The sequence below is a fragment of the Pezoporus occidentalis genome, unplaced genomic scaffold, assembly GCF_034315485.1.
Source record: "Pezoporus occidentalis ecotype Australia unplaced genomic scaffold, CSIRO_AGI_Poc_V1 ctg46, whole genome shotgun sequence".
Taxonomy (NCBI): Eukaryota; Metazoa; Chordata; class Aves; order Psittaciformes; family Psittacidae; genus Pezoporus; species Pezoporus occidentalis.
This window is the reverse complement of record NW_026915791.1, coordinates 4,640,370-4,749,866: the sequence shown is the minus strand read 5'-3', so window position 1 is coordinate 4,749,866 and position 109,497 is coordinate 4,640,370. Positions and strand designations below refer to the sequence as shown.

The window sequence follows — 109,497 nt, the reverse complement described above, 5'->3', positions numbered from 1 at the left end:
GCGAACAGAAAGGATGGACTCTTCTTAGTGAGTAATACCGCTGTGCTGCCCGCCTCCATGCCCTCACTGTGATGGTGCGCTTGGGGAACCAAGTTATTGCTTGCATCTTCCAGCATCATGGTATTACACAGAAGGTGCAAAGGGCTGAACAGCTTGTGGGGTGTCCCAGCAACAGCAGCTTTTCTGCTGCAGTGGTTAAAGAACTCAGTTCAGTCAGGGACACTGGCACTCTCCACAATAGACTGCTATTTCTTTTGACACTAAACCAGTATCTAGCTAGGAACAAGACCACCAATGGTGTTATGTGATTGCCTTTAATTTATGCATCCATCCATATTGTAGATAGGAACGCCATTTTACCTCATCTGCCTAATAACTGGGGCATGTCTGGTGCATTCGTAATGCTGCTAATGCAAACAGAAATGTTCATTAAAATGTGAAAGAGCCAAAACCCCCACAGGGTTCTCAGGTAATCCCCACCCAGTGGCGAGTAACTTATCTAAAGGACTGTTAAACCCTGTTGTAGAGTGAAGGAGGTAGCTGTGGGTAGGGAAGGGAGTGTGAAGGTGGTGTGATCTCCCCTTGCCAGGAAAACTGTCACCCAAGGTTGTGCCAATACTTAAAGTAAGGCCAGGGACTGCTGCAATCTTGCAGCCCAGAGGCACAGACAAGCACGTGCCCCTTGATCTCCTTGGAGCCCCATGTGGTACCCCTGTAGCCTTAACCAACAATAGTTTTTAAAAACATACTTTTGCATTTCAGGCACTGAAATGATGTGAGGGCAGTATCATTGCCCTTCACAGTGGGTTTTGATTGGCTGTTTGGTTGTTTTGGTTGCTTTTGTAGCATGACATTGAAGGAGCATGTTGCTGGCCTGATGGTGTGAGGGCAAAGGCTGCTGGGGGACTCTGCAGGGCGGAGGGACCCACATCTGGCACAGTCTTCTCCATGCAGGTTGGTGGGAAGACGTGGCTGGCACATGCTGCCTCCCAAAGCACACTTGGGCTCTGCGTTAGAACATGCTGATTTGCACAGCATGGAACCCACAGAACTATTGAGCAGAGCTGCAGTGATGTACAGTGGATCAGTGACCTGCGGTCAGGTCAGCTCCTTGGTCTTCTTTCCTTTAAGGTGTGCATGGAGTTTAAGGGAATGGACCACTGAAACGTCTTTGTTCCCCAAAGGTTTTGTGTTTGTTCCTTGACCCTGTCTTGCCTGGCCTTGTGCTACATGCTGTTGAATGGCTGTTTGAGTGGAGTGCATGAAAACCAGAGTAGTCACTGCAAGGAGAAAGCTGTCTCTCTGCCTCTCACTGTACAAAAGTGTATGTGAAAAGGCACATGGCATGCTTAGAAACTCGGCCTTGCTGTTCTGGTGTTATGTTTGCTTAACCATTAGAGATGAATGCATGTGTGTGAAATCCTCATCCAAAATGCATCCCAGATCACTGCTTTGAGATGAACATTTTGTTGGAACACACCCCCCCCCAGATACAGAGCTTGCTATCTGCTGCCAAACACAAAGGAAAGAGAAGTTTGTTCTTGTAACTCTTAGCTACTCATTATAGTAATAGCTTGTTTGTGTCTTTGAACTATTCAGTAATATAATAATCAAAAATAAAACATTGCAAAGGAGCACCAGACCCATGAAAGTCTTTATGTACCTGAACACGAGACTACATCTTTGCTGGTTATGTTAGCACTATTTATGCTAGATGCCTGCTGAGCACTTTGTAGGGCATTGACTGGTTTCAAGAATAGGTGGAAAAATCAAAGAGAAGATATTCTGTTTTACAAATGCATTGAGAGCTTGGAAATAAGTGTGGAACAAACTCTACCTCCTGCAGTAAAACCCTCTTCAATGGAATGGCACTAAGGATGGCAGGATAGCAGCTGTACTGAGCCACAGCCAAGGCACAGCTTTATTTTCCTCTTTGTGAGTTCATTTAAATGTATACAGAAGTCTGCCTTTCACTGAACTTTACTGTAATGAATTGAATGGTGAGTTTAAAATACCTAAGTTTGAAAAAAAGAAAGTTTTTATTTTTGTGTAAAAGCAGTTAGAAGCAATAAAGGAAAATGCACCAGTTTCCCATCACTTTGCTGTATTCTTTGTGACAGGCAACGGCTCCAGCAGAGATGCAGCAGATGAGACTAGATCCAATGATTAGATCACCTTGTTGGATGTGAGTGACTGATCTGAGTCAGCCTGAACACAAACCTAAACTCTGGATGTTGCATGTACCCTTAAAGTATTTACATACACTTGGTGTTACGCACTTCCCTCCCACTGGAAAATGCAGAGAAGACTGCAAACAAAGAGTTACGTTTGGCTGAAAATGGGCCAAGGCTGAAGTCCTTGTCCAAGCAGTTAAGGACTTGAAGCGTTAGGCTCCACTTGTCGGGATGAGCCCCCAGTCACTACACTGGCCTGGTGAAATGCCATTCCTCCCCAGCTCCATGCTAGCAAACTTTTCTTTGGCTCAGAGACAAGTAGGGGAAAAAAAGGATATTATTCCTCATGTTTGCAGCACACCTTAACAAATTGTGCCTAAGATCCAAATGCTTGCATCAGTAGATAGGTATGTAAGCACAAATAGGTCTAACCAGCTTCCACCCCATGGCTTCATCTGATCACTCCTTTGTTAGCCTCAGGAGCCTGGGCTACGTCTGGCATGGCAGGACTTGAGTCTGTGTCTTAGGTGAACAATCTCACTGTCATGTCACTTTCAGGTGCTCCAGGAGGCTCTCTATGTCCCTTTTGGCTCAGCTCTGCTTCATCCCAGCTGGTGAAAAAAGCCATTTCAGAATCACAGCTGAAACTTGCTCTATAAGCCCATGGCAGGGGGATGGACCACCAGATGTGAGTGTGTTTAGTCTTGGCACAAAAACACATGCTCAGCTTTAATTGCATGCCTGCTGGTTGCCTACATTATTATACCTCTCAGGTAGAAGGATTTAAAGTACGTGAAGACAATCCCATCTGAATGCTCTTGCCTACCTAGGCTAAGGCACAGTAAAATACAAAGCCAGCAGCAGCTGTGTGCTGAATGCTTTTCTTCCAGGGTTGGACTTCTTCCTGGCAGTCACTCTGCTCGAGGGGAAAAGCTACATTTCTAACCCCACTCTAATTACCAGGTTCTCCCCTCTTGAAGAAAAAGGAGGCTTTCCACAGCTGCTAAAGGTTGCCAGGTACAGCATGCTGCTAATGCACCATTCAGACAGGAGCACTGAAGAGAAAAATGACCTAGGGCAGCCCTGGTGTGCAGACAGCTTGGTTTTGTGGTGGCAAAAGGGAAGGAAAGAAAGACTCACATACCTTTCAGGTCAAACCCCTCAATTTCCCAAAACAACCAAACCTGTCTGACCTGCAGGGTACAAACAATCCTGCTAAATCGGCCCTATCAGCATTTTCAGCTGGTTTGGGTGCTGAGCTGTGCTGTGACTGATGCTAGTGATGTGCCCCAGGGCTGACCCATGTCTGGTGGAGTCCTCCAGGGACATGGACGGGCCAGGCCTGGGCAGCACGTAGGGCATTGGGTGGTGAGCAGAGCTTGCTGCTGTACTTGTAGAGCTTGCTTTGGGAAGTAGGAAAGCTTAAGGCTCATAAAAGTGCTCTGGAGCAAAAATAATACTCATAAACATGGAATTGTATTAGACACCTAGGGTTTTCTTTTGGGTTATGGGAAGGAGGGACTTGCTTGCTTGGCATCTCTCTGAGTTTCTTCATTTCACTTGCTCAGAGTACTTGGAAGAACAAAACCTGTATCTCCTGGCTTTCACCTTCCAGAACAACGTTACCATGAATTGCCTTTCTGTAGGAACCCAGGACTGGAGCGATGATGTATATCTAACCTGGATTTCCCTGCTGGAAACTTCTAAAAGACATTTAACCCATTTCACCTCTATGACTCCCTGTATTTAAGCACGCAACGGTTTTCCTAAAGCCTTAGAACAATTTACTGTTTTATATCAGAGGAGAGAGGAGCAGTCTTCCCTCCCAGAAACAGCATAGAGCTTCATGCTATAGTCCTGCTGTGGAAGAGTTTAGGTACGTGGCCAGGACTCTTAATGCTAATGCCAATATAGTCTATTCAGGCAGTAAGATACTTTGGGCAAGGATTTTGGGTATCTATTTGCTTCAAGCATTCACAACTGATTAATTGATATGAGTACTACGAGTAACATAGAACTGTAACTGTATGTAATGACAAATTGCCAGTGTGACAAATCCAGGGAGAACCTCAAAAGACCCACGGGCATATGGAAGCAGCAGTTGCAATAATGGTAATGACATTGTTAACAGAAAATATAAACCACATTCCTGGGATATAAACCAGTTCCTGAAGTTAAAAAGAGTTATTTGCAGGAGGGAGGAGGAAAGAATTAAGTATCCGAACACAGAGCACAACCAGGTTAAGACTGGAAAGCCAAACTGAGCTCTGCCTGAGATACAACTACATGACATTGGTTCAGTTTGCTCCTAGCTGATTCCTGACAGCCAGTAGTGGCAGGAGATAAACAGATAGTCAAACTAAGCCTGGTACTTTTATCTTTGAGTGCACTAGCCTCTTCTTGCTGCTGGGTGTTGAGGGAGGCTCTACTGTTGCTATAGAGCGCAGTGTGTACCTTCTCCCAGCACTGTTAATGCTTTTGCTGGGAAAGGTCCTCTGGGCTAAACAGTGTTGAAATGCCTCCCATGCACCCCAGCTGCAGAGCCATGCTTTCAGCAGTTGGTGGTTATTAGAGTCTTATTGAGCAATGGTAGCTTATGCCTTGAGGGAAGCAAGAGCTTGAGCCACCTAAGCTGCCTTCTCAGAGCACTGTGCAGTACCAGGACTAAGCGTGCTGGCAGGGACACAGGACTTGAAATGTAGGTGTATGGAGATGAGAAGCAAAAGCTGTATGGAGGTGAATGGAGTCCTCATTTGGGATCACATGGCACAAGAAGCTTCTGCTTTGGGAAGCCTGATGTGGTAAAGGCACGAGGACTGGAAATCCAGCTGGTAAGATCAGCAGGCAACTGCATCTCTCCTATTAGGAGAAACCTACACTACAATCTAAAATGCTCTAAGGCCTTGCCCCTCTAATGACTGGGGAGCCCCAGCTTACCTGCGGGTGTGGATACATGGAAAGCCAAACCCTATTCATTCTTCAATCAACATTTGCAATAATGCAGTAAATTCCTACATATAATAATGACAGGTTTCTATCTCATCAGCTACTTTTTTCAAGCCCTACCCTCCCATTCCTCTGGCAAGTGGAAAAAGGGATGTTGACTTCTTTATTTGCTCATTATCGTGGTGCAACCCTGTGAAACAATTGCAGAAACTACCTTGAAAATTACATATTTAGAGCTTAGCAAAAAAGATTTTGCAAATGTGCCTTTTTCTTAGTAAAGTCGTCCTTTCTAACCACCAAAATCACAGCCCACCCAGATCTGATGATGATTTCCATTAGTGCTTTTCTTGCCAATTATGATTTACAGTGGAAAAGCAGGAAGTACATTGATATATTGGCAGGTGCAGAAAGACAGATTTACACTCAGTAATTTAATCCCCTGGCATTTTGCATTTCCAGTGTGTGAATCACTTTTGGAAGGTTGAATGTCTTCCCTGCAAGAATCTGACAAACCCTGAGAAATTCACTGTGTTAGGAAATAGTTGCTCTCTTATTCACCTTCTTCCTAGGAGTGATGCTCAGGTGGCTGCCAAGGCCTTTTTATTGGACTGTGAAGTGAGGTTACTGCTTACATTCAGACGCTGTGGCTTTGCAGAGTGCCATTCAGAGCACTACAAACAAATCTGTTACACTGAAGCCACTCTAACAGTGTGCAGCTGATTTAATGGGTCCTTTACATCAGCACCTCAAGTCAAAAACAGAGCATGAAAATACCACGAGACAAAGCGTTAAGTGCAACTGTCTTTCATCTGTGGAGACTGGGAATCAGGTTGCAGTTATTCTTAGTCTGATCTCATCTAAGACCACAGTAATGCAGTTTGGCACAATTGATGATCCCTGGGAGTGAGGTACAGACTCATGACAACATCTATTTCCTCTCATTTGTCAACATCAAGCTCAAAGAATTTCAAGGCTGAAGTCTTTCACAGGCCTGCAGCCCTGACCACCTGCATTGTTACAGTTCAATATCTGAAAACGTTGACAGCTCTTTTCTGCATTGCTTCCACTGTGATGAGATGATCATTTCTCTGTTTATACTTTGGACTTGCCCTCTAGTTCCCAATGCAACAAAGTGTGAAAGGAATGAGACCATTTTATCCCTTCAGGCTGTTGTTTTTATTTCACAGTAAAGACCTTTTAAGAGACATATATCTATATGTTATATATATATATAAAAGTTATATCTCTAACTTTAACTGGGCTCAGTGCCTAGTGTGGGGCCTCATATTTACACTCTTGGTCCTCAGTCTTAGCTGCTGAAAATGAACAACTAATACAGCATCACTGGTGGGATGACAAATTTGAAACATGGGTGTCTCCTCACACAAGTACATGCATGTGCAGGCGTGTGTATGGGTGTGCACATGTCTGCCCATCAAAAAGGTCCTGTCTACCTTCTGTAGGAAAAGATTCAGTTCAACATACCTATCCACTTAATTTAGCAATGCCATAGTGTTATTGCCCAAGTTTTCATTCTGATTTGTTCCAATTCCTTATCTCTGCTTTGACTGCTAGAAGCTGGGCTGAGGTAGTGTGGAAGCTAACAGCCTAGCCAACAGGAAAATAAAAGGGGACCCTCACAGTACAAAGTTGTGGAGTGGTCTTCATTACTTATATGGAAAGGAATCAGCCTATTAGTGAGAGGAGACTGTCAGTGTGACAAAAGCACCAGGCAGCTGGAAAGACCTTTTGTCCTGGACCCTTTGTTCCTCATCCATAGCCCAGACTTGTGATGTTGCAGGAACTGCTAAAATTCATTTAGCTATTCTTTGCTCTTCAACCATGTAAATATCAATGATGTAGAAGTTCACTAGGGGGTGAAATGACTGGGTATGTGGTCGTGGAGAAAAATAAATGTAATAGACTGGTCTGGAGACCAGACTTCCTTCTTGTTATCCTGCTTTTCCTCTCCTTTTACACTGAAAGGCTGATTGTTCATACATCATTTTAGATTCAGATTCCATGAAAAAATAAGTAACGCCACAGGGCTTTTTTTTTCCTGGTAACCTCATCCAGAAAGAATTGGCAAACAGGAAATTGTTGGTTAATGTAAAACTGAAAAACTGTGGAGAGCATGAAACACTTCAGGAATTATATAATGAATGTTCCCTTTGAGACTTCTGCTTCTGCCTGGACCATCCAACCCTCTTAAATCTTATCTGTTGATATCTGCAAAGCTACTTGCAGGTGGCTGCTGTTCACTCACACCTTGCATCTCGTACTCTGCTCAGTACTCCTCATTTCAGTCTTGCAGAGTCAATTCACTTGAGCTGTCTGGCTTAAAGGCTCCTCTACTCTTCCATTGAGTAACTTAGAGTAGATATCACTTGGGTGATAAGAAAAATGACAGAGCCATTGTACACACAAAAGGATACTGGATGCAGTCCTGTTTAATTACATTTAGTGGCTTCACTAGATTTAATAGATAATTAAAATAAGTTCCAAGTGTAGTGATTAACTTAAAACATATCAGCACATTTCCAGAGGGCTGGGTTAAGATATAATGGTGAAGGGTCTGGCATTCACTGAGGGAAATGTCATTTTTCTCTTCCTGCTTCTAGTACAGATGGAAGCAGTCTTGTTTTATCACCACTTTGTTCTAGGCTTAGGGTGGTGATAGAGGCTCGTGTCACTCCAGTCCCATCTTCCTTAAAATCTCTGGGAAAGGCTGCAGACTCTCTCTCTGGTTTGATTTTGAAGGAAGGTGTTCTCCTATCAACGATATGCATCATCAGAAAATCAGGTACAACCCAGAGGAGTTGAAGTTGCTCTGTACGTGTGAGAACTTGTTAGGCATCTAGCTCAGCAGCAAACATCGACCAAGCAGAGGGACTAGGATTTCACATCATAGTGTGTAAGATTTTTACAGACCCCAAATGCAACAGAGATTGATTTACGCTACAGGCCAGCTTTCTGAACTTGGCTGTGGCTTCATGTGGCTGTTTTCTGTCCTGTGGTTGGATTCTCAAAAAGCAGCCTTTGAGGGAAGCATTCTAACAGCACAGCTTTAGACAATTGGCTGGCTCCTTTTACTAGAGACTGGTTTTTTTTTCAGACCCTGCTGGAGGGACTGGTCAAAGTAAAATCCAAAGCACCTATTGTAGACTCCTGCTCTGATTCCGTCATCTGTTGGAATGTCTCTGTTGAGCATTGAGGTAACCCAGTCTTCAGAGCAGGTGCTTTCTTTAAACTCACTGCAGCACTTCACTGTCTTTCTTGGTCACACTATTTCTGTGACATTGATGACAGAGGAGCAGAACTTTTTGACCTCAGGACAATTTCCCTTTATAGGTGGCTGCCATATGAGCACAAACAGCACTGACATCTATTCAGTCTAGAGGTACATAACACCTACCTCAGGAGTGAGCTTTTGCTGTTTAGTCTTTCAGCAGAGTCTCTGTCCTGAAAGTCCCACAGCCTTGTCTGGGAGGTCTCTGTGTTTGGAGCAAAAGGCTGCACCATTGCTGTGGAATGTGGTTTGTTACTGTGTCCTGCAGAGTCAAAGAACACAAATAAAAACCTTCTGAAGTAGTGTTAGAGGCAGATTTTGCCATTTCTGGATCCGTAACAGTTTTCTCTGAACATCATTGCTATCACTGTGCTCTGGTTTCCTTTCCAGTAAGCTACTGTCTAGTGAAGTGTCCAGAAAGAGATCTAGATTCAGAAGAAAAACTGTTGATCAAGATCCAAAGCAACTCCTTAACGAAAAGACGAATACTTAAGCAAGTATTGGTCAAGCCCTTGGACAAGGCTATTTCCTGCCAGCAGTACAACTGAAAGGCTGCCCTGCAAGGCACCCCAGCAGGTCATTAACATCGCAAAGTAGCCAGTTACTTGAGTGCTGCTGTCCAGCAGAGGCAAAAAGGACATGCCCCAGACTATGGACACCTCATTCTCTTCTCTTTGTCTTACCATCACTTGCTAAAACCACAGTTAATTCCGGAAGGAAGTGAGAATGTACCTATATTATTCTGTAGTGATTGCAGCCAATCCTCCATCAGTGTCCGAGAAGATGCTGCGAAGAAATACTCTGCCCCATCTCTCAGCCTGTACATAATAATAGGAGAAGGTGAATTCTAGTTAGTCTTGCCATGTACTTTCTGTCCTTGTGTAAGACATTTCAGCTATGCCTCCTAACAACATAGAGTCTTCGGTGGCTGTAGGCCGATACAACCATACAGGCAGCTGTGTAGGTTTTTATTACTGCGCTTACCGCAACATGAAGGTGTTCTCTTTTCTGATGTAATTTACCAGCCTCTCACATTTGGCACCAGGAATGCTGAGGGACAGGACTGTGGGTACGTTCTGAAGGAGGATAAGATTAAACCAAAATGTCTTCTGCAACTCTTCTGCCAGAATTCAAATTCATACTGACCTGCAGGCTGACTACACACACATACCGTCTTCTGCTTCTAACTTTATAACTAAGATCACAGAACAGGAAGAACCACAGAGGAACACTGCACTACTGCACTGTATCGTGAAGGCAATTTCTGAATAAGATACTTCTTTCAAGGAACATGCTTGAAAACTTCAGAGAGTTTATTATTCTGTCTAATAGTTGGTAGAAGTTGAACAATTGCAGAATTTTCACTCAGTTGACGTTTGAAAAAAGAACTGATTACCCCAGACCCAAACCAAAGCAAATGTACCTCTATTTTCTTTTAAATACATTTTTACATGGATAAATGCAGAGATTACTAGAAAGAGTCAAACCCCAAATTACCTTAGATGCTTCTTTTTCATCATTATAGAAATCAAGCTTTAATCCATCAAGTTTTACGTAGAAGGATTTCCAAGACCTTGAACTTGGCTACAAGAATAGAAATGGTAATAAAATCCAATTATTAGCTATATATTTTATTGGAGCAGTGAAATCTTTCATGTGCAACTTCCACAGGAAGCCAGGAGCTGCCCATATTATGAACATAGTAATTCTCTTTATCATGATTGTGTCCTAGAAAAATAGGACCTGCTGTAGTTTCTGGCATGGATGATTCAAGAAGGGTTTGTCTGTGAGACAGGACTGAACAAATGACATAACCCAGTGCAAGCAAGCTCTATGCCATGTTGTGGTTTGCAACATCATTGAGAGGAGGTGGGTGAGATGAATTAACCCAGAGTGATGGCTTTTGTTTCTACCTGTTGTCTTCCTGGAAGGAGCTGGTCTCTCTTTTCTAGGTATCCCTCCATGTGCTGGAGATTTGCAGAAACCTGGGACATGCAAGAACATTGCTGTTTAACTTTAAAAGGGCCCTTAAATGTATGTTGCAATCTCTGAAGTCTTTCTAGATAAATTCCACACATAGAAACTGATCACTACTGCCTCTAGCCTTTACACTCACAGCTCAGCTAGAAATCCTCTCTAGGCTGCAGTCACATCTCTGATACACTACCTAAATGAAGAGAATTCACATCCTCTTAGAACAATTTGCTCATTGAATTTGCTCTATCATAGTGTATTTTTTAGTGTTATTAAATACATTTTACAACTTAAATTGCTAAGGTTATTCATACCACCCCTGTAATAATACTGAGTTACACCAGTGTACAGTGTTGTACTCGTACACTTGGGTATGTGATGAACACATTACTCTCAAAGTGCAAGGAAGGGAAAAATGTTACCTGTCCATGAGTAAACAATCAGTGCATTTCCTGCCAGGGTGAGCAAACTGGAGTTGCTGGTTCTAGTCTTGCACCAGGTCAGCTCTTTGGCAAGGGTGCCACTAAGTCCTACCTCTCTTTGACTTCTAAGCTGAGTGGACACAAAGCACCACACATAAAGGGTATGGGTAAATCAGCAGTATTGCTTCTTTGTGAGACAGCATCTCCTGGGTCTTGTTACGTGTCCTGCTGAGCATTCAGCAGCATGAATAACCAATAGTTTGGGAAAGAAAAACAGAAACCAGCACAGTTTTCAAGACCTAGACTATAAAGCTGAGCAAATAAAAGATGCTTTTAAGGTATACCTAGCTGCTGAAGTCAACTCTCTTTTTGGAAAGTGTATGAACAGCAAAGGCACATAAAACATCTCCTACTGTCTTGGTCCATGAGTGTATCCACTGAAATACTCACTGTATAGTGCTTTTTGTGGCCTTCTTGTATTTCCTTACTTAAACTAGCACAGGGTAGCCGTTTTGCTAGGGGAGAGCCAGGAATTCCAGGGACTTACCGAATTTGCAGTCTCCAACCTCCCCTTGGAGGGGTTAGACAGCAGTAAGTCTGGCGATTGATCTAGTGATCTTTGGCTAGGCTTGGGTGGAGTTGCCATTAGTTTTGTCTGCAGGTTGGAGAGAGAGGAGCCTCCAGCACTCTTTTCCTGAGGTGATAAAAGGCCTGTGGCAAAGGACTCTGACAAACTGCTGCTGCGTCCTTGGCTTGTGGGAGTAGGAGGTAAAGGAGAGCTTAAAGAACTGTGACTGTCCAAAGATGTAGCGCGTGGGCCCACCGGCTTCGGTGTAGGTGGAGTGATAATCTCACTGAGCCTCCTCTCAGCTTTCATTTCTGTTTTGTTGCTGCTCAGCATTTCTGGGACTCCCCCAGCACTGGGCTGTTGGAAAGTTGATGAGGACTTTTCAACAGGGGAGAAAATAGTTTCAAGTGGGGCCCTCCAGGACAGGCTGGGTAAGGGCATGGATGGCACTGGCGCTGTGCTCTTTATCTCTATCACTTTTGGCGGTGCATTCCTTTTGTCAGATGTTTTCCTTTTCAGAGAGGGAACCCGTAAAACTTTGCTTTTATCCTTCTGCTCGCTCTCTTCTGTGTCCACTTGTTTCAGAAGATTCCTCTCCCTCTGTAGAACACAGGTATTGCATTTTTTGAAATCACCTTCATTACATTCATGGGCATTGGCATTCTTAGAGTTAGAACTGACCTTAATTGCTATGTGCTGAGCGTTATTTTGTTGCCCAAACCTTGAATACTGATGGCAGTTAACCTCAAAAGCAGTGAGCCCTGCCTTTGCTAAGTTCTCTAGAAGCTGAGTCTTTTACAAGCTCTTGAGAAGCTGTGCTTCTCTTCTGTGGCACTCCTTTAAGTTTGCTGTAGGAATAGTGAGTATTGGGGTTTTTTGAATGGAATTTTAGAGTGGAGGACCTTTGTCCCTTCATTCAGCCAATCTGCAAGTCACTGAACAAAAAGCAGACTCAGCTAAGCTAATTTTCAGCCTAATGCCAAGCACAAAAGCTATGTTTTGCTGGCTATTTCAGGAAAATAATTTAAAGGACCCCCATTGAAACAGGATCTGGGATGCTGACTGAATATTTTTGGTACTTAATAGAATCCACTGTATAACTCTGATACCAGAACGAAAAAGGCCTATCTCTGCCTTGGTCTCCCTTTATTTTCAGCCCTTTGCCATCCTCCAGCACTGTCAGGGAGCTACATCTCACTACTGAAAGCCTCAATGAATCAAAATCTCTCCATCAGTACAGCAAGGAATCACCCTGTTTTCACAGCAATGCACACTACACAACCTTTTTGCTGCTCCTGGCAGGGGAAAGTTTCCACTTCTCCCCTAGAGCTTTTGCAAGCTGGCTGGGCTCTTTTGATCCAAGTACAAGTCTTGTCCTCAGCTGCTTCATCTGCAATAACTCGACTTTGGTCATGCATTCACTCCCTCTCAGCACAGGATTTCAGTCTTGCATGGAGTGACTGAGCTCTAAACATTCAAGAACCCACTCATATGCAGCTCATTAACCTATTTCTTACCTTAGTTTTCCTGCTGAGCTGAGCAAATTTCTCCTCTTGAGCTGCAAGCATCTTCTCAAAATCGTGGTGTTTCTTCAGTAATTCCTCTACTTCAGACACTGAATCCTGAATGAAAAAATTATCAGATACATAGGTCCAAAATCAAGTCTACCAAAGAGATTATGCTTACTATTTTCAGATTTACACGTTCCATTGAGCTAAATGATGAGTCTGAAATTTTTGTATTTGAATGTCTAAGCCCTTGGTAGTGTGTGAAAAATCTTAATTTACACTTAAAGCTTTCAGTCTGTGAGCTGTACATAAAAAAAGAAGAGCTCAAAGAGCAACCTTCTTTTTTGCTGCAAAGCTATGTGGAACCATGGCTTCCCACTATAACTGTTTACATACAGATTAAGTACTTGAATTCCAGCTTGTGCCCTAAAACACATGCACCTTAAACCTCTGTCTGGCTCTCTGCTTAGCTTTCAATACCTGAGTTTATGACATTGTTTTCCCATCTTACAAACCATCAGAAGAGAGTCAATATGAGGGAAAAACAAAACTATGGAAGGTGGTGTTTAAACAGGGATTTACAAGCTAGCTGTCAAACCATCGGTGCAGAACATTCCACCGCCCCACAGGAGGTGGTGGAAAACCCTTTTTCCTTTCAAAACAAGCTCTCAGCATGTCAGCGAAGGTTGAACCCTCTGCAAATTATCTTATTATGTGAAAAAATGGTCTGGAATTCTTCCCAGTCTTCTACCACCCCCTGGAGCCCAGCACTATGTCAAATGCAGCAACTATCCTGGGCTCACTTCTGTAAGAGGACAGAGCTCCTGCCCTTTGTAATCTCAAGTGTGCGTTACTGTTTAGATTGTGATTAACTTCAGGCCTGAGCTGATACATGGTGCAAGCACTCTGTATATACACTAGCAGGCATTTCAGTAGTGCTGCACTGCCTTTACTCACCCCATAGGTAGGATCTGAAAGAAAGCTTTCCTTGGCAGCCAGCCATGCTTCAGCTTGTTCTAGCTCTCTGCGGAGCAATTGAATCTCCCAGTTCTCCTCATATAACTCTTTCCTCATGTCCCAGCTCTCCTTCACCTTCTTCATGAGCTCTGACAGCTCTAACAGTTTTTCTTCAATCTAGAAAAATAACATTTGCAACGCCAGGAGGTGAAAAATCCAATCAGGGCTTCATGTCGCAGCCAGCTAGCATGTAATTTGCTGTCATGATCCAAAAGATGACCTCTAGATAACTTTGTGCTGTTAACATAGTTTAGAAAGGATGTCTGAGTCCTCATATTTCTTCCTTGAATTCATTCAGCCTGCATGTTGTACAGCTGTATATTATAATGGTATGTATATTCCACATACTCTATAAACAATATTCTGCTATATGTTTTCCCATGATGAAAATTTATGCTCAAGCAATTTGTATATGACAAAATCAGTGAGAACAAGAAGATTCAGCAAATACATCCATTTATGGGAAGGCAACAACCGAACGCTTTACACTGGAAACTTCTCTAATGCTTTCTACAACAGAAGTGATGTAATCTTGCATAAATTCTGAAGATGTTTTTGGTGGTGTGATAACTGGATCTGCAAGTATAAAGACAAGCTTTGGATCACTGCAGAGGTGAAAGTCTAAAGGTACATGGATAACAGGATCACACAACTTTTAACATTTTAGCCCCTTTGGCCTTATAACATTACTGAAGAATTACGTATCTGCTGGTGTACTCAGGGACATCAGTCCATCCTATAGTTGATTGCTTTGTGATGTATTTTTATCCCAGGTCTTGTGCAGTTAAAAGCTAGAATCTCATTTACGTAGAACATCTTTTCTGTGGAATAGTGATACCTCCCTACCCCCCACATATCCATAATCACTCCAGTGATTGTTCTTTTAAGGTCTGCTTCAAAATCAGTTTTTAGAAGAGAAGTAACTTTAAATAGGTATTTTCTTTTCTACATGCCACATGAAGACTGCACCTTTTATAGCAGATAACTTGATGTTCCTGTTTATTTCTTCTGTTTTGAGATACAAAGCTGCAACTCCTTCCTGCTTAGTGTCTTTTTTGTTCACTCTTGTTTGTAAGACATTTAACTCATCAACACACCTCTGCCGACATGAAATGTCCATTCTTCATCAGGTCACCTCCTGCCCGCTGCATTTCTTCATATTTTAGCCATTGCTTCTCTATCTCACGCTTGTATTCCTCATGACGCTTGATAAGCAGTTCAGCTCCCAGGACATCGTTCGCCAGCTCCTCAGATATCACTAGTGCATGCATCTCATTGGCCCAGGCCCTACAGGGTAAAGTCAAAAGGGAGAAAAGGGAAGGAATCTGAGTCTGTCGATTGTCCAGGAATCCCATGGCTGTGGTACATGTGTACAGACTTCTATTGCTCATGAAATATACGAACATACAAATACAATGATAAGGGTTTACTCAATCACCTATGCATTTTTATACCTGATATAGTATTCCCAGGGCTGTTTCAATAAACAGCTTGTGAGAAGGGTAGCTGCAGCACCTATACATACTGAAGCACTGTGCATTCAAATTCTCAGTGAGGACTGTAACTGCAAATGCCAAGGCTGTACACATTCACAGCGCTTTTACTCCTGGTACAGGGACACAGAGACTAACCTAATCACTAAGTGTGAAAGTACTTCATGGGCATACAGAACACACATGCAAAGAAACATACTGAGAGATACTTTTCAAGGAAAATTTTCTACTCCATGAGCCTCAACTGGCATAAACCAATGCATCTTGGTTTACCTGAGCTCAGGATCTATCCCTTAGCATAGTAAGTGTCTAACAGTCAGTGGTAGCTAGTGTCTTTCTATTTCTAATCCATGGATTAACTCTTTCATTAACTACACTGAATTAAAGATTTCCTTTCTTTCTTCTGTAAAAAAGAATCCCTTTTAAATAACACAATTTTCCCTGAATAGGAATGGGCAGAAAAGTGTGTGCATATGAGCAATGGCATTAAATACATGTGTGCAAACCACTTTCAGCACTTGAGCAAGTAAGTGCAAACCTGTTCTAGAAAGTTATCTTTAATGTAGTTGCTTTGACTCTGAGAAAAAGGGGCACTAGTGTCTCTACAGGTGTACAAATTACTTGACCATCTAGCAGAGACTCTCCCATCTTCCTACAGAATCAACAGTACTTTCAGTTGGAATTGTGAGACTACAAATCTATCCAGAGTGACCAAATACTCCAAGACTGTTTGGGAAATAGTCTAAAAATGTTCTGTCAAATGGTTTGCCATGCACGCTGTGCTGGAGTGGCATGGTCACCTCTTGATGTGTGGCAGATTCTGTGAGCCACTGTTGAGAAGATGGCATGTAATTTACTCACACAGATTTGCAAGCAAGCTGTAGAGCACCTGGGACAGGAGTCAAATAACTAACGTGTCATTTAGAAGATCCTATATGGGAAAGACAAGAAAAAAGGCCCACTGCCAAACTCAAGGGGCCAACACATACATCAGCTCCCTGCAGTCATTGAAGTAGAGCTGGACTTGTTCTGCCTGGCTCAGTCTTGCTTTCCTCTCCAGAAACTTCTTGTCCAGGTTTTCCCAGCACTCATCCACATCTGTGAGTCTCTCCATGATGTTTTCCTTGACTTGAGGGTATGTGCGGCTAAGGTGCCAAGCCTCTCCCCGAATCCGTTCCAGCTCTTTCATGATGGCTCCTAGATCTCTCTGGAACAGAGTTGGAAGGGGCTGTAAGACCAAGTCACTATTTACATCTATCAAAAGCAGATTTTTGAGATGGTGTATGTTTTTAATAACCACTGGCTGCACAAAGGCTAGAGACTCTCTCAAGACCTTTCCTCTGAGTTTTGTCCTAATGCCTTGTAACATTCATCATCAAACATCAAAGAATCTTCTTTAAATGTGACACAGTGATTATTTGGTATGTGTGGAGCTGAAGTCTCTTGTAGTTCAGGTGACACCTTTGTAATTATAATTAGGAATAGATTTTAGAAGAGAAGCTCATCCTTAGAAGCAAAAACATTAATAATATGATATCACAATGTGAAAAACAGGAGGAAAAGGCCTTCTGTGAAGCACTAACAATATTTCAGGGTGCAATTAATTTATCTTTTGTTGTCGGCAAAACAGGCATTTGGGAGGATTTCAAATCAAGCATCAATCCCCTTTTTATTCCTGTCACTTATGCTTTTCTGCCACTGCTTCATGACAGATCCCCTTACCTTTACTCCCTCAAGCTGGCTGAGAAGTGTTTGTACACCTGGAAGATCATATCCATAATCTTCTATATCCACCACTGCCTCTTTTTCCTGCATCCAGCCCTTTACTTCATCTACATCATGATCATACTGGTGAACTTGCTGGGCTGCTCTTAGATTCTGGAATAAATAAATAATTTAATGATAATACTATATATCATGTCTGCAGCACAAAAAAGGACAACCCTAATATGTCCTAATGCAGTACCAACTAAGCAGGAGCGGTAGTGAAATACCTTCCCAATTAAGTCACCTAAAAGTGGGGTGTTCAAGCTAGCCTACTTTTCCCAAGTTCTCTTCATCAAGAAATAGATAGCTCCAAGGAAAAATTTATCCCTGCATAAGATGAAGGATCAAGATGGAGAGCATGAATTGCCCCCTAAAGGTAGGTTTCTCAACCACAGAAAGCACCCTAATAAACTCGCTTGGAATAGAGACCTGCACTGCAAACAGTGAAAGTAAGCACAGCCAAGTGAAAATTAGGTTTTTCTGAAATGAAAGAATTAAAAAATATTCTAATACTATTTTACATTCAAACTGTATATTAACAATTCCCATGCAGGTACTGCTACTAGCAGCTTGAGCTACTTCATCAGCAGAATGTGCATGTAACAGTAGTGCAAAAGAGAGTTGAGGACAGCTGACGTTTTTTGTTCCCCTTAAAGCAAACAAAAATGTTGAATTCTGTGCGTCCTCTCGGCTTTTCCAAATCCATCTATGACTGCAGTTTCAAGAGACAGGATGAAATGATTTAACAGCTGACTGCTGCCAAAAAGAAGGGCTTCTGGCTGTGTCCTCTATCACCCTTTCTCTCTTACCCCTTCTTGGACTTAAAGTAACTAAATCAGCAAAAATCTGGAGTTTTCCTCTTGTTTAATAAGCTGAAGTAGTTCAATGAAGAGTCTGATAATTGCCAGAGCCGGCCTCCTGTTAGGGGTGGTAAACCATTAGTCTGGTTTAGTTTTTCAAGAAACCAGAGCTAGCAGTGAATTAAGGAAAACAGAATTATGCTAGGCTGATAAATATCTTTCAAGTATAAGCCTTGCCAGGAACAGTGGGGTAAGCAGTGGCTGTAAAGGGAAATGGATCAAGGAAGAACAGAACAGAATACACCCATTGCTTTTATAAACTTTGTGTTTCAACATGAGCAATGGACTGGTTTCGGAAAGGAAGAAGGACGTAAGAAACTGCTGGGAATTCAGTGCCCAGTTTTTCTTGCAATCCTACCTCTGTCCTTGTCTGGATGGCATGGCAAAGCTTCTCCCACATCTCATTGATTTGCTTTGTTCTCTTCTGGATAATGTCCATCTTGCTGTGGCCCTCCTTCTCTAGTTTAGATGCTAACTCATGTAAGGAGACAACTCTGGACTGTCCCAGAGGTTTCACCTCGTTTACAAAATCTTTAAACTTTTTCTCCAGCACCTGCAGGATAAATGTGGACAAAGATTTAGATATAAGAATTTCTGCCTACCTTTATGAGAGAGGCAGAAGGAATTACTTTCTCTGTACTGCATAACACAAAAGCTATATATTGCAGTCTACAAGTGCAAATCGTGATAAACCCAGATAATCTGGAGGCAGAAGAAGGCATCTATTATCTTGATCATTTAACATTTTCAGTCACAGAGAAAATTCACCCACATCCTGACATGCTGCCCAGATCAAAAGCTGAAACACATAACCTGCAACAGTTGAGGAGTGGACATTATGAATTATAATTCTTTGCATTGTGTGCCCTGAGCAGAAACTTCTCCTTGAAATCAGCAGCTAGAGGTGTGGGTGCTGCATCCCAGAGTTTTCCACTGAAATTATTACAAGACCATGGCCCTGGTCATGGCAAATCTTTAAAGCTGTGTTAAGTTTATAATCAGAAGCAGCAGTGACGTGTGCTGACCTCACCTTATCCCAAGAAAAATCTAACTTTCTTATGTACCTACTTTTTCTGTTGGAGGATGTTACCTCAGAGAGCCGTGTATAAGCAGACAGAAACCAGTCTAACTTCTTCCTGTAGACATAACTGGTTTGCTTTACTTTTGTCACTGTATCACACTTCACCGTCAGCAGCTACACAAAACCTGCAGCACATACGTTCCTGCTTTGCCACACAATACATACAATACCTTTTCTTTTCTTTTACCTCAACACCATCTAAGTCCTGTCCATAGTCATCGGACTCTGCTACAGACTGTTTACTGGAAAGCCATGCTTCCACCAGCTGGAATTCTCTTTCAAACTGGTAGATCTGGAATTGTTCTTGTAGGCGTTTTCTCTGGATCTCAGCTTTCTGTAGGAGAGACTTATAGTCTGCTAGGATCCCCTGGAGCTTTGAAAGTATGGTTGGACTGCAAAGAACAAGAATCACAAGGTGTGTCTTTGTTCTACTGCTCTTTTTGAACATCGTCTTTTCTGACAGATCGAATTTGCAACACCTTCAAAATACAGAAGCAACCAGATAACATCATGAAGTGAGTTATGCAGAGCTGTTAAAACCAGCTAGTTCAGGAAATTAAAATATCATCTCATACAAACTGTTGCTGTGTTGACTTCCTGGCAGTGAAAAACGGAACTGTCAAGAATGTCTGTTTCCTTTCCCAAGCACAGCAGTTTTTGAATCTTTATGGTAAATGAGAGCTAGACAGTTCCTGGGAATAGACAATGGACAACGCAGCTGATCTGCATTAATTGTCCTGCTGTTAAGAACCAACAGTCATGAAAACATTACAACAATCATCAAGTTTTTGGGGGACAGAGTGTGTGAGATGGTGGTGAATGAAGGACTGATGTCCCTGAAGTCGTATTTCTGAGCAAACCCTCAAAGAGAGACTGAAGGCTGAACTTTTCTGTATTTGGCTTCTCTAGGCATTTCTGTTAGACCTGGAGCAAAAGCCTGCTTTCACTTGCCTACCTCTCTGGGCTGTCTTTGTTAATTAGGCTGGCACCTGTCTCCTGTACTTTCTCAATCCGGGGCCTGAAACCATCCATGTCCAGCTTGGTAGCTTCAAGTTTACGAAGTAAGGCTTGTGTGGATTCTTCATTCTTCCCATAATCAGAGGTCTCCAGAAGGAAACTCCTCTCTGCCAGCCACGCCTCCACCTCCAGTAGCTGTACAAAATACAGGAATAAGGATGGACACAGCTGAGATTTAGGTCAAGGCAAAGAAAACTGGAAAGCAGTGGTGCCCAAAAAGACACATCAGTGAAAACAGAGAGGGGCTTATGTGCCACTCTGTAAGGAAGAAACTTAACAAAATGTGAACCCAGAACCCATGAATTACAGTTACATGTTTATCCCTCACTGTAGTTGGAAAAGTAAATGTTATTTCTCTGCTGTATATTTACCAGATATGACAAATCAAGACAGTATGACTTTTGCTCCTAACTCAGCACTTGCATCCATTCAACAACATAGGTAGTGTTTTTTTTTAAATGAAAACAGGCCAAAGTAAGTCTCTCATAAACCATCTTTATACCTCATTCAGGAACAGATGGGCCTCATAAGACTGCATGAGCCGCTGTCTCCTCTCTTGAGCTTCTGCCTTCAGGGTTTCTACAGATGTCTCAAGCTCCTTTAGATGCTCCATGATCTTGCGAGAGGCTGAGTGGCCTCCTCTTACCAGTTTCTGCCCTGTACTAAGCACTGCCTTGGTCAAAGCATCCCGACTGCTTATCTCATTCTCCAAATTCTGGAAAGAACAGAGAATAAAACAACAGACTGAAAATAAAAGCTATGGATATTTTTATAGCAGATAATGTAGTCATGTAATTCCATTCTAAATTCGTTTTTCATACAGAAAGATAGATCAGAGGTGCAAAGTCTGAGTGAGTGCTCGAAGCAGGGTGGAGGAGTTTTTTGGGGTGAAGTAGTGAGTATAGAAATGAAATACAGATGTGAAGTTTGGACCTTGGTGTGCATTCCCAAGGGAGGGAAGAGATTCTAACCACAAACCTCTCATCTGTAGAGTCACTTAAATACATGCACTTCTATCCCATCACATGGTGTTTCTTGATTTAAAATGTGTCTAGGGAAGAACAATCAATTCACCTACTCATCAGTATTTATCACTTGCCTAGGCCTTTGTAGAAGATGCAGCTTTGCATAACAGCCATTGCAAACACTGTGGGTACACATTCTAACAGATAATCAAGAGGAAAAGGAGAGAAGAAAACTTCCTGAACCAATTCTCAAAGACTTTACTTGAAATTGATTTTTGAAGACTGGTAGGTTTTAAAACCATATGCATACCTCCATACACACCCTCATATGATATTTGCATGGGTGGGCAAGGAGGATGCCAATTTGTATGTGGGCAGAGGTGGATTCCACAGCTAACTGCCTGAGCACGTTGAGTACAACCAAACCAAACCCCACCATTTTACAGTTGCTCTGTTTCTTTTCATAGCTATAAAACAGGCAGTTTCAGCATTAGACTGCAGAGTTCTGTAATGCAGAAGAGATGCCCTTTGTGAGGAGAGAAGCTGCTTTTTCAACTGAAGTATCAGACTTGGCTGGAAAAGAGCTCTGATTCTAATCATGATTTTAAGTCCCCCCTATTAATTTCAAGACAGCCACTATGTTGTTGAAAAGTGACACTGTATTTGACCCCAGCAGAATGGAATCCAGTGGCAAAGATCATAAAATGCCTTGTGCTGTGTATTAATAATAAGCTAGCAGCATGAAGACCAACTTTGCAGTTGAACATTTAGGAACATGTATTCACAGTACTTAATTTCTAACAAAAGAAATAATAAAAGAAATCCAAAAAGTGGGAGGGAAGGGAGGGAGAGGAAACTCTGTCCCAAGCCAAGCAGCTGTGTGTACACATATTGCATTTGTGTGCAAATGCAGCTTAGCGAGACAGTATTTATTCATCTTAGGTTATAGAATCATAGAATAGTTAGGGTTGGAAAGGACCTTAAGATCATCTAGTTCCAACCCCCTTGCTGTGGGCAGGGACACCTCACACTAAACCATGTCACCCAAGGCCTCGTCCAACCTGGCCTTGAACACTGCCAGGGATGGAGCATTCACAACTTCCCTGGGCAACCCATTCCAGTGCCTCACCACCCTCACAGTAAAGAATTTCCTCCTTATATCCAATCTAAACTTCCCCTGTTTCAGCTTTAACCCGTTAGCCCTTGTCCTGTCACTACAGTCCCTAATGAAGAGTCCCTCCCCAGCATCCCTATAGGCCCCCTTCAGATACTGGAAGGCTGCTATGAGGTCTCCACACAGCCTTCTCTTCTCCAGGCTCAACAGCCTCAACTTGCTCAGCCTGTCTTCATACAGGAGGTGCTCCAGTCCCCTGATCATCCTCGTGGCCCTCCTCTGGGCTTGTTCCAATAGTTCCATGTCCTTTTGATGTTGAGGACACCAGAACTGCACACAATACTCCAGGTGAGGTCTCACAAGAGCAGAGTAGAGGGGCAGGATCACCTCCTTTGACCTGCTGGTCACGCTCCTTTTGATGCAGCCCAGGATACGGTTGGCACACACTGCTGGCTCATGTTCATTTTCTCATCAACCAACACCCCCAAGTCCTTTTCCACAGGGCTGCTCTGAATCTTTTATCTGCCCAACCTGTAGCTGTGTCTGGGATTGCTCCGACCCAGGCGTAGGACCTTGCATTTGGCTTGGTTAAACTTCATGAGGTTGACACATTTCATGTTCAATCTCTTTGGTGGTAACAAATCAAGAACTGCAAACCTGGCTCACTAACACAAACAACAGAGGGTGGAACTGATAGTATATTCAGTTCTGGACCGTTAGGTTACCTCTGACATCTCATTACCTGTAAGCCAACATTAAAAAAGAAGTGTAGAGACTCTGGCTACTAAAATATTGAGACGTCAAAGCTGATATCTTAATCCTGCTTCCAGAAGAATATGAAATAAAATGGCAGGAAAAATTGACATTTTATTATACACTGGTATTATGGTCTGTATCTCCCATTCTTGCAGTTCATTGAAATATCCTGAGGCCTGGCCAATTAACAGAAAGAAAAATGCTGCCTAAAGCAGTATCTCCACTGTTCCTTCAGTTAGCCCAAATATTTCCTCAGTTCAAACATTCCTTTCTGCTGTGACCTTACCACGTCAATCAGTTCTTCTTTTTTTTTTGAGGTAGGAGGAGTAATTATGCACAAAAAAACATTTATACTTTTAACTGTGATGAAACAAGCTTTTTGCTCTTACTGCCTTAGCTCAAAATCACCAACTGCATCTTACATACAGGTTTGTAACAAATATGAGAATCACACTGAACACTAAGAAGGTGCAAACTATTCAGAATATACCCATGGGTCTTAATCAGGAATATTCTGGAAGATGTATTTAGAAACATTTTATAGTTCTTCATTAGATTGTGAGTATAACTCAGATAAATCAACTTTTTAAGAGGCTTCATCCCTGTGCTCGTATGTTCCCTGTAGCAGTCTTGACATTTTACCCTGGGGGCATTGCACATTTTTTGTAAGTTCAGATTTTTATCTGTAGACATGCAGATGGCATCAAACCCTTGGGCTTACTCTCTCTCTCTGTATATATATATATGTGTATATATATATATATATACATATATATATATACACACATATATCACGTACTCCCACTTTGTAAGTTCTTCTGTCTTTCCTAGCCCTGTTGCAGATTGCACGTATTTTCTCCAGAGACACTCGACTTGGGCTGTCATATTTGCTAACATTAAATACCAATAGCTGCTGGAAACTTTTAGTTGGATTTTTTTTTCCTTCCACCTCATATTTGCAAAGAGACAGTGCTCTTTGCTAAAAACGATCAGGAAGGCAGATGCTGGTTTGTTGGTATTTGAGATGGCAGTGTTCCAGGCACTGCTTTCTTTGATGGCCCATCTGAACCTTGTGAGATAATTCAGCAGCTATCTTGAAAGCTACTGCTGGAATGAAAGTCAGGTAAAGGTCATCATAATATCCTGTTAACTCCCTCCAGAGGAGAAAGAGTTGTGGGGAAAGATGTTTTCCCAGGAGCTCATCCCGAGACATCTGAGCAATGAACTTGCTTGGATGTACTTACTGAGTTTCAAAGCATATTTGTTAGATCCTCTCTTGCCCAAAGAAGCTATGACTGCATGTACAACAGTTTGTAAAATCTATTTTGCATTGCAAAGGCCAGGTTTTGAACTTAATTCATAGGAAGAGCCAATGTGTTTGCAGAAAAGCATATGGTGTGGTACCTATACCAGTGCAATGGTAAGCAGCATGGAAACCTATGTCGTCAAGTCATGGACACATCCTTCAAAAAATGTCATTATTATTAGACAAGGATAAGATTAATCCCTGGCATCATGAGTCCTGTTAGCCAAAGCACACCAGATGGAAGCTTGCCAGAGGCAAACTGAGTTCCATGTTCTCTCTGATTCTAAAGACTGAGAACGGTTCTCATGTGATGTTACCTGGTGCTTTTCTTGTAGACTCTGAACTGTTGACAGGGACTGGCCATAATCCTTGGAGGAAGCCATGGGGAGCTTCTCATGAACCCAGGCTAATTCCTCATCAACATCTCGGAAGAACTGGTACTGCAGTCTGCTTGCCTCCAGACTCCTACGTCTCTCCTGCAGAGGATCATGTAGACTTTTGTATCTGCAGGATTTGAAGGGAACACAGGAGGAGCACAGATCAGTGAGGAATGAATACAAAATGCTCTTATCAGAATGATGTAGAGAAGGAAAGGAAAAAAGTATGCAGATAAGAAAAAGGCTGATAAAAGTAGGAAAAAGATAGTAGGAGACAGGCTGGGCACTCACACACCTCTGCACCAGTTGATCCACTCTCTCTTCTAGTTCATCAGCAAGGAAATGTTTCTCTTTCTGGAATTGCTGAGCTGTGACCATGAGCTCTTGCAGCCGGTCCCTATGGCCAGCAACATCTTCCTCCAGTTCCTCTTGTTTTTTCAGGTGACTGTTCAAAACCACTAGATCATTGTTACTGTATGGTACTTTCAATTCATTTTCCACATCTTCCAACCATTTCTCCATATCCTCTACACTTCTCTGAAAATGAAGGCCCTGAAGACAAGCAAGAAAAAAGGTCATTTAAATCTTTAGGACAGGCAACATAATATAAAAATCTAGGCCACTTTCAGTAAGAACTACACACACACATGGAGAAGCTTCCCACTGCTCAGCAAACATTTCCCAGATAGGATGGCAGTCCAAATGAAGAAGACAATTCAGTCAAAGTGAGCACAAGAACAATGCAGAGAACATCAAGAGCTAATCTTACTTGTGATGCACAAGTACAAATGATGGACACAGTACCTTAAAAGGAAGCCATTTTAAGGAGGAGCTCTATTTTAAACCCACAGAGTGTCTGACAGCCCATGTGAAAACTCAGTTATGAGAAGTCATGTGCCTGAAGCAAGAAGAACAAAAAGCAGCTGTGGGCTTCTTACTCAATGTGTTGGAGAAAAAAATGCCATTGGGATGAATGCAGAGAATTAACTTATGCGAGCAAACACATTTTCCCCTCAGTATCCCTCTCTGCAATCCTGATCCAAATCAGCAGCAGAAAGCAGAAGGAAACACAACCAACAAATCCTTTTCCCTCTATAGGAATCACCAATACTCCCGCTGTCCATTCAGTCAGTCCAAAATTAGTAGTTTCTTTGCTCTAGTGGTCTGGAAGAATCACATCTGATTGTATCAGGTGCCACACTTGTAGATGAGGTGTGTAGTAAGGCAGCCACACTATCCATGGGAATGACACCAAGACCAACCACTGGCACCCCTGTATTACCTTGCAAGCATCCTGCAGCTTGGTCTGTTTATCCTGGCAACTTGCTAGCAGTTCCTCCCATAGCTCTTCCATTTCTTGTAGTCTGGACTGAATGGCTTCAGGGGCATAGTGCCCCTCACGGAGCATCTTCTCCCCTTCCTGTAGCAGAGAGAATAGTCAATGTTTTCTTCTGTTGCTGAATGCACCAGAAGATGTCACTTTTGCCTCCATAAAACAAAGTCAAGGCCAGCCAGCACTTCCTGACATAAAAAATAGAGGCTGCACAGACAAAGAAAAAAACAGTTAAAGGCAAAATGCTCATTGAAACTAGGGCACAGACTGACTTTCCTGTTTTTCTGGCCTTTAACATTATTTGAAATGCTAGAAGGCAATATTAGAAGACAAAAAGTAAAGAGAATCTTCATTAAGCAACAGCTACATTGCCTAAAACCTGGCAGGGAGCCTAGTTTGCCAACACTCGGTCTCCTCTGGGATGTCCCACATTCTGTGACTACTGTTTGAGATTGCCCAACCACCTGCCCTTTTCTATTCCCTTCCTTGCATTTTAAGAGAGAACTATCTCAATCAAGTGAATCACTGTGTGAGATAGTAAAACCTCTTTTAACCATGTAGCATCATACCACTGTATGTTATAAAAGTCTATCTGCATTTCTAATCCCTGAGCTGCAGATGCTCAACAGGTTGGCACAAGAATAGGTAACGGGGACACAGCAAGACCTCCATCAAGTAGAAGAGTCTGTTTGCTTTAGAAAGCTAAACTAAGCTGTTTCTACATTTTGCAATGGGGAAGAGGAGGCACAGCAAGAGAAAGATACTATACTAGGACATCAGATGTTAATTTTCTTCTAAAGAGCAGCTACTAAAGCTATTTCCACTGAAGAAGACAGGGCATCAAGAAATAATGAGAAGGAGATTGTGAAATAACTCTCTAAAAACAAATCAGTTCACAGAGAATTTTAACTCCAACCTTTAACCCCCTGTAGAGGCTACACACAGTTAAAAGTTGTTTAGGAGGTTTTATGTTTGTTATTTGAAGAAGGGCTGTGCAATACTGGATGTAGGTGAGTCTGAGGAGGGAATCTGTCTTTAATGCTTAGTTATCTGTTGCAAAATACAGCTAGTAAGCACTGTGTTGAAAATAAGGTTAATAAACACGTAACAGTCTGTCCTTCCAAACTCATCATCTGATCACAGCTTCTGCCAAGTATCTGACAAAGCTCATCAGACTTCCCTTGTACCTCTCCTACAAGTACGTCTCTGCATAGGCAACACTTGAAAACTCTTCTTGATCCTTTTTGTTGGATAAATCTTATCTGACTCGCTAAAGTTTTGCATCCAATCAGCTAGTTCCCTGCTGGGAAGAAATGTGTGTACCTCTAAAGTGGCATTCACTCCAGCAAGAAGTCTCTAAAGCCAGTGGATTTAATATTTCACTGAAAGCACCCATCTCTTTCCATTGTGTGCACAGTGAATATAGATAGCAAGCTCACACCAGACAATAAAAGCTGAAAGGAACCAATGGGACTAGAAAATTCTTGGTGGACTAAAAGGGTAAGTTTCACAGTCAATGTGCACAATGTCAGTGAGGGGACAGTGGTTCCCTCTCACTTGTTTAAGGTCACCTTAACTCTGGCTGCCTGCAGTCTCTCATGCCAGTTGCCCACCCTTGCAATCAACCCCACTTCTCTCACAGATTTGATGGAGTCCAGGCGATTTCTGTTGGCCATGATCTCTGCTTGGAAAGTCTGGTGCTTCAGCAGTTTGGTCTGCAGATTGCTTGGATCCTTCCAGCTGTCATCCTGGGCAATGCTATTCTTCTCATTGATCCAGGCAGCCACCTTTGTGAGGTGCAAAACAAAACAAAAGGCTCAGCTTTTCTTCAGCTCCAAGCTGCCAGGCTCTCCTCTAATATGTATAAACCATGGGACTAGTGAGGGAGGACACAAATGAGCAGCCCTTCTGAAGTCCTGCTTCCCTGAGGTCCTCCTTAATGAAGTCACCTTTATATCTGTTTGCCAGCACTGTTAACTGGAAAGGGGGCTGTCACCATGAGATAGTGCATGGGCACACGTGTGCATGTGTACATGTGTTCACGGGTGAGAAAAGGCAGTTATCTCCCTGTTTCTAACCTACTGTCAGTATCTCACAAGAGAAGAACTAATTTGTCTCTTCCCATGAATTTTAAAATGACTGTACACTCCCTTTTAATGCAATTTCTTCTGCATTCTGCTGGTGTCCAATGCACAGTACATCTTTCATCTGGTGACTGGAGGGAAGCTGAAAAATATCCCTTCACACTTATCTTTTCCAGTATCATCATCATTCCAGACTCAGTTCCTTGATTTTTCTCACAGTGAAGCCGTTCAGGGTTTCAGATCTACGCAGTGCAGTATATTTTAAGAAACTAGAATACCAGGAATGCTGTGTGATTGTACCTCAAAGGAATTCTTCAGCAACTTCTGCAGAAGCCTTGATTCCTCTAGCAGACATCTGCGAGCAGCAGCATTCTCCAGCAGTTTTTCTTTCCTAAGTTGAAGACAGATGTGTGAGGTAAAAGCCACAGACTGAATTAGATAGGATGTGGGGTTTCGATTTTCATCTCTAAAACCCACATGATCTAACTCTCCATTCTCTAAGAGAGAGATGTCCATAATATAGAGCCTCACATGATTTGGACAGTCAGAGAAGATGCTCAAGACACTATAGGAAGGATTATAGCAGATAGGTATGTTTAAAGTACACACAAATTATGTATATATGTTTTCTACCTGTAGGAATCACCATTACTGCCTTTCAGGGTATGGGAGAACACAAAAGTAGTGTGTTTCTTATATGGGAAGCCTGTGAGTATGATGGTTTTAGTCATGGATAAATCAAAGCTGCACCATTCTTCCGTTTCCAAATGTGGTTCTGCAGCACTTCATTCATGTTCTTGCAGATATGAGCTAGTTTGATCATATTAATAAATTCATATGTTCACCTTAATCATAAGGGTTATCCAGTTTCTTTGTATAAATTTTATGTGTATCTTTCTATCTACCATAGCACTGCATACAACTGCTTCTACTGTCAGCATTTAAGATGAATATGCAATGTGGTAGGAGAAGGAAAGTAATTCATGTGAAAGGGCAAGACCTAACCAGAAAAACTGCAAATGCCCTGGTGGCTAATTTGAGCAGGGCTTTAAGATCTACCCCATTAGAGCAGTGAAAAAGCAGTTGCGTAGCAAATGACCTTTATGGACGGTATTTAATGATAATGAAGTATTTAATGGCACAGCTGGTCTGGCTTTTGTTTGCAGCGCCGTCCCTAAGGCGAGACCAGGATACAGAATTACAGGAAAACTGCCTCTTTTTCTGAACCCCGCTCCCTCTCCACTTCACTGTATTTTGGAAATCTCCTAATGAAATATTGACTAGACCTCAGGCCAATTTGGCAAGACTATAGTGCAAAGTGCAATGTTGAGTAAATACAAACTAGTTTATGGTTCTCTTAAATAATTTAAAGATCTTAATTACAGGCAGAGAGTCTCATTGCAAAAAGGATGGATGGTTGACATGGGAAAGGTTTGATTTCACCTCCTCAGAACAGCCTGGCATCTGTTGGCGATGTTTTCTGTGTCGTAATGCTTGTTCTGCATTAGCTGCTGAGCAAATGAAGCCATCTCATCAATTTTCTCCATCTGAGCTTCCAGGGCTTTTTCAAACTGCGTGTGTTTCCGCTGCAGGCTCTCCACACTAGACACTGAGTCCTGGATAGGATTCAACAAAGGGAAGCTGCTTTCAGTCAGAGTTTTTCCAACCACTGCACTGATAATCCAGAAGATAAATGACATTTAGCCCACATTTGCAAGCTGTCAAGAAAATTTCTTGGTCTTTGAATTTCACTGGAATTTAATCTCAGACTCGGTGCCTAAATAATGTTCTATGCAGTCTGAGGCTATTATTTCAGGGTCAAAACTGGAGTAACTGCTGGATGCTTAGCTTCTCCTGCATATTATTCTGCTGCATAGAACATACAACTTCTCAAAAGTTAAAGCATCAGCTCCTAATGCTAAATCCCTTTTAAGACAGATGCTATTTTGGAAGCAAATGTGGGATGCCAAACTGAGATCTGAGTTAAGTGAACAAATATGTCATAGAAAGAGATTAAAATTAGAGCCTTGGTTTCAACCTATGGAATTTGGAGGAGCTCAGATCCAGATTTGAATTTGAGGACTGGAGTCTGACATTATGGTTAATCTGGAGAGAAACAGAACTTGACTTCTTGTAACATTTGTGAATCCCAAGCTTAATGACTCAGAGTTCTCTTTTCAGCACCCCTCTGCACTTTTAATTTTAGAATCCATGGTGTCAAAATGTTGTTAGCACAATAAACTTTGCTTTCCCACTATTCTAAAGGAAGCAATAAAGCTCACATCAAACAAGTTAGAAAAAGTTATAAACTTCTGGGTACTTGCATGTGTCACTGGAAGGGAAAGTACAAGAATAGAGCATTTTCTGTACATTGCTGAGCTAAATAGGACTGTAAAATGGGTGGTTCCTTTTAAGTATCACATACTTCAGTGAAGGGACTGTAAACACATACCTGCAGGCTGAAAATATCAGAGACAGACACCAGCCACTAGTATTATATGTTTTTAATACCATTTATACCAATTATGTCTACGTTGAACTCAAATGTAATTGTAGCTCCTTCAGAGATAACTAATTTGGTAGCACTACCTATACAAGTTGCAGGGTAAGCTAAGCATCAGAATGTATATCCAGCATCCTGCATAGCTTTTGCAACCCATGAAATAGTCTGTGGTTTCAACTTACTGCAGTGTTATTGGTACCTGAGGTAGGTAATTTAAAGCTACATTGGGTATGTCAGCAGTGACAACAGTGATGACTTGTGCATTACTGGCAAACGTATTTGAGTTATAAATGACCAGTCAGAGAGAGATGCACTTATTTTCCTGCTATAATTGGAGTAGTTGAACTGTTCCATTACTCTTGGGGCTGAGAATCCTATCCTGTGTAAAGTACCAAGGAAAAAAATCTAATCCTAAACCATCAATAAGATGGAGCAGTAACTTCAGGAGGAGAATGATCACAGGCAGGTTCAGAGCACATCGTCGTACTTCATAGTTCTCTTTCTTCCAGATTGACTGCAGAGAAAATTGTAGTTTGCTGGAGCACCTACCCCTAAGTCCTCATTAGCTAGGAAAGCCTCTTTGCTGCTGAGCCAGCTCTCAGTCTGTTCCACGTAGCCATAGAATTTCTGCATAGGAAAAAAGCCATCCATAAACATGGTATAAAACAGGGGCAAACATGACTTTGGCAGAGTACACTGTGAAAAACAAACTTCCAGGGCTATTCCAAAAATTAACTGCATACTGCTAGATGGCAATTGGCATTAGATGCTATAAAAACCACATGTGTAACCATTATTACTGTTACTGTCTTGCTTTCTCCATTATAATATGATTATTTCTTTTTATCTAAGACCTAAGACACAATACAATTATTTGTAGCTTGCTTGCTAATAGTGTAGAGAGCTGTGGTTATTGTGTAACTGGCCAATAAAAAGGACTCTAACATGGCCTGAAATAAGTAGAATGTAGTACGTAAAGAAGCATGAAAGCAGCCTTTACCACATGGTTGAAGTTCTCAGATATATGAAGCTTTTTAGATGGGACTGGCAGCACCAGCTGTTATTTGAGATACTTGACATTCCCTCTCGTAAAATCTCCATTTCAGTTATTTCTAACTTCTGCCAACAACCCTTTTGAGCAGAAATTTTGTAAGTGAGACGGACTGTTACAGGCAAGTATTTCTGGAAACTGCAGCCAAAACAGTTCTTTACTTAGAAAAAAAGCCAGGGAAAAACACACTGTTCTGTCCATGCTCAACTTTTCTTCAGATGTTTTTTTTAAATACTTGTCTACCTCCATGTCTGTGGGGGAAGTTATAGAATTTGGTAGAGCAGTGATGTTCCATTGTGTGTTCCTTTCACCAGCTGCATGAGGGATTGACCAAATCTTGCTAAGTTTTATAGCCTTTGCAAAACATGAGTATATATTCCACAGAAATCCCTTTGATTTGCAAAGGTACAATTTCTAGAAGTCCTGCCACCACTAAATGTGGTTGGCCTCTGGTATGCCTTCTGGAAACTGGTAAACTATACATGAAACACTGAGTATTATTAGCATATCTTTCATTATGCTGCCTTATAAATTTGCTGTTTATAGGAAGGAACACTGTCAGTGGCATCTGCCTTCTTCCTTGAACATCTTTGTACTCACCTGTAACTCTTGAGCCTGAAACAATTTTATATATTGCTCCTGCCATGCTTGGATCAATTCAGACCAGGCTTCTTGTAGTCTGGAGAGAGACTGGTGAATCTCATGGGTTGCATAGTGACCGGAATTGGCAAGTTCTTGACCATAGTTACTGAGAGAGTTGAATCTTTCCACCCGTGCTTCAATCTCCTCCTAAAATACATTACCAAGGTTGATGTCAAGGGTTTATGGGACACCAGTTATTCAGAATACAAGCCTTAAGGGGAAGAATGTGGGCTGTTACTCTCCAACCCAAATATTTGTATGGAAAATCATTTATCTTTGAGCTATGTTACTAAAACAGCGTAGAATTGCCTAAGAGAAAATAAACGTGGACAATAAATGACTTTATTGCTCTAGGAACAACTGGTCTCCTACAAATCAAAATTGGGATTAAATTAGAAACAGATTAGAAAATACTTGGATATAAATGAATACAGTTTTGAACACCTATAATATCCGTATTGCCTCACTTCAGTCTTCCTACATAAAGGTGGTTCTATGAGAAACAGTGCTTAGAATTTTTCTGCTGCTGCCAAATAGGTTTGCATCAGATTATTACTTTAAAGACATGGTTTTACTTTAGTTTGTGGTGTTAAAGTGAAATACATTAAATTTCTGCACGCAATCTGAGTAATGAGTTATACATATACATACTGAATCCTGAAGGTGAAAGAATTACAAGTGACTGTGACCCCTGCAAAGTGAATGTGGAATTCCTAATGTAAACAATTTGAGATGAAAAGTAACCATGCACTGAAACAATATCGTGCATTAACTCATTAACCTTGAAAGCTATGGCATTTACTATTAAACATCTGAAGTTAGAACTGGTGTTTTAAGGGCTTTTTTTGGGAGTGGTGTTGCCATAATCATAGATAACTCAGCTGATATCTATGATTATGGTTTTTAATTCAGATTAGCACCTTGTGTTCAACTCTAGTCTCTCCAAAGGTCTTTGGTTTGAGCCATTAACCTGAATGAAAAAGACCCTTCCATTTTTCTTCCTTGTCTATAATTCTAGTTTAGTAAACCCAACACAAAATAACATATTGCTTGGATTTGTCCTTTTCCATGTGACTATCTCCTTACAGCTATTTGGTGTCCTTTACCAACAGATATTAAAGACTTAGATCTTGCTATCATCTAACTTTGGAGAACACTGTCTCAGTGTTTTGGGGTATGTTTATTGTGAGAAAGCATTGTTAGCAAAAACGTGGTGAAGTACATGACATAAGAGAGCATTGTTAAAATAGAAGACTGAAAAAGGAGGGGACATCATACTAGGGGTACTTCATACTAGGACGTGAATCAGAATCTAGAAACTATCTGTGCTAATAATGGGACCCAGAAAGCACTGGACATTAGTCATGATTCTGGGAACATGATTTGTAGAAAAAGGAACATAACTGCCAAGAAAAGGTAACACAACAACTGGAAGACAGCCATGGTGCTTGGGAAAAAGTGAAAAAATAACTTTTTTCTAAGATTAATTAACAACATCCCTCCTTTCAGAAAATCTACTAAAAATATTAGGCAAATTAGCCACCAAAAGATTGCATGGTAATAGGTAGTGGGATATGAAGTGTTTCAGAACTGAATGTGTAGTACCCTCCAATGGTAATTTACTGCCCTGTGTGAGACGAATTGCAGTTTTTATTTTCCTCTAAGGCTAATGGAGTTTGCATGACAAAATCTAACTCAAAACTAGAATTAACTGGCATTAAATTTCTGGCAACCCAAATAAAGAGATTGGCAGTGAGCATGCCTTGATACTGAACCAGCTTTTTAGCTACAGGGTTGGACAGAAATATATATGAGAGCTAATGGGGCTTTCTGAGACTTCTTGCAGAGATATGAGCTGCCAAAGAGCCCATGGGATAGAGTTCTGTCAATACGTAGGTGACTTCTGTCCCTAGCCCGTCACTGAAAACAGTCTTCACCACGTTCTTGACACGCCACGCAGCAAAATTCTGCTGTGTTTGCAGCAATTAATTCCCAAAGTTTCCCAGTATGTGCAATTGGAAGCAATGGTTACTTACCTTTCTCTCCTGGTGCTCCTCAATCATGCTTTCCGCTTCATTTGCGCTTTTAGGAAGCCCCCCTGTTTCCATTAGACCTCTGATGTTTTGGGTCCAGTCTAGAATCTCCTTCGTCTCCAGGTTAAATTTCTGCCACTTATATGAGGCTGCCAGCTTCTCCTTCCTGCCACACAATGTGCAGTTCAGCATTATCCAGCACAGAATACCTAGTTGCCTCTCCCTCCCCATCTGCAGAGGAAGGTATCCTTGGAGAAGCCAAATGAAGTCAATTCAAGCCTCATACTTTTTCCTAACAGCTCCTGATGTGCTCATGTTAAACCAAAATCAAAGGAGATGCACAGTGCCTTGGAGACAACATGCTTACCTTATTTTCTACATCAGTTCATTAGGAAAAGAAACGTAAAAAAGCCTTCATAGCTGTTGCTTCCAGCAACAATTAGAGCTCGGCAAAAGCCTTTCTTGTTTTGGAAAGATTCAGGTAAAAAATAATCTTACAGAACGATCCAAAAGTAAGTCTTTCACAAAGGCTTCATAGTAGATTTAATTTGGTAGTCTGGAGGCATTATAGTACCATTATTTAGTGGGATAAGGCACAAACTCATTATGTAAGTTTTCCCAAAGTCACATCACTGGAACTTTTCTTGTACCAAGTCACTCTTGTTCCAATGCAGGTGTCTTGGCTGTCTGTATAAACTTTGTAAAGGATCCTTGATAACTCTTTAAAGGACCCTGGCAAGAAAATTTGAGACTCTGGGAGCAGATTTGTTCCTGCTGAGAGATATTCAGACCACTAGAACTCTTTACCTTTGTTTGGCCTGTTCCTGGAGTTGTAGCCAATTGTTTTTCATCTCCTGTTGCTTCATAGTCAGTTTGTCATTTATGGATGGATTCCTTGTGGAAAGGCGGAAAGATTCCAATTGCAATGGCTGCAAAGAGATTTATAGTGGGGTGACTTTATGCCAAATGCTTATATTTGTTCCTGAGTTTGCTTTTCAGGAAGAGTAGTTCATTTTAAGATCCCAGTTTTCAAAAGCAGGCACTTAAATTACAAAAACAAAATAGACAAAAGGATTTGCTATATGCACAAAAAATACATATGCATGTGCAGGCAATCATCCATGTGAAGGAGGAGATGTGTGTGTTGCTTCACATGCACAAATGTTAATTTACAATTTAGAAATTGCAGAATAGGGGCAAACATCCAGGAAAATGAAGTAACCTCTATTAACTTAATCTTATAAAAGCCATGAAAATATGGCAGAAGCCACCAGATTTGCCTTTCAGCAGAAGACTGAAAAATCATTTGTATTTATTTCAGTTAACAGCAGCATCAAAACACTGTTTTCAGTATAGACTTCTAGTTGATGCTGTTTTCCTTAAGACAGCCTGATCAACAGTAATGAAGAGTCACCAGCCCAGACTGAAAGCTGGTATCTTTCTTTTAAAACTTCATCAGATCAGTGAAAATGGAGAATTTTAATTACGCAGAAAAGAGAATATGCCAGGCTGGTTTCAATCCATAAGAAAAGTACAGCTATTATACTTTGTACATGGTATTTGTGATAGCATCAAAAAAATCCCAAACTTTGCTCTTCTTTCTGTTCCCATGCAACACTCCCCCATAGAGCCTTGTTAATGCTATCTGTGGAATGCTGACTAGCAATCACCCACGTTTCATATGAGAATTAGCTAACAAAGTCACAATGTGCGAAGGTATCACACATTTTGCCACCATTTGCATACTATTGTGAAGAAAAAGCTCAGAGGAAATTTGCAAAAGTATTTCCTATGCGAAAAGGCTTAACACTCTGGCCAACAGTGAAAACTGTGAGAGATTGTTATAGGATTTCTGCTGTGGGGCTAGGCTGAAAAAGAATTCTTATTAAAAACATGCAATTATATAGGAACTCAAGATTAGTCCTAAATGGTTCAAACTGGCCATTTTATGAAAGCCAGAGCTGGTCAGTCAGTTATAACCTAAGATTTTGGGGGTTGATGTCTATGTCAGAAAACCACATGGGTTTTGCATTTTAGTTCTAAACATTAAGTTGTGACTTTGGTTCAAGTCAGTACAGAAACGGGGAAAGATGGAAAGTTAACATTTCAATTCCTCACTTTCCAAAAGATATAAAACACTCTAATCTGGCTCAGAGGTGAGGGCCAGAGAATCAGCAATCATATTAAAAAGGGACTTCTCAGATTTGATGCAGCAGGAAAAATAGCATCTGATATGATAAAGTACAATTAAGCAGCACAGTATTTTAACTGAGAAGAAATCTGTGCTGTGTTTGCATTGCAGTGCAATTTACACTAATGAAAACAGTCAAGCTGTGCATCATGGTTCCAAGAAGCAAAAATGAACTGTTCACAGTATGCTTTCTACTTTCCCACTTCCTACCTCCATTTTGGACTTGATAACACTGATTTCCCTCTCCATTTCTTCATGTCTTCGAATCAGGTTTTCCACAGTTTCCACATCTTTCCCATAATCCAGTGCTTGTATCAGTACACTCTGGAGGGGGCAGTAGGATGTGCAAATGGTGAAGAGGACAAAAAGCAAAAGGGTCATATCCTTATTCTTGCTTAATTAATTTATTTCTATTTTTTTCTTAATAGTCCCCTCCTTCACCCCTTTGCATTGCCATTGAATGTTCTCATTGTCTTTTAAAATATAAACAGGGCACCTAGTCTGTACTCCTTACAGAGATTGAACAAAAATTCACAACTCTTTGAAGAGTCAAAATCTTACTTAAGGGGTCTCTGGCTATTCACATATAAAACAGACAGGAATGCTTCCCTGCATGTCTCAGTCTTTCTTTTCCCTTTTTTCCGTATACCGAAACAACCAAATATTTCCCATTAAACTGTGGCACAAAAATTTTTAGGTGTGTTTTATGAAAATATGGAAAATAAAATTGACCCTCAGAATCCTACCAAAAATGCAATCCTTTACAATGAATAAATAAATTCATAAAAGTTGTTATAAAAATTTCAAACCAACTGCCTTGTAACTGAATTATTAACCACTATGTATCTGACTACTAACTCATAATCAAATTAATATTATTAGTTATGTGGAAGAAATAACGCGTTTTTATATAGCCTTTTTCTTCTGTTAATCTCAAACTTATAATTCAGGATAGATATTTTTAATTCAGTTTTCTAAATTGAATGAGTTTTTTGTACAAATTTTCGAAGAAGTTACATGTTTCATATGTCTGCGTTGCACAGCAGGGAGAGATATGCAAGCTACTATTTAAAGAACTAGCTTTGAATTTGGAGCACTAGAAGCTGTTGACTGGCTCAACACTCTCTGAAGGAGATGCAAACCTGTGTCAGTAACACAGCAAAAAAATAGACATTAGTCTCTTAGCTTCTTAGATTTGTATCCTACTTTTTGCATCTTGCTGTGTTCCTTTCTTATGGAAGGATTTTTTAGACTAAATGGAGATGTTTACAAATGTAAAGTTGCTGCAGCTCAATTACTTGTCTAATTTTCCTTACAGTTAGGGGAAAGAAGGAGGCACTGCTGGAGGATGATTTATCTCATCCTCAAGAGGACATCTGCAGTGTTTGATGACATTTCAGCCTTCCTACGAACTTGATACACAGACAACTATCAAAATGCCAGGGTTGATCATTGCTGGCAAAACAGAACCTTTTCCCATTTCAGTGAACAAAATCAATGTACTTGCCTTCTCAATAATTCTCTCTGTGATGTCATCAATTTCTCTGATTAAAGCATGAATCTCTAGGGCTCCCTCTAACTTCTTCCTGTATGCGTTCAGGTTACCATGGAAACTGTTCCACCTTTTATTGAAAAGAATATTTTAGAGGCATATTTCAGAGGTGAGGATTTCCACAACTGAACTTCATGGTGCTCACTGAGATCTAAGTAAAAATACATGATTTCTGAATTACCTTACATACTGATCACCTATGCCCCCCAAAAGGGGACGCATCACAGTGATAAAGCATTAGCCTGGCAAGGCTACCTGGTTATATGTATTCCAAGTTTTCAGGATGATATGGAGGCTAAAACCTAAAAAGTACGGATACAGTTTCCTTAAATTCTCAATAATCTCACAATCCCAATCTTCATGCTTTCGGTTCTTAGCTAGCGGGCTGTGAAGCAGCAAAAGCAATATGCACTTCACAAGGACAAACCATGTGAATAGATGGAAGTGTCTTAGCTTCATGGATCTAATGTGTAAGGTCACATGAAGCAGCATATATGTCTGGAAGGCTAGAAACATGACTTTGATCCTGCTGGATTAGAAATCCTTCTGGCTAACTGCTCTGAGAGCCTTGAAAGACAACTCCAGCGTCTGATGTTTGGTAGTCCTGGTGTTAAAGAAGAAAATACAATTCCTCCATTTACCCCAGCCCAAGATATCTAACCTTCCTTTCTTGTTTTTGCTTTACAGAGAAACTTTAAAAGCAGACTCACTTGTCATTGAGCTGCTTCCGGCGCTCATATATTGTTTTTGTTTCTTCCTTGTTCTGCCTCTCCAGTTTCATGGCCAGGGCATTGATAGCCTTGATGTGAGCATCATCCACTGTCACCTCCTGTAAAGTGAGAAAAGTAACAAAGGTATGTGTTCAAAATGCTTGTGACTGAGTTTTCCACTGAGGTGGAAAAAACCCAACAGCAACAAGCAAGAGTTTCACTTCACTACCAAGTATTACATATTACATATTACATATGTATGGACATATGGGGCTTGCTCTACTACAACTGCTAGTCTTGCCAGTCCCTGATGATAAGACAGTAAGGGCAAGAAAGAATACTAATGAATATAGATACAACAAAGATCTAGGTCTAGACAAGGACCCTCAGAGCTTCATTTCTAAGCCAGGCATCCCAGCAGGGGCTCGTTCACTGAAGAATAATTGGTGTAGTTGTTGTTTATGTAGGTAGCTGCTGTGGAACACCTGATGTGTGGCAGACAGCTTCTCTGTCAAAAAGGTAGTGATTTGTGCCTCCTAGGCCTACTCACTGTTTTTCCTAGGTATGCTTGTACAGAAATGCCTTCTGTACTGTGGACAATAGGATTAAAATCCACACAGCCTTGAAAAACCCAGGTAACCCATGCCATTGCATTTTCTTCTAAGTCAACATCACTGCATTTTGAAAGGTATGCTAAGTCTTCAAGATGACTTGCTTCACATGTACATACCATAGAAAGGAAAATATTTGCACATTGCACATAGAATCTGGACTATAGAGGAAACATTGTTCTGTTGGAGCATGACAGATGGCCAACACTGAACACTGCTCCAGGATTCAAAAACATTCTCTATTTTTCTAAGGCCAGTAAATCACAAGTTTAGCAGGGAGACATTAATCACTGGTGTAATAGAAGCACAGCTGCAAGATGCCAACACACAAGTAATGTAAGTATTGACTTCATTTGTATTTTATTTATGCTACATCCATACCGATGTGCATGCTTCCATATGTGCTTTACTAGTGTACACAGCCATAAAGTAAACAAGAGAAACCTGCAGACAGACAGAAACTCTGCAGCCTCCTCGCCTGGGACATAATAGCAGCCCAATGTGATGGAATATGAGTAGAAAAACTGGCATCCATCAATACAGGATGACTGCTCCCTACTCTGATCTCAGATGGAGAAACCTAGACTGGATGCACGCACACGCTGTGCCAGGACCAGCCTGCATCTGTTTGTATTGCCCTATGAAGTACTGTGTAACTAAGAATCAACTATGAGGGTATCACTGTCCCAGCCTTTTGCTGCAGGAGTCATGTTCAGGTTGGTACAGGAGCAGTGGCTGCAAGCTGATAGTACCCAAGGCCAAGAGTTTCCTGTGGTACATGAAATCTACTTTAGGATACGGAAAGACTTTCTTATTCAGAGCCTTGTTCTGACTGGGACACTGGGATGTTTCTGCCTCTTTCAACATCATTCTTTCAGCTGGTACTTCCCTTGCTCTGTCCCTTAGCTCACAGTTCAGCTGGTGAGGACTGAAGGGCCAATGAAGGTCTCTTCAGTAATTCCCTGGTGCTGAAGCTGAGTATTGTGGCTCTCTACTCAAATCCAGTATTAAGGCACTGCCACAGGGAATTCTGCTGGGCTCTGGAAAGGGTAGCTCAAGGGTTTCTCCCAGGTGTCAGGCATATCTGTACTGTCACTTCATAGAAGAACATAGAAGAGGATTGTCTCCTTCTGTTATTAGGCAACATAAAGGGAAGATGGGAGCTGCCATAACAGGAATTGGCAATAAAATAACAGGAAAACAAAGAATAAATAATATTAGGAAAGAACATTAGAGTAAACCTCACTCACAAAGTCCATTTTTAACCCACTTCTGGGTGGAACTCACTGTGACTTTGTGGACTGCATGAACCAAACTGGAAATCTATTCAAATTCAGGCTCACACAGCCAGCTTTACAGTCATGTAATGCAATCCAAAACTTTAGGTTGTCTCGTGAGCTCCTGACAGCTCTGTTTAGACACTTTCAAAGTAGAAAGCCCAATGAGTGAAAATTCTGTCATGTTTAATGGCTTATAAAGGGGCTTATACCCCCTGATCTTTTGCCTCCTCAGGGTACTGGAACTGTGTTTGTTACCTAGATATACTGCTAGACTGGAAAGTTAACTGTGGCTTCCTGCCACACAAGGAATGCGCATGGAAAACGCTTCTTACCCCCGATGTTGCTCCGCGGAACTCATTCAGCTTTTTCATGAGCTGCAGGCAGTGTTCATAGTCATTTCCCACATCGCCTACATTAATCATGACTTCCTGGGGAGATAAGCAGCAGACAGGCACACATTCAGGCTAAGAATACAAGAACACAGCATATCCCAGTGCTTATGCTGAAGCAGTAAGTTCTGTGATGTATCTGTAAGTCACTGACCTACAGCTTCTGAAGTCTCTTCTGATCTTCATGTAATTATGAGACATGGTCCTAACTCCTCTAGTCTAATACCGATTACGGAAGCAACCTCTGAATGAAAACTTAGTGGATCAAGTGATCCTTCCTTCATGCTTCTAAAAAGAAATTTTCAGATTGAATGCACAATGAGAGTGAGTGCCAGTTGCCAAATGCTTTCAATCCCTTCCATTCTAGTCTGCTTTCATCCCTCTGTGTTGATGGAGACATACAAGGTGACCGCCAATAATTGCAATCACTTTATGTAAACATTTTACATGAGAACACGTGCTCATACCGTCTAACTGACACTGGCATGGAAACACTCCAGAAAACTTCTAGAATTTATTGAATTATTCCTTCCATATTTTTTGTAGAACATGTCATGATTCTTCCAAGCAAAAGCCACTAATAAAATATGCTGGAAGATGACACCTTTATCATAAGTGCAATGCTGAATAACAGGTCTCTAGTGTGCTGCTTGGACTGAATACTAGAATCCATTCACCTTCTCTCTGATCCAAGCTTCCACCTGGTCCACCTTTTGGAGAAATTCCAGGAAGTCCCGGCTGTCCTCCAGCATCTTTCCACGGGCAGCAACAGCTCTCTTCAACTTCTCCCAACGTTCCTGAAGCATGCGGACTCGGCGACGGATCTCTCCTGATCTTGGATGGCTTTTTGACACCAGGGATTCTCCTTTCTTCATATTCAGAGGGAGAAATTAGAAACTAAGGTTGACACTTATTCCTAATGTGATTACCATGCTACATGACCTTTCTAGAAGGACTCTCCCACTTTCCTAACCTGGATTGCACAATAAATTACTAGTATAAAATCTTATTGCCCAAATAATACTGCTCAGCTGAAAGCTTTTATGTCTGGGGGAATCAAGAACACTAGGATTTGAACATTTCCATGTTCCATGAACATTCATGGTGTGGAAGCACCAAGAGAGGTATGAATGTGTCCTTCAGCTATGTGGTTTACTCAGTTTGAACAAGAATGTTCACAGATCAGTTATGAAATCCACTTTATCTTTTGCAGGAGTAATCACCCCAAGCAAGGAAGAAGTCAGTGATACCTTCCTATTTAGGCAATAGGGAAAGATGGAAATTCCCTAGGTAGAGCAACTAACAAATCTCTTTGCTCCAAATTACCAGGATTAATCTTCCATGGCATAGCAACTGGGTTCTGGAATAGCAACTGGTTTCTTGCCACAGAAGTAGGATAATTGACATAGAAGAGATGAACAAGCTACCCTTCCTTTTCATTTTATCCATCTGCCCTTCTCTGGATAACCAGCACTATTCTGTAAAAACACTAGCAGGTTGAGAGTTACCTTATAAACAGCTGTGATGATTTCTTCATTTGCTAGAATCTCGGCCTCAAAGACCTGATGTTTCTGCAGCAGCTTCATTTTGTCCTGCAGACTGCTAGGGTCTTGTATGGAAGGATCCTCTAGCTTCTGCATGCGCTCACTGATCCAGTCTTCTGCCTGCAGCAGTGTGGCACATCAGAGTTAGCATGACAAATACACGCTGTCCTGGGGCCTCCTCCCAAAACAGCTCATAGCCCTATGCGAGTGTCTATCCTTGGGCTAGGTAAATCGAGGTAGGAGATGCCAGCAGAGGTGGCTATCACTATTCTACTTGATAGGAAATAAAAGCAGGTAGAAATGAAATTAATTTTGGTCTGACCACAAGAACAATGAAAAACTCCTTGAATACCTCAATTTTTATCACTCTAAACAGATCATATAATCTTTTAGATTACATAGAAAGAATCTGAGCACATACGCAGTCTCAACATTGTAGACATATTTAAAATAAGATTATAATAGCTAAACCTTGGATTTAGATCTTTGAATTTCACCTCCTATCTCTGTCATTGACCTGTAAGATGGCTTAAGATTCTTGAGAATTCTGGTGCTTCACCTATAAAAAAAGCACTAACATTTTCTGATCTCAGTGATGCTGTGAGACCTAAATGGAAAATGCAAAGCAAACAGTGCCTTACTGATGGGGCCAAGCACTAGTCAGATTATTTGAAAGCAAATACAACTCTATTTGCTTTTACACTTCATAAAATTCAAACTGGTCTACTTAGGAACATCACAGTCACATGAGCAGGTGAACAATAAGGACTAACAAAACAGGAGTTACGTGTTTCTCTTAGGAAATTATTTTTTTTAAGGGATTTAGGTGTATTCAGAATAAATGGACAACAGAATAATGGGTTTTCCGCTATTTTCTTTAAAGTCTGCTAAACTTTAGCCCTTAGCACTGAAGGAAATATTTCCTATCCATCAAAACACTGAGAACTGAACACTTGACGTATGTTGTAACTGATCCTTCTGTCCTCAGACCACTCAAGTAACCTAATGTTTTGACAACGCAGGAACAGCAAATTGAAGCCAACTTTATCAGTTCCAAAGCATCTTGGCTGTCCTTGCAGAACTATGCTACATGCACACAAGACCTGACAACTGGAGGATTTTCTCAGTTAATTAATGATTTGAAATGCTGTTTCAGCTGCTGAAATCCTATAAACAATAACTGAGATAGCTTTCATGAGCCACGTGCTCTCCAGAAACTGCCCCCCTCCAAAGCACAGTTAAGAGACTCAATCAGGAGCCTTAAGTCAAGGTTGCCCGGGGCAGCACACTGTCATCTGCTGGTTTAATTTCTGACACCCTCCTCACAATCTCGGGCCTTCTTCCTTCTCCAGCCACACATTAACACTTTAACATCAGTTAACTGACCTCTCATTTGAATGGGAGAGGCTTTTCCACACAGATGAGAAACAAATGAACACCCTGCGCGCATATATATATATATATCTATATATCTATATATATCAACCTGAAGGGCGATTTAACACTGAGGTACAGACTTTGTGACAATGGGATAGCCTGTAAGTCTGTCTCACTTCTCTAGGACAGTGTAGGAGAGTGTGTCCTGATTTGTGAGCTGCACGTGATCTTGAGTTAGTCTTTGGGGGGTTGTGCATAAACCCCCAAATTCCTGTATCCTGAAAAGGGCACAAACTACGTCAGCCAGCCTTCTAAGCAGACTGTATGATGTTGAGTTCTCCCTCCTCGCATTGGTAATCACAGGATGTGTTGTCTCTGTAAGAACATATATAGCTCTTTGTGTAATTCCTTCTAGAGCATAACCAGGAAACTTCTAATGACGACAGCGATAACTGTTTTCTGCTGATGCAAAAATTTATGTTTGATCACTAGAAATTACTTTAGATGACTCCAGGAGGGAGAGTTTCCAGGTGGGTGGGACCTGATAAGTAAGAATAAGCAATGACCTCACTGATTTCACAACTAAACTCAAAACTCATCTCTGCAATTTAACTTCTCTTTGGGGACTATTCTCAGATATGAACTTGTACACACCCAGAACATCACTAAAATCAAATTAAACATTCCATTCCACCCAAACAAAGAAGAAGAAAGATATTACTGTAAGATTTTTTTTTGTTGTTTTTATTTCTTGGTGGCATTCACATTCCACAGCAGTAGGCAATGAATTTAGATTATTGAGGTAAATGACCAGGTAGTTTGAGAGCAAAAACTCCCTATAGAACTCTTAACTGAATTTATGTGGAGAAAGTGAATGAGAAAAGGGAAATGTTCCTCATTGTACAGGGCCAGGTCCTCTGCTTTAAGAGTGTGATTCAAGAATGAAGAGAGCCAGCAGTCCAAGCACTGATTTGACAATTACAGAGAGATGGGAAGAAATGCAGAAGTATCCTTACTTAATGGGTTGATTGTGTCTCTAGGAGGGCATTGACAATTTGTCTGCAGAGAGGATGTTGGCAGTTCTGTGAACCTCCTATCAGAGGTACATTGCTCTTTTGAAATTATTAGCACTGTCCAATGCACCATCCAATCCACCCACTCCCATCTGCTAGTCCACAAGGTTGACTGACGACCATTGATGGTGGGCTGGTTCATGCGATTGATTGATAGGAAACATATAGCTAAATAATATGAGTAAATATTTGGCTGTGTAAATAATCCCTGATGAAGTTTATTTAAATAAACAGCATGAAGCTCTGGCTCTTTAGTGTAGCCAAAGAAGAGGTAATTTTAATGTCCGGGTATTTTTGGGCCTGGGGGGAATTCCAAATATATTGTGCTGTAAATTGAATTTTAGCAGCCTTTTTTTCCTTTAAATTACTTTTTCTTAAAAAAAAATAAATAATTAAAAAGCTGTTTGGTTGTCAGCACCAGCTGTGTTACAGCCATTCATTCTCCTTTGATGATAATCCTAATTTGTCCTGTGATAAGCACCTCCAGTTTTTCTTTAAATGATGGAGAATGTTCCCTGGGATGCAGCAGTGGAAGGGGTACATACCAGGCCAGCAAGCATGCTTGCAAATATCCCTCTGGGCCTGGGGGCTGTTGTTTATGCCAGCACACTGGATGCTAGCACATTTTTCAGTCACACACATTGTGCTGCCCTTTGAAAGCCTGACCTACTGTGACTTTCCAACAGCAGTGCCAAGAGCAGAAGTACTCAGTTACAGGACAAGGACAGAACAGGAGACACACAGATGAACATATTCTTCAGAGACTGGTCTGGAGAAGCTGATGAGCTATGCTAAGTTACAGCACTGTTCTGAAGGCCTTTAGCGACACCCACTAGTAAAGCTTGGCACCCTTGCCATAATGCTTTCTCCTTTGTATTCACCCTAATTTGAAATATCTTCTCTTTCCCACCACAGAAAACACAAGGTAGGAGTGGGTTGTTTTCCTTTAGTTAGTTTTATTTTAGCAGATATGTGTGTGTAAAGTAGCTGTAATGGGCATAATGCCACAACGATGGTATAGTAACAGCACTGGCATTGGAGCACCCCTTTGTTTGAGTGTGGAAAGAGATGCCAAAAGGGAACAGATGTTCAATTTACCTAATCCCTGGCAAAGGTGAGCACTTTATCCAATGGAGATAGGCAGCTCCCCTGCCTTCCATCCCATCCCACCCTAAAACCCTCTTACCTCTTCCAAATTCTGGTAGAAAAGTGCCAGAAGAAGGGCAGTCTGCAGTTTCTCTCTCCTATTCTGGGATAGATCCTTTATCTGCTGCTTCCTCTCACGAATGGCATTCAATTTGTGCTGGATCTTTAGCCCTTCCAGTCCACCAACCTTTTCTATCCTGCTTGCCTGTTCTTGAAGAGACATCATCTGAGAAGAGGCAACAAGTCTAAAATTACTTTAATGCTTCCAAATGGTGTAAAAGAAATAAAAACCTCCTTTCCATATCTAAAATCCTACTTTTTTTCTGGAATGAACCAAGAATGGCAGGGACAAGTTAACTAGCATTTTCCCCCACCCTCACCCTGCAGTATGTTATATCTATGATATCTTTGTTATTGGTCTCTGTAGTGTACACTGGCTACTTAAATGATTTAAAGCTGTAGCTCCAGGAGTCTTTTGCCACTGATCGTATGGTGCTAGGAATCAGGGAGCAAGCCTGATATCTGAGTGTTCATGTTTCATTGTTTTGTGGAAATCAGGTGTTGGAAGATAGCTCTCAACATGAGTAATCAGTCTGGCAGGGAGCTGGCACAGGTTCTGGGAGCTCATTCCTTCTGGAGAACACAAGCACAGCAGCAGGTTTGAGTTTAGAGCTAGCCTGGATGAATTACAGCAGTGGCCATCAGCCAGGCAGATTCCTTTACATGTAGGTGAGCAATACAGCATCTGTTCTAAAGGTGCGAAGAGGCTAGCCAGTTTGGTACAGGCATTGTAGAGTAAATGTCTATTTAAATAATTAGACAAGTCATCCCCTCTGACCCATTGTATTTTATGTGCTTTAAAAACCACTGTGGGTTTGGTTTTTTTTTTCATGAAAAAAGCAGAAACTTCTGATACCCATAACACACACTATGGCCTGTGTATATTTCTTCCGGTAAGTCCCACTATTCAAGTTCCTAAGCAGTTTTCCTGTCTACGGAGAGACAATACAGGCAGGACTTGGGTATGGCATGTTTAACACTTGTTCTTTACTGCTCTGCCATCTATTTCACTAAACTTCCCCATTTTCTTTTTGGTTCAAGCATATCAGGCGTATTACACGTGTCAGCAATTTGATGTGTAGCTTGGCAGAATATTTGTTGTTGATTTTCGTACCTTTTCATCCTGTGATGCCAGAAGTTTCTCAAAAGCCTCATGTTTCCTTATCAGTTGTTCTACTTCATCTACAGAATTTCCAAGGTCACTGCTTTTCAAATAGATCTATAAAAAGAGTTGAGTATTTTTCTCAATGGAGTAATTATCACATAAACCTGATTCATAAATGTAAGGTGAGGCATTAACTCTGCAGTTGGGAGTGAACTTGAGAGGGAAAAAAGGAACAGAAGGCAACTGAAACTGGAAATTAAATCATAGAGCTCCACGGTCTTAAGCAAGAAAGAGAAGCTTTAATGGGTTTGGGTAAGAAAAGTGACCTATCACAGCTTATCATAATCACTAAGTCACAAAGCTGGAATTCCAGAGGTCTAAGCCATCCTTGCCATCCAACACAAGATCAACAAACACTGTTGTGTCTGACAGATGTCTGCATGATTCCTTCTTAGAAGACTTCCAATAACAGAGACTTTGCAGCCACCCTGGGCAATTTATTCCAGTGCTTCATTACCTTTACCATTAGCAAGATTTTCCACATATCTAGCCTGAAAATGCATTGCTAACACTTCACCTCATTGCATACTGCCCTCTCCATCACACTAAGGAGATAATTCCTTTTATATTTGCTTTAGCTTTGCATATGTGGCTTTGTACCTGCTTGGAGGCTTTTTGCCTACTGGGATTTCTGTCTTATCTACGCTAAAACTACCCTGATCTGATCAATCATTCCACAAAGGCTGTTTCTTGACTCCAGTTATTCTTATTGCCTTCTTCTGGGTTTTCTCCATTTCCACTGATTTTGAAACAGGGTTCCTAATACTTGATGCAATAAGTGGCAATAAGCAATAAGGCTGCCACAGTGAAAGTAGTGAAGACAGCAGAGAGATTATGTGTGTATCTTTCAAGCTGTACTCTTCTGCATGTACCTGTGTACAGTGCTTAGCTTTACCACAATACCATGAGCTCAAGTTCACCTTGCAATCTAGTATAAGCTTCCAGAAACTTTTCAGAAGAACTGCTATCAGACCAGCTTGTCTCCATCCTGTATTTATACATCTGATTGTTCTTGGAACATGCCATAACTTGCACCTATACCAAGTGCATTATATCTCTTACTGTCTCAGGCCATACATCCCACTTGCCTGCATTAATTTTATTTACTGTCTGTCCTGTCAGTCTCTGACGCAGAAAGACTTTAGTCCAAAATAACAAATGCAGTTTTAAGGAAACTGACCCCTGCACTATTCACTTCAAACACTGTGAGGATCTTTTCTAACTAAATCACATACATCTCTAAGGCAAAACTGTGTTTCTTGGCTCTTTCCTGATATTAAGAATGCTGACTGCCCAACTTACTTCTTCACTTCCTTCTCCCATGCATTCTGTTACATTCAGTTTTGCCAAATGAAAAAGAATAAACAATGCAGTTATCTATTATCAACAAAAAGTTACCAGATTTTCTACAGGCCACTAGGATTTTATTCCTTTCCAGTGGATTTAATTGCCTTCAGTTTCTTCCTTTATTTGATGACAAGACCTGATGATATCAGAACAAAAATTCCAGTCAGAGGCTCTGATGGGACAGGAGATAAAATTACCTGCGGACAAGGTTCACAGTGGAGTGAACATGACTGGATAGACTTTGGAGTTCAGGTTGCTATGAGGAACTGTATTTATCAGCTGGGCCATAGCACTTCGTAAACCATTTTGTGAGCACATGGAATCACAAGTATTTGGATAAAGATGAGAAATTTCAACCATAACTCTACCTGGGTAAAGTACAATTAGCATAGATGGGAGAAGGATTTGAGATCGATGATATAATGTAAAAGAATTAAGAGGCATTCTTTATATGAGAGAAAAGGTATTCTCTTCAGCTGCTTTAGAAAACTAGTAATGATGTTCATTGTCTGTATGGAAGTATCAGATGACTGTTTAATCCCACAGAGCATTTTCTGAAGGAGAGGTTTCCCAGGCATGTGCCATGTGCAGGGGAATCCAGACCTACTTGTCAGGGTTTGAGTGCACCAGTAGGCTCTGGTAGCTCTGACCATCCCCTGGACATCCCCCTCTTTCTCCCATCTGGGGGTCCCTCTGAGGCTCAGCCCTGGCCCTAGCCCTGTCTGAGTTGCATAGAGGGGAGGTCTGAGTCCTGCCCTGGTCCTCTTGGACAGACCCCAGATTTCAGTCATTACCTCACTTTATTCCCTTGATCTCCAGCTGGTTGATAGAGCCCTTGGCAGCTCTGGCTGAGAGGACTGACAGCCAGACTTGGCCTGACTTTCTGGTTTATTTTTTGGGCAGTTAACGAGAGGGATATTTACAGAAAACCACACAGAAGAGTATCATGCACAGACCAGATGTTTAAACTGCTCTATACTAATCCATGCCAAGTATCAGGAGAAAGGTGAATAAATCTCAACACAGTAATCGCTGTCAAGAAGAGGGGAAGGCCCCTGTACAACACTCCTAAATTTTTGATAAGTCTGGCCCATAAATCACCAGGATGCCTAAAGAAATACATTAACATTAATGCCTCTGTATGTTAAATACAACCCACAGCATGACAGATACCCTATCATTCACACTTCAATCCTCTGATCCATCCTCCTCATCAAGTTTATGAAATTTGACAGATTATAATTTTTTTTTGAGTGTTTTTGGATTTGATTTGCTCTTGTGAAGGAAGATGCCCACATATGTGGGCTCCAGGTCTGTCTACTCTAATGCTTTGTTAAACTGCTCATGATTACCATCCATATTTACACTGCTGTTACTAACTGAAATAGAAAGTTATCAGCTGAATCTCACTCACTCCTGTTCAGGGTATACAAACTTACATCCACATGCTGCATCTCTATTTTGGTGTTTTAGATGCTGCTTTAAAAGCACTGTAGCTTCTCTGTCATATTTTGTGGAATATCTACCACTTTTTGTCAAAAAAGATTTATCTCCTGGACCTTTGTTGAGTAACTGTTAGTAGAGAACCTGCAAGCTTTGTGATACCTGAAGAAATGATCATCCATTAATTTGCCTGCTCATATATCTGTGGTGGAAGAAAAAGGCAAGGGACATATACTGGTAAAGATAGTTTCTTTCTTTGGAAGAAGAGAACAGAGACATCTGAGAGCATGTGTGGGATAGTGAGTCATAAGCAGCTGCCACTGGAGTGCTCAGTGCCTTGCTGCCGCTGAAGATCACTACACACAAATAACACTGAGCATTCAAAGCTGTGCTCCTTCAACTACTATAGCACTGGGAAAACGTCCTCCTGATTTCTGAAAGCTTTGGACCAGGTCCTCCAAGAAGAAGCTTGTGCAAATGCTCTTGAGAAGTAAGGTTTTAATACTGAGAAAGAAAACTGGTGCAGAAGAAAACTGGCTGTGTACGATACAGGCAAGGCAATGGCAATGCACTAGAAGAAAGGAGCCCCAGTAGCATCAACAGTGCTACTCGGAGGGCTAGTGAGATGAAAACTTTCCATTTGTCTTTTGAACAGAAATCTTATGACAGCAATTGCTAGAATCAGAACCACAACATTCTTTTCATTTAAACATTTGTTATACCAATCTGAAAGCAGAATGGAAATTGGCTGCTATGCCAAGATGCTGGCCTGTGGCCAATTACATCACTTCTTGGCATCTTTTTAGACAGGTCCCCAAACCCCTGCTTTGAATAAGACGTGTTAAATTCAAATACTGAACGCTGCATAGCTCTGCTCAGGTAATCTACCAGGGTCTCCCACTGCACACAGCAGGTAGAAACTTTCTTTCACATTTGTTTCTGTTATGAATCACAGCGTGTCATTAGAAATTTGGCTTAGGCACAAAAAAGCACCATATATTTGACCACTTGCTATTTAAGGGACTCGTTTTTAAATGAAGGCTTGCAAGGATGCTTAAACCACAAAATGGACTTGGCCCTTATGAAATTTGAAATGGAGCGTGTAACAAACAGCCAAGTTATTAACAATGCAAAGCAGAGAAATGGAAGTTTTAACCCTACTTTTTCACTATTTCTGAGCTCACTGTGTAGATTCAGCCACACTGACAAGACCTTTCAGATACAAGGTAATGCAGAACTTAATGCAAAGTCTAATAAAAAAATGTTAATTTTAAATAAAACAGTACCATATACACACTTATGTGACAGCACAGGTCAGCTCCAGCTTTTGGAAAAATACTGAATGAACCATTTTAGTCATAAGGATAACTAGGCTCTCTGGATACCAGAACTTCACATTTATACACACTGGAAGCTGACACAGCCCCAAAAGAAATTAGTCTCCAAGAAGTGTCATTCTTATTTCTCTAGAAGAAAAACTATTTTAAGTATTTGTGCAAATCCACCCCCTTCTGCTTCTGCTCTTCACAGTGTATCAAGCTCCACGTATTTTGCCCCTCTCTGCCTGCCCTTGACTTGCTGCTGAGATTGCAGGAACTCCACTGAAAATCTTTCAGGCTTAAGCATGTACAAAAAGCCAGAATTACTACCAGTTTCAAATGCCTTCACTTAAAACATGCAATTAAGTCCAGACTCTTGCCCAGACAGATAACAAGGTTTGATTTGACTTAAGTCTAATAAAACTAAATATAAAAAAGGATTAATGAATTAATATTTACACTTAGTAAACAAATGTGATTAACATCGTGATTATATACAGTTTACAAATACACTGCACTATGTTTCATTTCAGTAAAAGTTATAACAAGGTATGATACTATAACCATAAGAGGAATAAAACACACTGAAGTTGTTTATATACAAAAAACCCTAAAACAGATCACCTTTTCTATCATACTGTTATCACATTATTGGCCTCTGATCTCTCAATCTAGGTGTGAAATTCTAATGTTAAATGTATTTAAAATGCCCTTCCCGCCTCCCACTGCATTCTGTCTCACCAGCATAAGAATATAATGATCTGATATTGGAAATGCATATGGGAGAAACACAGAGAAGTCAGTGTTATTGCTATGATCTCTGCCTCCCACCTACCACTTTCTTCTTCAAAATTTGCATGCTTAACCCCTATAAAGTAGTAGGTGTTAGGCCAGAATCCTATGTCATACAACATCATCATTAAAATATTTACTTATGAAACATTTATCTGAAGGCAGACTAAATTCCTCCTGACCTCCCCATACTTTCATTGCTAGAAACTTTGCTGGAATACCCAAACTTGACATGCTATGGACACTAAATTCCCTTCATTTCCCTCAGGAAAGGGTGGGACCTCTCTTTTTCTAAGGGGGGGAAAAAAGTGATTTGCTCCTACACACTGAAGTATTTCGGGTTTTGAAAGCAAGTATTACTTGTAAAAGTTACAAAACTAGGAGTTAACCATTTAGAAATACAGCATAATCTGACAAGCATGAAAATGTGAAACAGTGAAACAGAAAACAAACAAGAAAAACTACATTGAGGATTTGTACCAGGTCCCAGATCAACTAGCAGAGAAGAAAATCAGTTCTTGGCTCTGAAGTCTTGAGCCTTCAAAGTGCGGGGCACTATGGCCCACTTATGCAAAACCTGTAAGCACATGCATAGCATTGAGCATGTCAAGATAACAATAGTACTGTAATGATTAAAATGAAACATTGCTAACTGCTCAATCAGATCAGAGTGCTCAGTTTCAATTTGGATGGACCAAGCTGTAGCTACAGCCTCAGTGACAGCTAAACACAAGTAGCTTTCCCATTGTCCCACAAGACACCTCTAGCAAGTGGGAACATGGCAGGAAGCATGCAAAAAGAAATCCACATGGCTTGATTAACACAGATTAGAACTTCTGTTTGCAAATGTTCCTAGAATGGAATGGAAATCTTCACCACTCTCCTCCCAGATCCAAAGGATGCGATGTTGACAGCTATAGATGGACACCATGCACCTTCCATGTCTATGTGAGCTGAAGACGTGCTATGAGCTGGTATGTCTGCCAAAAGGTTGTCAGGGCATACACTTCTTAGAGTGCATGGCTCCTGGGAAGGTCTCAAACCAGATCTTGCCCAATGGCTAGAAAGCAATCCCGAGCAGCAAACTGGATTCACTGATAGAGAGAGGCCAGCCCCAATCTCCACAGGGTGAAAGGGTGGACCAGCTATGTCTGCATCATGTGTTTTGATAAGGATTGTTGAACTTGGGCTTCTTCTAAATTCTCTTACTACCTGGATAGGCATAGCAGTCCAAGGAGTAGCAAGTATCAGGGTGATTTTGGAAACCTTGTGGTGAGCAGGTGTTAGGCCATCACATGGAGTCCTTCTAAACTCTGGTCTAGATGAAGGGTGGTTCTGAAAGATAATCAGCTCTGGATTTAAATTCTTGCTTGTGACCTTATTCCCACTAGCTGAATGTTCTCTTCCAGTCAGCACAGCTGGGGACAGCCATATATCTCTGGAGACAGTCTGCTGGGGAAGGCCAGGATACTTAGAGGAAGTCACATGGAATCTTGTGATTTGAAGGTCTGGAGATCCACCTGAAGGGAAGCCTTGTTTTAGTTTCTGGGGTCCTGTTGGAAGACCAGCTGGAGTTTCAGGAACCTTCTCTAGTTGCGACATGAACAGACTTGAATGGGCATGACTGCTTCCATGGGAGTCTGCTCGAAAAGGCTTTATTGTCAAGCTGCAAGTTGAAATGTAAAGCTTCATTGAAGTATGGAGGTCTGGCATTTCGACATTGCACTGGCTACAGCCATGTTGGGATGGCAGAGAATCGCAAGGTTCCAGGGATGCATGCAGATCTTTGCTGCAGAGTGTAGAAACAGCTGGAATAGCAGACAGATCAACGTCTAGGCGTGATGTCCAGCTTGACGGAGATTTGCAGGAAAGGACATCAGAAGGCAAAGATACAGCAAGCTTCAAGGGTTCATTTTTGTCAGGATAAACATGATGAACGCCTTTTTCTCTTCCTGAATGCTGCTTGTAGGATGCAGATGTTGACTGAGTGCCAGAGCCCTCATATCCATGGCCCCATGGATCCCCAGGAGGACCAGAACACCTGGGTGTCTCATCAGAAGGACTGACACAGTGACTAGTGCTCCCAAAACCTTTCCTCCGGTCTGTGTGTGCCAGGACGACATCTAGCTTTGAACAGTAAGCTCCAGAAGACAGACTGCTTGGTGTTGAGTTGGCATTTCCTGGAGCAATCTCGGCAACTGCTTGACCAGCGGCAGGATGCCATGCTGATGCCTGCATCTTTTGAAAAGGCCTGTCCCGCACGGTAGATTCAAAAGAAGGAGGTGGGATAATTCTGCTGGAAGACAGCATCACTTCCACAGTGGAGACATAGTTTGCAGATGAAAGTTCGCAGTGATGGTCCCTGCATGACATTCTGAAGCTTAGTCCTAAACGAGGCAAAAATCAAAGCCACAGAAGCTCGCCTTTCCCCCTGTTTTTAAAACCAACTCCTAATCCTTTTTCCTTTGGCACTGGAAATTTCCATTCTTCCTCTGAAGCAAAGGAATGAGAGATGAATCAACATTCTCCAGGAAAAAAAATAAACTAAAAAAAAAATAAAATAATCCACATTCAAAATAAAAAAGCACAGCTCTTCTACTATTGCCACCACCGCCTGTCACGTCTGCAAAGTGATACGAATGTGGGATGGGCAGCAAGATAAATTACTGAGCATGAGGCTCTGCTCCCAGAGTGTTCTGACAGTGAGGCTGCAGACAGAGTAGGAGGGAGCCAGAAACGCCTGCCAGAGGCAGCCTGCGAACTCGCTGTTATTTCATGTGTGAAAAAAGGAAAGCAGCAAACCTGAGCAATGCATCTGCTGCCGTGAGAAGGTTAAAACAGAGCAGAGCATGCTGAGCACTGCTGCTGCTCACAGCAAAAAGGAGTTTATTCTTTCTTTCTCTTTTTCATCTGCTGCTTGTCTGCACTCCGAATGGCAAGATCTCAGTTCACGGGTCTTGGGAGAGTTTCCTACAACAGTTCCATGCACTGGTACAACCAAATGCATAATAAGAAAAAAATTAAAAAGATAGATGTTTGTCTAATTTTCTCCACATGTGCTCTATTTTCTTTAGCATAGAACAATCCGAAACTAAATTCTGCAGAAATCCTTTGAAGGCTTAAGTAACTTGGAATGTAATATAAGATGCTGGCATAAAGTCAAACCTGCCACACTGGCACAGACAGCAAATGAGAGAGCACTTCTCAGCAGTAGTCCTTAGTTTAAAATGCTCCTCTGTTGCCTTCTTTCTTCCCGTGTTCCTTGCTGCTGCGGGAGACTTGCTCTAAGGAATAAGGATTTCAGGGAAAACAGGGTAAAAATTACAGGATGGCAGAAGCTGCTTTCTCACACATATTTTGCAGATGTGCAAAGTGAGATGAACGTAACTGCACTTTGCCTCAAACACAGAAGTCAGAAGAAACACAGGGGTGGAAAGATTGCTTATATTTGTTTACCTGATAGGAATCGTTTTTGAATGTGTGTTCGCTTTTGTCCTTTCTGAAAGCAACAAATGGCAAAATTCCCACTGAGAAAGTGGTTTGAGATTCTTCAATTGATGCCTTGGCTGAATACTCTTTGAACACGTTTGAATGGACTGTTTTCCTACCAGCCTGTCTATCTCCCTAGGGAGCAGAGTCTGCGTCACTAGCAGCCACATTTTAACTCTGTATAGTAGTAACACAGCTCCATCCAAAAGAAATGTATTCTTCAAAAGCAGAGAACTAACATACAGATACTGACTAAAGAACCTCAGTTCATTGTCAAATAGCATATACTGACCCATAAGGCAGACGGTGGCAGCTGCAAAAGACAGCTTTGCAGTTCTTGCTATTTCTCCTTCATTTAGATGGGAGCCCTGCAGCACAGCAATAACCCCTTTGAAGAATGAACACACTTGAGAGAACAAAATTAATAAGGGATATCCTGGGAATATAGGAATTCCAGCTATAGAGAATCAGAACAATGTTGCTGCTTCTATTCAGGGCCAGGCTGATGCATTTAATTCACATATTAAGAAAAGACTAGAATCCAGTAGAAAGTAAAATCCTTCCTGTTCTTTCATGAGCAGCAGCAAATGAGCCTCCTCTTGCAATGATTTGTTCTCTTTATTGATTTCCTCACATAAATTCTTCAAACATACGGCTTATTTTGCATGTAAACACATTTAGTCTCTGTCTTCTCAGCAGCATAAGAGCCTAAACTTGCAACTCTGTATACTCACTGTGAACTGATACTGCTCTTGAGACGACCGTGATTGCCAATATTTCTAGTTCTCAAACCAGTAAAACTGTCTTAAAGATAGCAAAGTATGATTCAAAATGAGCAGGTAGAATTGGAATTTGTGAGTACAGCTGAGATGCGCTTTCACCAACATTTTAGCTCCAAGGTAAACTGATGCTCCTGGGTAGCTGCCTTTTCTTCATGGCACTTCTGCTCAGTGTCAGCTGTGTGATAAAACCAAGATGACAAGAATGGACAACACAGGCGTGTATTATTATGATGGAGGAAAGCTAGTAATTCCTGAAAGGAAAGCTGTTCATGTTATTGGCCAAAATTGGTGCATCCATAGTGAGAGTTGAAACCCATCCTAAATGCTGACAGTCCACCGAGGATCTATTTGTTTGCATCTTTGGATATGAACAAATCCAGCATCTCTTCTTCCCACCTACCAGCACTTATACATTTCCCAGATTAAATCTGAGCACTAATCCATAACAGTCTTTTCCAGGCATTGTGGCATGTTGGAGATGGTAGGGACTGTGTCAGTGAAGGAGGATACAGATGGCAGACTGTGATACCCAGATTACTAATTTCAAAACCCGTGGTGTTCTGTAATTTCCCTGGTATACTGCAGGTAGGTACCTGGTCACTGCACCATTGTGACCTACTTTTCTACTTTATAACAGTAACTCTGTGAGCTTGTAACTGTAATTCCTTACATGCACAGATGTTTCACAGAAAAAACAGTTCTTCAAGCAATAGTGATATTCTAGGGATTAAACATAAGCAAAAATGAGAAACAAAAGGAAAATCAGATGCAGAGCATGGTGGAAGGACCATAAGGGCATATGACAACTGTGGCTGCTCCATTCTCTGTACCTGCACAGATGAGAACAACTTGCCGTTGTTCCCCTCTCCTTATTATTGTCATTCTCCCTGACCATAAAATGTCAAGGAGTGATGGGAGGAACAGCCAAGTATCCATGCTTTACTATTCATCTTCTGTGAGAACAACTGAGAAGTTCATAGAGAAGATACTACAAGACAAAGATTCTGATAACAGAACTGGCCTTCGTAGTCCTTAAGGTTACAGTCTTCATTCTCAGGCTTTGCTTTGGCTGAACAAACTTGTGGCAGGAGGTGGGCACCGTGACTGATCTTACCAAGAGAATTTACCCAGTCTGTGATGAACACCCATCCCTTTTGTGGCAGTCTACCTCTCAGCATATGGCAATGGAAAATTCATTTGTATAAATAAGTAATATGAAGCACAGTTTACTCATCCAGAATGTGCTTGAGCATAACCAAAAATACCAGCTGCAATCCCTTTCATGTAAGAGTAATATAGTCTTTTGCAACCAGGACACATGACTGAGGGGCAAGAAGGAACACTAAACCATAGTAACTTCCTATGCATCTACCTCTGAGGTATATACAAAGCAGATACTGTGGTCACAGTGCCTCTGCATGTTGGCTGATCTCCATTTCATGCAAAGAGAAAGAACACAGTGGCCAAAATTTTGTAGTTTACATTTCCCCTGATGTTGCTGCCCATGCAGGAGCTTAGCAATAATGTACTACTGCTTTATAGGGAGCTGAGATAGGTATAATGCAAATTGTGCCATTTGCTAACTAAGCAACAAATAAAGTTTTTTTAATGGGCAGACTTACGTAATATCTTACTCCAGAAACCTGAGCTTAGGTGAAACTCTCTTAGTTTCATCCTTTGGCACAAACTCAAAATGCAGGGAAAATCGTAGGGAATTATGAAGGTCTGCATTTCCTTCAGGGAAAGAGTAGCAGAAGGCTCCAAGCCCATGTGTTCCAAAGGGTTAAGTATCACTACATGGCACAGCTCAGGGTCAGTTTTCCAAAAGATTTAGTGCCAGTGGCAAAGCACTGGTGGAAAACAGAGCTCAACACAAACCAAGAGACATTATATTATGTTGCCAGTGGTCTTGGAGAATTAAGATTTTTCCTTAATAAGAAACAATCCAGAGGTACAACCTCCTTTAGCTTTGCTTCAATCCTTCAGCTTGGCAGCCTTCAGTCCATTGATGTGGTTTGCGTGCCAAGTCTCAGCACAGTTACAGCAGCCTACCAACCCGTGAATTTGCAGAGTGACTGGAAAAGACGTCTGAATTCTGTACTCAGTTTTGTAATAGCAAATGTCAGACCTCAAGCTGGAACATTTTTAAATAGTTCCACGAATCCAGGAAAGCGTAAGAAAGACAAAACATAATTTAATATTGGTGAAATAAAAAAAAAATCCATTTCAAGAGCTGCAAAATGTAATAACAAGAATATCTTTCTATCTCTTTGCATTAACTGTAACAGCCCTCTCTTTTCATGAGAGGAATTTTGTCACTAGCTCATCTTTCTCTGCTGCATCAAACAGAAACTGATATTCCTTACAATTGAATTCTTTCACATGTGTTCACAAGGAGTTCTCCACACTGCTATCAACTACCTTGCAGAACTGAGAAGTTAGCTCCTTTTCCTGGATTAACTCACACTGCCAAGATCCGTTTCCCACTAGATGCATTTCCCCAGCACTAACCCTCAGCCTGGGGTGAGATTTCCGGCAACACCTGCAAAGCAATCTCTCTGTCTTCCTTCAAACCCGCTTTACAATTTCCCTTCTCTCTGAAGCCTACAAAACAATTTGTCTATGGTTAAACAATTGGTAAGTGGAGATCTCTTTGTAAAGTGGATTGATACAGAGGTATTGTCTCCTTCTTCGGTTGTGACTCATCTGTTAGCTCTTATGTTTATTTGCAATGAACTATCTTTCAGGCAAGGATGAGCTTTTTCTTTCTGGTTCCACACCTAGGCCCCATAAGAAAGGGAGGGCCTTTTATAGTTATACATTCCCCAAGCGTTACCACAACACAAATAGTAACGATAAAAACAGTGTCTTGTCTATACACAGAACCAAGGATTTTAAGTTGTAGGCGAACAGTAGTGTCCCTTTTAGCTGAAAGAGTTCAAATGCCTTAAGAATTTAACTGCTTATTTCAAGTTTACAATTCACTGACCTCCTGTGAGTTCAGGAGCATGTCCAGGTTATCCCAGTCCTTGTAGAACATTTGTTCTTGGTGTATTTTCTCCAGCCACTCCTTCTTCTGTTTCCATTCATTATATACATTCTCCTTCTCTTCCAACACAGCTTGTAGCTTCTGCTGAATCTGAACACAATTTCCAATAAAAACTCATGTCAGTCTTTATACCCCATGCACCAGGGCAAGGTGTGAGGAAAGAGGATGAAGTGGAGTAGTGGATAAGATACTTAAATTGCAAAAAAAGTATACAACAGGAAAAAGTACAAGCTCTTGCACTTATATTTGGGCAGAGACATAATCAGAGGTGCCTCATTTCAGGAATGGAGGGGTGCTTCTTACAGCTTACGTGGCAGTCCAAGCCAAGGGCAAAGGAATATAACTGTTTCTCAGGTGTATCTTCTGGAAACAAATCCTAATTCTTCATTATCTTCAGTAATAACAGTGCAATTATAGCACTTCTAATTAGCATAGGACAGATACTTAAATAAGTTTACAACATAGCGTATTCTCCTTGTGAGTGAATACATGCCTCAATGTTAGACTTTGTTTAATTTCAGCTTCCAAACTTTGTATATCCACAGGCTATCTGTAAATTATTTTTTCCTACTTTTTTTCTACAGGCAAAGGGGTTTACAGTTAGGAAGATTTCTAGTTACTATAGTAATACATTGCAACATTCAACAATTTTCAAGAACTAGCTTGGTCAGATGGGAGAGTAATTCGCATGAACTCTGCAGTTTTATGAAGATATTCAAGAAATGTTGATGAATTATCAGGGGAGAAGTAAACTAGAGGTATTGAGAAAGAAATGATGCTGTGAGAGTTTTAGAAGCTGTTTAACTTGAGTAAATTGACAACTTGATTTCCATCTCTCATTTCTGGGGAATTAAACCATACCAGCATAATTAATTACTGCAGAAAAGGTTTCAATTAATTTTTAAATTCTATCATACAATTGAGTGCCTCTATTCTTTGGCAGGTTTTTACTCAGCCTGGTCTGGTATGGATATAGCACTGTAACGTGAAGCAAAGTATTTGTGTGACAACCCACTTTGGGAAGTGGACAGAATTATCTTCATTGTTCAGAACACAGAGAACTTCTCAAATAAGCTCAGCTTTGCTAGAGGAGACCCTCAGGAGATGCCCGCACTCATCTACTGCTGAGGTGGGAAATGGAATAGATATTTTTGTGTCCAGGCTGGGCAACACACTGAGGCAAATGTAGGTCATGCATATGGATAATGTGTGAGTGCATGCATGTATTCGTATGCACACAGTGTGATATAGTATAGAATGATAGTTACACTCGTGTTGGGTAGCTGACTGTGTGTGCCTGAACTCAAATAAGTTTCAATTACCTCTTTTGATCCTGTTTCCTTATCTTGCAAGAGTGACTGTCCTAGCTGTACAATGTGACTATACTTCTCTTCTCGTGCTTCAATCTCTGCCAGTAGCTGCTGATGCTGGGTAAGTCTCAGGCTGCTGGTAGATATGTCCCGAATAGTCTCCTTGGCTCTCATTTCCCTTATTATTTCTGCTGTCCATAAGAAATAGTCCCACACCTGGAACCCAAGAAAATGTGAAAGTTGAGGTTAGATTATCAGGCAGGAAAGTCATAGGCCAACCATTTAACTTTAAGTGAAAAACAGGTAATAAAGTCACAGATAAGAAAGAAAATATTTCATTAGGGCTTGGAGTTCCTCTATGAATTTTAGCAAGGCTGGATAGCATGACTACAGGAATTTCTATATATTATATATGCGTTAAATCAAATATGTTTTGTAATACCATAAGCATAATCAATCAATATTGTATCACATTGATGACAACATGGTACCATTTATTGCCCTTTAATCCATCATTCTTTAAGTGTTTTCTGGTGTATTCCTTCACAGGGGATAAATTCTCTGTGACTTAACTTTAACTAATACAAGTCTATTCAAAACTTATGTTGTATGCATATCCTAAAATGAGAGTTTTCAAGTGAAAAACAGACACACCCTAATAAGAGGTAGAAAAAGGGCAAATCACAGGTCAGAAAAAAATTCTTAAGCATATCAGAACCTGCAAGATTCAGCTCTTTATTTGTGTAACTCTATGACTGCGATAGATCTGCACAGAAACACAGTTGCTGGGAGGAATAAAGATGTAATGCAAGTTTACTTTCAAAATCAGATGAAAAACAAAGGTATTTACAATACCTTAAAATGTCTGAAGCATTCAGCTTAGGCAATTGTAAGCATGAAAATTCTAAACTGAATCTCTGAAAGTATTTTTTACTGTGAGTGAGGAAACTTGTGCAAAGAAAACCAGTTTGACATTTTCTGTATGACTTTTTCTGCATTTGATTCTGTAACTTCACCAGTCCACTTACTTTAGGACTCTCATTTAAACCTGTAATAGGTGTTTTGCTCTTATGTGTGAGTTGGTAAAAAATAGGACTGCAAAGGACTGTACTGGAGATTAATTGGATTTTGGTATAGTTTGATCCTGTTTGGGTTAGTTTATTCAATTCTGAGGTGGTGAATGGTCTTTTAGGTTTTAAGTGTATTTTAGAAGGCTGTTATATATACTAAGAGCTGAACAAAAAAGTTCTTTTACTGTAGAGAATGAAAAATTTTGTGAATGATTGCTGGCTGTTCTGCTGAAGGAAACTCTGCAATGGAAATAGCTTCTTGCTTGTTCCATTTCACCCAGGGATTTTTACCCATATCACGAAATTTTTGCACAGCTCAAATCTGGCTTGTGAACAGTTCAGCTGGAAGAAGTATTTTCACAAAAGCACCACAAAATTGAAATTAACCAAGCTAGGGATTTAGATTTTAAAGCCAAGATACTCTTTTCTTAAAGATAGTGAACAGAGCTGTGAAATGATTCTTTAAAAAGACCATGGTCCCTTTAAAGGGGCTTACATAGTGCACGTGTGTTGGCATCATTTTAATTTGCAGAACTAATTCACACATAGCTGGATGTAGACACTAACACTGCATTTGGCCCTGCAAATGTCTAAGAATCCTCGAGATTTTAAGCTAAGCACTAGGAAAAAATCCATAAATCTCAGGATTCTAATGTGGTGGACTAAGTCAAGAGCCAATGAGAGGTTATTGAACTGCCACTGCCAGCAATATTTAAGACTAGGTATCAGTCTGCGGGAAACTCCTAAGCAGAGCCTGTCCAAGGCCATGCAGATCCTAGTACAAACTTCAGAACAAGAACCTCAGATCATTCAGAAATATTTGGAGCCTAAATTCCTTTTCCTCGACGGACTTGGAGGATGTGGAGCCCTCTGCTGTTACTGTGTGCTGTCAGTTAGGGCCAGCTGCTATTTAATCAGACTAAGAGTGTACTTGATGGGATTCAAGGAGATACACCTCTAGAATCCTCAGTTAATGGAAAGCTGCTTTGTTTTTGTTTCACTGCTTACTCTGTGTACAATTACATTCAGCAATGTGGGGGATGTTCTGCAGCAAAGCTGCTCTAACCAACCTTAGAGCTACTGAGAACTAGACGTGACTGTATAGCCCTGCCTTGTGCCATTTGGACAAGCTTACCAAATTTGCAGAAACAGCCCTTCACTTCTTCAGGAAGTATTATCAGAAAAGGAGGTGAAAATTGAGAGGACCAGGAATATTTCTTGTGAGCAGGCTGACATCAAAGAGACAGTGAGGTGCCTGAGGCATAATGCTATCTAGGCATGTCACTGAGAATACAGTCACCTGGCTTTGTCATTTTGTTTTATGATGTTAAGAAAGCACTTTAATGACTGTGTAGCCCTCTGCTAAGCACTGACAGATTTATATATATTTTAGGGTGTTCATTGCTTGTAAATTTACCAATGAAGATGAAAGGACACATTGCCAGAGTAAGAAATGGGCTATAGTTCTGCCATTCAGATCACAGGATGCATCACCACTCGGTTCAACTGAACCATTCAAGAATATAAAGAATGTAAAGGTATTCTGGAAATCTACACTAGCAACTTACTTCATGATAAAAGAGGACACCCTCGCTACTTTAGTACCTGCTACTGCAGTACTTGCAGCAATTACCGACTGATCTGCAGCGGTATATCTGCAGTGCCTTCAATGAGACTCCTGACATTTGCAATGTATTCCATAGCAAATCATAGCTCAGTGACCTACTGAGTTCTTTGGAGACAATGCTGCTGTGCATTGTGAGTGATGGTATGTTGATATATACATGTCACTGTGTTTAAGCAATTTGAGAGGTTACTGCAAAGACCAGTGAGTTGCATTGGATACATTCCATGAAGTAAGTTAACAGAGGGTTATTGCATGCCCTGAGAAAGAAAAATTTTTAGGCATTTTAAAAGGGAATCTAACATCTATTTTTATTGCTCTTACTCAGTTTTTGATAACACTTATGCTACTCCTGTGAAGCAATGACTGTTTCTGACAACTATCAGTTATACTATAGACAGTTGGATACAGGCTTTCCTTCATACAGAGGGTAAAAACCTTATCCTCTAACACCTTTAAAATAGTTAGAAGCACTTAAATACTTGATTAATAACACAGATAGCACATACAGCCTTCTACATCAATCTTTGCAGCTTGGATGTACACCTGTGATTCACACACATTGAAGGTATCTTTCCCCTGTGTACCAATGGACGGAAGGCAGAAGTGCTTACATGTGCCTGAAACTGGTAAAGCTTGTATGCTTGTTCCAGAAGTTTCTTGCGCAGTTCCACTTTAGACTTCAGGGCCTTCCAGTTGGTCACTATTGCCTGCTGCTTTGATTTCATGTCTGTCACCTGCTTCTTTGAGCAATGGGTGAGCACATGATCTGCAGAGAGGATCAGCTCCTGCAGCTATATGCAGGAACAAAGAAGAGAGTAGGGAAAACAGAATCAGAGAGATGCAGCTAGTATCAGAAAAGTACAATAAAGGGTATGGTAACTGTATATGAAACTACAACTTAAACATTTTCTAACCTAACTTTTCTCATGCTAAAGAAAAGCGTCCCTAATTTCAATTCTGTGGAATAACAGTGACATCCAGTGTTTGCTAAGGCTCATCACAACAGTGATGTTTTAAATAAGCAGGCAGATTTTATTTCTCCTTTTTACAATACCATTTATTACATGAGTAATGCAACTAATAGCTAACTGTGTGTCGTTTCCCCAGTGACCATATAGAATAACATTTTCTTCATGCATATTTAATGCTTTCTTACCTTTAAAAGTAACAAGCAGCTGTTGGGATCAATTCTAGTGTTACCTGCTGCAAGGCCAAAACATGAGGCCATAATACTGGGATAACTACTTCACATGCTGTGTTTACTATACCATTATATATACTAAACAAATGGATGAAGAGAAAACTCATATTAGTTTTATTTGTCCAGTTGAAGCTAAGCAAAGCCCCAAATACAAGCAAATTTTTTCATAAGCTGAAACTTTTCATAAGTTTGTATAATGAGCTATATCCTTCTTACAGTCCACTTCCTACCATGCTAAACTTGTTGAAAATTCCAGACTGTCCCATCCTTCCTTCTATAATCCTCTACAGTCAATCAATGCATGTTGTGTTCAGTGAACATTCAGTTTCTCTGCACACAGAACAGATTCTGGATGTTTCCTTTTAATTACCTGGAACACTTTGAAGAAGGCTGTAAATATATCATAAAGCCTGGCATGATCGCACATTTCAAACAGCATTCAAAAATATCCCTGTGAATCAGTTCAATAGGCAGCACTTATTATAATGCATCCCTTACTCGCAACGCTCTAAATGATCCACTTTATCATGGCCATAAGACCTTGAACACATTAAAAAAGCAGAAGACTAAGGAAGACCTTTAGAGATTTCCAGGCTTTCACAGAGCTACACATTGAAGACCATAAATGACTTTCGTTACCTGCTGCTCATTCCCAGACAGCTCGTGCTCCAAGGCCACATGGTTCCGGAGCTGGGTTTGCACACCTCTCATGTCCTTAGCAACATCATCTGGAATACTTTTGGACTTCTCCTAGAAGGAAGAAACCAGAGAAAGCTTTGTTACTGTCTACTTCCAAACAAAACACACTACAAGCCTACTTTAATCACTTTGTGTAGTGCAACCACATTGTTAAGGACATCCTGGCTTACTAAACTACGATAGGTACAATGAGACAGAAAAATCTGTTCCAGGACATCTGTCCTAGTAACTCACTTGTAAATATCTTAGTGATAAAGCTATCCAGCTGGACCATGAGATGAAGGTTCAAACCTTTCCTTGATCAGACAAAACAAGAGAATGTTTTGCAGACTTCTGTTGCTAATCAGCCTTGAATAGCTACTGCAGTGGCATAGAGTGAATACTTAATGGAGCATTATCAACCAGTAGTTTCAAGCTATTCTGTAGGAAACAGGTGGTCTATTGCGAACCACCTTTAGATAAAAATTTTGCAATAAATGCTTAGGAAAGATTACTGTAAAGATGAAATGGAGAAACCACCACATTAAAGGGGACTTAAACATTTATTTAGCTCAACAAAGGTTCTGAGGGGATGTAGTTGTCACACAGTCATACACTGCGAGCACAGCAAGGAGAAAGAAGAGGCAGTTCAGCTGGAGGACAACATTGTTGCTAGAATAAAATGATTAGAAACTTGTTTCAGGTCAGTTTAGGTGAAAATTAGAACATTCCTATCCATTGGAGAAACGCCTTTCTATAACAGATTCACAGGCAGATTTGGTGTACCAACAATGTGTCTGAGAATCATAAGAAATGTCCACAAGTTAAACTAAAATAAACTTTGAATGAGACTTTCCCATTATTTTTTACCTCAATATGGGCCAGAGCATCTGTCAGATCTTGGTAACACTTGTGAATCACTTCAGCATCTCTCAGTCGCTTACCTCGGAACCTGGTAATTTCCAACAGCTCCTCCCAAGAGTTCCTACAAGGGAGGATGTGGAAAAAGACCATATAAGAGGAGTAAAGGAGACTAACAGTCTGAAGAAAGACTGAAAACAAGTCCTTCCCTTACTTTGTTTTTCATTCCTGCTGTGAAATTCTCTTGAAGCAATTCTCTGAGTGGCAGCATGTCTCTCACCTTACTCTGTCCATGCCCTGCCTGCTCCAGGCATTAAAATAGATGATCCTGTATAAAGGTGCTCTTTTCCAGTATGCTTTTCAGGTTTTATAGGCAGGACTCTGAGGACTGATTCAAACCCTACTATTCCTTCATGAAATATTCTCTTTTGGACCAGTTTGGACCGATACTAGGCATTAGAAACTCAGAACACCTTGATACTGTTCTGCAGAGCAGTCATGAGATTCAAACTTGAAAATCGGAAGCAACTAAACTCTTAGCCTTTCGCTTAGGTGATCCTGTTTCAAAGGGCAAAGGAAGTTGATTCACCCCTTACTTGTAAAGCACCTCTGATGCAATTGACAAGAAGCCAAATCAGAGAGCAGATAACGTCTGCATTGTAGAAGTCTATTTTTAAACGAGGCATGGCAGCAGTGAGCAAACCACATATTTTGCAATTAGAGAACTGGGAGGGCATGCCTTATCCTTTTCTAATTCCTTTTCACTTCCTCCTTATCAAGAGTGAATTGAAAGGACAAAGCCTCATAGAGCTAACACAAGTATCCTACCTCAGCTCTTTCTGCTTCTGCCGAATTTCCCGGGAGTCAGAATGCCCACAGTTCAGCAAGTTGTCTGCCAGCTGCTGGCAAGCCATAACTCTTTTCCCAGCTGCTTCCAACTGAAGTTGGAATGTGTCATATTTGGCACAAAGTTGCTTTTGAAGGAAAAACAAAAGTAACAAACCAGGCATTTTGAGTGCTCTCTTTTCCCAAACATACCTCCTGTATGTTTGTACGTACAGTACGAAACACAGGTAATAAGATGATTATATTCAGAGATGGAGAAACTGCAGAGAATGATTCCAAAACCCATGAGGAGATACAAACTATTAGCAAAAACATGAAGTCTGCTATGCAGATGGGAAGCAGAAACGTTATTACCAGGGACAGATACAAACATTCAATGTACAATGAATTTAAATTATTAAATTATATGTATTTACTTCATGAATGCAAATGTGTGTTCAGTACTGTAAGTGCAAAATGTAGTCTGATTTTAAGATTTAAGATACAAGATATTTTGAAATAAATTATAAAAATGAGGATTCTGAATGGCTATTGATATGTAATGGGCTGACATTAGTTTCTGTGCCATGTGAAGAGGTATTACTATAGATGTCTGTACATCAGCATTCATGATGAAAGAAATCCTTAATGGACACCACACTGAAAAATCTGGTTATTAAAAATAGAAAGGAGTTGCTTCTGAAGGCATAGACATTTTAGCATGCAGTTGTTTCATGCAGCTCAGCCCCCACGGTAACAGGATGGAAGTGTTAGGCAATGCTGCTTGCCTGTCATGAGTCAATCCTTCCCACCCACTCTTCGCCCTTTTCCCTCTGTATCTCCCAGTTATTCATACTTACTTCTTACTGTGTCTAATAAGTTTTCAAGGACAAATTTAGAATCTTTGTACAGTCTTACTATGTATAGTTTGGTTGCCTTTTGATCTGTTACTCAAAAACCTCACCAAGACGTGTTCATAATCATTTCCATAGTCTTCAGCGCTGGCTGTTTGTTTCTGCTGAGTGATCCAGTCTTGCAGATCTTCATATTCTCGTAGATACTCATGCAAGACAAGAGTCTCATCCAGCTTCTTCCTTCTGTGGGGGGAAAGAGAGAAGACAATACAATTAGACCAAGGAGGGCACTCAGGAGCTTTCTTCCTACGAAACCCCCAAAACCTCTCACCATCAAGGCTCATTCTCTCTAATGAAAGAGCTGACTTTTTTTCTCGGGATTGGAAATTATGTCTGTAGGATGACAGCTTCAGTCAGGTCAGACTGAATAGCTGAGTTTCCAAGAAAAGCACTGTGCCTAGCTGAGCTCACTCCCTGGTTTTGGTTTTGTTTTTGTTGTTCTTTTTGGTTTGGTTTGGTTTGGGTTTTCTCCTATGAGAATTCCCTTCATGTTTTTCCAGGTCTGGAAAGAAAATGAGAAGGAAATCTTTCTAACTGAGGGTGGTACATCAGAAAGGCAAATGCTATGAAATGCATGTATGCAGTTCTGCTTATATTGCCTATTCAGCAAAACTGCTGCAACCTGCTGCATATTTCTGGTTGTCGAGAGTATCTTATAATACAGCCTGAGGTATAAACAAAATACCCATTTTCCATCTGCTAACACTGTCTGGCCATTGTTGAAACATTCCAAGAAAGTTTAACCTAGGTTCCTTGTAGAAATCACAATTGCTGCTAGCCTGCTGAAAGAATCCACCGAGGACAATGCAGGTCAAATGTACAAACCAGAGCACCAATGAGGCGCCATAAGACCCAGATTAACATTAAGCATGAATCAACACAAAACATTTCTGTGTCCAGCAAACACAAAAAATATTTCTATATACTGAGTATTTTCCTGAACTTTTCATTCACAGAATTTTCTACTGATGCTTTTACATATAATAAAAAATAAATGGTAAAATAGTAGTATTTCTTCTAGGTTTAATTATTCTAGTTTTCAGACTCTATTTGTTATTGTACTTGCAGAGCCCCATTCCTTTTCTGAGTGAAATTCTTGTGTAGGAAAACCCTAAAACTGTTCAGTTATTTGTTCCTGACAACAGAAGTGCTTAAAAATCCTGTGTACAAGCAAACTGTCCTGTTGTAAACATCTTACTGTAACAATAACAGAAAGGAAGTGAAATCAAAAGTAAATGAATGATCAGAAGGAAAACCTTTCCTATACTAGCACTGTCACTGGTCATATAAACAACTGTGATTGTCTCCCTTCTGCTAGGTAATGAATTAGGCAATTTTCAAACACCCTTAAGGAAACCTTTTAAAAACATTTTTTTCCCTTTTGATAGCAATTCCAAATACCACAAAGGCAAGTCAGAATGTGGCATCTCAAGTCACATTACAGGTGGATGTTGAAGGGTAAAGAGGAAATTTGGGGCTTCAAAATCCTCAATATATAGCCAAACTCTCTGAATAAAATGTAGGGTTCTTGCTTAGCAATTATGGAAAGCTCATAGGTGCATGCGACTCTAATACAGAAAGAAGTGATTTCCTAAATACAGTTGAAAAAAGAGGAGATAATGGATATGATGTGAATTCCAGTGAGGTAACTGGAGATACACTTTGTTGACTTCAGTGGGCTTTGAATCAAACCTAGGATACAAGAGATAGTTCTAGTTTATACCTTGCTGCTGCTAGTTCTTGCAGCTCCTGGAGTCTTGACTGAACTTGCTCCTTTGGTGCATCAACCTCAACACACTGGATGAAGCCCACTAGAGGAAGAGTTTGGGCACTTTCACTCAGTTCTTTCATCAGATTTTGGTAAATGGCAATCTCATGCTCCAGTGCCTGGCAGAGAAAAAAGTTGATTGAGAGCCAGTTGTCCAAGATATTCACTATTTGAACTTTTGCACCAGCCTACGGTGTAGTCATTGAGACATTAAAAGGGGAGAAAAGCTTTCTGGAAGCATGTGACATTTCCAAGACTTGATCAATTTTAGATCATTTTCTAGCAACACTTTTGGAAGGGGGGAAAAAAAAGTGTACATACATTCAAACAAGTTAGGTGAATAAATTCAATTAGAAATTCCTGATGCACTATTACGCAGGAAAAAGCGTTCCTGCAATAATACTCTATCTGTATTTTGGATTTTAGGAAAAAAACCAAGGCTTCTGCATTCATCTGTTGAGACTGAACAGAAGGAGACTGAACTGATCATAGTCAGTTTTGGCCTCAAAAAAATGAGAATATTCACCAGTATCTTTTTCCCCAAACTGCATTTTTTCCAACCATATTAGTAAGCTTCATTGATCTTTTCTATCAGTCCATTTACATGTAGACATCCACCAATGCAAAATATCTTATAGATGACTGGACACTTGAGTACCAATAAAACAGAAAATCTTGCAACTGCAGACAGACCAGAAAACTGGGCCAGCATACAGAATTTAAGCAGAGAAATACCTTATGTTTCTTGAGGAGTTTCAGTGTTCCATCTTCATCCTTACCATAGTCCTTGCTTGTCACAAGTGGGTATTTTTCTGCTATCCAAGCCTCCAGGTCTGAAGTATTCATTAAAAACTATCAGTTAAAGAGAAAGTTAATCAGTTTCTACCTTAACTTTCAAAACACTAATGTTATCTTTTTGACCTAATAAATTCTATAGGGAAGGTTCACTGTAAGATTTACTGTGATATTTTATTAAATAACAAATAAAGAATATTTCATAGGAAGAACTACTATCCCACAGTATTCTGCCAAATCATATAAAGGAGAAAGAAGCCACAAGATGGAAGACTTCAGTACTGGATAACTAAGATCTTCTCCAGGCATTAGAGCTCTGGCAGTAAGTTTCAAGTTGTCTCACTCTACTTTCTTCACATCGGTATCCTTACTTGACCCTTCCTTTACCTTATTCACTAAGGGTAGGGCTTAACTGTGTGACATCACTGTGATACTTCTCTTTCCTCTCCGTGAGAAGTTCAAATCACCTCTAAGAATCAGGCTTCATAAAGGCTATAGGAAAAAAGAGCCGGATGACCCAGTTCTCCAGGGAACATACTGCAAATGCCGTTTATGTCTACAAAACTCTGCTCCCATGAGTCTGGCATCACACAAGTGAACTGAACACCAGTCCCAGTGAAGCTGTTCTGTTATTCACTTTACAAGTTTGACCCTCTTATTTGTCTGAAGAAGCTGCTGTGTAAGTACATTGCTGTAATTTGTACCTCCTGGAAGCCAACTGAGTGTTGCAGCTGCTTCATCCTTTCCTCACAGGCCTTCTCCAAGCCCTGCCAGGCAGTCATCAGCTCCTGGCATTTCTCACTTATTTTCTGAGCTGATGGGTGCTGACCTACGACCATTGCCTTTCCTTTATCCAGGACCCGCTGGACTTGCTGTTTGTGGGCATTCACTTCTGCCTGCAGTTCCTGGGAATGAGATGAAAGAAAAAATAGGAATAAAGGAAGGGTATGTGAGGACAATGAAATTCTGTATGTTCCTAGTCCTAGGACAGTGGGCAGAGCATAGCCAGTGGAAACAAGGATTGTCTATTTCTACAACAGCTACAGCCTTAGCCACTAGTCCCAGCCCCTCTTGTATAGAGCTCTGCTCTTGGTGCTGCCGTTGAGGGAGAATATAAGAGTCTGTAAGGTGGCAGCAGACATCCCTTAACTCAGCATTAGTCACCAAAATTCTTAGCTTGGTGCTCTGGTCTGGGCCTACCCCTTCTTCTTACCAAGAGACTTCCCCTGCCCAGCAGCCAGCGAGGTTTGGGAGAGGAAGCAGGACAAGGGATGAGACACAAAGATGGTGGATTCAGAAGAAAGTGTTGAGCTGCTGATGGGAACATAAAATACCCCAGAACATGAATGGGCTGGAGGATGATGGTAAGAGACGTTCTCAACAGTACCATGAAAATGATTAGACTCCAGCTTCATAAAGCCTCCCCACTGATCTTATAACCCTTCTTATGGAACCTGCAATCCAGGTACTGTAATATTCAGTGTTGCCTGTGGTGCAAGGCAGCTCTGAGGTGCCCCAGGGCTATGAGGAACTGCTACAAAGAACCAGACTCTCCAGAAATCAGTGTTAACCTGTCTTTATAAATATATTGACTATGGCTTGTTCAAACCATTTTGTAGCAGTACTAGAAGAAACATCAGATGGCTCCTATATGCTCTCCAAGAGAATGTAGCGTGCACAAACCCCAAGACTGTATGTATAATGAAGCAGTAAGCACAGAACAAAAATAGGACAAACATATAACAGTCAAAATATTCAACCCAGGCCAATCCACAAAACAAATAACTTTTTTTTTTCTATTTAACATGAAGTACCCTAGCTTTTAATCCACTTCTAGTGGGAAGAGCTACAAAATTTATCATAATAATAATACTGCAAAATATGTAAAATTTTGCAGTTCCCACATGAATTTCATATTTGCTCTGAAAACAGAGCCACTTTGCTGACTTGTCTCAAGCCTCTAGAGCCATTTTGGATGGGCTAGTGCTGGAGTCAGTGAATATACTCATTGAAAGTGTGGCAATACATTTTGCTTGCCACCACCTTCCTGAAGATAAAAAAGTGTGTAGGTGTTGCAGAATGACTTTAAGAGCAGAACCATAGAGTTCTGGAGGACTGTGCAAGCAAGGCAGGGGGTGGCCCTCACAGGTGGACAGAGACCGGACCTGGGAGGAGAATGTGGAGGAAGCTGTGGGGGCTAACCAATACTGTTATGCCAAGAAGGAGTGGCTGAGTACTACCACTCCTATATATGTGTGAACTGCGTCACAAATAAACCAGAAGTTGCTTATCACCCATATTGGGTTGGCCTGTCTGCTTCTCCTCGCCGCTTACAAATGGCGCCCGAACAGGGACGCGGATTACAGGGCCCTGGTCGCTGGGGACCCGGATTATAGGGCTCCGACTAGCGGGGACCCAGGATATAGGGCCCCGACTAGCGGGGACCCGGGATACAGGGCCCCGGTCGACGGGGACCCGGATAAAGGGACCCGGCCGACGGGGACCCGGGATACAGGGACCCGGTTATCGGGGACCCAGGATACAGGGACCCGGTTTAACGGGGACCCAGGATACAGGGACCCGGTTTAACGGGGACCCGGGATACAGGGACCCGATCGACGGGGACCCGGGATACAGGGCCCCGACTAGCGGGGACCCGGGATACAGGGCCCCGGTCGACGGGGACCCGGAACGGCGAGAGAGCGGCGCCGGCGGCAGCGGCCGGGCAGCGCGGGCAATGCTGCTGCGGTGGCGTGACGGACCCGGGTGCTGCGACTTTCCGAAAAAGTCCGCCGCTGGGGTATACCAGACACTGCTGCGTCGGGAGGCCGATCCGGAGACCGAGATTACAGGACGACCCAGAAGAAGACGATCCGGAAAAGGCCATGAAAATGGACCGAGAGGTAGCCCTGAACTTTTTACAGTGCTTTTTATAAAAGCGGGGAATTGAGCCTGAGACTCTAAAGCAGCTAGCAGGTCTACTGCCTGTAAGGAAGGCTAAGAGATGTTTTTTGCAGATCCTAATACAATATTTGAGAAGAGTGAGTGGCAAAAGTTTGGTGATGAACTATTTGACTCAGTGCTTAATGATTATAAAAAGGCAAAGAAACTCGGTAAACCAAGGAGGGAAGTAATGAACTGTATAAAAAGATACAAGGCAGAAAAGAAAACTGCCGCGGTAGCAACGGAGAAACTAGGAACAGACGTCCCCGGTCGGTTGAAACCGGGGGAAGATTACAACCCGTTCCCCCCCCCACCAACTCGCGGGAGCACAGGGTTCCCCCCCCCCTTCCTTTTCTCCCCCTTCATCAGAAGGTGCCGCGGAGGAGGTGTAACCCCCTGCTCCCCCACCACCCCAGTTCCGAAAGTAGGGACTTTGAAAAGGACAGAGAATGTATATTAGAAGGTACACGCATGATAAATGTCGAGAAATCCGAAAGAAAAAGGGCGGTGCCTCGGCGCCGGATCGATTGCGGCGCCACTGTGAAGCACGCAGTAAAAAATAGGGATCATGCGCTAGCGGGAGATTTAAAGGAACCGCGAGCCTCTCCAGCCCACTACGCCCTAGAGTGAAAAAACTTTTAACTCAGTCACGGAGGAGCCAGGTCTGCAGATGGCCACATACCGAAAGAGATACATCTGATAAGAAATACACAGCTGCGAGCAACGGAGACCCCGAGTTCGGCGCAGGATCAGCCCCCGAATCCCCTGAATCCGAGCCAGATTTATATCCTCTGCTTCCAGACCCTGACTCTTCGTCTCCCGGGTCGGTCTGCTCAGACTTACTGGCCCTGGAGACGCTCAGTTGTAACAATGGGTAACCAAAGATGTGATCATTACTGGGGAATTTTCTGCAATGGGCATCTCTGCATATCCTGTGTTTACTACACAGCAGGGGGCTAAAGAGTGGGAAGCTCTTGATCTCAAAATAGTTAAGGAGGCCTGGCAAACAGTGACCACGTATGTGTTAAAATCCTCTTATACTCAAGCTGTATATGTTAAGATTTTTTCTTGCAGTTGACAGGGAGAGCCCATACAGTCTCTCCGTGATACTCATGTACTAGAAGTTGGTAAATATAAGTATGTCCAGGTTTCTATCAACCCTTGGAGACCTCTGTAGATACTGCTGGCCACTTCTTCCAGCACAGGCTGGCCACCTGTGTTGGAATGAGTGTGCATTTTGGTCAGTTTAAAAGCCCAAGCCTCATACAATGTGGGGGAGGCAGAGCCTCTGCGGGGACGCCCGCTAAGGTTGAGCCTGCCACCTCGCACTGCAGTGATGCTTCTCGGAGCTGGTTTGCTGTTAGTCTCCACAGGGTCCTTGTGCTTTGTTCTGTACGTGGGACTGTAGTGGGAGTAATGATGGCTTTTGCAGGGACTCAAAAAAAAAAAAAAAAAAAAAAAAAAAAAAAAAAAAAAGGGGGAAGAGAGAGAGAGTAATGATGTTACATTTAACTTTAACCTGTCTACTTCTGAAGAACAGATAACCTGGGGGAGGGGGTATATTTGTGTCCTCCTGCCTACAGGTCCATGGCGACTGTGCAAAGTTTGTGAAGCCCTGCCATGAGCTGGACAGATGAATGGAAAAACCTGAAGCCTCAGCTACAGGAGCTGACCGTGGTTACCCCAAGCAGAATGAGATGGAGGAAGAGAAAGAACAAATAACTGCAAAACATCACTTGGGGACAACTGAAAAGTAACATCCTGAATATGTGTGCTTGTAAAGTAGCTATATTAGAGGCTGTGATTTTGTGTATAAAACCACCTGTATTTACTAGCTAGTTGCTAATACGAAACTGCACCTTGTATTGTATAGATTTGTCACTTGTAAAAGAGATGTTAGAGTATGGAAATTTGCAGTAGCTGCTAGAAAATGCTAAGGCAAAAGCTAGAAAAATTTTAATACAATGGTAGTGTTATAAAGCAGGTGATGGAACAAATTAAGAGGGTGGGAGAATTCCACTGGTAAGAAATTTCTTTGGCTAGTCCTTCACTGCCGTCAGCATCTTAACATGCTGCTGCACCCTGTAATAGTTACTCTGCTAATGTAAATGTGTGCCTTGCTGTAGTAGCAACTTGTTACTGGATAAAACAAAAGGGGGAAGATGTGGAGACAGTGTTCTCACAGGAGAATGCATAATTGGTACATAAACTTTGAACAGCCCTGAAAGATACAGCAAGGCCATGAGAGGCCCGAAGAAGCATAAGCAAGCAAGATAAGAGGCTGGAATTCACCAAGTTAATGAGAACTGTGGACTGTTGGCAAGCTTTCAAGGTTGAGTTCTCACACCTGTGTTTAACCAATTATATGTTAGTCACTAAGGGTCTTCAAAACATGTATCCAATCATAATATGCCAAATCACTGTAAGTGCTTCAGCCGGGGCCTTGGCTCAACTAAGCAGACTGGGTTGCTGAGTTGCTAAGCAGACAATTCTACATCGAAGGCAATTTCTGATTTGTTTTAAGGTTGACTCTGTGAGACATGCAACACTGCAGAACCTTTTGTTGTTGGAACAGGGACATGGATGTGAAGAGTTTGATGGAATGTGTTGTATGAGTCTCTCTGATTATGCTAATTCGATGCACAGCTGACAACCCTGGCTCAGCTTACCCAGCAATAGTAAATGACCAATATCCTAAGAATAACTAGAGGGTTGTCTTCACCGGGCATTACAGGTTGAGTCAAACACTGTTGTTTGAAGCATTGCACTTATGTATCATTGTTAGGTTAATCATCGTAGCTATTAAGACTTGTTTATAGTTGTGTGATAAAACAGGTGAACAGAATAACCCATAATGCCTTGCTTGCACAAAGAAAAAGGGGGGAATTGTTGCAGAATGACTTTAAGAGCAGAACCATAGAGTTCTGGAGGACTGTGCAAGCAAGGCAGGGGGTGGCCCTCACAGGTGGACAGAGACCGGACCTGGGAGGAGAATGTGGAGGAAGCTGTGGGGGCTAACCAATACTGTTATGCCAAGAAGGAGTGGCTGAGTACTACCACTCCTATATATGTGTGAACTGCGTCACAAATAAACCAGAAGTTGCTTATCACCCATATTGGGTTGGCCTGTCTGCTTCTCCTCGCCGCTTACATGTAGGCGCTGCTTTGCAGGCTGAGGTGAAACGTTAACATGCCAATATGCTATAATGCACTTGATTAAAAGAGTTACCTTGTGTTTTTGCAACAGGTTTTGAGCCACATCCAAGGACTTCCCACAGTTGGTGGAATGGGCAATAGGCAATCGCTCATTAATCCAGTTCAGTTCCATGTCATGATAATGGTAGAACTCATAGAGATCCACTGCAGCTTCCAGCAACTTACGCCTCTCATCAAGAGGTGCTTGCAAAGACTCAAACCTAGGTGTCATCCATCAAATATATGTTAAAACAAAGCATTACTCTGGTTCTGCCAAGGGAATTAGGCTATGATACTACTATGAAGACTAGGAAACACTGGACACTCCTTTGCAATTAAATTTCAGTGGTTTGTACTGACTGCATATTCAAGAATCCCTTCTACAGAAGGCTACTTTTGGCTAGTAGCCTTACACAATAACACTAAACATGAGCAGAGGAAAAGTGATTACATTTTTGAGGTCCTAGGCTTGTACTGTGATGTTTTAAGGAACTAGTCACTGTTGAGTGCTGGATCACGGCACCTCTTAGAAACAACCAGGGGAAGACCTCTGGATAAGCAAAGGGCTAGGGGAGAAGTGCAGTAGACAAGAGAAGGGTCCAGTAACAAAGGTTGAGGTGGGTCAACAGTCAGCTTTTCTAGGAGGTAAAATGAAAAATGTTATTTGTCATACAGGGTGGAGACAAAAAGAGAGTGGCTGCTCACCTTTTCAGATATTTTTGTGTTTCATCCAGAATCCTCTGCGAGTTAAAGTGATTGGTGGCCATTTTCCTTGCATGGGATACAATGGAGTTCATTTTCTCTGCCAGCTCACGTGTCTCATTTTCCAGCTGTCTGTGCTGCTTGAGTAGATCACGGCTGGAGCGCAAATCATGGCCTGTCTCAGATTCCTGAAGAACTTTCTCAATTTTCTCTATCTTCTTTTTTGCATCCTGCCAGGAAGAGGTTACAGCACACTTGTATTGATGCTTCAACAGCAATTTCTTTCACTCAGCCCCTCCCATGACATCTTCCTCAACATAGTTTTAAAATCCATATGTCCTTTCTCTGTAACATGATGGTCAGGAGTCTCTAAGAGGCATCTCCTGGGAATATTTTGCTTTGCACATTATTTTTGACTGGTCTCTCTGAGGCACTAAAGCACATCATTTAAAACGGTCTCTTTGAACTATCTTCAGTGACATAGTACAAAATAATCAAACAATCTTCAAAGGCTTCAGATAACAGCTACAACACAACAGCAGTACCGTGACATGACTGGTACCGAAACAGCTTCAAAGCACGTTGTTCCTCTTACACAATTTGCCTGAATCACAGTGTACTTAATACAGTGCCATGTCACCAATCCCAAACTGATTCCAAGTAAACAGTTAGTTATGACAAGGCAGAGAGTTTTGATTATTTTCCCAGTATGGGATGGCCACACAGATATAATGCTGAGCCTGAGTTCAACAGCAATGTGCCTTGGTGCTGTGCTGGCACCGTTACCCTGCTCATAGCTTTGGAGTGAGCTTGGTCAGCATTATATTGGGTTTTCTCTCCTGAGACCATAGACAAAATGGACACCTTAAAATACATTTTCATCTGGATGATATTCTGCTCTTTTTTATGAGGACTACACAACAAAGCAACCAGACTTCTAGGTCATTCCTCCCCTCTGTTCCCCATCACCTCCTGACCTGGAGCAGTTCCATGAGCTGTTCTTGCTGCCCAGCTTGTCTCAGTTTGTCACCTCTTTCTATCATCTTGGAATACAATTCCTTCCACTTCTTCTGAAGCTCTGCCATCTTCTGCTGGATAGAAACTGCAGCATAATGGTTGTCTTGAATCAGTTGATTTCCTTGCTGGAAAAACACAGCACATCATTATTATTTTTTTTTTTTATGAGCAGATCAGTACCTATGAAATGTGGGACAAGATGAAAGATTTAGCTCCAAAACTGCCTTCACCTTTATCAGTGTTGCAAAGTGCTCTTCATTAGCCATCATTTCCTTCTCAGCAGCCTCATGCCGCTTCAGTTTGCGTAGAACATTTGTTGGATCACGGTAGGATTCATCTGACGCAATCTTGTACTTCTCTTCTATCCATATCAAAAGTTCAGCAGCATCACGATTAAACTCCTTACAGAAACAAACAGGATTAAATTGATTTAACATTTGAGTATTTGTGGTTTTGTAGTTTGTCCTTGATATTAGGATCAAGCCCTGATTTTTTTTTCCTGACCATTAGGTAATGTGATGTATTTTCACATAAAAGTTGTTCTACATAATCAACAAAACTGAAGAAGTATGAACTTGAACCATTGATGAGCTTTTAAGCCCTCAGTGTAATATTACTTCTCCCTTTATTGCCACATTACTATCTATTGTCTTTGTCAGTGAAGGTTTGCAGTTTTCGTAATTATTTTAAACATAAGTGGTCCAGCCCTCCAGTATAACTTTGTATCTCTGCACTGGAAGCTAAATTTGGTGCCAAAAGTACAGTTACCGTAAGTAACTGTGACCGATTATTAAGGGACAGAACAATAATAAGTAATGAATAGAATAAACTCATCCAGTAGACAAAACATTTTGTTGATATTTTTAATTTGGTATTTCCATTTTTGTTTTGGTATTTTGTTGTGCTTGTGGCTTTGTAAGATTTATCACCAGTGCATCACCGGCTCCCTGGAGAATGAAATTCTCTGTCTCATAGCCAAAGAGAAAATGAACTGCAGTAGGAATCCTCAGCAGTTTCAGATTTGTGCCATATTAAGACAAAGGGTAAAACTACTTCAAACATGCCTGACCAGATCTGCAGTGTCAGTCCTTTTACCTGCAGCAGTAGGGAATCCATCAACCTCTGTTTTCTCTTGGCATTGCTTTGTATCAGCCGCTCCCACCTTTGCCGAAGAGTGACCATTCTCTCTTCAATACTACCAAGAAAAACAGGAAGTCTGATGCAGTACTAGTCATATTGGTCCCCCTTGGCTTAACTGTAGTCATGACTGTGATATAAATAGAATCTAGTTCAACGCCTATGTTAAGAGGAGGAAGGGATGTACATCCCTGTCCCATGACCATGCTGGACATGCAGGACAGCATCTACGGCAAGCTACTGCTTGCCAGCTGCTCTGGATTTTCCTTTTGCATGGCTGTGTTATTGCAGTCATGTAAAACAGTCAGACCTTTCTCTTTCCCAGATATTCCACCTTAACTAATAATTTTCTCTGTGATGCAAATGCAATGAGGCTCTGGAATGGCCTTCTCATGGTAGTAAGTGCTGGCAAGAAATCAGATTTTAAGAGGAGTTTTGTAAATTTGTGCAGGGAATTTTCAAGACATTATCACTTGTGACCACAACATGGTCTTTTTTGACCCAAGAGGTCCATTCTGACCCTGCATTTCTGATTCTTATTTAAGCAGAGGTCCCCTTACTAGATCCTGCTGGCTCTGGCACAGTGAAAAAAAATCACAGATGATATTTAGCTTTAACAAAAACATGAAGCTGCTACTGATGAGTTATTTCCTCGTGAAGACTTCTGTAACTTTTTAACAGCAAACATTAATTCTAATATGTGATACCAATAAATGAAGGAAAACCTTTTTCATGTGAGTATTTAATGGGTTTACGTTACAGAATTTTTAACACTATACACAATTTATTATACAAGGTGAATTATTCTAGCTTTCTGTCAAATATTGCTTTTAATTTATAGCATTTCACTTATTTGTCCTGAGAGCATAAAAGGCCTTTTTCTTCCCTCATTCGGCAGGTCACATCAGTCAACTAAATGCTGGATCAGGATTTAGTTTGTAATCCAATGCTAATCACACTGGATCTTTTATTAAAGCTAAGTGAAAAAGGAAAGAGTTTTGAACTCACACACGAGATGCAAAGTGCCTGTTCTCTATTAGATTCACCCCATTTTCATTCAGTGCTTCAACTCGTCTCTTCAGTGCCATCAGCAGTTGCTCAAATTCCTGATGCTGCTTCAGCAGGCTTCTAACAGCATCTACATGGTCCTGAATTTAAGAAAGAAAATTTGATCAAGTCTTCTCTTGGTCATATGTTGCTTCTGTAACAATGAAAAGGAAATCAAACCTTATTTTTCTCTTTCTCTTTCAGGCAGGAGATACAGTATACAATTTGCATGTGCTTAAGGATGTTTAGGGCTACAAACAAGCAGCAGGTGCTTAGGTTTCTACCATACCTGATATGTCTGGTTTATGTTTCTATTATGGTTCCATTGTTACCCTTTAGGAAAATCTGCATTTGAAATTTATGCCAGCACGCCAGCATATCTAGGGACCAGCAATACGAAAGGGCATAACTAAAGTAAAACTATTCCACTAAGTTGACCCAAAAGTATCAAAGTTTCAGTTTCAGCTTAAAACACAAAAGATGATGAGATATCACAGCCTCCTCCTTCACTCATCTTGTGACCATTGCCTGAATTGTTTTTTCCATCCATTTGCATTAACATTTTAAAAATACTCAAAGAAAAGAAAAAGCTTTATTTACTAAAAAGTCAGATTTTTACTTCACTAACAAAAAAAATACATCCAAACCAAAACCTGTTTTAATGCTTAGCCTCCAAATGGATGAGTCATTGTATATAAATCACCTGACATGTACAGATACAGCAACAAATCACAAATTATCTGTTTTAAAAATGTTTGTTCTCAAAAAGACCATAAAAACATTAATAAGAATGTGACAGTCTGGTTTCCAATGCCATGACCAGAAAAATGAGGAAACTGATCTAATTAAGAATATTGTTTGTATTCCCTGGATGGGGGGGTGAAGTAGGAGAAAACAGAATCAACTGCTGTACATACCCCAAGGTCATCTCCTCGGAGGAAGGCCTCATGGCCAGAGAGGGCTGCATTGATGCGGTCCCCCTCCCTGTTGAGCTTTTGCAATTCCAGGCCATCCTGCAGCTTTTTCTGTCTCTGTTCCCACATTTTCTCCAGCTCTTTGCTCTCCTTGGCAAGACGCTCCATGGACTGGTGGACATCTGTGGTCCTGCTGTTACCGGGTTGTTCGTGGATTACTTTGTGCCCTAGTTCTTCCAGCTGTACAAATCTACCCAGAGTCAAAAGGAAAAGTGAGACCTTACTGTATAAGGGTGTATAAATTCTCTTTCATCACAGCTCTTTGTGTTCTTAGCAGTGCCTAGACATTAAGTTTTCCTCCATCCTTTTCACTCTTTTCCTGCTAGCCATGGTTGTGCACCACAAAATGCAGCTGGTTATTTCCTCAGGAGGAAGGAGGCGGAAGTGAGATTGCCCCATTTAAGCAGGCTTTCCCATTAAAAGGGAGAGAAGTTGCATCATATCTGGCACTTCATATATGTGCAGAAGGAGCACTGAAGATGATGACAATGGGAGCATAAGAACTGAGAAAAGAAGGACTGAGGAAACTGAAATAAAGCGCAGATGGCACTATCTGAGAGTGTGAGTGTGTCAGGAGAGCTTGTGGAATACTCCTCCAAACACAAAAGCTCTTTCTTCAGCCCCCCATCAGCCACCAGGATGTGTATGTAAGAACTAAATAGGTTTTGTGTTCTGCAGTTTCCTTTTGACAATAAGTTTCAAGAGCATATAAATAAATTTTGGGTGTCACTTTCATGCACAATTTGTATACACAATAGACATGTTTCATCTTCAAGTACTATTGTTGTATCACCCCACTCTGCCCACTCTGACAGAATCTCTCTACCTTTCTTTCTGAGACCTAATTTCTTTCAGCAGGTCTTGATGTTCTTTCAGCAATTGCTCTGCAGAAGCCACATCAACTCCCATTTCTTCACTGCTCAGTTTCTCCCGAATGCCTTCTGCCCACAGCAGGAGCCTGCGACTATCTTGCAGGAAGGACTGTTGATTTTGGGCCTGCTGAAGGATGTCCTGCTTCTTCTCTGTCTCCAGCTTGAGCTTTGCCAGAAGCCTTTCCATGTTCTCCACCTGTTCAGTGATGGCTCTGCTCTCTGCAGGGTTGGTGTCCTTAATCCTACAACAGTAAATGTGTTCAAATGAATGAACACTTCAGGCATTTAGAGCTTGAACCAATATTATTTAAAAGGAATGAATTTGTGTATTTACGCTTCCAATAAAAGAAAGTCAACCGAGGTAACAAATGCTCCACACTAGCAAGAAATATTGATATGAATATCGCGTACTGCAGACAGCGCATCTCTTGTGAAAGCCTTTAACACTGTTGTGATTCAGTCATTCATTCCCATTGCAAACGTACAGAAAACATAAAGTAGTAAAAACTTAAAACTCATATTTCAAATTCCAGCTCCTGTGCACAATGCTCTTCATCCTTGCTTACCCCAGTTGCCCTCTTTCAGGACCTAAATGGTACTTCCACATTTTGAACTAGGCAACTCCCATTAGTGGAGATAATTTGTTAGAGCCACAAACAATCCTGTGGTATTTATTCTCCTATAACAGTGAAATCTGGAAGCAATCACTTCTCCAATTACTCAATCATATTCAAAAGAGATGATCTCAGTCCAGTAGGTAAACCAGTAGGTAAACCAGTAGGTAAACCAGTTCTTCAGGTTGCTAGAAACAGAAACTCAGCCGTAAGCTGCCCATTCTCTTTATAATCATAATTTACCTGCTCTTAGAAAACAGCAAAGAATACGGAAACAAAGAGTAGGTTTCTTACGATTTTGCAACACTCCTCAAGTATTCGATTTTCCTCTCTATCACCAGAACTTCTCTCTCAATTGTGGACAGTTTGCGCTTGTCTGACTCTAGTCCAGCAGGTGAATTCCCTGGTTCCAGATCTCTGAGTTGGACCATCTTGTCTTGCAGAAGTACCCCTATGCTCTGACAGTCCTGAAGAAATGTCCTCACATCAGCCACTCCAATCAGCTCAGAGCCTTTCTCTTCCTTCAGAGTTTCCATGCTTTCCCACCTTGGAGAGAAAGAACCTGATTATTTGCATCTAGCTTCAGCTGCTACCCCAAAGCTTGCCTTTACCTAGAAAGCAGATTCAAGTTATAGCCTTTGTTATACATGAGCTATTTCCCTTTTCTAGTCAGAAAGTCTTGCATAAGGATTTCATCAGGACATGCATGTGTTGAAGGACTGAACACTAGAATTCCCTCATAACATCAAAATTAATCTCAGTACCCTCTCAAGCAAGAGGACGCTGCTCAGATACTCAGAACACACTGGACATAATGCAAATAAACAAGTGGTCAAAATCAGGACCTGGTTGTGGTCTCAGTTCCAGCTGGTGCCAGGAGTATGTACAGAACATGTACTAAATATAATTAATGAAGTCAAACAGGGCTTGATGTTCCTTTCAGTATTTGTGAAGGGCACCTGAATACAGCAAACAGCTACACATGAAAACCTCCCCTCATAAAAACCCTCTCCCTGGGACATAAAAACCTAACAGACAGGTATTCTCTCTGAGCAGTGTAGATTGGGCATGAAAGCTCAGCTCTCCAATTGTCTCCATGAGACAGTAGCAGCTTTACCTGATGTTGATCTCTTCCAGCCATCTCTGGATCTCATAATATTTGCTGGGACTGATCTTCCCATATTTAGCAGCTAAGTTTTCAATATCTCCCAGCTGACCTTTCCCTGCAGCTAGTTCCGTTAAAAAGCCCTGAAGTAGAAAAGACATAAGAATGCAGAACTTGAAGTTTTTCTATATCTATGGACATGATTCTTAATAATGTCATATCTACTTACCTCCCACTTTCACACTTGGCTTCTACATTTACTTGACACCTATCTACCTAGGGCATGTCATTCCCCTATAGCCATCCTGACCTCCCCTGGTGTGCACACTACACACCTATACACATAAGTCCCCTTCCACTGGAATGCGAATGCACTGCAGGATTTTTTCATCATGCATTTTTTTTTCAAGCGGTATAAGATAAATCACAAAAAGTCCTTTTATGCCATGATATTTGTACAGGATACCACATCCACAGAAGTTAAAAGCTTGAATAAGCTCAGCATAGTTTGTACAAAAGAAATATCTGAAATATCTATGCATGACTCCATGAGTTGAAATGAATGAAAAGACTCTAAAAAATTCATTCTGCAATTTAATCTGTTCTCCCAAGGTCAGTCTGATTTAAAAGAAATCATCTGTGAGCAGGGAAAAGGGGTACCTGATATTTTTGCTGCATGACCTCCACATTGTCTGCTTGAGGCTGAAGAGTCCGGAAAATGTTCTCTTTATCTTTCATCCATGACTGAAATTCTTCACAGGAGCTACAGAAGCGGTAATATCCAATCATCTCCTCTAGAGCCTTTTTTCTGTCCTGTAAAACAGATGAAGAATGAAGTATTGTTGCAATAACTCCTTGCCATTTGCAGGAAAAAAAAATCATTGCATTTGAACTACAGGTGGTAGCTTTGTAGTTTTGCCAGACGCTGCTGAAAGAGAACAGAACCTGTTTCATGAAGATCACAATCCTTCTTCCCAGAACAAAGTAAGAGAAGCAGTTGGAGAGTGCTCAGCCTCTGACAGGCAGCAAGGCTGTGCTGCTTGCTGGTGATGTCAGAAGATTCACCTCAGTAATCTATGGAATATGTAAAATTCCCATAAAACATGATTTTGTTGGTCTTTAGGGCAGAACTGTGCCAGTCGGGAGTGAAAAGCAATAAATAGAGAATGCAGATTATGGTTATTTTTGCTAGTATCAAGCAAAACAGCCTGAAGATTTAGGAGCTGCAGCAAGCAAATATTATGGAGGAAAAAAACACACAAAACCCCACTCTTCATAAAGTAAAAAGACTCCCCATTAAGTAAATGGGAAATTCACTAATACAAAATATATTTTGATACAAAACTGTGGTGATAATCTCAAGCCTTCAGGTCCCATGGGACTTCACAGGATTGAGGCACGTTATTAAACTGAAAGGCAGAAGCCAGCACAGCTCTTCACATAACCTCACTTTGCATTGCTTTGGACTTGACTGTTTTTGAGAACTGCAAAGCACTGGAGGGGATACTATACCTCAGCCATGCTCTGTAGATTCTCATAAAGTGAATCTATTTCACTTTGGGTCTTCCAGATGTTCTCTGGAAGAAAATGAACATCTGGACTGGAGGTTCCGGGGAATGCAGTTTCAGATGTTGCCCAGGTTCGACTGAATGGTAGCTTAGTTGTCTTTTGATTTAAGTCCCCTGGGGCTTCTGTCTTCGCAATCTGTTAAGCAAAATTTAACAGCATCAATGGATGAATACCTCTGATTTCAATAAAAAATTCACATGGAAGCAAAACTTGAACTTGCTGGTTCAAATCACAGCATTCTGACCCATTTCCAGTATTTGCTTGAATCTGAAATTTGTTTTAGACTTGTTTACAGAAGTTTATTTTAGCTCATTTCAAAATCTGTTGATTCAGGAAAAATTCTTATTTTGTGCCCACATCAAGGTTGTTTTGTTGGGATTTTTGATTTTTAAAATTGCCAAAGATTTTACTATGCTCATAGTTCTATTTGGGGTGATGTCTTAGTACCCAAACATTTCCAGTTTCAAAGCCTATGAATGCCCTAGTGAATAAATGTTTATTTGTACATTGATACCATCTTGTCACATGCTTTTTCATGTTTAATAACAAGCAATGAAGTTTTTGTTCCAATAAAAATTAATGTCGTAATTATGGGGTAAATTAAAGAGACAAAGTGATGCTCACAGTTCTCAGACTGGTTTGGCTAAACATTGAATGATAGTGGAAGTACGAAAGAGCAAGCTATGGAATGTGTTATTCATGTCCCTTGAACTGTGTTGTCAGACAAGCTGATCTCAAGTCAAATATTCCCTTTTATTCAGTGAAAAAGAGGGGCATCTGCAAAGGTTGACTTCATCCCGTTTGCCTTAAACATCCATCGTGGGGTGGTACCAATTGCTCCTGGAGCTGTGGGTTGGTTCACTGCTATCTTAGATCGCCAAAAGAATTTGTAAAGATGTTTAGATTAAATGTCTGCTTTTTAAAGCTAATTGAAATTAATAATGTTATGAGAATAAAGAATGAGCAGGTATTTGTAAGGACTGGTATAGGGAACGTGTATTTCTAGTGTTTTACAGAACGCTATCTAGGTGGGCTATGGGTGGCCAAAGAAGTTCTTTGTCAGCTAAAAATTTGCCTCAATTGTAATTACAACTGCTTTCTGAATTAAAAAATCTTCTTGCTTAGGTCATTTGGAATATTCTATTCTGGAAAATTGAAAATATTCTACATAATTAAAACACACTTAATTTACACTCTTCAACTAAACATGACACAACCCCTCATCTACTTACTGCAGCTGGAGCTTGCTCTGCTGCAACATCAGCTTGCTCTTTGAGGCGTCTCATCTCAGACGAGTAGGCTGCAATCTCCTTCTCCAGGCGCAAGTGACGGTGCAACAGTGCTTCAGCGCTTGACTCATCCTTTCCATAGTCCTTGCTGGCCAGAAGGGGCTGCCTTTCTCGCAACCAGGAATTTGCTTCATCAACATCAGCAAAGTACTGAAGGCACACAGGGAAGAAAACAGGTGATACTGGATGTGGTATGAAAGCATCATATCCAGCTCTTTCCTCTTTTGAAAGTTACGAGTAAGGAGACACGCCGTTCGGTGTGTAGCTAGAAGGTTACTTTAAGGTGTTGTGAAACTGAATGGTAGCTTTAAATCCATGATGCATTTCATAATCACATCAAGCACAGATAATTCACAGAATCAAAGTGAGTGCGTAGATTCAAGGGTTGCCTATAACTAACTCTTTAAAAACTCCTACTTCACTAAAACTTTATGGCATTTAATAGACGTGGTAAAAGAACCCCAGTGTATGATGTTGGTAAGAATGTGATTTCAACAGATGTTTTCTAAAGGTTCCAAGCAATAGTCCAACAATGAACTCAGTTTACAACTAAAATTTTCTTTTTTTTCCATAATTTATGATCTGCCTGTCTATGATTGTAAAAAGCAAAACAAGATTTTGAGATATAAAATAGAGGTATAACAGAAAAAAAAAGAAAACCCACAGTAGCAAAGGGTTATAGCTAAAGCATAGTAACAATGTTAAATTTACGAGATAGAAGAGAGAATTTCGACTTTGTCAGGATCAAAGCTATTAAGTTTTGTTCAAGCATCTCATGGGAGCAACAGCAAAAGTACTTAGGAAAAGGAGAATAAGAATACCTGGCATAATGTTACGTGTATTGTGAATGCTGCTTTTATAAGAACTGTTTATTTGCAGAGCTGTGAATGTTTGTAGGTGTAAAAGTGTAGGTCAGAATGGCAAGGGTCAAACATTTCCCAGACTTTGGAAGTTCATGGCAGATCCAAGTCTCACAGCATGTTTCTTTTATTGTTGTTGGGGTTTTCTGTTTGATTGGTTTGTTTTGTTGTTTGTTTTGCATGTTAGAAAAATGTCACACAGCTACCCAGATCCCACCTCAATAAAGACTTTGCATCAGCACTATTATGTGGGCTATTTCCATTAGCATTTTTAACTTAGAGCAAGACCAGCTGCTCAAATCTTCTGCTCGCCTGGCTTGCGGGACAATTGAGACTTTGCTGCCAGAGATCTTCTTGAAGAACAACACCTGAAAGCTTCCTGCCTCTCTTGCCCTCCATGAGGGGTCATGGGGCAGAACTGAGCCACATCGTGTCTGCCACACCACAAACAACAGCAGAGCCCTGCTTACCTGTTTGATGAGAGCTGCTGCCTGCAGGCGGCTTTTGCGATCAGCCACCTCATCTTGGAGCTGCTGCCACAACTTCTGGAGGTTGTCTGTCTGCCTCAGAATGTCCTCCTGGTGTGTGGGGTTCTTCTGGCTCAGCTCCAAGCCCCTCCTCACCACATCTGTACATACAGCCCTGTGTGAATTGCACTCTGCTTCGAGTGCCTAGTGGAAGGATGAGAGATGTCAGCACAGCTCTGTCCCATGAGCTGACAGCAAAGATCTATTCTTCACTCCTATAACACATACATTTCTAAAAGCCCTGTGTCTTATCCACGCTTATGATTTTTCCCTGAGCCCTGAGCTGATTGCCCTTTGGCTCCCCACACAGAAGTTACTATCCTTTGATGTGAAGCTTGTAATAGTCTTCTCTGAAGAAGACACCTGTTTGTTGACCAATTCAGCTGTCTTCCAGAAGAAACAAATACACAGATGCACACAAATGTATATTAAAATTACAGAAAAGACTCCTGTTTCAGTTTTCTATGCAAGTTCTCAGGTCTCTTCACTTGGCCATGGTGATTCTTTGCTGTAAGGCAGCAGCTCATATAGCTAATCTGTCAATATTAACCTACAGCAAGCTCTTAGGGGAAGTGGTAACAGATTTGTAAGCTCACAAAACATTACCCATCCTGCCTGCTGACGTCTGTCTTTTCACCATCTCCTTTACCCACATCTCTCTTAGCCAGGAAACATGAGTAAGAAAACAACAAAAACTACCAACCTTTTATTTTTTCCCTCCCATCCAAAGCGAGCTAATACAGAGCCCAGTACCTTCACAAGAAGCTGCACTTCTAATCCATGCAGTATATTCTTTCTCTACCCTTTCCTTCTCCTCTTGAAGAGCACCCCTATATATGTTTAAAAATTTCAAACACTGATCATGACACTTGAGATAATGAGTGGTTTGACAGCTTTCTTATGAGAGGTGCACTGACTGAATTGAAGGACACAGATGTTCTAAAATCTTGCTATAACACAAAGGCAAGTCATCGTCAGTAAATTAAGGTACCTTGTGCTTCTGAATAGAGGCTGTAATCTGGCTGACATCTTTCCCTAATGTTGCCGTTCTTGCTAGCTTCCATTTCTCAGAGATCCAAGATTCTTCCTCTTTGCAGTCACGGAAGAATTCAAAAAGCTTCAAAGCCTCTTCTAGCTGAGATTTTCTGAAACCAAGAAACAAAGAGTCAGAATTAGGATCCCATGGAGAAAATGGTAGCATAATCAAAGATGACTTTAGAAAATCCAACAGTTTGAATGCCTTTAATGCCTTTTTGACATAGGTTAATTTATTTCCAGAGTAAGACAAAGGAAAGAAAATTACATTTCCCTCATCCTCTAGGAGATGGGGAGATAACCACATGCTATTCAGATTTCACATAAAGCAAGTCATAATAAATGCTGAGAATGAAACTATTCTTCATCTATGAAACAGAGTGGTCTCTTTCAGTGAACTGCAATCATCAAGTCGCTTGTGCTATGTCTTTATGAATAAAGAAAGGAAAAATTTCAAATGCTTAATCATAAGGGAGTGGTTGGCCATCCTAATCAGGAAGAGCAGAGCCATAAGCACAGCCCTACCGTGACTTGCTCAGAGCTGTAAGGTTCTGATACAGCTGACGAAGCATCTGAACTTTCGCATAAAGCACTTCTGGTTTAACTGTGCTGCCCTTGCTGATTTCTGCTGTCCTCTTGGTGATGTGTGTCAATCTATCATCATAGGAAGAGATCTGCGAGTCAACTAAGTTGTGATTCTGCAGCAAATCTACTACTTCCAGAAGCTGCTTCCCACAGTCCTGGGAAGTCACCAGCACCTGCAAACAAAGTGAGAAACAAAAGGCATCGACAGAGAGTGCATTCAGGGGCTCACTACAAAGAAATCAGTGGAAAGGCTCCTGTTGACTCATAGCTTCTAAATACAAAAGAATGATGTTAGCTAGGTAAAGCCAAAAAGATGCCTAATCAGAGGAATCATACTTTTATTTTTCAATTTCACTACTGATTAAACACTCAAGGTATCAGAATTCAAGGGCACAAGGAATAGCCCTTTGCTATACACCCGCCTGTAGGCAGGTTGATTCACAGTCTGTGCTTGGAGAATTCTACAGTATCCCATTTTAGGGTCTGGTTTGATTGCTATGTTTTTTTTTGTTTGAGAAAATTACTTGTCTTTGCTATGTAAATAACGAAAATAAGTCCCTCATGGTGTTTAATAGCTGGCTGGTGAAGGTGCCAAGTACTTAAAAATCTGTCCTCTTTCTAGTTGTATCAATGGATACAATTATCAATCCTATTCATAACTGATTCCATTTAACATTCTTGTAGAATGTTAGCTTTCCTCACCAGTCTTCTCCCACATCCTCAAGCTACTATGGTTCCAATGACATTATTCACAGTATGTGTTCTTTGCTTATTAATACTAGGACAGAAAAATTCATTGAGTGAACAAGCTACCTGACTGGGTTTAAACCACGACAATAACTTAAAGACAGGTCTTATATTGAATTTAAAATTCACAACTTTATGTAGCATGTTGACTTTTTCAACCTAGGTACAAGGCAACCCATTGATGTAAGGATTTTTCTGTCTTTATAAAAGACAAGGTGAGACCAAAGGATGTATATACACTTCCTGCCATTGCAAATCAATATGAAATCACTTATTTCCTATGCTAAAGTGAAGGATTTGCACTCTGACACCCTGCTAACACTTGGAAATTCTTGCTAAAAGCAATCAGTGTGCATTTACAGTGGAACTTTTCTCTCTCTCAAGCTCAGGCACCTGGAAGCCAGATATATGACTGAGATAGTCCCCTGTTGTATAACCACTGAAGGTGCTTCTAGAAGGTAATCCAGAAGAATTACGTGGAATGGGAACAGGAAGCTGTTTTATTCCAGTTCTGCTTTTACACTTCTCAATTTAGCTGAGATTATTTCCCATCTTTATTTTACTACATAAGTTGAATGTGTAGTGCACCCCCTATAATACCATATCTGGCTTTCTGATTAGGGAGAGTCCCTGTACCAAAGCCTTTTTTTTTTTCTCATGTGCTTGCAGTGATAAATTGAAATGCACAGTCAGGTATCTATGTAAAAATGGTATATTCTTCTACAGCTGAGAAACTTTATCTTCTGTTGGCACCGGCCAGTCCCTGGAACATGGGGGCTATTTTAGGAACACACACTGGTAGCAGTGCAAGCTATGTGCCAGCTGGGAGGGCTCAGTACCTGCAGCTCTTTTAGCTCCTCTGTAATGGCATCTATGTCCCTCAAGAGGCCCAAAATTTCTTTCATTGTACCCAGGGAGTGTTGTCGTCTCTGCAACTGATCCAGAAGATCCTGCCATTGCTTTGAAATGCTCTTTTGCCTGCAAAGGAGGGGAGAGAAACCACTGATTTGGACCAAAGACTGGGAGATTTGCAGGGCTTTCAGCTTTAAAGAAGCTAGATGAATACCCACAACTCTTGTCACTAGTACAAGAGCACAGGGCATGATCACAAAACAGGTCAAAGCAATGCTGTTATTAGTGACATCATGGAGAGGAATTTTGACTAGCACATCAACTGTCATTGACTTCCTTAAATTTAGACATTGCTTTTTATGGATCCTCATATCTAATATCCCACATTGCTTTCAATTGATATAATGGAAAGGCCTGGAAAAAAAGAAGTGGTCTTTAAATGGCCACTTAAAATAAAAAAATTAATCCAAACCTTATCGTGAGTCACAATCTGATTTCATAAAGAGTTCCATTTACTCTTTGATTATTGCTTTTCTTAGTTTAATTACAGATTTTTGGTATTTTCTAAACTTAGAAAAGCATTGAAATACCACAAGGAAGTTATTTGTATGACATTCTTAGTCATTCCTAAATCAGGCTATACTGATAATCTGAGAAGTCATAATTTGTCAAGATTTGCTCCAATCTGGAGTCAATCTGCAAAGACCTTGTGCCTGAACTAATCTGTGTCTCCCCAAACTACACACTGAGAAAGAAATTTGATTTGAAATAAAATGTGTCATCCTCAGCATTTTTGATAAGAGATAGAACTTCTGGCAGAACAAGTATTTTTGTATATAGTGAAAATATCTTAAAACTGTTTCTCACCAGAAATCAGTCTGAAAGTTTGCTCATTCAAGACAAAAAGTAATTAAAAAACATGAAGCATTTGTTTTATCTGCTGAAACTGCTCACAGGTAGAAGAAATTCCTGACAGTTCTACTCATGAGGAGAAGAGCTGTTATTCATGGCTACAATTAATTTTCTTCCACCACAGCACAGAATCTCAACTGACTTCAATCACGACTACAGAGTATCACATCTGTCACTCACTTATGCATGATTTGATCTTTGCCATGATAATTCCCCTGGCTGATGACTGTGGCCATTTCATCCAAAGCTGTGAAGCGCTCCCTCCGAGGGAGTACATCTGCCACAATGGCTTCCAGCTTCTTACTTGCAGCCTCCATCCTGTCTACACTCTCTGGCCAGAAGTCCTGCTTCCCAATCACTTTCTTCATGTCTTCCAAGTAAGACTCACGCAGGGCTGCCTTCTTCAGGAACCTCTGAGCTAGCTGTTCCAGCCTTTCTAGCCTCAGCATCTCCTTCTGCAGTGCTTTTCCCCGGCTGTGCTCTGCCTTTTCCAGGATAATCCAGTGCTTTTCCACATCCTGCAGCATCCTCCCTTCTGGGGGCAGGTATGGCCGCTGGTTGTTAGCTCTCTGTTTGGTCCTGATGTTGAAAAGATGAGCTTCAATCATGCCCTTCTCTTGATACTTGGGGGGTTTCTCCACAGTGCGGAACGTCTTGAAGTTGGCCATGAGCAGCCACATTTCCTGAAGAGTGTTAGGGAAATGACGGTCATCCAGTTCTGTCACCTTCTGTTTAATCCATTTCAGGAGGTCAGAGACCATCTGCTCATATAGAAGCTTCAAGTCATCTATCTCCTTCAGGAAGAACACGATCTGTGATGGGAATATGAATATACAAGCCACATAAGAAGCAGAAAGAAGCTAGGTGGCTGAACAGAAAACATCACCTTTACAAACCAAGCTTAGGATTCAAATAGTTGAATATGTGTCCGGAAAACAGTATTTAAGCAGGTTGCCACAGTTTTCACATTTTTATACCAATGTAGTGACAGCTGTCACATCTGAGGCCAGGTGAAATCCTAGAATAACCTTCCATAAAACACAGATAAATGAATATTATTTAATGCCTCATTTTAGTTTTTATTTAAGAAAAGGTTAACATTGGAATAAACAGCATGCATGTGGAGACTGTCAGTGGTGCCTCTGCAGGCTGACAAGAAAATAAGAAGCTCAAAGTGAGGATTCAGATTTTTTGTTTCACAATGGAAAAAGTAGATTTTTTTTCCCATTCTCAATAAAAAAAAAACCAACAACCCAGATTGTTTTTCTTTTTTCCATTCTTATTCCTGACCCCCAAACAATTCTGTCCCAATCTCATATGCAATTACACACTCTTAGCTTCATCACCTTAGAGTGTTAGGAGACCAGCCCACAAGATCCTTGTTTCCTCACATGCCTCCAGCAGACTATGGTCAAGAGCCCCTTCTAAATCTCTTCTGTTGGAGCTGTTTCTCTTTATATAAACTATTAGAGAGTGTCTCATAGCCAAAAAGGGTTTGGTAAGAATGATAACTTTGGCTCAATACTAATTTTTCAAGTCCAGGATATTGATATCTTTCATTTGTGTTCTGACCTGCCTTTATTTCAAGTTCAGGTAAACACTGGAGGACAGATTTAGAAGGAAATTCATGATGAAATAAAGTGATAGATTGAAATCACTATTTCTTTCTAGTTTTCCCTTTTTTTTTCATCTTTGTCTTTTTACTTTATATTTTTTCCTCGCCCTAATTTAGTAGTCCTCCTGCAGATGTGAGGTTTAATGCTGAACAACGCTGCCTGCTCCTATCACTCCCCTGAGCCTGCTTGCTCCAACCAGGCAGATTAGTAAGGGAGATGGCACTGGGCAAATGCAAGCGTAATCTGCTTTTATGTGTCAGAAAGAGCACTTGGCAATGAATAAATGTCACAGTGCTGGAAGAGGAGTAAAACTGCATTAACTTTTAGTTAGAAAAAGCAGCCCATGACATCAGGGCTCCCTTCTGTATTTTTGCCATCGAACCAGTTCTCACTGAAAGATCTTAGCAAATGCACGGCCACCTCACATGGGAGTGAGAAAGGAGATTTACCTCCTTGAGCTGATTCTCTCTGCCATCCTGGTCACACACTCAGTCTGAACTCAAAGGCTTCCTTGGCACATTCAGGCTTCCCTCCCCAATCCTATTAGTAAATTCAGAGCTGCCTATTCATGGGGACTAAGGACATGAAGAGATTAACATCTGTGTCATTTTCCTTCTGAATGTCTATGTGTGACAGAAATGCAGGGAGACTGGAACACAGTATTAGAAATAGGCTAAAAATTAAAAAAAAAGGGAAAAAGAAAAGGTTAAGTGGAAAGGGAGAGAGAAAAGAAAATAAGTATGTCTGTACAAAATGGGAAAAAATATTGGAATACAAAAAGAACTTAAAAAGGACAGAATAAGAGATACTGTTTCTGGTTTTCTCTATGATACAAATACAGGATCTATCTGACCCTTAGAGTTCCTCTAATACATGCTTGGTGACACAAGGAATATTTCAGGCTTATCAGAAGAAAAATGTCTCCTGGCCAGAGGCTCATGTGTAGACCAGTCAAATTTTACTGCCCAGTCTCCTCACTGCTGCCCAATCTTTGTCCCAGTTCCAAGCCCTGCTCTCATCTAATTCTTTTTTTCAGAGAGCATCACTGTTACTGATACATGTTTCAGGATCAACTTGTTCTTATCCCAGACCACTTTGTTGGCTGAGCAAGCTCGCTTTGCCAAAGCTTTCACCCTGTTACCACCAGGGAATCATAGAATAGATAGGGTTGGAAAGGACCTTAAGATCATCCAGTTCCAACTCCCCTGCCATGGGCAGGGACACCTCACACTAAACCATCTCACCCAAGGCCTCATTCAAACTGGCCTTGAACACTGCCAGGGATGGAGCATTCACAACTTCCTTGGGCAACCCATTCCAGTGCCTCACTGGCCTTACAGTAAAGAACTTCTTCCTTATATCCAATCTAAACTTCCCCTGTTTAAATTCAAGCTGTTACACTCCAGTCCCTAATGAAGAATCCCTCCCCAGCATCCTCATAGGCCCCCTTCAGATATTGGAAGGAGGTATATGGATTTTTGCGACTCCCATTGAGCAACATATCCTCTCTTTCAAGAGCACAGGCAGCTCTCTAAGTCCAGATGTTCACGCAGGACCCATCCTGGGTGTACAGGTTTTCTGCAGGCTATTTGTTTTGTATTTCTGACAAAACAAAAACAAATTACTCCGAACGTAGAAAAGGAACTCTCTCTAAGGAATGTCATAATTCTGTCAGTTTTATCAACAGGCTGCAAACAGTTTTTAATATAATTTGTGATTGTATGTGAGACAAAAAGGTGGTTTTTTTTCTCTAGGAGTGTTCCCCCCCCCTTTTTAATGTTTTGGGGGTTTTTTTGTTTGTTTAGGGTTTGTTTGTTTGTTGGGCGTTGTTTTGTTTTGTTTGGGTTTTGTTTCCATTTTGTACCTAAGGAGTTAGAAAGAAAGGATGAAGATTTTCACAGGAAATGAAAATACAAAGTAGTCTCATAGAATAAGGGATCATCTATTAAATCAGGAATTTGTTGACTAGGCCTGCTTTTGCATAGCAGTAATCCTCCCAAGATTAATGAGATCTGTATTGCCTCCAGCTACATTGGAGCCACACCAGTTCTCAAACAGAAACTCTGAGGTCAAAAAGGGATTCATTTTCATTGAGATAAATGCAATCCCCTTTAGAGATCAGAGTCTACTGACATTTCTCAAGATTCAGGTGATGATAAAAGGTCTTTTAAATAGTCGTGCCATTTGATTCAGTTCAAATGATCCTGAAGTTGAGCTTGCACACAAAACCCCCGAAATAACAAAACCCCAAACATTTCCAACATAAATTTAGCTTTACATAATTAACTTTTAACTTCTGGAGACAGCAATGCACTTACTTTGTTAAGTCGCTTTTGTATTGTCTGGCCTTGTTTCAGCCTGGAGAAGTAATGGTAATAGAGTGACACGTAAGTCATTATGGATCTCTCATCTGGGTAGGGCACTGCCACATCCTCAGCATCAAGCAGTTTGCTGATTCCTAGCTCTTTCTCAGCAATATCGAAGGCATTGTTCAGGTTTTTGATGGGCTGGTCCTGCCGCAGTGAGCTATAGTGGATAAGATCAGGCCTGGGCAAGAAGAACAGGGCATGGCGGGGAAGAATTATAAACCATAAACTGCATTAGCCTAAGGAATGTGATATTACTGTCTGACCTTGAGGTTCATTCAAGAGCATCACCCCTTGCCTACATAAAAGGAAGAAAACTGTCCCTTATGAAATTGAAGTACAACTTGCAGCAAATCTCTGCCTTTCACTTATTTCTCCTCTTCACTTATGGGTGAAAACCAAAGCCCACTGCAGAGGCAATTCTGAAAATGGGGAAATTACAGGATCCCACTATGGTATCCTACCAGTATTTGCAGCAGAATTTTTAATGGGAGAAAAAATGTTCAAGGTTCTCCCAGTGGTTTCTCTCTCCTGCCTTGGGCTGTTTTCTTCATTCTTTTTCAAAGGGCCAGAGAAGGGAGAAAGAAAGAGACAGAGAGATTTCTTACTCTGTTACAGTTGAATCAGAAGGTATACATGCTCATGAAGTATATACAATAAAACCAGTCTCTAAAATAATAACTTTTGAAAAAGAGCAATGGGAACATGACCAAGGGGCGAAGACCAAATAATGGGCAGCATTGTTCAGATGATACTCCCTTGGAAATTCAATGTTATGCCTAGCTAAAGGAAATACCAATCAGGAGATTTTGGTCCTTCCTTCCTCAGGGAGAATATCCAATTAAGAAAGAAGAGTCTTCAGTGTGAAAGGGCAAAGAGGGGGTTTGACAGTTTCTTGAAAAATACTTGCAATTCATACCCTGAAACAAGTTGTGGTGGAGCTAGAGACAGCAATGAGCAACTCCTTCTGAGCTGATCCATCAGCTCTTACCTGTGAGCATGTATGAGTGCATTGAAGGCCAGCCCATCACTCCAGCTTTTGGAGAAGTCCTTCACATTCACATTGGAATAGCTGGCAGTTTTATGCTGACACCAGAGCAGTAAGGCTTCATTGGCAAATAGAACATCAGCTCTGCCTCCAAATTCTTCCTGTGAAGAGAGCAGGGAAAAGAAAAATCAGTGTGGACAACATATGGAAGTAGCATCAGGGGGTTTACGCTTACGTTCCCAAAGATCACTTTGTATTACTTCTGTCCTATTCACAAATCCGCTTGCAGACTGTATCTGCCATGAAGGTAGAATGACTTAACATGAAAGTAGAAGATTTCTATTGAAGTGAATTGAATGAACTCAGAAATTCTAAGATGAAAAGTAAGTGTTAAATTTTTTTTAATGTTCTTCTTCTGTAAGGCTGGTAGAAATCAAGTGGAAAGCAAAGTTCAGTTTGTTTGTTTCCTTAGCTGTGATCTAGAATTCAGAAACAAAATATAGTGTGTCCAGGTCTAATGTTAGAAATCATTGACTTTCATAATATCTTCATGGGATCTTATCCTCCTTGTACTTAGAGTACATGTGAAATAATTTGAAAAAGAATACTTTTTCTTCAGAGAAAGGATAAAGGAGCAGCTTTCAGTTCAAATCTAGAGAGAACTGCCATCAAAGATATTCTTTCTGGAGTCAAAAGCCAGTAAAAAGAAGCCAGTTCATCAACTCTCTTCTTTGTGAAGAGAGGATTCAAAGGAGAGAGGCTCATTCATAGGTGAATGTCCTACCTATCCCCATATTATTGTTTTCTGTCTCTTTGAGAAAATATAAAATAGATTAAATTGGTTTTAAAAATTGCTGGCTGAGTAACTGGGTAATAATAGAAGATCTGCATGATCAAAAAGGTCAGGAAATGTCATGAAAATACCCTCGCCAGGCTTAGACTCTACAAAGTCTCTAAAACACTCTAATTAAGCAAAAAGACGAAGACACTGTTTTACCTTGTCAAGTTTGATAGACGAAATCTGAAATCGAAGTATAATGATCCAGATAAGTCCCAGGATTAAGGTTCTGTCACCATCCACGATGTTCTCAGGACCAATCACTTTCACTTGTACCTGCTAATAAACCAATACCCATTCAGCATAAAAGTACTCATGTCCAGGTCTCTGAAGATAGCTGGTGTAACGAGCTGTTAATGAAGAGGATGTGCATGCTGTTTTCTTTCTCTATACCTGTGAGCTCCTATGTTCAACCCTAGCTCTCACATGTACCAAAAGAGTTTCAGCAAAAGCAAAGGGATGGTGGTCTGAAAGATTTAAATTTCCTAAAAGGGTTTTGAAAACTGGTAGTTAAGGAGAGGAAGGAAACACAATTCAGTGCTCCTTTCCTCCAGAGGAGTGACAGGGGGGCAAACTCCATCTGACTGGTCTCCAGCCAGCTAGGCAGCATATAGCTTGGGCTCGCTAAACAGTACAACCAACCTACTAAACATCCATGGCTGCCTTCTCCACTATTACATGATCAGGAAGCAGGATTGTAGTTTCTACTATGACAACAAGGGCATATGTCTTCAAGAAGTCTGTGCATTCTGCACTGGCTCCTGTTGTCTGCATGATCCTGTCTCTGGAGGCTGGACTTGCAAGCAATGGTTGTTTGGCCCAGCTGGCAGAGCCTGGATGTGCACGTACCACTGGGCCTTACGCAGTGTATATCCTTAGCAGGCATGGGTTAGCTGGAGCCCTGTGCCGAATTTGCATTTGGTTTTTAGTTAGCAAAAGTCCAGACATTATGTACTTTCCCACATCTACTGCTATGAAACTCCTCAGCTCCTTCGGAATTCATGGCACAGAGTTTTGTGTGATGATTTTCCAAAGAGGGCTAGAATGAATTGTGTGCTCGGAAATGAAAAAAAATTGCATACTGACTTGTAGCTGAAATGAGGATACACAACTACAATAAACAAACCCACTGCAATAACTTGCTGAAACTGTTAGAATTATTTTTTCCCAGGTAGCTTCATCTTTGCCTAATGATGTCTGCTCTCCCCCAGCATGTGGGAAAACACAACTAGAAAGATATAGAGATACAGTACATTTTCATTAAGATGAGACTTGTTTTGGGGGATCATTCGTTGTATATGAGTCATGTTACTCAAATCACAGAGAAATGAAAATCTGATTACTGTTTTTCTTTTAATAAAAACCCTGGCCTGTCTTCAGAGGTTATCTCATTGTGTATTAGAGGTGGATATTATAATTAGTTAGTAACATACGTAGTGTGATCTCTAATATCAATATTAACTTACCTTGGATTTCAGAAATGTGATGGCTTTGCTGTTGTTTTCTAGAAAATGCACTCTCATCTTTCCCCGGTTTGGTCTGGGCAAAGGCTCTCCAGAGAGCAACTCCAGGAGTTGCATAAGAGAGATGCCATCCTTCAGGTCTGTGTAAATGTCTTGTATCTCGATATTTGCCTGTGAAGACCAGTCAGACAGTACAGACTCTGGCTGAATGTTTGCCTAACAGACCCCTCTACTTCTAATACTAAACAACACCTTCTTGCTGTTTCACCGAGTTATGTCAGTGCATGTGTGTGAAAAGTGATGAACCTGAAGTCACAAAAAATGGGTTTCCAGCAGGGCTGACATTATGTGTGAAAGCAGGCATAAGTGAAGGAAAACAAAACCCACAACTGAGCAAATATAGAAAATAAAGTGGAAGATTTTGAAAAGTAAAATAGAAACCAGTATTTTCAAAATCAAACATTTTGGAAATGCTGACATTTTTACTTCAATGCAAATGAATCTTTTAATCTTTTTATTTTGAGCAGTGAGTTCCATTTAAAAATTGAGCTGATAATCCCATTCATAGACTTGTTTTTTACTCAATACACTCAATAAAGTCCATTATGCCCTGCTTGGAGCTGTGCTGCCACCCAAAGCATCCATGTTTTTAGCCAGTCTCAGACTAAGTGAAAGATTACATTCTCTTACAAAAATGTATTTCACTGCTGCCAGTGCTGAAGTCACCCAGTGCTTAGGTGATACAACATGACATAGTGTGTACTCTGACCTAACAAGAACTTGCCTTGGGTGTTTACTTTTGGCCTTATGCCATTAACCATCTAAAGTGTCATTAAAATATATCCAGCAATAATTTACTGTGATTCTGAAATCCCAGTAAATAATCTTTTTGTCTTCAGAAAAAAATAATAATCTGAAAGTAGTAGTTTTTTAATTCAGAAATAGTCACATGTAATGCCAAAAATAATACAAATAATAGACCTGTGCTTTTTCACTCCCGACCAATTATTAATCAGTTTAATAGATCTTTTCTCCAGAGAAAGAAGAAAACAGTGAAAGTGTAAAAGCAACTCAGAGAAACTTTCAGTCTGTACTGTGTGTGGAACAAAAGTTTACAACTTTCTCTGACTGATTATCTCCATGAAAAACAACTCCCTGTTTAGTTGCCAACTCTATTTCTTTTTACATATTAAATAAACTTAAAACTCTGCTTCTGGTAAATTACCATAAAAGAAGTTGTTATATTCTGTGACACCTCTATAAGTGAAGACTAGTTCCATTAAAATTTGTAAAGAGACAGTCTTCATGTCTGCTTTATGCCTCACCCAGCAGTAATTTTAATAGCTTTGTTGCATCAGTCTTCTCATAAAGATACCCATCACAGATTGCTCAACAAATTCAATCCAATTCCATCCTTAGCACTACACTTGAAGTAGTCAACAGTGCAACTGGGAATACTGTAGTGTCCTGCAGTATGACCCAATCACATTAAAGTGTGTGCTGAAAAGCTGAGACTACATTGCTGAGAAGACCTAGATAAGCAGTCAGACTCTGCATCATTTCTTACCGTATATGGGTTGGAACACTCTCGCAGGCTTTTTCCCCTCATGCTTTTATGATACATGAACAAGTACTGTGCAGGAAGTCCAGACTGACATTTTGATCTTTGAACTTGAAGGTGTTTTTAAAATGAGAAGGTAGATGCATTTATCTGTAGCTAAACAAAAATCATTTCCTATACTATAAAAACCTAGCTTTCTGCAGGTAAGAGAATGTGTTTTGTGGTTATTCTCTCACCATAAGAAAAAGAAACCTCAAAGTTTATTGTGCTCTGAGGGAGCCTTTGCACCAATCACCAACTTAAAACATGACACTGAAAAAAAATGCATGTAGCTCTGAAGCATCATATAATAATGATGATCTAGGATGGAACTAAGACTCCTGGTCTTGTCTGTTGTTGCCAAAGTGCATTTTCATTAATATCAGCTACAGGCTCTAAATCGGAACTGGTTTTAGATGATGTAATTCCTTACTGTGACACAGCTACATCATTTTTGCCTCCAGATCAGTGTATCTGCAAATAAGTCTGGAGACTTTTGGAATTTGTTGGAGTTCCCTTGCAAACACAAACTGACTGTACACTAGCTCTGGAGCTTTTTGGAAGTTTGAGACTTACTGAAAACAAATTGGTCTATACTTGCATGGTAGCATGTCTGACTGAAATTGCTATACTTAAGGCAACTTTTCAGAGTCATTGAGCAGCAACTCAGGCAGGACTGATCAGGCAAAGCAGGAAGTCTTAAATTTCAGCTGGGCAACTAGGAATTCAGCATTGTTTGGGGAAGTGCAGACATTCGCAGATGCTTTACTTGTAGGAAATAGAAAATAAAGAGCTTCCTCTGAGATGATCAGCAAGATACAGTGGACATCACAATATGACAGGGTTATATACATCTGCAAAGTGAACCCTGGTTTCAGGGAAGACTGGAAACATGGACAACTGAGACAGATGTAAGGTAAAAGTTGCAGGCTGGAGCATTCTGATTAGTCGGTCTTCCTTGCTGGCATACATGTGTAATGACAACAATAAAGAAAAGTACGTAAAAAATCACATAAGAAAAGGATACAGTGGGTGAGATAATGCCCAGATTGAAGGAGCTACCTACATTATTCCTGAAGAAGATGTTGTTCATCCAGTTGGTGAAGGTTTTCTTTTGCATGGACATACGCTGCTCCTGCAGCTTTTTGATGTGGTCTTTTTCATATTCAGTACCCATGGTCACCTAGGAAGCCAGAAACTCTGGTGAGGTGCTCAGAGCTAGAGATCTGCCTGGCCAGCTACAAAAAACAGTAACATTCCCAGTGTATGTAGGGAGCCCAGCCCCAACAGGTACAAGATTCAATTCCACACCCAGTATAATACCTTAATTTCCTTTTGATTGTACTTTGTACTTTAATTTCACGCAACTTCAGTTTTAACGTACTTGAGTTCTCCCTTTTGAAATGCATCTCTAATTTCAGGATGAAAATGTAGCATGTATCTGTGCAGCTTTATTTCTTTCAGTCTCCCTCCAATCACTTGCTCGCATGAGCAGCCCCATGATCTGAAAGCCATCAATAGCTTCCTTCAATGCGCTTGCAGCACAAGACAGAGAACTGATCTTAGACCCTGTCAGAAAGAGGGGTCTGCAAATCACTTCCAATGCAATGCTCGAAAAGGTGTTATGTTCTTTGAGGAATGATTGAGATGCTGCTCTTGGCTTTCAGACCACAGCATTTCCAACAGAAACCAAATAGCTGCTGAGAAAGGAAATGGAACCAACTTAGTTCTTTCCTCTCATGTAAGGATGGTGACACATAATCGCATGGACAAGCTCCCAGACCAGGAGTCAAGAAGCTTCCCTAGGCTGCCATACACTTGTCTGCCTCATCCATATGAATGAAAAGTCAGGCTTGTAATTCACTACAGCACCCAACTGAACATTCAGGAATATTAGATAGGAGGAGTCTTCCCTTTAGAGCCCGTGACACAATACACTAGATTTCAGCTCAACCAAACAGCTCTTTTGGAGTCATTTCACGTATGATGCAAACCTGTAACAGCAGTGACCAAGCTGTTATGAAGGCAAGAGAGTAATTAAAAAAAAATCAGTGTAAAATTCATAGCTACAGACATCCCTAGCGACCAGGTATCATCTGCTTGGACTACTGCTATAGCTGTAAGTGTCACCTGGATATCAGCGTAGCTGAGAAACCAAGAAACCTGTAAAAGAGGGAGAGGAGAGAGGTGTCTGCTGCTGTCAACCCACTGTGAAGAGAGAAGGGAATGAAAAGTGAAAACCTTTGACAAACTGCAGAGGTGTGGAGCACCGGCTTCCTAAATATTGTGTGCCTGCTTGTGAGGGCCCAGTTCTGAGCTCTGTGTTCTCCTCATTCATAAAACATGAAATACTGAAAAAAAACCCATTATCTATCCTAGCGTGAGAAGACAGCAATAGGCAACTAGCAACAGCAGTCACTGCAAATGGGAAGTTGCCTGCTTGATAGTTCACTGTGATCTAATAAATATGAAAAATGTTGCCATTTTACAAGATTAAAAGCTGTGGGAAGTGCAGAAGCAACGATGTTTTTACTGCGTTTTCTACTTTTTTTTTTTGCCCCAGATGTTTCTTAACCCCCAGTACTTGATTTCGGCAAACTAGGCACAGCACTGAAGCCTGACAATTCAGCAGCAACACAGGGAAGAATCACGAACACAGATGAAAGCCTTAAGAAAAGAAGAATTTAACAAAGTTTGAAATAAAACACAAAGAAGATCCTCATAATATTCTCTTATCTTTTGGGCTAGTTCAGCACTGCCTACTTGCTCCATCTGGAGTGCAGATATTCAAAGAATAGCCTTTCCCTGCCAGAGGGGCGATATTAACTCCCTCCCATGTAGTAAGACCATATAGTTAACCCATACCACAATGCCATTTCTGAATTTGCCATATAGTTCTCAGAATGTCTGCGGGCTCCTTTTTTTTGAAAGGGTTGTTGTTCAGCATTGCAGCCATCCTGGGCAATGACCAAACCGATTTCATTCAGGTGCAAAGGAAGATTATTTGTTGAGCTACACACCACAGCTGGCCTGTTGTATTAAGTTAGAAATGCTCCCTGCGTTGGTAGATGAGTACCCAAAGACAGGTCTGTAATAGATTACCTGCATTTGCAGGATGTAAAGGCAGTGCTAAGAGCCAGAGCTGGTTATAATGATGCATTACCAGAAAAAGAACAAAAAACATAAAAAAAAAAAAATGGACTTACTCAGGTTTGGAGGAACTCCTTTCTGCATTCAGCAGTTGGTCGCTGTGGAGAATGACTTTCAGGTGTAGATCCACTCCTATTCCTACCTTCAGCTTCTCTTTTCATGCAAAGTGACCTTTGAATTCAGACACAGAGACCAAGTATTTATGATCTACCTATGAACTTCTCATCTAGTCTAAAGGAAGTAACCCATCAGAACACCATGAGTAAAGGTTGTAACAGGCCTTGTCCAATCCTTACATTCAAAAATAATGTATGAATGGCACCAAAATTGCTACAAAGCAGTGAAAATAGTCATCCTCCATGGTGATGCTTTGATAAAGAGCATCTTCCACAATTGCACTGAAGGCTCTGACTGATCACAGGCTGCTTTTCTAAAGGAATTCTTACCTGGGAAATTGAACTCGAGAGTGGCATCTGAAAATGAAAGAAGGAAAGCACAGCAGAGGGTACAAAGATCAGGGCAATTGCCAAGTGGTTAAACTGGGATACAGCAAATGAGAAGGGGAAATAGTGAAGCATCAGGAATTTTCCAGTCACTGTTTTGAAGAAGCTGATGTACACAGATACCTGCTGCTGGCAGGAAAAAATGGGATCAATCTGGCAGTGTCAGCTGATTCCAAAGTTTACCATTGATGGATTTCTCATTAACAACAAAAGAGAAAATAATTCTGGTAACTTACACAGCAGGGAGTCCTTTCTGTCACTTACAAGGTCGCGTAAGCACAGAACTTACTGACCTGGCATTGTTGCCAGGAGCCAGAGGGCTGCTGCTGGGAAACACCACTAGAAAACAGGCAGGCATCTAAAATCAGAAGCTGTAAATGAAGATGTCCAGCTTGGAGATGAGGGAATAGCAGTATTTTGCCTTCTGGCACGTGTAGTTTAGTTAGCATACAAAGTGATGGGAGAAAACACAGCAGAAGAAATGAATCAGTCCCCCAAAACTCAGTAGAGATGAAACTTTATGAACTAAATCTGTATCTTCATAATAAGATAAAAGAGATTTCTCATAAAAAAGAAATGTCATACATAGTGTCACATAAGACAGCTATAAAGAAAAAGCGGAATACAGGTATTACTCAAGATATTCCCTTCAAATTTCTGGACTTGGGTTCACCAAACAACTGATACAATGTGATCCTTAATGATCATTAAATGTGATCAGGATGACAGGAGGAGGAAAGTGATATGAATTCAGTAACTACCTACATATCTTCTGTAAGCTCATTTGCCTAGTTATAATTCCACTCTTCTCTTTTCTGTCTTGATTTTTGTTATACCTACCTTCTTCTGAAGGCAGGGTTATAGGCTGTTGTCTTAAATATGGTATAGGTTGGCTAGGTTGTGTGTGTTAAGAAAATGCCCTCACTCTTATCAAATAGAAGGCAGAGGACCAGTGGGTGAATTGGCCCTGGGTGCAGGAAGCATTTCTCCCTACTGCAAGTTAATTATTTTCTAAACAATTAAATGTGTGAAACACTGGCTTTGCTTTTATGACAATACAAGGCAAAGATCTGGTATTTCTGGTATTCACTAACTGCTGAATATCAATCTCCATTTGTAGTATCTATCGACAGTTCAAAGTTAAAATGGCATTTATGTGACACTGATAAAGGCATTTCCTCAGTTATTTATATCCCAATAAGGTAAGAGGAAGGACACGACAATATTTGTGTGCAGCTTCCTGGAGGGGCAAGGGAAAAATCACCCCTCCTGGCTAATTATGGCCCCTCTCTTGCTGCCTTCACAGGGAAGGGGAGCCTGCCACTGGCCTCAGGAAGAAGGGCCCCAAAAGCACCCTCCATTTGCCCTGTTTTCAGTCTAAAGTGGTTTTTCACAATGGCAGCAGCATTTTCTTGTTTCTTAAGAGGAAGGACCCTGATGTGGGATTTCCCTCTGCAAAGCAGCAGCCACGCAAGACGTGATAGGTTTTTTCAGCACCCTTTCCTATCTGCCCACAATCTTGTCAAGAGGGAAACAGAGACTGGAAGTCAAACAAACCTGACACCCAAGCAGCCTGGTTTGCAGCCCTAAAGCTGCTCTGCTCCTAAGCGCTTCCCCCATTGCTCTGCTACTCCTGGAAACCATGTAAAACAAAGAGGGATGCGGCACTTCATAGCTGTTTGAAATTCTATTTGTTGTTGTTGGTTTTTTTTTTAAGTATAGTGCTCTTCCTCCCACAACTCGTATGTGAATTCCTGCTATCTAAGATGGGAAGAAATGTTTAATCCCCCTGTTACAAAGAGCATTAAAGTGACAGTCACTAGCAGAGGGCTGGTAGAGGGTTGCAGATGCAAGTTTGCTGACCTGAGCGACAGCCAATCTCCATGAGCTGTCCCAGGACAGCAGATCCCTGGTCCTATGGAGCTATAGAGTTCTCCCTGGCCCTGGGCTTCCCCCATCAGTGCACTTGCCCACTGGGATCAGGAGTCTCCCTGAAGGGAATACGTTGCTACAGGAGGGTGCAGATGCCTTCATGTTTGAAAGCATCCTTACATAAGGCCATTCAGAGCTGACACTCCTGTAACTGAATGACTCCCTCATTGCACCAAGCTAATACATCTATGCTCTGACCTGCCACTGAGCAAAGCCAGCCCTGATTTAAAAGCCATATGGCCATACTCTTGCCTGCTCTTGCAGAGGACTGAGTTTATTCACAAGGCTCAGGTGGAAGGTTTGGCTCAGCCCATCACCCTCCATTGCATAAGCTTTGCATACACACACTCCTCCTGAAGGTATGTGAAAATCCTGTCTGATCTCTGCTAGGGGGAAGGTTCCCCAAATCTCAAAGAAAACAAGTATGTTAAGTGCAAACACATGGATGACAGCTCAGCCCTGTACCTCCCTCTGTGTCTCCAGCCATGTTGCTTCCACATGTAAGAGTCTCAGAATAACATCTGGGCCTTGACTCTGTGGAGCAGGAAGGCAGCCCCTGCTCTGGACCATGGTCTTCAGCCTACATTGTGCCAAGTAAGCTGCCTGGGGCCAACAGCCTGGGTCCCACAAGCAGCCCTCCTCCCTTCCACCCTCCCCAGCTGCAGGAAACATCTCATACTCAGTCTCATCAAGGCACTGTGGATACACGTGAGATGAACCGTGATCCCAGAAGAGTTCCTGAACACATCTTGAATTACAGTGAATCTTAGACCTAGTCGTGGCACAGAGGAGCTATGGTTTGGATACTGAGAACACCAGAGAGCAGCAGGCAGTAATTATTGCAAGAAGCTGTTTGCTCATTTAGGATACTAAGGCTGAAGAAAAGTTGGGGAGTTAGTCAAAAGCAGCTTAGGAGAGGCATGGACACCTCCAGCTGTCAGCCTGCACCGATTCCCTGCTTCCACAGGCCTCTCAGCTGAACTTTGTCCCTAAATAGCCAAATCCTTCTCTCAGTTTCTCTTCCCTAGGGGCTCCAGCTCACCACCCTCAAGTAACCCCTCTGTGTCCCCCACATACCTGCCTTCCCAGCGCTGATATCACCCAGCTGTGGGCAGAGGGGTCCCCAGCGGATGGAGCCCCAGCTCTTCTTAAGGCTGAGCTCTGCCTGGAAGATCTAAACCGGCATCCCAGGATGCTGGGTTGTTATAAACCTCAGCCTCCCCATGCTCTAGCCTAAACTAGAAGTTGCTTTTCTCTTTGAATAGTTGGCTAGCGGCAACATGACATCAACAGGGAGCAGAATTCAAGCAGAACAGACGAATTACATCATCCAAAGGAACTGGAGCCCCTCACTGCATTTGAAAAAGAGGATGGCTTAAAACAAAATCAGATGGATTTATTTTTCCTGGCACGAAAAAACTCAGTCATCTTTTTGAAACAGAAAATATACATTTGGTTGTTTAGTCATGAATTAAAGACATTTTCTCCTCAGAGCTGTTTATATTAGCTTGAAATTTTCCTTCTGTTTCTGAACCTCAAATAGTTAACATAAGAGCTTCAAAGTCTTTGCAGGATCAACACATGGAACACAGGACTTTAATTCTCTTTCCATTTCATCCATAGATAAAGGGTTTCAAGTGACAGAATAGCCTTAGTATTTTGAACATCAAACTGAAAATTGGCCTCAGAAATCACTGTGTTGGCAATGCCAGATTTAACCAGTGTATTTTTATCATCTGGCTCTGATATTTTAATTTTTATTCACTGCTACTAAGGAAGACCACTGCATGAAGGCAAAACTTGTCCTTTACAGCTGCATTTTAGGACGTTGCTTATATATGGGAGTGATAAAGCATTTAGCTTTATTTATGGCTGAAACAGAATTGTGAGACTTACATGCAGATTGGCATCCAGCACCGTTTATGCCAGAGGACTGCACCCTACCCACAAGGGTAGTGTATGATGTGGTGTACTCTCAGGTTTAGGTCCCCCACTGTCCCGGTCAGTAGATTACCAGCTACACTCACAGCTCTCTCCCAGCCCGGCTATCACAGTTTCACTGTGATGGCCACCCAGTCGTGTGGAATGATTGAAAGTAGTTGGCAAAAGACATAGCATTATACAAACAGTTAACGTTAGGGGTGAGAACTTCAGCAGACAAGAGATGAAACAGGGCAGTGCAAAATGAAGAAAAATTGCAGTTACTCTTCACTGTAGCCTAAAATTGCCAAGCAGTGAACTTACTGGTTATAGTACATTGTCCTCTAATGGCTTATTTTCAGACTAGACAAGAAATGAATGCATTTTGAGAAAAAATACAGAATGATCTGAAATCACTAAGCAGGTGTTTAAAAAATGTTTTAAAAATGACAGTCATACATAGAAATCTTACAGTGCATCTGAAATACAGC

At 41.1% G+C, this 109,497-nt stretch overlaps 1 protein-coding gene across 1 annotated transcript; it reads right to left on the bottom strand.

Annotated features, from left to right (window-relative positions):
- Positions 1–7,569: 7,569 nt before the first annotated feature.
- On the bottom strand, positions 7,570–105,708 carry SPTBN5 (spectrin beta, non-erythrocytic 5). The gene is made up of 68 exons (XM_062635716.1): positions 104,708–105,708; positions 102,568–102,684; positions 99,905–100,072; positions 98,598–98,717; positions 97,604–97,761; positions 96,565–96,793; positions 92,811–93,442; positions 91,706–91,844; positions 90,060–90,292; positions 89,491–89,644; positions 88,443–88,643; positions 87,056–87,262; positions 85,767–85,958; positions 84,915–85,067; positions 84,267–84,397; positions 83,444–83,695; positions 82,490–82,777; positions 81,607–81,853; positions 80,651–80,790; positions 79,601–79,700; positions 78,736–78,906; positions 78,466–78,630; positions 77,492–77,718; positions 76,821–77,007; positions 71,353–71,553; positions 70,589–70,705; positions 69,809–69,972; positions 68,136–68,268; positions 67,175–67,320; positions 66,356–66,470; positions 65,447–65,557; positions 64,218–64,397; positions 60,922–61,125; positions 59,540–59,689; positions 47,328–47,432; positions 46,194–46,379; positions 42,522–42,677; positions 41,691–41,882; positions 40,957–41,052; positions 38,734–38,852; positions 37,979–38,093; positions 36,682–36,795; positions 35,088–35,209; positions 34,284–34,446; positions 32,206–32,394; positions 31,104–31,181; positions 29,495–29,667; positions 28,352–28,442; positions 27,608–27,754; positions 25,917–26,054; positions 24,930–25,186; positions 24,575–24,761; positions 20,619–20,831; positions 20,055–20,251; positions 19,287–19,491; positions 18,377–18,571; positions 17,114–17,269; positions 16,381–16,598; positions 14,996–15,185; positions 13,839–14,015; positions 12,891–12,995; positions 11,353–11,973; positions 10,323–10,394; positions 9,907–9,993; positions 9,394–9,485; positions 9,142–9,227; positions 8,536–8,671; positions 7,570–7,892 (listed from the first exon to the last, which is right to left on the bottom strand). Exons 2-68 carry the CDS (start codon positions 102,676–102,678, stop codon positions 7,718–7,720), a joined length of 11,679 nt encoding a protein of 3,892 aa, XP_062491700.1. The 5' UTR covers positions 102,679–102,684; positions 104,708–105,708; the 3' UTR covers positions 7,570–7,717.
- Positions 105,709–109,497: the final 3,789 nt, after the last annotated feature.

Bases quoted from the DNA above. Each gene is read 5' to 3' on its own strand.
- SPTBN5 (XM_062635716.1), bottom strand. From the start codon at position 102,678: ATGGGTACTGAATATGAAAAAGACCACATCAAAAAGCTGCAGGAGCAG. The intron at 26,055-27,607 runs GTGAGAGAAGTG...TCTCTGCTACAG, and splicing joins GCCTGGACTCCATCAAATCT to GAAGGGGAGAAGATGCTCCG. The intron at 20,252-20,618 runs GTATAAAGATGG...TATTTTGTACAG, and splicing joins CCCATCTGTTCCTGAATGAG to CTACTGGAGGTGGAGGCGTG.